The 119,327-nt window shown below is 35.5% G+C and overlaps 7 protein-coding genes, 3 long non-coding RNA genes, 1 other non-coding gene and 2 pseudogenes across 18 annotated transcripts; 10 read left to right on the forward strand and 3 right to left on the reverse strand.

Moving 5' to 3' along the window:
• The first annotated feature begins 2,217 nt into the window (after positions 1–2,217).
• LOC147522966 (Putative membrane lipoprotein) lies at positions 2,218–2,920 on the forward strand. Its single transcript, XM_086596282.1, is given in 2 exon segments — positions 2,218–2,414; positions 2,416–2,920. Coding segments are annotated over 2 exon segments (525 nt in total). The 5' UTR covers positions 2,218–2,252; the 3' UTR covers positions 2,779–2,920.
• A 611-nt stretch (positions 2,921–3,531) lies between these two features.
• LOC147522967 (protein COFACTOR ASSEMBLY OF COMPLEX C SUBUNIT B CCB4, chloroplastic-like) lies at positions 3,532–8,192 on the forward strand. Of its 2 annotated transcripts, none has more exons than XM_086596286.1 (7): positions 3,532–4,026; positions 4,384–4,483; positions 4,575–4,648; positions 5,390–5,574; positions 5,676–5,746; positions 6,773–6,856; positions 7,404–8,192. In XM_086596286.1, exons 1-7 carry the CDS (start codon positions 3,749–3,751, stop codon positions 7,497–7,499), a joined length of 888 nt encoding a protein of 295 aa, XP_086452412.1. In that variant the 5' UTR covers positions 3,532–3,748; the 3' UTR covers positions 7,500–8,192. The 2 variants fall into 2 exon arrangements, with proteins under 2 accessions (XP_086452412.1, XP_086452416.1); XM_086596290.1 differs by having other exon boundaries at positions 3,551–4,026; positions 5,426–5,574.
• A 6,100-nt stretch (positions 8,193–14,292) lies between these two features.
• On the reverse strand, positions 14,293–16,465 carry LOC147522968 (glycosyltransferase family 92 protein RCOM_0530710 pseudogene; annotated as a pseudogene). Its single transcript, XR_015215354.1, has one exon. The product of XR_015215354.1 is annotated as a glycosyltransferase family 92 protein RCOM_0530710 pseudogene (transcript).
• Positions 16,466–30,763: 14,298 nt separating this feature from the next.
• LOC147522969 (tryptophan synthase beta chain 2, chloroplastic-like) lies at positions 30,764–34,474 on the forward strand (annotated as a pseudogene). Its single transcript, XR_015200058.1, has 7 exons — positions 30,764–30,796; positions 30,850–31,185; positions 31,290–31,718; positions 33,010–33,133; positions 33,660–33,754; positions 34,208–34,324; positions 34,410–34,474. The product of XR_015200058.1 is annotated as a tryptophan synthase beta chain 2, chloroplastic-like (transcript).
• Positions 34,475–40,637: 6,163 nt separating this feature from the next.
• Positions 40,638–41,873, reverse strand: LOC147522970 (transcription factor MYB1R1-like). Its single transcript, XM_086596302.1, has 3 exons — positions 41,690–41,873; positions 41,373–41,581; positions 40,638–41,281 (listed from the first exon to the last, which is right to left on the reverse strand). Exons 1-3 carry the CDS (start codon positions 41,856–41,858, stop codon positions 40,889–40,891), a joined length of 771 nt encoding a protein of 256 aa, XP_086452428.1. The 5' UTR covers positions 41,859–41,873; the 3' UTR covers positions 40,638–40,888.
• Positions 41,874–43,113: 1,240 nt separating this feature from the next.
• Positions 43,114–44,448, forward strand: LOC147522971 (glycine cleavage system H protein, mitochondrial-like). The gene has a single exon (XM_086596313.1). It carries the CDS (start codon positions 43,656–43,658, stop codon positions 44,139–44,141), a length of 486 nt encoding a protein of 161 aa, XP_086452439.1. The 5' UTR covers positions 43,114–43,655; the 3' UTR covers positions 44,142–44,448.
• Positions 44,449–48,801: 4,353 nt separating this feature from the next.
• LOC147522972 (uncharacterized) lies at positions 48,802–49,414 on the forward strand. Its single transcript, XR_015195776.1, has 2 exons — positions 48,802–49,231; positions 49,362–49,414. It is a non-coding gene; the product is annotated as an uncharacterized LOC147522972 (long non-coding RNA).
• Positions 49,415–62,637: 13,223 nt separating this feature from the next.
• Positions 62,638–63,674, forward strand: LOC147522973 (uncharacterized). Its single transcript, XR_015195793.1, has 2 exons — positions 62,638–62,845; positions 63,050–63,674. It is a non-coding gene; the product is annotated as an uncharacterized LOC147522973 (long non-coding RNA).
• A 3,301-nt stretch (positions 63,675–66,975) lies between these two features.
• On the forward strand, positions 66,976–69,910 carry LOC147522974 (uncharacterized). 2 transcript variants are annotated; one of them, XM_086561123.1, is made up of 6 exons: positions 66,976–67,132; positions 68,089–68,215; positions 68,312–68,403; positions 68,821–68,907; positions 68,988–69,258; positions 69,683–69,910. In XM_086561123.1, exons 2-5 carry the CDS (start codon positions 68,208–68,210, stop codon positions 69,206–69,208), a joined length of 408 nt encoding a protein of 135 aa, XP_086417249.1. In that variant the 5' UTR covers positions 66,976–67,132; positions 68,089–68,207; the 3' UTR covers positions 69,209–69,258; positions 69,683–69,910. The 2 variants fall into 2 exon arrangements, with proteins under 2 accessions (XP_086417249.1, XP_086417257.1); XM_086561131.1 differs by lacking the exon at positions 68,089–68,215.
• Positions 69,911–76,806: 6,896 nt separating this feature from the next.
• On the forward strand, positions 76,807–81,216 carry LOC147522975 (hexokinase-1-like). Of its 4 annotated transcripts, none has more exons than XM_086596321.1 (4): positions 76,807–77,013; positions 77,115–77,170; positions 78,125–79,465; positions 79,563–81,216. In XM_086596321.1, the coding sequence occupies exons 3-4, from the start codon at positions 79,188–79,190 to the stop codon at positions 81,070–81,072; spliced, it is 1,788 nt and encodes a 595-aa protein (XP_086452447.1). In that variant the 5' UTR covers positions 76,807–77,013; positions 77,115–77,170; positions 78,125–79,187; the 3' UTR covers positions 81,073–81,216. The 4 variants fall into 4 exon arrangements, with proteins under 4 accessions (XP_086452447.1, XP_086452450.1, XP_086452457.1 ...); XM_086596324.1 differs by having other exon boundaries at positions 76,815–77,013; positions 77,093–77,170; XM_086596331.1 differs by having other exon boundaries at positions 76,815–77,013; positions 77,097–77,170.
• Positions 78,254–79,067, forward strand: LOC147522976 (LEAF RUST 10 DISEASE-RESISTANCE LOCUS RECEPTOR-LIKE PROTEIN KINASE-like 2.3). Its single transcript, XM_086569114.1, has 2 exons — positions 78,254–78,871; positions 78,942–79,067. The coding sequence occupies exons 1-2, from the start codon at positions 78,254–78,256 to the stop codon at positions 79,065–79,067; spliced, it is 744 nt and encodes a 247-aa protein (XP_086425240.1).
• Positions 81,217–91,540: 10,324 nt separating the features above from the next.
• Positions 91,541–91,644, reverse strand: LOC147522977 (small nucleolar RNA R71). Its single transcript, XR_015206562.1, has one exon. It is a non-coding gene; the product is annotated as a small nucleolar RNA R71 (small nucleolar RNA).
• A 22,308-nt stretch (positions 91,645–113,952) lies between these two features.
• LOC147522978 (uncharacterized) lies at positions 113,953–116,222 on the forward strand. The gene is made up of 2 exons (XR_015195801.1): positions 113,953–114,151; positions 115,905–116,222. It is a non-coding gene; the product is annotated as an uncharacterized LOC147522978 (long non-coding RNA).
• The last annotated feature ends 3,105 nt before the right edge of the window (positions 116,223–119,327 follow it).

A 119,327-nucleotide genomic window follows, 5' to 3' on the forward strand; every position in this document is an offset into this window, starting at 1 on the left:
CATAGTACGATTTTTGTGGAAATTTGGCCTTATGGACGAGCCGGCACTGCTTGAGAGGGTATTGGGACGGTTACTAAATTTTGTGTTTACGTAGCATTCGGTTTGAAGACAGCTGAAAAGGTCCCAAACCCACCTCTTGGTCAGATCGATCTTCGTTAGCACCAAACCACTAAATACATGTACATGTGCACCCCCAGAACTTTTTCAACTAAGATCCCAGCTGGTTAGTTCTGGGAGTGGGTCTACAGGACGCCATTTTGGTGGTTTAGAGGTTCAGGTTGTCTTGAGGATATGGAGACCAACTTTTTTTCATCATTGGAGCCTGGTGGGCATCTAAATTAAGTAATTAACCAATTTTTGGAGTGGGTGAAGCCCAGAGCCCACTCAATAGGTTTATGAAAGAGGCTCAAGTCGATTATGGCATTATGGCCCAATGTAGCTAGGGGAATAAAGCAACTGTGCACAGGAACAAAAAGAGGGCAGATGATAATGTAATCTTCTGTGGAGACATGTTGGTCGTGCTGTCTATACTCTATTGTGATGTTGGCGTGCTTTTCTGTTCGATGCAGCTGCCTTCACCGTCTTTTCTTTCATTTTGTTTTTTTGCTGAAACGCACTCGTGACCCAGGTAATCCCGAATCCCGATGTCTCACTTATATTACCCAATTAACCTTGGACCTCTTTTGTTTTTATTTGGCAGCAAGCCTGCTCTATGCATACCTTTTTAATTCAGGCCGTCTCTAAATTTTCAATGGCTATGTGCAAACAACAAAATGTGGTCCTCTTTCAGTCTTCCATCAATACAAAATGGATCATCGAAATATTATTTTTTTCGCATTTTTAGCTGCAAAATCATCAATGAAGTTTTCAAAATTAATTTTATCTAAAAATTCATTTTCAATAAATATTAACGCTAGCTCATTTAGTCTTTTTTGTGACATAGTCGATCTAAGATATAATTTCAATCATTTTAATTTTGAAAAACTTATTTCTGCAGAGTAACGGAAACAGTTAACAAAATTTTATAAGCTATGCTTACTTGAAGAAGAATAAAAAGTTAGGTGAATAAGTAATTGAGATTGATCAAAGTGAAAACTAATACAAATCTACAATTATAAAGAAAGAAATTTTGAGAACGAGAGAATACTAGATAATCAAAAGGTAAATAAAGGGTTTTTTTTTTTTTACTCTTTCTTTTGTATTTGAGTAATTGAGGGGCTCAAACAACAATTAGTTAGAGTGATTTTCCAAAAGAAAACGTTATTAATTAGGGAGAGAGATATCTAGTTGTTGAGAAGATCTCCTCATTTATTATATCTCTTATTTATTTTTATTTTACGAAAATAATTAATGAGGAAAGAGAATATGAGAAGATATTTCAGTTGTTTATTGTGAAATTTCCAATTTTTTAGGCTTTTGGTTGGTTTGGGATTTTGATATGCCAAATAGGCATTTTCACCTAAACATATTTTTTGGAGCTTTGTATATTTAGGGCCCTATGCGGTCGCTCACATGGCACCTGCTCAGGGCCGGGGAGTTTCTATATTTCCAGGCTTCCAGCCAAGAAAGGTTGCGCACTCTAACATCCCTAATTCCCTATGATGATGATCACTTTGCTTTATACCAAGTACAAGTATTTTTGCTCAATGTTTTGGTTTTCATAAACAGACATAGCTAATATTTTGGATATGTCAGACTGCTTTATATTTTTGTTAATGTAATTCGCGGATCTGATGATGGATTTTTTTGGACTATGCTCAGTGGAGTGGACAGAATTTGTTGCTCTGTGACCATTATAACAACCGTTTCCTTTCAATTTTTGAATGACTGCCTGATGGAGAAAAACATAATAAAGAAGACACAAGTGCAACGACATCCTGAGGTGTGCATTCTAAACTGCACACACGCGCCTCGCTGCCTGTGTTACATATACCAAGTTTTGAACCACATAAAACTAAGTAAAAGCCAGCAGCAAGAGTGAGATTTTGCACTCTGAATGTCAGTTTGTCTCCTTTGCCAATCCAAATAATGATTTATGATCATGCCACTCCAAAGTTTTGAACTCACCATAGCTCTGGTCGATGAAAGCTGGCGTGTACTAGGTGGGACCAAATCCAGTGATAAGTGATAACAAACAGACAATATCACTTTTGCTAATTAAATAAGATTTTGTGGACTTTCTCACATCCTAGTATCCTACAACTCTATAAATAATCAACAACCACATTAGTGCAACACAACACACCATAGAGATGGCTGAGATGAAGGAGAATCAGAAAGAGGTCGAAACAGCAATGGTAGCATTGGGAGTAGTTCTTCTAATTGCAGGAGTGAAGCATGGATTAACAACTTTGGTAGAACAATGGCGTGCATTAGTGTTCCTATTGCTCAACCTCCTCCTCTTAAGTATCCTCTTTTACATCTATTCGTTTCAACTCCACCAAAGCCAAAACTAGCAACACTAGCACTAACACCGAGAAGAAGGAAAAGGGTAAGAAGAATGTGGAGAGTAAGAGATGTAGCAGCAGTACTTGGCCAGTGCAAGTTGAGGACCTTTTCAAGATTGAAGAAACTGTTCCTATGTTGCCTCACGAGGATGAAAGAAACGACATTGTTGTGGTTGATAGTGATGATATTGATGAGCCTGAAGTGTCTAAGGAAGAACTTAATGCTAGAGTTGAATCTTTTATTATGACGTTTAGACAACAATTAGCATTAGATGCAAAGGAAAGAAGACAGGCTTTCTCATCAGTTGCGTCAAATGGAAGTTCAATGTGAGACAAGCTAGCAAGATTAGGGAGAAACCTTCATGACAAGCTACTGAACTCCTCCCAAATTAGATTACTTTATTTTTTAATTTTTAAATGAAGGTATTCAATATCTTAATGAACCAGTTTCTATGTATGTTTGACTTGATATCTGGTGAGTGGTGACTTTTGTAATTGAGAGTTGAGACAACAGTCCTCTCTTTCTTCTGTTGAACAACTCATCTGGATTGCTCTCAACAGGGGTAGCCTCTGAGAACAGCAGCCTAGTGGTTCTAGTCTTCTAGATTTATGGGGCTTCACCTAAGACTAAAAACATGTAAAATGGGGAAGATCTAGAAACTGCTGCATATCTTGAAAACGCATTCAATTTAAAAATCAATTAATATGTGATTTATGACTGCGTAGTAAATGAGATACTCAGAGAGTCAGAGTTCGAACATGATCTGTTTTTGGCTCACTCAAGTTAAGTTCGTCGAGCTTGAATTATTGAACCCTAGCTCTTCATAGTTAATCCGTGAGCGGAGCGAACATTTTGGGAGAAGAGGGTAAGGTGGCCCAAAATGTTACTTGGTTGGTTTCTGTCTGTCCTCATCTTCTCCTATTCATCCCTCTCCCTCTCAATCTCCGCTCCTCTCTCCCTCTCAATCTCCGCTCCTCTCTCTCCGCTCACGCCCCACTGCTATGCAGTTTACTAGTACAATATTGAGCCTGTACAATTCTAAATTTCATTACCACAAGTCATACAATCCATAGACCATAGACCATAGTCCATAGTCCATAGTCCATACAATGGTAAATTACTTGTTACCTGTTTATCCCAAAAAAACTGGAAACTGGAGTAGTACTCACAGGGCTTGGAGTATGGGCACAGGTCTAAACCAAAAGGTCCAAGAACAACCAAATAGCATAATCAGCCCATTAACAGCACTTTAATATGAGGAGTGAGGAGCAATCAACAATCATATTCTTATCTTATTTTGATGGAAACGTCCCGCCTTCTCCGACCAATTCTCTTATCCTTAAAAAAACGCCACTACTTCCATCCCACTCTCCACACTTCCATTCCACTCTCCATCAAAGCAGATTTCCAGAAGAGTTACAAAGGCCCAAAGCCCAAGAAAGAGTGGATAGCTGACTGGGTTACTAAAAACGATGACACTGTTCGTAGCTTGCCTATATACGTTGGTGGTTTCTCACTTTTAGCTGTTCTTTTTAACCGCACTGTTTCCGGCATTGCCCCTGTCGCTGACGCCAGTAGGTAACTAAATCTTTCATTTCATTGTCTAGATTAGTAATACTGCATTTTATCACATTTGGTAAACCATTTGAAACAATGTCATTGTTGTGCAATAGGAATATGCTAACAATATTGACATTTGATCACATAAGTTGCCCCGTGCTGAGGACTAGCTGACTAGCCATGAGTAAAATGGTCAGGTAGTAATAAGTAGCATAAGCATATACTTGAACAATCAAAGACCATGGGCGATTAGTTATAAAAATGTCAATGTCTCTTGCTTACAAAATCTTATTACTACATTATGGCCACATAATCACATGTTAAACCAGATTTCTCATTTTTGTAACACACTTTGTTTATATCTATGTCTGGCAGTTCTCAGTCCAGAGCAGATTTGTTGACACTTGGACTAGCGGTTACTAATATTCTTACTGGATTAGTGTGGCTTTCTATACGACCAAAATCAATATCTGCGGTGATTATCTGTGCCGGATGTACTGTATCTTTCTTCCAGAATTGAGTTTTATAGATGAGTAGATGACCAATGGTGCTTATAAAATTTTCAGGTGAATCCTCAAGGTGTTGAATGTCGGAGGATAAATTCTGACCTTCCTGAAGTTGTTGTGTCCGAGTTACTTTGGTACGTTATGTATTTTCCATTTGCTATGTTCTGTATTTTTCATTTTATGTTTTTTTGCTCTCGATAAAGTAGGTCAAGTGAACTCAGAATTACACAATGAAAAACTAAAGGGAAAGAATACAGCTAACTAGCCAAGCAAACACAAATGGTTCACAATTTATCACCACAATCAGTTCCATCTAGCGATAAATATTCTACATTAGAAAAAGGGGGGTGACAGAATGAATTAGATGATAACTAATACAACATTTTATGCTATCGTTGTTCTTATTGAGGACTTGGGGTTAGATTATTTCTTAGCCTTTTTTAATCTCTATTTGTGGACTAGTATGTCTTCAACTGTCTAGAAATGATCTACTAACTCACAATATGTAATGTGTGACTATTGTTTATATGCCTCTTTAAGTTTACATCTAGTGCATAAGTCTAGGTTTTGAAAGTTGAATATAAATTGAAGGTCTGCTCTTTTTCATATAATGCAGTGTGGCGAAATCATTAAGCATCCTGAAAGCATATAGGTTTAAGATGGACTAAATTTGATATTGATGAAGTGCTCAGAGAAACTTAAAAAGAAGACATTGTATGCGTGCTAAAATACTATTCACATCCGTCTGGAACTCAACAATATGATTGATATTTCTATTGTATTTCATTGAATGGTACAAACTTTAAGTGATTAAGTAGTTAATCTCTCTGTGTGTTCTAGATGTAATAGTTCCTATATTCTTAAATGATTATCAGGCTCTGGGAATCTCTGTCAGCTGTGACATGCTGCAGGTCGTTAGTAGTGGTTTACCAAAGCAGCTGTATACTTCAAATTGGGATTGCAGCTGAATCTTCTACAGACGTGGATGATGCTATGGTTGTCGATGCCACTACTTTGATGCAAGGATCCCTGTATCAAGGTGTTCTGAAATCTGGAGCACGTAAGTAAATTATGCCTTTTTATCTGTTTACAAGCACTGGCTACTTCTGGCCTCATGAATCACAATGTTGATTCAACGATTTGTCTAGCTATTCTCTGCAGAAAGTTACCTGGCTAACCTTTCACTATATCCTGGAAGATCTCAACTGCCATTTTTACCTGGAAATACACAGGTATCTAGATATTTTCCTCTTGCTCTTTTCATATTAATGGCGGGAAAGCTACAATGGATTCTCTTCATACTTATGCTTCTGTTAACGCACCAAACTAAATAAAGAAAGTGCTACATAAAAGTGATTGGAAATCCAGATATCTTTAACATTCTGCTAATACCTCTCTTGTGGTTTTATGTTTGCATTTGCATCTCAGTTTTCAGAAAATATATACTTCGCTTCGATAGCGTAATTTCCACATTTTTTGGTTATTGTCTGAAACTTCTTAACTTTTGAAGATCAATAATGTTATAAATGACTTAATGATTGTGTAGGGCACATCATTTTATTTAAGTAAAGATTTGACTGTTCTATATTTGAAATCAAAAATAAATTATGAAGACAACAACAGAACCACGTATTTTTACATTTCTCTTGCTACGATGTCATTGTCATCAACATAACACTGCTCAGATCTGCTCTCTCTCCTTACGTATTTACACCAAATTGTGTCCCTTTTTGTTTCCTTGTAGAGCCCTCACTCACATCAGTTGCCCATTTTCCATTTTAAAACCAGATAAGATGAACAAGAAAGGTGTAGTATCTTGGTTTACCGTCTTTTTCTTGTTATTTTTCATGTTTTCAGTTTACAATTCTTTTCACATTTTAGATAAACTTTTAAGATGCTGATAATTGTTAACTAAGTACCTAACCCAATTTCAAGCAGAAATCATTGCTTAGGTTCACTTGCATTCTCCTTGCTTTAGTGTTATAGCAGTGAAATATTGTGTGGACCTCTTACTTTCTTAAGTTTTCTCTAAACTCCTTGTAGCTATTAACATGGTTCATGCATAAGTGCCTTATGCTTCACACTAAGCATTAGCATCTAATCATCTACAGAAACTTCATTGTCTTAAAATAAGAAATAGTCATTGTTGGCAATTCAATCATTATGTCATTCTCTGGTAGACTGGTAGTCTGTTTCTTCTTTCTCTCTTTTTTCCTCGTTTTAGAAAGATACCTGATAAAGTGTTTATGTATACATAGGCAGTCATTTTGCAGCCACTTGGAGATAAAGGGATTGCAGTAATTGGAGGTGATACAGTTAGAGGCTTCACAAGTGCTGATCAGGTGCCTTTGTTTGTTTCCCCAATCTTAATCTTTTCTTGTTTACTTGTGGCATAGAAACTGATAGGTTCTGACCTAGGTTACATTGACACTCCGTGTCGGACACGGATAAGAATTGTCGGACCACGGCAAAATACCAAAATTCGAGATAAATTACATGCAATATGTGTCCGACACGGACACGTGGATACGTATCCGACACAGATTTTTTTCAAAATATGGCGTGTCCATGTAACCTAGGTTCTGACAGATGTGTGCTTTACGTTATATTCATCAGTTTGTGTTAGGAATATTGTCTCATGTGGTTATGCCAAGTGAACTTCTAAACGTTTTCTTCCTGCATTTCATGATAGCATTTTTACTACGGTTCTGCTCTTTGATTTGCTACCACTCGTCTTGTTAAACTAATTACGCCAAGGGCCCTGGCAGCTTCAGTTATCCTGATTAAAAAGGGAGTTATGCTGCATGTGCATTTGATGTACTCACCTATATTGGTGAAAACCATGTCTTCTATTATCTTTTGATACCCCACTTGGGTTTTATGTTACAGGCATGGATCACATTGTTTGCTGATAAATTGGATGCTACATTGTTGAAATTTGAATCTGAGATTAGAGTGGCTGTTCAAGACAAAGTTCAGGCATAATCATCAGAGGGACATCACTGCTTGGCTATTGATAGAGGGTGTAGCCTGGTTATTTATCATGTATGAGGAAGCTTGTAGGTGCAGAATGACTGTGCTTTCTATTCACATTATCAGAATATATCAAGTTGCTTTGACGGTGATCTTGCTGGACACAAGTAAAGGGACAGCTTAGTATTTACATTGTCAGTGTTCCCGGATTTATTTGTTGGAAAGCTCAGAGAATGTAGAAAATGAAGTTTCTCCAATTTGACCTGCTTATTCTTGGATGACTACGCCTTCGGGGGTGGGGAGACCCTTGTATCATACCAATAGTTTATTGGTTGTAGATATGAAATATCTTACCGTAGAAGTACATCAGGGATTGACGGGAGGAAAAGAAAAGCAATTAGAGAAGCGTAATTATTGACGGTTGTCTCATTGGTTATTACTCTGACACTATCTTGTATCCATAATATAGACGTATTCAGCAAATGGACTACCACGGCCAGCTGACCAGCCAAAATTTACTTGGGATCGTTTGTGGGAGGCTCTTAAAATCGTCTGAATGCTTTATGTGATGGTTCTGGTGTGATACATGCGGCGTGACTTTTTTTTTGCCTAACTTAACAATCAATTACCGTGATAGTGGCTCATAGAAATTGGATGATCTGAACTATCCTACAAATAAATGGCTCATAACAATTGTTTTCTTTGTGTCCTGAAGTATCCTACAATAAATTTCAATTCAGAGACTTAATCTTGCAACTTGGTTTTGCTGCAGTTTACAATTGGTATTGGAGAAGAAGGCATGATCATCACAAACTTGTGGATTATTTTCTCTGACGTTCCGATTTCGTTTTTATAATAGGAATATAGAAAGTTTATAATATGGTTTAAACAAAAACCAGGAGAATGTACAATGTGGTATGATAGAGTTTTGAAGTTTCGAACATTATTTCATTTAGCTATTTTACTTTTGTTTTTTCTTTGTCTATACAAATAAGCTATTCAAAAATGTAACTACGTCATTTTCTTCAATCAAATAAAGTTATTCATGTTACCCAACGTCAAAATTACACTCTTTTTTTCTTCGAGTTCTTCATTTTTCTTTCTAGTTTTTTCTTTTAGCCATCTTTTTTCCTAGTTTAATCCTGAGTATAAGCTCTATTTCACCAAAAGTTGTTTCTTCTCCCAAATCACATGTTTCAATCATCAAAGTTGTTAGTTCAAGATTAAGTTCATCATCATCATTCATCAACAATCAATTAATCAATCTACAATCAAGTATGAGGCAACATTCCAAACAAGGTGACATTTTTTTTTTCTTCAGTTCGCACTGTAAATTAGGATTATTTTTTAGTCTTTATAGCATATAGTTATTAGCTTTTAAATAATTTAGCGAAAATCATCCAACATGGTAATAAAATTTCAAGCTTTTTTCATTCACCTATCTCAAAACATTACACCTCAATAAAAGTAATTAAGGCTGGTTTTACCAGGCGAGCGTGAGTGCCTAACACCTTCTCACATCGTACCTTGACTCCCGAACCCAATAATCATCTAATTTTGAGGGCTAGTTCTTCACATAGGTTTTACTCAATTTTTCCTTAATAAAGTTAGTGGCGACTCTAAAATCAATTGCATAGACCGAGATACACATTTTTGTGTGTACATGTATGAAGGGTTAGTTACTGAAAATGAGAATGTAGATGACGATCTCTCAAAGAGTGAATTTGAGTTGTTTGGAGATACTTATATAGGGGCTCCAACACTTGCATTGCCTAATAGCACATCAAAGTATGCAACGCCTTTTGAGAATCAGTAGACCACTGTGAAGCCAAAAAGAAACAAAATGATCCAAGAGCGTTCTTCAGAGAAAATAGAGTCTACACTTACAATGATGAAGAAAGTAAAGTTGTTAATCAAAAACAAAAAGATGAGATATCTTGAGGACTACACAAAAGAGTTTTGGAATAACACATTGGGACTCACTTATGTGTGTTGTGCTTGCGAAAGTTTCTTTTTGTAGCTATGAGAAAGCGCAGATTCATCTTAGGAAATATCATCCTAGGATTGTTAAGAAAATTATGACTAGGAAATAGGATTCATATCTCTACTTTCTTAGGGTTCGATTGTAGCATGTCTAGTAAAATTAGGTGTGTTATGTCTTGAAGCCTGCCGATATTGCATCTTTGTGTGCCTCCTTTTAATGATCCAACTCTTACTATTAGGGAGGCTTGCAAGGTTTATCCATTTGCAATAAAAACCGGTAGTGATCTGCCTTAACCCCATAAACTTTTCAAAAAATAATTTAGTGTTACATTTCTTTCATTTAAGAATTGCTTGAAGCATATGCAGCAGACCCTATCCCTATAGGCACCCTGTCCCTCATGGTTGATGACAAGGTAAGTTTTTCCAACAACTTGCATATTTGAAAGGCACAAAATCACACTTCGGTTGAGGGACAAGATGCCATCCCGCACAGAGTCATGCATAGGTCGACGAGAAGTACGTCAATTTTTCACTTCATAATACAAATTTTCTTCAAAATAATATATAAACACATAATCACTGGTTGAATATCCCTTTTTGATATTAAATCGGCGCTCAGCGTCCTAATGACATTACTCTTGTAGCAACTCCTAGTCATACATCAAGCCACCTCAGTATTCCGGTTTAGTTTTTTCACTTTGTTTACTACTAGATTAAAAAATGGAGAATATTACAATTTTTTTTCACCAAAAAAAGAGTATCACAATTATCAAAACTGAAAGAAAAGGAAAACGAAAACCTACTACATTCATCATTTCATATAGCGCTTGAAAAACTAAGTAGCCTTGTTTGATGAAAAATAAAAATAAAAGAATCATCGTTATTGTGTGTGTATTTTCTTTTCTTGCATGATTGTCAACCAATAAAATTGTGATAAAGGCTAATGCAAATTGCACTGCCCTTTTGCTTTTCTTATATAAATCATCCTCCAATTTGGTAATATTCTTACAACTAATATCAACAAATATATTTCTATCTCATTTTATTTTTGGCAAAAAAAAAAGCAAACCCTCTTGTTTTTCCAATATTTTAGGCCTTAATATGTTAAACAATTGGGAAATTGGAGAAAACTAAAACACATATTGTATGGACATGTTTATCGGGTTGGGTGAGTTATTTTGATTGATTTCCTTTTTCATACAGCATGCAAATGGTTGAGTTGCATCGATAGCAAGTGAAGATTCTAAAACTTGAAATGAGAGAAGATGAAATTTCATAGAAAGACACAACAAAATTGCCAAGACTAACATTTGGAGTTGTTGAGGCCGTGTAGATAGCTAGACATTGTTAATCTTGCAATCAATCTCCATTTGAACAATTGAACATCCCACACTAGATTAATCGATTGTTGATGTGTTGTTAAGGAAGTTAACTTTTAGAATAAAAATTGAGTCATGCACAATACAAGTGAGTTTTAAAAGTTAGCGAAAAAAAAAGTGAGTTTTAAATATAATACAAATTTTTACTTTTTTTTTCCGGTAAATAATGATTTTTTTTCTTTTCAATAAAATAAATAAATTTTTTAAAAGAATTTTCTTAAATCATGCTCCATTTTGTTGAAATTTAAATCATCTATCAAATATTAACAGTAGACTACGAAATATATAGTACAAGTAATTATATTTATCCAAATCACATAGAATCTAATAATATTAATGGTCTAGCTAGATTTCATCTACATGAACATTATATGAATCACAACAAGGACTGTCTAACGGTGTATGCATGATAGGTTTCAGTTGGCCGATCTCTTCAATAAAAGTAAGATCTTACTTCTATTGACCAACTAGTTTTGCAACCCTATCTGTAGCATAGTACAAAATATCAGGATATGGGTATTTATCGATATTCAATTTTGGATATGTATCGTGGATATATTCTCCTCTTTGGGGATATTTGACATTGTTTCACATGCAAATATCGACAAATATCGTAGATATTGTGGATATTTTTTGATATATCATGATACATTATTTATATTTATTTGAAATATAATGGTAAATATTAAATAAAATTGTTATATACATAAAATATCGCCAAATATCTCCAAATATCGCAAAATATCTTCAAATATCACAAATATCGCAAATATCGTTAAAATATCACCGATATTTGCAGTTGTATATATCTCTAAACGTATCGCGATATTTATATATCTTTTTCCGAAATCGGATAGATATCTCAAAATATCGCGATATATCGGGATATTTTGTACTATGATCTGTAGTGTGTCTAACTTTTCAATTAGTTGTTTGAGTGAGAATAATACTCACACGCACAAAGGAGAGAGAAAGAGAAAATAAAGTGAGAAGAGATGGCGTGGATCATTGATCGAGTAGGTTTAGAGTAATAAAATTAAAAAAAATCATTGTTATGTGTGCATGTGTTTTGCCTTCTTGCATGATTGATACATATCAGCCAATAGTCGTGGTATATACTCATGCAAATTACATTGTTTCTCTTTTATGTGTTGTATAAATAATCCTTTAAGTCGTTATTTTCTTACAATTACATCAATGAACAAAATATAAATCACCTTTCATCTCATTTTATTGTGGCAAATTAGAAAAAATAAAAGAAGAAAATTTATGAGGTATTGGAGAGAACTAAAATACATGCTTGATGGACATTTTTATCAGATTTATTCTACGTAGAAAGAATGGGTGAGTTTCACAAAAAATAAAGACATTTTTTATCATACATTTAGAAACAATAAAATTTCATAGAAGGCCGTAACAAGACATGAAGAAGATGGCTGAAATGTTGAGGTTGTTTGTAGACAAAATGTCAGTTGTTTCATCCAGACAAACTTCAAATATTTTCGTTCTTGCTTGATATTTTGGTGCTTTTTTTTAGTAATAGACAAAAGAAGTTTCACACAAAGTATTAATCAAATAGCCATCATCAGCTACGGAATGTTGGACTAATGATTTGGGGCAGTTGAACAAATCAAAATACATATAGGTACAATAAATAAATATATAAAATGCACAGAATTAACATTTTTGAATATTTTTCAATCAAATAGATATAGTTTTTAAATGAAATTGTTAAAAAAAAAAAAGGTGAAAGTTATGAATAGGTAAAATAAAAGTCACATAGTCAAATCATCAATAAACATTAATAATCAGATCGAGGAACATCCGTCGGTATACATGACAGTCTGGGATCGGATCCTATATTTGATCTGTTTCGTTAAAACCAACCACGTCTTTGATTTCTTGATTTTTTGAGTATAACAGTCGGCACACACAACACAGAGACAGAACTAGAGAAGAGAGAAAAGAAAGTGAGAAGAGATGAGTGGGGCAGCAAGTAAAGTAGGTGACTGGGCATTCAAGGCGTTCACTGGCGGACTAGGTGTAGTCACAATATATCTCACCGCTACTTTCTCTGTTAATGTCTACCGTGGCCTCTCTTGGCACAACGCCCAACAGGTACCCAACCACCCCTTTTTATTTATTTCCCGATATTTCGAACCGTAGCTCCAAAATTTAAAATCCCCTTTCATTTTGCATGAACTTTCTGAAACTTCTGCTGCAATATAAGCAAATAAGTAATCCTTATTCAGTTGTTTTCTTCAGTTTGATTTCTATTTTTTTGTTATTAATTGCATTTGCTGCAAAAGTGCAAAGTGATTTACGGCTATCCTTCATGGATGCCACATGATGATTGAGGAGAACCAATTACAATTACTTTGGGCAAAGGCTTTGGCCTTTGGGTAATTCTATGTAGGAATGCAAATTTGTCTGGTAGTACTGAAAAGGTTTACCTCCTCTCCTATCAATCTTTTTAGAAAGTAATCGAGAAGTAGATAGACACGGTGATAAAGATTAAAGATATAAGCTTTGTATTTGAATGCATCCACCCCTTCCCCGAACAGTGGGTTTTTAGTACATGCTTAATGCTACTTTCACTTTGTGCATCTTTGTTTGCTCAGTCTCGTCAACATTGGTGTGCAATGCACTGGTTTTACCGAGCTTTTAAGTTCATTGCTGTGTTTTAAACATGTTTGGTTCTGTTTTTGGAAGGGTGTAGTCCATGTTTTCTATTTCGTTATTGTTAAATATATCTGAGATATTGTTATTTTTTGGTATAGAAGAGAGAGGCTCTGTAGTTTCACTGACCTTAACTAGGAAACTTCTACTCTGGTATATCATTTCCTGGTGACTTGCAGTATAACATCTCCGCTGCATCTTCAAGCTCTGTTATATCATTTTCTGGTGACATGAAGTATATCTCTGCTGCATTAGTTGCGCCAGATTCTGACTTAAGTTTGCAATGTTTTCTTTTTCAGAAACTTGGTGAAGGGGAGTCTCAACATCAAAGTCGATAAGAGGAGTTTCTTCTATGGCATTCCAGTTTTCCGTTGTTTCTTTTTCTTTATTTGTTGGAATGTAACCCTATCTGCTGCATTCTTTTTCAATTTTGATTGATGGGATTGCATTAGGAATTTAGGACATAGATAAATGGCTCCCAACTGGAATATTTGCCTGAAATACTTGTACTATGATTATCTAGCTTCATTGGAAGTTTATTGTATGTGGTTTTGATTACGCTTTCACAGTTAACCACTCATTCAATTTAGTCTTCTATTACTCTCTACTCAATTTGTTGGTTGACCGTGAGTTTCCCGGATGAGCTGACTTATAATCTTGTAAGTAGATGTAATACATATCCATGAACGAGAATCATATCTAAACTTCATGTCCCAAGTTGAGCTGATATGTTTTGAATCTAAGTGTACTGTAACAATGGCATATAATTGGAAGCAAATGTTTAATAGGCATTTCAGCCAAAAATCTGTGGTATCTGCAGTATTACATTTCTTTGCTATGCATCTCTAAATCTAGAAAATCTTCTGGATATCTATGTTGAGCAATTAAAACACAAGAATGGCTGTTTTACAAGCCCTGTATATGGGCAGCTTAGCTTCAGCCCCAAGAATTAGATTAGAGGTACCTCCCAGGGCAGCATCCCAGTGATAGGATCGGCCAAGTTAGAGATAATGAAGTCCCTAAGCCCGGTGTCCCAGACCTCGCAAAACTGGAGGGGCCAGTTGGGAGGCTCAATGGCTTCAGTTCCAAGTCCGGGTGCCCTGTCCTTTGATCCTTCATTCTGGTTCTCTTTCCAGTCAGTAACATAGGTGGCAACCCTTCGAAAAAATTTGGTTCTGAATGATTCCCACACCTGATACTTATAGTGGTTTATAACGATGGTGCTTTGTGGCGAATTAAGGTACCTGTACCCACTCCTCAAGTGGAAGTGGTGAACTACGTTCAGTAGTGTACTGTCGAGAGCATCTAGTCGCACAATAGACTTGTGCCTCTCTGGGCTCTGTAGCCTACAAGTGTACCCTACCATAACTCCCTGTGAAGGAGGTAGGCTTAACCCCGAAGGTCCAAAGCTGTGGCAAACGGTCCGAATCTCCCTATTGTTTTGAAGATGAAAATTTTGCAACCAAGGACCGGAGAGAATGACGACCTGGGTAACCCAAGTTAATTTTCTTCAGGCGATTAGCAGTGGGTAATGGGAAGTAGAAGAATTCATCGACATCCATAAACGCCACCCATTTGCATTCACGTCTTGCCTTCAGTATGCAATGCGAAAACCCTGCTTCTTGGCTTTTGATCCATGGCCATACATGTCTGCTAACATTGAACTTTTCTTGATTGAGCTCTTCAATTACTTTCTCTATGCCATCGTTGCTATTATTATCATAGATGAACCAACGCTCCACGCCAAGCCAGGCATGATATACTATCCATTCACGTAAAGAGGTGGCCTGATTCCACAACATGGTACACGCACAAAGCTCATACTTGTTCTTGGCTTGTTCTTCAGAATGGATTATCTTTGCAACAGAAGGGATTGCAGGATCATACCTAATGGCTTCTCCTCGACCTCTACTTCCAACAACATCCCTGTGACCAGGATGGGAAGCAATACTGATAGAGACTCCAAGTCCATGAGCCATGGTAGGGTATTTTTTAAGGCTAAGAGGCAATGAACACCTAATAATTTCCTGCGCAGCAGTAACAGCATTAGTGTTAAGTGCATATTTTCCACTCTTTTCTGAATCATTCCAATCGAAGTGGCAGCTAAATTGCGCAGGATCAGATACTCGATCTGGCCGTAAATTCAATCCTTTAACAAACACCACTGCTGTCTCCCCATCCAAAGCCGCCGCGTATACCAACATTTCCCATGAGTGAACTGTTTGATTTACCAATACCAAATTATTAACCCCATCCTTTCTTCTTATAACGCGCTTTCTCAGCTGAACCATAGCAGAGTAGTTAGACGGCGGAAGTGGGCAGCGTGCAATTGACTGTAACTCATTGTATTCGTCTACTGATAACACTGGGAGTGCCACTAGTTTCCCACTATCTCCAAACTCAAAAGACGAATTAGTCCATCCTTGGCGATAAATACAATCTAATCCCCCATGAAGATTCAACCAAGATAGCCTACTTCTCTTTGATACAAGCAACAATACATGGTCTGGAAACAGCACCCAATCCTCCACTCTCACTGGACACAACTCTAAACTACTAGCTAACGATACCGATGTCGAGCGAAAGACCCCAAGGACAGACTTAAACAAGAAATCTGATTCAAATGTGAAACCATTGAAAAAGAGAAAGAATAGTAAAAAGAGGAAAAGTATACAACACCTTACAAAATAGTAGTATGAAGAGGTGATGAAGTAGGGTGGTTTGAGGAAACGCTGTTTTCTTTTCCGGCGCTGTTGGTCAGATTGCATTCTGACTGAAAAAGTGTGTACAAGGTCAGATCTAAGATTCCATGCTACTGAGTGTAAGTACACTGTAACTATTAGTGCAGTAAATGCATAGTGAGTAGAAGAGTGTCTTGGAGAAGTGAGTCCAAGGTATTGGTGTTTGTTTATTATTTTATTTTGGTAAAGTTGTTGATTCTTGTCTTGGTCACTTTATCATCTTTTTATTGGTGCGCTGGAATTGTCTCCAACACCTTTGTTGGCTCATCTTTTGTAGTTTTCGCACACCTGGGCGTTAGTTCAAGATTAGTTGTCGACTTAATTATCGACTTTCAAATTTCGGTGTAATAGTGACATGCCAACTATACTAACACTGTGTGTCGCGCTAATTTCTCAGAATTCGACAAATATCGTTATTGTACAGTGAGTTGAGCCGTTGAGGTATAAGGTAATGTATGTTGGATAAGCAAAATTGTACTCACAGTCACATCAGCCTAACGCCCTAACACAACAATGATGCTTTCTGATAAACTTGGGATTCCTGTTTGAGAATGCAGCGTCAAATTTAATTACTAGCTTTCGAACCCGTCCTACGAACGGGTGCCTTTATATTAAATTATTTTAAAAAAATATTAGCAACTATGCATATATGCATAGTTAATTAGCTATCGTATAGTATGAGATATGAAAATTATATTAATCACTCATTCAAATTTCAGACCACTCTCTATAAAAAAGAAAACACCATACCTTAAAAACATATCGACTTCTTTTTTGTTGTTAGGTTTAATAATAGAAGTTTATCAAAATTTTGTGAGAATGCCAAATGTGGCGAAAATAATATTGAAGTTACTTGAAGAAAGCAAAACATTCTCAATCATAATAAAATAATTATGATAAACACTACTTATAATACAAAACTATATTTGTCGAGACATTCCCTACATGTAATACAAACATGTTTTAGGGTTATTAGTTCAATGCATATGCATCAAGTTTGATTTTCCATTAATTATTATTTACGGTTAGTTCAATGTAGTACATTCCATCCAGCTTCCATTTCTCATTAATTATTCTTTGAGGTTAGTTCAATGCAATAATTGCATCAAGTTTCCAATTTTCCGTTAATTATTATTTGAGGTTAGTTCAAATTGAATTGTATCCACTTTATGATTTCCCATTTGTTATTCATTAAGGTTAATTCAATACAATGGTTGCATCCAGTTTTAGATGTTTCGTTAATTAGTCTTTTAGATTAGTTCATTGCATTTGCATCCGTGTTCTAATCTCCTATTAATTACTCTTTTAAGGTTAGTTCATACATCCGCAACCAATTTTAGATTTTACGTTAATTATTTTTCTAGTTAGTTAGATGGTTTACAATTTCTAGTTATTTATACTTTGAGGTCAGGTGTGATACGCTTACATCCGAACTCCGATTTCCACTTAACTATTCTTTAAAGGTTATTTTAATGCATTTGCATCCAATTTACGATTTCTGTTAGTTAATCTCGATTTTTTAGTTTAATCTTGATTTGCATCCAGGTTCGATTTTCAGTTAATTATTATTTGAGGTTAGTTCTGATTCTGCATCCAATTTCCGTTTTATGCTAATTGTTATTTGAGGTTAGTTCAATGTTTTTGCATTAAGTTTTCAATTTTTCATTAATTATTTTTTGAGGTTAGTTCATTTTTTGAGGTTAGTTCAATGCAGCTTACATCAAATTTATAATTTCCCGTTAATTATTCATTTTGGTTAGTTCGGTCAGGTTTCATCCATTTTTCAATGTTTAGTTACTTAGTCTTTGAGATTAGTTCATTGCATTTGCATCCAGTTTTTATTTCCGTTAATAACTCTTTAAGGTTAGTTCAATACATCCATCTAGTTTATGATTATTTATGTTTTGAGTTAGTTATTTTTGCGAATTACATCCGATTTCTGATTTCTGTTAACTATTCTTTGAGGTTATTTCAATGCATTTGTATTTAGTTTATGATTTCCTACAAATTATTCTATGGGGTTAGTTCAATGCATTGTATTTCGGTTTTGATTTTTGTTAATTATTTTTTGAGTTTAATTCAATGCATTTGCATCCGGTTTCTCATTAGCTATTATTTGAGGTTTGTTTGATGTATTTGTATACTATTTCCAATTTCCGTTAAATATTTTTCAAGAATTTGCATCCAATTTCTAATTTTCCGTTAGTTATTCTCGACGTTAGTTTAATGCAATTGCATCCAGGTTTTCGATTTCTAGTTAATTACTTTTTGAGTTTAGTTTATTGCATTTGTATAAAGTTTCCAATTTTCCGTTAATTACTCTTTTGAGCTCGCCATGTATTTGAATTAGGTTTCCGATTTTCTTTTAATTATCCAATGTAGTGTGTAATACCAACTTCTAATGATCCATCCAGAGTGTCATTGCAAACATGACATAAAAAAATTAAATTATGCTTGATTGATTTACTATGTGGGATCATCGAGATTATCCAGTTCGATTTCGGTCAATTATTCTTTTTAAATTATATGCATGACTCACTATGTAGAATCTTCAAAGATTATCTAATGGGTGGGTGTTGTTATATTAATTATTCTCAAAAATATTTGCAAATATACTGAGAACTATTATATATTAATATTATATTGATCACTCATCCAAATTTCTTATAATGTGAAAACCTCACTCTCCATTAAAAAAATCACCTTTGATAAAACCCTTCAATTCAACTTCATTTTGTTGTTTAATAATAGAAGTTTGATTGAAGTTTTGTGAATTGCAATAAAGGCTAAGTTTATATATATTGAAGCTACTTGAATAGCAAGGAGTTCTCAATCATATGGAAAGAGATAAGATAAACACTATTTTAAATGCAAAATTGTACTTATCGAGATATTCCCACAACATATATAACCCAACTATGTTTTGAGGTTAGTTCAATGCATTTTACATCCAGTTTATGATTTTCCGTTATTTATATTTTGAGGCTAGTTCAATGCAATTGCATCCGATTTCCGATTCTCGTTATTTAGTTTTTGAGGTTAGTTCAATATAGCTGCATCCAGTTTCCAATTTCCTGTTAATTATTTATTTGAAGTCGGCCTCAACGCATTTTGCATCCAGTTTCTAGTTTCCCGTTAATTATTATGTGAGATTAGTTTAATGCATTTGCATCCCGTTTCCGATTTCTGATTTCTCGTTTATTATTTGATAAGGTTGCATTTACATCTAGTTTCCGATTTCTGTTAACTATTGTTTGAGATTAGTTCAATGAATTTGCATCAAGTTTTCGATTTTTCGTTAATTATTCTTGAGATTAGTTCAATGTATTTGCATCCAATTTATTTTTTGAGATTAGTTCAGTGCAGTTGCATCCGGTTTCCAATTTCCCGTTAATTATTTTTTAAGATTAGTTCTACGCATTTGCATCATGTTTCTCTACAATTAATTTTTCTTTGAGGTTAGTTCAATGGAGTTGCATCTAATTTCGATTTCCCATTAATTAAATCTTTGAGGGTTAATTCAATGTATTTGCATCTAATTTTCGATTTTCCGACAATTATTTTTTTTTATGTTAGTTTGATGTATTTGCATCCAAGTTTTGATTTTCCGATAATTATTCTTTGAGGTTAGTTTAATGCAGTTGTATCTATATTCCAATTTTCTATTAATTACTTTTTAAAATTAGTTTAATGCTTGTATTTACATCCAGTTTCCGATTTCACGTTAAATATTATTTGAGGTTTAGTTCGTTGCATTTGTATCCAGTTTTCGGTTCCCCATTAATTGTTTTTTGACGTTATTTTCATTTAATATTATATATATTTTAAAATATTTGTCGTTATTGTTTTGCCGTTATTTTTTTTTCATTTTCTATTATATATTTTGTGATGTTATTTTTTGTATAATTTAATTTTCCACATGTAATTTGTTTTGATTTGGTATATAATTTATTTAAATCCAATATCCACTTTAACTTAATCTCGTTATTCACCAATATATAACATTATAGAGTTGAAAAATTATATTATAGTCTTTGAAAAATTATAAATTCATAAATTTAATTGGAATATGTTATAATTATTGTGGCAAGAATTGTTATTTTGGAATCTTTAACTATGAATAAATGTATAATTCCCACGATTGGATGGCGATCAAATCAAAAAGGCTTTTAGGAAAATCGTTTTTGGTAGGAACTATTGTTTTAGCAATTTAGTTGTTTGTCTCAAATAGGTGATTTATAAAAAGGTAATTAATTTCCTATTACTTAATCAAAGCTTTTTAGTGTTCAAATTCTTATATATTTGATCAAATAAAAAAATTGTTAAAAATAGGTGATTTGTATAAACTAATTCCCTATTACAAATCATACAATTTTAGTGTATATGATAAAAAGCATCGACTTATTTAGAATATATCCTTAATAATGGCCTCAAAACATAGTTAAAAACAATTATACAAAAAAATAACATCACAAAAATATATAATAGAAAAAATGAAAAAAAAATAACGACAAAACAATAATGACAAATATTTTTAAAAAAATATATTATACTTAATGAAACTAACGCCAAAAAAATAATTAATAGGGAATGAAAACTAGATGCAAATGCATCGAACTAACCTCAAATAATATTTAACGAGAACAGGGAACGGATGCAAATACAAGTATTAAACTAATCTTAAAAAGTAATTAATCGAAAATTAAAATATAGATGCAACTGCATTAAACTAACCTTAAAGAATAATTAACATAAAATCAAAAATGGATGCAAATACATCAAACTAACATAAAAAATAATTGTAGGAAAAGCCGGAAATTGGATGCAAATGCATTGAGCTAACCCTCAAAAGATTAAATTTAAAGGAAAATCAAAAACCGAATGTAAATCGCATTGGACTAACCTCAAAGAAAAATTAATTATAAATTGGAAACATGATGCAAAATCGTGGAACTAATCTTAAAAAATAATTAACGGAAATCGAAATCGGGGAATCGGATGCAAACTGCGACTTTAACTAATCTCAAAAAAAATAAACTGGATGCAATTGCATTGAACTAACCTCAATAAATAATTAACGGAAAATCGAAACCGGATGCAAATTAATTGAACTAACCTCAAACAATAATTAACGGAAATCGAAAACTAGATGAAAATGCAACTTTATCAAATAATAAACGAGAAATTTGAAACTTGATGCAAATGCATTAAGCTAATCTCATAGAATAATTAACGGAAAATCAGAAATTGGATGCAGATGTATTGAACTTACCTCAAAAGAACAATTAATGAAATTGGAAATTGGATGCAAATATATCGAACTAATGAAAAAAGAATAATTAATGAGAAATCAAGAAAATGGATGCAAAAGCATTGAACTGATCTCAAAAATAAATAACGGAATTGGAAATTGGATGCAACTACATTAAACTAAACCCAAAATATAAATAACAAAAATCAAGAAACTTGATGCAAATGTATTGAATTAACCTCAAAACATAGTTGGGTTATATCGTCAGACAATGGTACCGATAAGTATAGTTTTGCATTTAAAATAGTGTTTATCTTATCTCTTTCCATATGATCGGGAACTCCTTGCTATTTAAAGAAGCTTCAATATATATGAACTCCACCTTATTAGGCAATCTCACAAAACATCAATCAAACTTCTATTATTAAACAACAAAATAAATGAAGTTGAAAGGTTTTATCAAATGTGAGTTCTTTTTTTTAATAGAGAGTAAGATTTTCACGTTATAAGAAATTTGGTTGAAGTGATCAATATAATATTAATATATAATAGTTATGCATATTTGTAAATATTTTTCCAGAATAATTAATATAACAACACCCGTTAAGTAGATAATCTTTGAAGATTCCACATAGTGAGTCATACATAATTTAAAAATAATTAATGGGAAATGGGGAACTAGATAATCTTCGATGATCCCACATAGTAAATCAAGCATAATTTTTTTTTTATGTCATGTTTGCAAAGACACTATAGATGGATCAATAGAAGATTTGCTTGCACACCACATTGGATAATTAAAAAGAAAATCGAACTGGATTCAAATACATAACTGAGCTCAAAGAGTAATTAAGGGAAAATCGAAAACTTTTATGCAAATACAATAAATTAAACTCAAAAAGTAATTAATTAGAAATCTAAAAGTGCAATTGCATTAAACTAACGTCCGATAATAACTAATGAAATTAGAAATTGGATGCAAATCCTTCAAAAAATATTTAACGGAAATCAGAAACGATATACAAATATACCAAGCAAACCTCGGATAATAATTAATAGGAAACCAGAAATTAGATGCAAATGCATTGAACTAAACTTAAAAAAATAATTAACGAGAAAATAAAAAACCTAATACTGGCTAGCGTTAAGCTAACCTAATAGAATAATTGGTGGGAAATCGGGAACTAAATGCAAATGCATTGAAATAATCTCAAAGAATAATTAACGGGAAATCAGAAACCGGATATAATTGCATCGAACTAATCTCAAAGCATAAATAATCGTAGAAACTAAATACTGAAGATATATTGAACTAACCTTAAAGAGTTATTAACTAAAAATGGAAACTGGATCCAAATGCAATGAACTAATCTCAAAGACTAATTGGAAACATTGAAAAATGGATGAAACCATCTTGAACTAACCTAAATGAATAATTAATAGGAAATAATAAATTTGATGTAAGCTGCATTGAACTAACCTCAAAAATAATTAACGGGAAATCGAAACTTGATGCAAAATGCATTGAACTAACCTCAAAAACAATTAATATAAAATCCGAAATGGATGCAACCGCATTGAACTAACCTCAAATAATAATTAACGGAAAACCAAAAACTGGATGCAAGCGTATTAAACTAAAATAAAGAGATTAACTAAGGGGAAATCAGAAATTGGATGCAAATGCATTGAAATAACCCCTCAAAAATAGTTAACTAGAAATCTAAGTTGGGATAACTGCATGCACGACTTAGACTGACCTCAAAGTATAAATGTCAACTTTTTTAGCCTTCTCACATGAGTAATTACGAGTAATTAGGAATCCAAAACAAAAGTGAGTTTATAAAAACAAACTCTTACATGTATGCAAACTGTATAGAAATTGTAAACTATCGAACTAACCTAGAAAAACAATTAACGGGAAATCAGAAACTGGATGCATATGTATTGAACTAACCTCAAAGGGTAATTAATGGGAGATTGGAACCTGGAAGCAAATGCAATGAACTAATCTTAAATACTAATTAATTAAACATAAAAAACTGAATGCAACTATACTGAATTAACCTTAATGAATAACTAACGGGAAATCATAAAGTGGATGCAATTGCACTGAACTAACCTCAAATAATAATTAATGGGAAATCGGAAACTTAATGCAACTTCATTGAACTAACCTCAAAGAATAATTAATGAGAATTTGGCGGATGCAACGTCTACATTAAACTAACCTCAAAGAATAATTAATGGAAAATATAATCAGAAACTATCTTGATGCAAATGCATTGAACTAATAACCCTAAAATATATTTTTATTATATGTAGGGGGAATAAATGTCTCAACAAATATAGTTTCGCATTTTAAGTAATGTTTATCATAATTTTTTTTTTTTTTTTTTTTTGTTTTGTGATTGGTTATGCATTGCTATTCAAGTAGCTTCAATATTATCTTCGCCATATTGGGCATTCTCACAAAACTTTAATCAAACTTCTATTGTTAAACCTAACAATAAATAGAAGTCGATGAGTTTTATCAAGGTTTGATGCTCCATTTTATGAGAGAGTGGTGCAAGAAATTTAAATGGGTAATTAATATAATTTTCATATCTCATAGCTATGCATAATTGCTAATATTTTTTAGAATAATTTAATATAACGGCACCCGTTCATAGGACACGCTCATGTGATAAATCTTTTCAAGTTGGAGTAGTATATTATTTGAGGATATGGAAACAATCAATCTGTTTTAGTGATTTTGTACACATTAGTATAAATAGTTGCGGTGATGATTTACCGCTAAATCACCATAAATCTAATAAAATTATTATACAAGCTAAATTGAGTTTAAGATAATTTCCTTTGAAAATTACGGATTAATATCCTAAACCATTAAAAGTGAAGAGGCCATCTCAATTTGATCTCTTAGTTTCCAAATACTTATGCCCCATAATCACGCTTATTAACGTTTTTGATTTATTTTCAATAAAAATATATTTTGATTCAAAATTTGTGTGAGACATTTTGTAAAAGCCTTTCAGCACACAAAATATTTAATAGATCCCGGGTATGCCCGTGTCCAAAATCTAGTTGTACTCTATTAGCCTACCCTAATATTACATTGAGCATAACTCTGAAGGCATGCATGATCAAGGCCCAAAATATCACTGAGATATCCGAGATATCGCCGATATATCTCATTTTTTGGGTACATCGAGATTGAAATATCTGATGTATTTCAACCGAATATTGAATCTGTTTTTTTATGATATATTTCATAATTTCCGATATAACGATATATATTGACCGGTATATACGATATATTCGATATAAAGTGTTGACTTTGATCGATATTGTTGACTTTGACTGATATAATCGATGATATTTCTGATATAATCGATTGATATTTCCGATATATCGACATACAAAACAAAATTTTGACTAGTCAACAAAAAAATAGATATCTTCGATATTTCCGATATATCCGATATATATCGGTTTTGGGTACATCGAGATATTCACTGAATTCGATATTTTTGGTCCTTGTCCACAATAACGAATGATCTTGTAAAGCTACTATATATTTTTTTTCAATAATTGTACATACAACTACTATACTAGAATGAGCAATGTAGAGAAATGAATACAAATGGCGTGCACAACAAACATATTTTACAAGACAATCCTTCACTTTAGCATGCATAAAGAACTTGATTACAACTATCATAAATTTTTCCTAAAGTTTAAGGATGGAAGAAGCATTTTTGATCATCATCAAAGGATCAAAGGAGCATTCCGTTGAATATCCGAAAATCATTTTGTTCAAGAATTTTACGTGCCATACCGATGTACTAGTGGACTAAGAAGTTGAGAACCATGCCATTTAGTAGTAAACAAACCTGTGGTAGCCAACCTTAATATGAGGATAGGCAAATGTTTGCCATGCTTGTCCTATCTTTTTACCCGATCTCACCGGTTGGCGATTAGAATCCTACTTGCCAAAAAATCGGTGTAAACTAATCAAATGGTTGTGAAATCCCACGCTCCTTGCCAAAATCATCACACATATTTACACATAATCTTGTGATACAAACAAGAGACAAAACCACATCATATTAGAATTTGAAGAGAGAGAGAGAGTTTATCTGGGCTATGCGAGAATGGTATAAAAGTAAACTTTTCGTTAAATTGGTCAAAATTAACATTTTTGCCTAAATGAAGAAATGGTACATTGTAGTGTTGTTTAGAATATTACCCAATTCATTTCAATGCAACCTAGGAAGGCATCTATTGTATTAATTCTTTTTTTGGTAACTTCTATTGTATTAATTCGAAGCGGGGACCATTGCCTATTTTTACTTCCTTGAATGCCAATGCCACTTTGCCTTTATTGCACCCCATGGGTCCTATAAAATCTCTTTCTCGAACTAATTATAGATACATCGCATTGAGTATAACAGATCTACTTGCTTTTACGCCCCGCCCCACAAATCCATCTGAGGTTTCATTTAGTAATCAACCAACCCCAAAGTTTCAAACGTAAAGCAAAGCTGCAGCCGAATATGTTGTTTTATACCGATCTATACTTGTTCAAACTTCAAACAGTTTTATTGATTTGGGTTTCTAACTTCCCTTTGAACCTTCTTGCATTCTCGTCTATATATCCGGATGGGGCGACTTTATGCGGTGTACATAGTATAAAGCACATTTACTTTTATTAGTTCGGCTTTAATGTTTCTACCTTGCATATTCGAGAATAATGCTCCTTTCTTGCATTGAGTTCTCTCCAAAAGTGATTCAATACCTTTTTTGAGTTTTCTTGATCAACCAACCTATCGTAAGCAACATCGAGAATAAGGAATATTTAGAACTTTAATACAAAATTGTGTCATAACTAAAATGTTGTGTCATGGCGTCATCACAGACAATAAATGAGAATACATAAGATTAAATGAGATCAGGCCCATTGGGCTTGAATCTTAAAAGCCCATGGAAATATAAAGCCTTTAATTTCCTTGCTCACTTTCGATTGAGAGAGCAAAAATTCGAGATGTGAAAAAAAAACTGTTCGGGTGTACGGTTGTGACGAATCAAAATATCGATCGTTAAAAATGTGCCTTGCGTTAGGATGTGGAGATGAGGTGTTAAAATTGTTGGAATCATATGGGAGATAGAAGAATGTAAAACCAATGGATCTAAGAGGAGTGTGAGCCATGTACGATGTGTCTTGGATAAAGTTTTTACTGGTCAAGAATGCAAGATTTGCAAAGAGAAAATTGGATGAGTTTGTGTTTCTTGGGAATAAGTTACATGTGTCATATGCTTCAAATTTGAGACCCTTATTGACACAAAGGAGAAATTGGAATGTAGGAGAAGGGAAGTTCTAGCTAGACTAAATAAACCATCACGGGCAGAGATTAATAATAATAAAGGGAGGGTGAAGACCTTTTTAATCACTAGAGTGTCATCCAATCGACGATTATTTTACATCCTCGTCCATGAACAATCCATCAACTTTGTTGGGGAAGCTTCATAAGATCTGAGTAGTGGTTGTCAAGAATCAAAGCATGGAATCAAGAAAGCACGCGTGGACAATAGAAGAAGAATCGATATTTTACCTCTCAAGGAAATTTGACGGTATTGCCTTCTTAATATATTACAATGTTAGTAAATATTTAGTTTTGTGTATTTTGAAATTTATTTGTTAGTTATAGCGAACTCTACAAATGTTAGATACAATGTGGAGCACCTAGTAAACATTTCTGCAACATGGGACATGTTAGCATGTGTGTGTTTGAAAAGAAGTTTGCTGATCATCAAGCTGTAGTGTAAGTACACACATACTACATAAAATTGTCTGTATTTATGGTATACTATTTAAAGTATTTTCCCTAGTAAACATTGTTACAACTTACAGATAATTTTTAAGCCTCGGGCGGAGTGCCTCCTTGAAGCGGAAGGCAAGCCTAGAAGGCATATGGAGACATAAACCTTATTGTACCTAGAAAATTATGCTTGAAACTTAAATCAAGAAGAACATGTCGCATATATAAAATTCGTAATGAAGCGTTAAAGATATTGAGGCTCTAGCTTCATATATGAAAATAGGGGTTGAGTCGTCAATGTTAGATATGTGAGGCCAATTCAAAACCAGGTTAGTTCGGTTTTCATTGTAAGGCTTGAGGCCTAGGCATAAGATGTGTACCTAAATCCTTGCAGAAGGCCACTTAGTCTATAATCTCGAGGAGGCCATCAAGGAGGCATATGACTTAATGTCGTGCTCTATAGTTGCTACTTATATGGAGCTTTTGTATCGGGGATCTTACTTGGCTGCATGACTCATCTGAGGAGAGAATGGTGATCGGTCTTCTAGATTTGTTGAATTTAGCATATTAGGGCTTTGGTGGGTCTTGGCGATCTAGTAGTTTCTTTCTTTGGGTAAACCTAGGCACTACCAAAAGTTGATGCACGGGCTGAAACTTAATTATCGTATTCTTATGAGTCAAGTAGTTGTATGTTTTGGTGCACGAGTTTGATGCACTCTTGTGTGCTTCGAGGCTAATGGTTTCATGGGGATATTAAGTGTTCTTGAGGTGTAGTTTGCACCATTTGTCAACATTTAAACATGCTTTTGGACATCCCAAGATCAATGTGATCTTGATGTGGTTTTGCTTCAAATGGTCTCCCTTCATTTTTTATGTTGGTTCCATATATGAAATTATTCAAACGTCTACTTCTTGGTTCTCAAGTTACATTCCATGGGATCATTGGTTCATCCATCTTTTGCCTCTGTACATTATTTGTGGAGGTCTTGTCTTTATTTTGGACTTCTTTCCCATATTGTTGTTTTGGTGATTATCCCGCATGGGATTAGAATTCATTCGATGCACAAAGGCATCGTCTGATAGAGATATTAATTTTGTATTTCAAAAGTAAACCCTCATATAGTTATATACCATGAAATTCATCCTACTACATTATAACATTGAGAAAGGTCTATAACATAATATCCTTGAATTTAACCAGTTGAGATTGCATCGTGATTTCAAAATTTTACTTTTGTAATACACTAACGAGTGTGTTTGATTTGAGCAAGTGGAAATCTGACTTTCTAAGAAATCTACTAAATGAAGTAGGAGAAATATAAAGGAGAGGGTGGGAAACATGATAGGGAGAGTGTAAAATGTGAGAGGGATATATTACATATATTTCCTGATAAATTGGGGCGAAGGAAGATGACAATACATATGCCAAGTGAATATCACTGCTGTGATCGTCTATCTTGGAATTGTTTTGGCAGTTTATGACTCTATGTTGTTGTATTGATTGCTGATAAATGATAATATTGTCCCTTGCGAAATAACAATGATGCTTAGGATATCAAAAAGCAAAAGCAATATTCACCGGGTTAGGCCTTGTTTATTAGAGTGCTTTAGAACATCTAGTTTCCATTTCACAAAGGTTGCAATTGATAGATTAGAACCGACCTAGAAGCTCTTAAGTAAATGGAAACGGTGCTTTTGTTGAAATTAGGAATTAATGAGCATATCTTGATTTCCATATTGAACAAACTTTTCTCGAAGGGCATTTTCTTCCCTTGCTTGAGTTGAGTGCATTGCTTAGAAATCGCGGACTTGCCAAACGGACACTATTTTTGAAATTCAACGTCAATGAAATTTATTGTGATTAAGGTGGTTAGTATGTTGTGTGTTTACATGTCGCTAAGCATAAGTTTAAATTTTAAGCCTAAATGGTATAAGGATGTTAATTCTAAGCTACTCCTCCCTCGATTTGGTTCCCTAGTTTGAGTTTTCACAAATCGAGGAGGTGGGATACAAGATCTGTTGGTATGATCTTTCCTCTTTAGTGATTCGGGTTGTGCCTCAATCCGTTCGGATGCTATGGTTGTGTTTCACCTTTCATTGATAGGCATATGTTATACTTTGAAGTCTTTGTCGAAGGTGAAAGCCATATGGACGGACTTCTAAGTTGCTTCAAAGTCGTTCTAGTCCGTCCATTGACCTAAAATTAGAAGGTGTTTGGTGTTCCTCAATACATCGGCAACATCTTTGCATATAGTGTTTCTTTTTCGTTAGTTCACTTTTGGGGACTTAACATTGACTTTCTTTGAGGGGAATCTAGAAATTATAGATACTCTGGAAGGACTAACTCTTTTGGAAAGAGAGTTTTTACAAACAAGGGAAAGGCTTCCATAGTAGTCATTAGTATCTTATCCATAGTTGAGTCTTCTTTAGGCAGGTCGCTAATTGCAAAGAGAGAAATAGAGAGGATGCTTAGAAAGTTCTTCTAAAGTTTGGTCATTCGAATTTCACTTGGTGAAGAAGTTGATAAGGTTTGTGTAAGCAAGCAAGGCGAGGACTTCAATATAAGGAAATTTGATGACTTAAAATTAGATTCTCTTGGGAAGGAAGAACATGAATATCTAGTGTCGAGGAAGGATTTGGAGTTAAATAACAAAACAAGGTAGCGAAACGAGCGTAGAATTCTTAGCATTATTTCGCGGATTGTCTGTCTTAGGGGTCATGAGCCTTCTCTGTTACTCCGGTGCCCCATCTATGCGAGAACCCCGATAATCTACTTCTATATAGTGCCTTCGGGCATTACTTAGAACTAATATTATTATCACAATATAGAACTGGACAATCAGTAGAATAAACATCTAAATCATGAATGATAAAGCGTATCCACACCATTTCAAACATTGCATGACCTAACACTACCAAAAAACAAGTTTACCCGACAGGCGACATAAAGAATACCCGGACGGATTCTATCTATAGGAAGTTCCCAACACATTTTGTTCGGGGTATAATCGACCAACTCGTTGGGTAATCTCCCGGGCACTTGACGGTTCTACTAGAGTTGTTAACGATGCATATCTCTTCCCACTACTAAACATTCTTTGTCGCCGCTTATTGAAAAAATCAAAATAAAAAAATTGAGATGTCGCGTTCTCGAAACCTAAAACCAAAGTCAAAACACATCCCCACTCCCCACTCCCCAAAAGCAGACCGTCTCCTTGCCCCCCCAGTCTCTCTCTCTCTAAGATTTCAATGACGAACAACAATCTACCCACGAAGAATCCTCAAGGTTTGTTTTCTTTAATTCTTTTCTCGATCCATCCTTCAATTTCTTTTTATCTAATCGCTTTTTTGTGATTGATCAAGAAAAGCAAAGACTCATAAGTGAACGAGGGTAAACTTTTTTTTTTTTGTTAATGGTGATATGGGTATTGAAATAGTGAAAATGTTAGAGTTGGTATTTAATAAAAAAAGTGATCTTTTTGAAATTTTGTAAAATATCTTTGTAAGATTGACTATGGTGGTAGAGAGTCATTATACTTTGTGGAGAGACCGACCGAAAGCATTATAAGGGACCCAATGGTGAGGGTCCGGATATTTATCTAAAAAAGAGAAGATTTGAACCATCTTTGGAGCTCATAAGATTAACAATGTTGTTGCTCAAGCATTGTTGGCTAAGAGGTTGGGGAAGAAGCGAATCATTGCAGAGACTGGAGCTGGTCAACATGGAGTTGCAAGCTATCTTTTTTGCTAGGTTCGGATTGGAGTGCATTATCTATTTGGGGGCTCGGGGATATGGAGAGGCAATCGCTTAATGTTTTTAGAATGCGACTTCTCAGCACTGAGGTTTGTTGTTATTGCTTTTGATATCTATTGGTGATTATTTGTTTGTGTTGTCAGTTAGTTGTTTTGTTGCCAAATGTGAATATTCTGGATATTTTCATGAGCAGGTTAGAGCATCCATTCGGGAACCACTAATGAAGGATGCAACATCAAAGGCTATAAGGGATTGGGTAACTAATGTAGAGTACTAGAGTCAACTCATTATATTCTGGGGTCAGTTGCAGGTCCACATCCATATCCCATGATGGTGAGAGAGTTCCATGCAGTGATCGACAAAGAAACTAGGAAATAGGCTACTGAGAAATGGGGTGGAAAACCTGGTGTGCTAGTTGCCTGTGTTGGTGGGGGTTCTAATGTTATGGGTCTATTCCATGAGTTTGTTGATGACAGTGATGTGAGGTTGATCAGGGTGGAGGCTGCTGGTCATGGCGTAGATAGTGGTAGGCATGCTCCTAGAATTAGTGATTCACCTTCTGAAGAAACTATGCAGTATTTTAATGTCATGATTTTGGGGCCAACTCAGTCTCCTTATGAAGGTATAACTATTTCGTTGCGTATTCGTTAATTTTTTCTTTGTTTTGTGGTGTAAGCTTAGAACTAGCTTGTTAGTTATTCTAATAAGAAGTAATATTTGGGGTTGGAAAAAAGTAATTGAATTGAAGTATAAATGTATTAGCGCGTCATGGATTATGAATGAATATTCACTTGTACAATAAATGATGAATATTTGGGAAATTACATTGTTATATGAATTGCATTTATGTATGTCAAGTAAGAGGTTCTATGGGTTTGATACTTTATTAATGTTATAATTGATGTAGTGTTATTTTTTCTTGACTTAGTCCAATCATTAGACTTCTTAGATGAAAATAATGTTCGGTAACAGTATGTCTTTTGAGATATTATGATCTGATTTAGATAGAACTGGAATTGTGAGGATAGAGGATGGTCCACTTTATCACCCCTATAGTAATGGTAAGGGGATTTACAGTGTATTAGTTTATACAGGCTATAATATTATGCGCAGATTCTAAATTGCTAACTCTCATTTCTTTATTCCCCATCTGTATGGAGACATCATACATTGTGCAATTTTTTTAAGATGGGGGTTATACCAGGATCCCTGAGTGCATCTTATACAGATTTTCCGTCTGATTATTTGACACTAAAAAGAATTTGACGTCACTCTGACATGCTAACTTTGAACACCCAAAAAAAATTCTAAGGAGGCGTGTGCTAAGATGGATTAGAAGGTGCATATTAACGTGTTGTCTTTTTTTGTGATTTGCATAGTTCTCGGCATACTCATTCACATTTGTGAGTTAATGCACTAGGTCACTAGCTGCTTTAATGTGTTCGTACTGTCAATAGCTAGCCACTTTATGTAGGGTCCCCTCCGATTAAATCGTTGAAGTTTCTTGACTCACATGTGTAAAACTTCCATTGATTGTAGGCTGTGCATGCCTAAGCTATCTAATGTATAGTTATAAAACATTATCTTGAATCCCCGATTGCTTTAGTCGTGATCACATGATAGTTATAGATTATTTGCAAAATCTTAATGTTTAGACTTGAAATATCCACTTAAATTTATTTTTACATGTCGAAGTCCATCTGTGGTCATTGTTAGCCAATATCGTAATTGTTTAGGATTTGACTATGTACTTGGGCATAGTATAATTTTCTATGGGAATGTCTAAGTTACTTCCTTGTAGTATGTATTCATCAATCGGCTTGCATTTCTTGTAGTTTTTTTCGCTTAAAGAACTCTTTTATCTAGCTGATGATTTTTGCACACCCTATAAAATTCCTATATATGAGTTTCAGGTGTCCTTTCAACTCACACCAGAGAGTTCCAAAAATGGAGTGGCACGACGAGACCATTATAGTGAATTGAAACAAGACAAAAGGGGTGTTTATTTGTGATTGGTTTCAAAGGGAAGAATTCAAGGTAATATAGCTTACTAGTTAAAGAATCCTTTGTCTTTTGTGTGGTATAACTCTGATGAATTTATGCATCTTTGAGATTCTTATCATTTTATGACAAGTCTTTATTGCCGTCAAATGTAGTAAGAGTACAAAGCTTTGTAAGCAAATCCCAAGCAAGGTCAGGCACAGACACATACGTTATGTTTCATTCGCTTTGCACTAGTACAAACATATAGTCTGGAAGATTTGGAATGCATACTTTACATATATTATGCGGGAATTTCTCTTAGTACAAGTAGGTCAACCTGCTTCAAACTTTATTTTGTTCCCCGCTTTTTAGGGTTATGTTGGGTACATTGGCTTGTTAGTACACGTTGATGCAAGAGAAATTTTTGGGTAGTCCTAGGTTTGTAGAAGTGGTGCTTTTGTTTCTAAAGTATTTTAAGGCCTTCTAGAATAGCTCGGTAAATTGATCTTTTCACATTTTCAAGTTCTTTCTTAGCTTGATAGATTATTTTTTTGTTGTCGTTTTGTGTGTCTTTGTGTAGAGTATCAATTCGATGAAGGAAGGAAAAGCTAGAAGACCAAAAAAAAAAAACTGCATGCTTTCCAATCTAATGATCATCATTGCTATTTGTGTAAGGTATTATCCAGGTTCTATATCTTTGGAATCATATTTATGCATATCATGCCATCATTAACCTTCATCAAATGTTGCATTTTCTTTGTAAACTTGCTTATATATGTTGAAATTTTAAGTGTTCAATGGTTTCTCTTGAATGTAATAATTTTAGAGTCTGATGATACCCATCATAGTGTCATGTTATTGAATGGTGGTGTTGTTTGAACCTTCTAATGTTTCTCTGCGGTAGGATTCTTTTTTTTGTATATGCGTAAAGCTTTGAAGAGAACAAAGTACTGCTAATTTTTTGTGGTGATGTTTCCTGTCAATGTTTCAGGTGAATGTCAACTTTGGGCAGCAACCTGTTGTTTTTGACATTGAGCTAATTAAGCTCATTGTTATGGTGAGGTTGTCTGTATTGTTCACATTCAACTAAACTAATTTGTCTGACATAATTTATGGGTCTATTGACAGTCATATCTTATGAAAAAGGCACTTAAGGATCATCTATTTGAGGTGATGGTATTAGTAGTTCAAGACCAACTCAACCTGGTACGGGTTATCAAAGATGTTGGCAATGGCGATAACAAGGTATGAAATATATCAGCTTATCTTGTTATGATTTAACTATTTAAGTTACTTTGTGGACTATATTGTTTTGGAATTTAAATTGCAGGTTAACTTATAAGGAGAATAATGGTGATAGACTAAAGTGGTTCATCATCGAATTATAAATCGCTTTTAAATTCTTTAATGGACAAAGTTGCGGTGAAGGTGAAGATTAACTTCAAAAAGTGTCTTTCTCATTTTGAATCGCTAACGAACTTTGAAGATTAATTTCAAAAGTGTCCTTCCAATTCCTTCGTCATTTTTTTCCTCCACCTTACGAGTTGTACAGTTTGTTGATGTTAGTTTTTTAAGTGATAAATTGGTTCATGTAGGATTGTTTTTAAACATTTGAGTTGAACTTGTGGTTGTTGTTTTTAATTTATAATTTCATCGATTCATTTTGTCCTTTTTACTTGTGCTAGATACTAAGTGTAACTCCTTTCTATATTAAAATTTTTGACTGTTGGAAGTTTATTTCCGACGGTCTTGCGACAGGTTTCGTCTGTCGGGTAATGCCTTTGCCGACTGTTATTGTCAGTTGGGTAAAGTCGTTTCTTTTGTAGTGTAAAGAGCGGTATTTAACCTCTATAGTGGAATTGGAGACTAAAGGCTGCTTCTTGGAGCCCCAAGACACAAGGCACTAAAGACACGCAAAACCCTGTTGTTGATTTGCGATTATCAGGTGATCCAGCTGAATAGGCATAACTAAACGGTCGTAAGTGGCTAGAAGGAGAATGAGTGAATATCATATCAGTAAGGGACTGAATTCGGAGCAATCAGTCTAGTAAGCGTTCATATGTTCACTTCCAAGCCGTGGGACTAATAAAAGTTAATGAGGTATCGAACCCAAGTACCCAACATAAACATTATTTGAAGTGTGAACTGAGCAATAATATGCTCCGAGTTTGAAGAGTACAACGAGAACCATCCTTTAGAAAAATGATCATTAATCTCTCTTATATAGGGCCCTACATCTGATTGCATTTTGAGCCAATATATTAATATTCATTGGACTTGCATATTGTACTGGACATGGGATAAAAAAATCAGCACTACTTGAAAGTGTAATATCGTTTTATGCATCCTATGACAGGTATGGTGGAATGGGAGCTGCAGCAGCTGTGTCATGGGATGTATAGGGGAATGCAGTTGGAGCTCTCTATAAAAGGTTTACAACCAGAAACGCAGAGAGAGCGGAGCTCATGGCAGCAGAAGTTGCAGTCAGTTAGCTTGGATGTTGGAAAATGCTTCTTCTTTAATAGTGGGAGATATTCACTTATGGCCTTGGCTAAACCTTCCCCCTCCTTGTCTTTAGCTTGGTGTTAGGAGCACTTAGTTGTATCTATTAGGGAGTCTAGTAGTCCGTTGTCTAATGTGTTTTTCTAGTGGATTTATCGGAGTTTTAATGGGGCGGTCAATGAGCTTGCCAAATGGACCCTTAGGATCAAGCCATGGGTCCTCCGCCAACTTGGATTGCTACATTAAACGTTGTTCCTGTTTCTGTTTTAAGTAATACTAGCTTTTGAACCCGTCCTACAAACGGGTGCCGTTATATTAAATTATTGTAAAAATATTAGCAACTATGCATAGCTATGAGATATGAAAATTATATTAATCAGTCATTCAAATTTCTTGCATCACTCTCTATAAAAAGGAAGCATCAAACCTTGATAAAATTTATCGACTTCTTTTTGTTGTTAGATTTAATAATAGAAGTTTGATTGAAGTTTTGTGAGAATTCTCAATGTGACGAAGATAATATTGAAGCTACTTGAATAACATGACATTCTTAATCATAATAACAAAATTATAATAAACACTACTTAAAATTCAAAACTATATTTGTCGAGACATTTATTCCCCCTACATATAATACAAACATGTTTTAGGGTTATTAGTTCAATGCATTTGCATCAAGTTTATGATTTTCCATTAATTATTCTTTGAGGTTAGTTCAATGTAGTACATTGCATTCAGTTTCCAATTTCTCATTAATTATCCTTTGAGGTTAGTTCAATGCAGTTGCATCAAGTTTTCGATTTCTCGTTAATTATTATTTGAGGTTAGTTCAGTGCAATTGCATCCACTTTATAATTTCCCGTTAGTTATTCATTAAGGTTAATTCAGTACAGTTGCATCCAGTTTTTGATGTTTCGTTAATTAGCCTTTGAGATTAGTTCAATACATTTGCATCAAGGTTCCAATCTCCCGTTAATTACTCTTTGAGGTTAGTTCAATACATCTGCATCCAATTTTTGATTTTCCGTTATTTATATTTTGAGGTTAGTTGAATGCAGTTGTATCCAATTTCCGATTCCCGTTATTTAATTTTTGAGGTTAGTTCAATGCAGTTGCATCCAGCTTCCGATTTCTCGTTAATTATTATTTGTAGTTAGTTCAATATATTTGTATCCAATTTTCAATTTTATGTTAATTGTTCTTTGAGATAAGTTTAATGCATTTGCATCCAGTTTCTGATTTCCGATTAATTATTCTGTGAGATTAGTTTAATGCATTTGCATCCAGTTTCCGATTTCTCGTTTATTATTTGATAAGATTGCATTTGTATTTAGTTCCCAACTTCAAGTTAATTATTGTTTGAGGTTAGTTCAATGAATTTGCATCCAGTTTCCGATTTCCCGTTAATTATTTCTTGAGGTTAGTTCAATGCAATTACACCCGGTTTCTGATTTTCCGTTAACTATTCTTTGAGGTTATTTCAATGCATATTTGCATTTAGTTTCTGATTTTCCACCAATTATTTTATGAAGTTATTTCAATGCAGTTACATTCGGTTTTTGATTTTCTGTTAATTATTTTTTGAGTTTAATTCAATGCATTTGCATCTAGTTTTTGGTTTCCCATTAATTATTATTTGAGGTTTGTTTAATATATTTACATACCGTTTAAGATTTCCCATTAAATATTTTTCAAGGATTTGCATCCAATTTCTAATTTTCTGTTAGTTATTCTCTGACGTTAGTTTAATGCAATTGCATCCAGTTTTCGATTTCTAGTTAATTACTTTTTGAGTTTAGTTTATTGCATTTGTATAAAATTTTCAATTTCCCGTTAATTACTTTTTTAACTTAGTTATGTATTTGAATCTAGTTTTCGATTTCCTTTTAATTATAATACAAACTTCTATTGATCCATCTGTAGTGTCCTTGCAAACATGACATAAAAAATAAATTATGTTTGATTTACTATATTGGATCATCAAAGATTATCCAGTTCTCAATTTCCCGTTAATTATTCTTTAAATTATGCATTACTTACTATGTGAAATCTGCAAAGATTATCTCCGAACGGGTGTTGTTATATTAATTATTCTAAAAATATTTGCAAATATGCAGAACAATTATATATTAATATTATATTGATCACTCATCCAAATTTCTTATAATGTGAAAACCTCACTCTCTATTAAAGAAAAACTCACATTTGATAAAACCTTTCAACTTCATTTGGTTGTTTAATAATAGAACTTTGATTGAAGTTTTGTGAGATTGCAAGGCGAAGTTCGTATATAATGAAGCTACTTGAATAGGACTTACCAATCATACAGAAAGAGATAAGATAAACACAATTTTAAATGCAAAACACAACATATAATCCAACTATGTTTTGAGGTTAGTTCAATGCATTTGCATCCAGTTTCTGATTTTCCGTTATTTATATTTTGAGGTTAGTTCAATGCAGTTGAATCCAATTTTCGATTCCGTTATTTTTTTTAGGTTAGTACGTTCAATGCGGTTGCATCTAGTTTCCGATTTCTCGTTAATTATTATTTGCAGTTAGTTCAATACATTTGCATCCAATTTTCAATTTCATGTTAATTGTTCTTTGAGATAAGTTCAATGCATTTGCATCCGCCGATTTCCGATTAATTATTCTGTGAGATTAGTTTAATACATTTGCATATAATTTCCGATTTCTCGTTTATTATTTGATAAGGTTGCATTTGCATCTAGTTTCCGATTTCCTATTAATTATTGTTTGTGGTTAATTCAATGAATTTGTATCAAGTTTCCAATTTCCCGTTAAGTATTTCTTGAGGTTAGTTCAATGCATTTGCATCCAATTTATTTTTTAAGATTAGTTCAGTGCAATTGCATCCGGTTTGTGATTTTCCGTTAATTATTCTTTAAGGTTTGTTCCACGCATTTGTATCATGTTTCCAATTTATAATTAATTTTTCTTTGAGGTTAGTTCAATGCACAGATCCAGGTTTTCGATTTCGTTAATTTAATCTTTGAGGGTTAGTTCAATGCATTTGCATCCGGTTTTCGATTTTCGACAATTATTTTTTATATTAGTTTGATGTATTTGCTTCCAAGTTTTGATTTCCTGTTAATTATTTTTTGAGGTTAGTTTAATGCAGTTGTATCTATATTCCAATTTTCTATTAATTACTTTTTAAGATTAGTTTAATGCTTGCATTTGCATCAAGTTTCCTATTTCTCGTTAAATATTATCTGAGGTTAGTTCGATGCATTTGCATCCAGTTTTCGGTTCTCCATTTATTGTTCTTTGACGTTAGTTTCATTCAGTATTATATATGTTTTAAAATATTTGTCATTATTGTTTTGCAGTTATTTTTTTTTCATTTTCTATTATATATTTTGTGATGTTATTTTTTGTATAATTTAATTTTTCACATGTAATTTGTTTTGGTTTGGTATATAATTTATTTAAGCCTAACGTTCACTTTAACTGAATCTCGTTATTCAGCCGAATTATCTTTCCAAATGAACTGAAATTTTGGGAAGATAATCATTATAGTGAGTGCTTCATAACCACAACAAATTAGGTTTGAATTCATTTTGTAGGTGAAGTTTTACGTACGTACTTATTTTAAGTTAACTTAAGTAGTTACTTTTTAGAGAATTACTGTCTTTCGATTTGATGTGTCATCTATATAGTGTTGAAAATTTATAAATTTAATTGGAATATGTCATAATTATTGTGATTTTTGGAATCCTTAACTATGAATAAATGTTTAAATTCCATTGTGGATGACACATCAAATCGAAAGGGTTTTAGGAAAATCGTTTTCGGTGAAAACTATTGTTTTTAGCAATTTAGTTTATTGTCTCATTTTTTTTTCGTAATTAGCTATATTGTTTAGGAAAAGTTGGAGACTATGAAACTCTAGATGAGATTATTTTTTCGTAATTAGTTATAGTGTTTAGGAAAAGTTAGAGACTCTCTGAAACTTGAGTTTAGAAAAAATTGGAGTGCCTGCGAGTGTTTCAAAAAATAGATTGGTGAGGGTATAACTATAATATATATATAAGGAATTAGAATATGTCGTAATTATTGTGGCCGTAATTGTGATTTTTTTAATCCTTAACTGAATAAATGTCTAAATCACACAATGGATGACGCAGCAAATGGAAAGGGTTTTAGGAAAATCGTTTTTGGTGGAAATGATTGTTTTTAGCAATTTAATTTTTTGTCTCATATTTTTTTTCGTAATTAGCTATATTGTTTAGGAAAAGTTGGAGATTCTGTGAAACTTTAGATAAGATTGTTTTTTTCGTAATTAGCTATAATGTTTAGAAAAAGTTGAGCGAGTCTATGAAACTCGAGATGGGATTGTTTCCTTATTTATATCATATTTTTTTATATTTAGTAATAGAGTTTAGAAAGAACTGGAGTCTCTATGAGGTATAACTATAATACATATCTAAGGATAAAGATAAATATATGTTTCCTATTTTATCTCCTACTTTTTCTTAATTAGCCATGACCCGTGGACACTCTAAAAACGCTTCCTCAATTGGGGTAGAGCTATAATATATATATAAATATGATGGAGAATTATCGGAAGACAAAAAACAAGTTTTTCTACTATGCAACATATGGATGTGCTTATTTACCATGTAAATTGTTTCTATTTGTCGTTTGAATTTTGAACAACTGGCGGTGATCAAAGACCTAGTAGAGGTTTACCATCAAAATCCTGCTAAAAAGGATGCAAAGTCTTATTTGTAATTCTGAGTTAATGTCACTGTGTAAACTAGCACATTTTCAGGGTATACAGGCACGACCATAAATGAAAATGTCTGTGTACTGGATTGCTCTTTAAACATTAGACATGGGACAGCAGTTGCGCAAATCTGGGTAGCTAGATCACTAACAGACATCTAGAGAAGTTCACTAGTATTTCTGATACACAGTTCATATCAGATGTGGCTGATAATTAAACAACAATCTGATTCTTATTTCATCAAATTTCATAAAATTCATCCATTCCCCTAATCAATAAGTAACTTACGTTTTGGTGATCTACTTGCAACAAAAAGATATTTTCTAAAGCTCAAACGGTACAAGGCCACGTTGTTTTCTCCACCAATATCTCAAAGATAATAATAAACATTGACAGACAATTAGACAAATAGACAAATAGACAAGAAGAATCCCACCACCCACAGAATTCTCTATCCATCTCTAACCCTGTACAATCATTTAATATCTCAATCTAAAAAACCTTAATCCCACCAAACCCTCAGCATAAAAGTAATAGTCCACTCTAATTAATTAAGCAACACTAATCATGTTACCACCACTACAATCAACATTGTTTCCAGTACTTAAACTCAACATAGCTTGAAAAGCTGAATGTCTTGAAGAAGTCTGCTTCTCAAATGAATTAGATAGCTGAAGGGATAAAGCAGATGGATCCATTGTACATTTCTGATTTAAATCAAGATCAACCATTCTTGATGCTTGTGGTGTTGGAATTACTGGGATGGGACGGACTATATTTGCTGGTATGGCAATGAAGTCACTCTGTTCCATCTGATTTTCTGAAAACAATACAGGACTAATTGGCACTGGATTAGTCGACATAGAGAACCCCAGATTGCAGCTCATTTCTTGTGGTGATTGTGGGGTTGGTTCTTGTTGAACGCTTTCTTCGTCAACCATATACTGTAATATAGCAAGAATGAAATGAAATCAATAACAACTACAAAAATGAAGAAACTGAAAAATGTTTTAAGCACTGGTCATGAAAGCTTACGGTATCGGTTGTGATATCGAATAGACTAGATCTTCTTCGTCGTCTATTTTGATTATTCTTGCGAAGAAAATACTTCTGAGCATGACTAGCAACTTGTGTAGGCGTTCTAGTTTTCACGAAGTTCCTAGAAATTCCTCTCCAATCTCCTTTGCCAACCTTTTTCAATCCTAACAAGAACAAACGATGTTCTTCTTCTGTCCATGGAACTCCTATAAACAGAAAGCAATACATAGACATCAGAATCAAATATGTAAAATAAATGTAAAAAGCTGAAGTTTATGTTATTCTATTTCGACTTATAGATCTAATATACACACCTCGTTTGCGCTCGCGATTTCTTATAGAGTTATGGACAACATCATCAGAAGCATAACCAGACGTAAGATCAGGATTAGGTTCTTGAGGTTGTTCATATAGAGATAGATCATTCAAACTAACAGACTTACGTATCGAGCCTTCGGTAACTCTCACACCAAACAGCAGCATGAATCCACCAGAAGCAGTCGCGGGGGGATGACACCATGGCAGCTACCTGACTCTGTGGTACAAGTGGGTGAGTTATGAGTATTGGCTCCAAACTGTGAGAAGTTATTATGAGACATGTTAGAGTTGGATAAAGAGAGGTAGTGAAAGTGAGTGTGATAGAGAAGATAATGATGGTGAGGAATGAGGAATGAGGATATGGAAGGTGGGAAGAAATGTTTTGGAAATTAAGAATGGAGGGTGGTGCCTGGCTCATATAATAGAGGTTCAGGTGTGTTATTTTAAGAAAATAATGGTTAAGGGGCCACTTGTGGTTTAGTCATTGGATAAGAATTAATCATTGACATTTTTATATATAATTTTAAAGGAGAGATAGTTGGATGGATGGAGGTTATTGAACTGAACACTAGAAAAAGTTTTGCATATATAAAGTTATCTTTTTTTTGGTGAATATATATAAAGCTATCTAAATCTAAATTGAGATCCATTATAGCCATGGACCGGTTATCTCACTCTATCAAATTATGTGTATGTGGATTTTATTTGTGAAGCATTATGTCAATAATTACTTGCAGTAATGTACATTACAATTGGTAAATCTGCTTAGGTACTATTCAGTTGAATTTTTTGTTTTGCACTTTGAATCAATTGAATACGGGTTTGTTTAATCAAATTAATTAAATCACATTCATTGAGCCAATCACTGCCCATCCAAAGGGGTCAAAGCTAAAAATAGGAGTACTGTTTAAAATTCATAACCTAATTCGTCGGTTGGTGGGCTAAGAGCATAGCTAGTAATTCGCCGAATTATTCACGAATTATTCGCGAATTATAAGGCGAATAAAATGAATAATTCGCTAATTTTTGAATGATACGGTTTAATTCGAATTGGTTGGGTCGGGCTTATAATTCTTAATTATTCATTTAATTATAAGGTTTGGCGAATAAAATGACATTTGTATTTTTTTTTATGAATAAAATTGTAAAAATAAAAATAAAAACGTTATATACTTTATATATCAAAAATTTTAAATGTAAAATATATAGCCAAATTTTAAAGAAATATATTCAGATATACCCGTTTAAAACAATTATATCATTATTTTTTACCGTTACCGCGTTTTATTGGACCGAATATTTAAAAGTATTATTGTTGAAAATTTCGAATCTTAGGCGAATAATTGACGTATCGAACTTTTGCCGTCCACGAATTTACTAGCTATGGCTAAGAGTGTCATAATCCGGAATGCTCATAGGCAACAACTTACATAACATATATTTGTTTATACATTATTACATTTATTTATCTAATCTTGACAGCGAAATGAGTGGTAGATATGTTCCTTGTTAATACAAAACAATCAAAAAGACGAGGATAACTGTATCAAATAAAAAAGGATGGTGTACGAGTATAATCTCTGTCCATCGTTGGTTTAGCATATTCGCTTTTCAGAAAGATTTGCATAGACGGTGAAAAATATTTCTTTGTCTCCACTTCCTATTAAACTCCAATGGATATGGAGATGTGGGTTCCACTTATTCAATCTTGCCTCATCCTTACATGTGGTTGGCATTTGTGATTTTAGTGTGGTTGGCCAAGTTTTCTATGCATGCATACGGATTTATCCACTGAGGTTTAGGATGAGGTTCTCAGTACTGGGCAGTCATCCAACCATCCATTCGTTATCAACATTTCATAGAAAATATGACGACCCATTACTATCTTTCAATTTTCTATCTGCTTTGAAACCAAGCTAGAAAACACAAACACAAAGAAAAGAAAAAGAAAAAGAAAAAAGTATGGCAATGAGAATGTGGGCTTCTTCAACTGCCAATGCACTTAAAATATCATGTGCTTCCAAGGCACCTTTTGCTCTCCCTAGATGTTTCTCTACAGTTTTGGATGGACTGAAATACGCGCCTTCGCATGAATGGGTGAAGCATGAAGGCTCAGTGGCTACAGTAGGCATTACTGATCATGCTCAAGACCATCTTGGAGAAGTTGTGTTTGTGGAGTTACCAGAACTAGGTGTATCAGTTTCCAAAGGAAGCAGTTTTGGAGCTGTGGAAAGTGTTAAAGCAACTAGTGACATTAACTCTCCTGTATCAGGCGAGGTTGTTGAGGTGAATTCAAAGCTTACTGAATCACCTGGAATTATCAATTCAAGCCCATATGAAGAAGGATGGATGATCAAGGTTAAGCCTAGTACTCCTACAGAATTGGATACCTTAATGGGTTCCAAGGAATATACAAAATTCTGTGAAGAACAAGATGCTTCTCATTAGACTAGAATCTGGTATCTTCCTGGACTAACTGCTTGCGCTCTTCCAAAGTTGACACAAGTTATCCTGTTGGTTAGTGAACTAGGGGCATTTCTCTCTGTTCTAAACTTTTAAATCTACAATTTATGGTGTACTCTTTTCTTTTTGTCTGTCTTGATTGATGAAATACGTACATGCACGATAAACCAATCACTGCCTGTCCATATTGGTCAATGTGAAAAACTCCTAAAAATAGGAGTTATGTTTAAGATTCATAATCAATCATAATTAGTCTGTTGGTGGGCCAACAGAGCATAAACCTTACTGCTCACAGGCAACATGTTACATGTCACATTATTGATTTGTTTATACCTAATTATAATTGTTTAACTGTTGTTGACAGCAAAATGAGTTGTAGATTACTAGATATGTCCATTGTTAAAGCAAAACAGTACTAGAGATAAATTGAAGAAAGAGAGAAGAGAGGTGAAGTAGTGAAATTGTCAAAGAGTAGAGTACTAGCTTAGACTAGAGTCTCTATCCATCGTTGGCTAAGCATATTCTCTTAGTTTCTTTTGGGAAATTTCCTCAGGGAGAAAAAGATTTCTTTGTCTCCACTTCAACTTTTTTTCTATTAAACTCCCGTCGTGGGCTGCGTTTGGGTGGATAAGGAGATGTAGGTTCCACTTATTTAATCTTTGCTTCAGCCTTTTATGTCCGTTGGTTGGCATTTTGTGGGTTAAGTGCTGGTGGATGTCCTTTTCTCACTTTGTTATCTTCATTTTGGGGGTTTTATATGGTCTACTTTACTTTCTCTTCTAAACTTTTCTAATCTACCACTTGGGTTAATTTATGGTGTTTTTTCTTTCTTCTTTGGTTTGTTGTGTTTGTTATTCATGACTATCGATTGAGATCGATAAGTACATTATAAAGCTGGTAACGATCATATCCTGGCTCGGCGATAAATATTATGTGTGAGTTAATTATCACTAATTTTTGTTTTATAGTAACCAATCTAACATGTAGTAGACTATAATCAACATTATTGTGAACATATAATGTCAAAATGATGTATGGATGATTACGGTGACAATGATATGTTTAATTTTATAAACACTAGAATTCAATTACGATCTGCACATAACAATTAACAACTGACACCAGCATGACACCATCAGTGAAAAAATAAAATAAAATAAAAATAGTGCAAGTTGAGAGATCGGATAGAGACCCGTCTACTTAACTAAAATGAAGTAGTTAAGGACAAGAATGAGAAGATCATTTTAGCTAGTCGACTAGTCTTATTCAGATATTTTATTTTTTTATCCAAATCTGTCCAAATAGTAATTATTTTTGGTTTCTTCCGTTTCTTATGATGTATAGGGTGATGATGACATTGCACTAAATATTATCTTTGTTCACCTAATCGTATACATACATGATAAGTTGTTAATGAAATGAAATTGACATTAAAGTCCTAATTAGGGTGTATTTAATTTGTTCATGGAATCTTGATTTTATGCGAAAAATACACAAAGGAAGAATGAAAAATGAAAAATGAGAATAAGATCTAAAATTCTAAAGTGTTTGAAGCAAAATAAAGCTAAGAGCATCTCTAGGTGGTGGTAGCATACTCTTCATATTTGAAGAATGCTACCACAGAAACTGGTCTCAAATTTACCGACCATGAGGTGGTGGCGTAAATTTCGACCATAGAATTTGATTGTAGGGGCCTTTGGTTTTTCGTAGCCAAGATACTAACGGGCGGCGTGTGGTCTAATTCCAAAACAACCCACCTGACATTAAAGCAACCATTCCAAAAGTAACCCATGCGACATTAGAGTGGCGGCGACATGCCACTACATTTGGCGTGGTGCCGGGTCAAAGTCAAAAAAAGTGGGGCGACATTTGCAATGGCGGCGATATTACTAATGTCGCTCCAGATCCCGAGATCCAAATTGCCAAATTTAAGTTCAACAAACGGTGATGCGACCACAAATATACCAACGGAGATGGAATTTAGGCAAATTCCGACGCATTCCTTCAAATTTGAAGGATGCGACCAAATATAAAGCCACCTAGAGATGCTCTAAGGAAATGAACTTTCTTTCAAAAACAGCAAAATTAGTATGAAGAACATCTCTGGTTTTTTCGAAAACAGCCTGAAGAACATCAAGGAAAGTATAAGGAATGTATCAATAATAGAGACATAAGTTCATAACTTTGATGGAACCGAATTAGCAGGTGGCTAGAGAGGAACAAGTAGTTTATGGGGCAGATTTTGGGTTTAATCTCCCTGGTTGATACATCCCGGCATAAAAACCCTCTCATTACGTGCTAACCCGTAAAAACCCCATATTTTTCTAAAATACCCCCACACATAAAATCCTAGATCTCAAATTTATCTTCTCTCTTTCTTCTCGCCGCATCCTCTCTTATGGTAAACCCTAGATATCATGCAAAACCAAATTAACATAGAAAATAAGATGACAAAACAACAAAAAAAATTTCTTTCTCACTTTCTCTCATTCTTTCATTTTTTCAAATACGAAATTCTTTTTTTCTTTCTCTCAATCAATTTCTCTTGAAATTTGTTGTTCTCCAACCAAACAAATTAGATTTGAGAAACAATATCAAGATTTGAAAATTTTGTTTCTTCCACTCAAAACCGGATCTGAGAATTGTCTATTTTTTTTAATTCAAAGATGAAATCTCTTTAAATATTTTGAATATGAAAGTCAAGTTTTTTTCAATTCAAAAATGAAATCTTTTTGGACTGTTGTTCATTTCAAATAATTTTGCATAAGTTATGATCGACCTGTTTTCTCTATGAAAATTTAATTTTTCATAGGTCAAGTTACTGTATAAATTTAAATTTACATATATCAAATTACTATGTAAATATAAGTTTTCATAGCTCCCAGTGACTATGTAAATATAGTTTTACATATATATGACTATGTAAAAATACATTTACATATATTTTGTCAGGTGTCGGAAAATTTTCAATTCCAAAAGTTACAATGTAAATTTAAGTTTTAATAGCTCTAATGACTATATAAATATAGTTTTATAGATATATGACTATGTAAAAATACATTTATATATATTATGTCAGGTGTCGAGAGAAATTTTCAATCCCAAAAGTTACTATATAAATTTAAGTTTTTATCGCTCCAATGACTATGCAAATATAATTTTACATACACACACACACATATATATATGTAAAAATACATTTACATATAGTCGGGAAATTTTCAATCCCAAAAGTCACTATGTAAATTTAAGTTTTTATTGCTCCAATGACTATGTAAAAATACATTTACATATGGTCGGAAAATTTTCAATCCCAAAAGTTACTATGTAAATTTAAGTTTTTATCGCTCCAATGACTATGTAAAAATACATTTACATATGGTCCGAAAATTTTCAATCCCAAAAAGGTAAAAAATAAAATAAAATAAAATGGAAAATAAAAACAGAAAATAATAGGAAGGTTATGTGATATGGGTCGATGGGAGGGAATTTATACTCAACCGAATTAGAACCAAAAGACTGAGCCTCATTTCTAGTTTCTGGTGCTTGTCTTCAAATGGCCCTTAAAATATGTTCAGGCTTGGCTCGTAAGTCACAATGCAATGCAAGCATAAAATGTCCAGCCTCGTTTGGTCTACTACTGTAGAAATATATACTTAAGCTGTGCTCAATCAGACACTCAGACCTTCAGTATCTTCAGGGTCCAGGCTCAAACTCCTTTTTTAATTTAGCTCATGTACAAGCACTAGTGTTCCAAGAAACAAATACACCCTAATTGGTAAAATAAACTTTTATCAAGCATATATTTTATCCTGGCACGTCAAAAAGTTACAGCAGAATCGCGCATTTTTTAGAGTTTAGGTTGAATGAATTGAAGAAATTTGTTTTTTTGGTCAATTTGTGATGGGGTGATAATGATCGTGTCTCCAGTAAAGACCAGACATAGAAAAACAATAACTAAAACTGAGAAGAAAATAGAGAGCTCAATATATCCTGATTAAGATAAGTTAACTGCTTTATCCGGAATTTTTCTGCCACACAGTAATTTATGTCGAACAGATTGAATGTGACCAATAATTAACTATAACTCTATTATTAGTGGACATTACATCCAGATTGCCACCTAAAAAAAATGTGCTGGAAATTGCTCATAAGAAATACTGCCCTGCTGGGGTACTTTTTGGGTAACTTAAGAAATCAGACCTTCGGTTCATAACCTCATATATACCTATTTTTCAATAAAATTTTCATAGTTCATATAAAGATATAACCGTATAAGCGCAAATATTTGTTTTCCCTACTAAAAGTATACGTTTATTTATTTTATTTTTGATAAGTTAAATTTTAGGGTTATATTGACATACCCTCCACCACTAGTTGCAATTAGGATTACTCTCCATAATAATTGAAATTAGGATTTTCCTCCAACTTGACAGTGAATAGGAGTCAACCAATAGTTTCAATCAGTTGACTGGTCAAAGATCATGAATTGTCCTAAATACCCTTTTTCTGTGAAAATTATGAAATTAGCCATTGACACTGTTCAAAGCCCAAATTGAAATTAGACACTGTTCAAAGCCCACAAACTCAACAATATCTTCCAACTGATGATTACAATTGGGATTTGCTTAGCTAATTTAGTAAACTATGAAACCAACACGATTAAAGGAGGTTGGGAATTAGTAAACTATGAAACCAACACGATTAAAGGAGGTTGGGGATGGCGTATGAAGCAAATTTAAATCGACAACTTTAAATAGCTTTTGCTGAGTAAAAGTTTTCTTTAACTTGCAAAGTGAAATAGTTTCTCCAGCATCTTCAGAGTCAACTGGCAAGATATTGAGCTACCAACGTGCAAACAGATTCTAGAATGTTATACTTTTGCATATTTCTGAACTGCGTCGATCTTTGTATATCAGAGAAATGCTGCAACAGCGACGCAACAAATGCTAGATCTCTTTGATATATCAGGGATTATTCACTTTGGTATTGCTGGTAATACTAACAATTCGTTGTCCATTGGCGATGTCACGATCCACAAACAATTTGCTCAGACCGGCATATGGGATTGGCTGGTTCGTTTATCTCAATTCAATCTTTTCTTCTGTCTTTACGTGTGCATTTCTTGTCACCAGCTTATGGAATTTGGTTAGTTATTAAAAACTTTAATCAATTATGATGAATTACTTCAGTTGTATTTGACAGAAACCGAATGGTACCTTGTACGAGAACGATGTTGCTCATTTAGATATTGGTAACTACAATGTGCCAAATGTTGGGGATTACACCAATACCAATCGGTTCCCCCACTACACAGATAACTTGTATGAACACACTTCAACTCCAGATAAATCTCAAATATCACAAACTACCTATACTAACATGCCCAACTCGCTAAACAACTATCAACAACAAATAATAATGTAAAAGCGGAAAAGCAAAACCACAACACAAAGATTTTACCGTGGTTCGCCAATGATGCCTACTTCCACAAAGAGCCCAGGTTCTTAATAAAGTGGGAAGGAAGATTACAATCTCTCCTTACAAATCCTTTCACCTTACTAGATCATTCTTATCTCTTTACGAGGGTTGTATCTCGTAAAAAGGTTCTCTTTGTTTTAGTCCCGGATTCCAATCCTTCCGACTTGTTTGGTTCTTAGTCTTAGATTTTCCAAAACCTTGATTTTGGTTTTATTTCCAAAACCAAATTCAATTCTGCATCAGAAGAAAGGCCCACTAAATTAAACTGGCCTTGGGCCCTATATGTGAGCTGAAGTCGCTAAGACACGGAAATTTTCGAAGCGCTGGTCGCCTCTATGGCTGGTCGCCTCTATTCTATTGGAACTCGAAGCCGAAGAAGTCGCCTCTCTTTAAGCGCCGCATTCCTCGACATTTCCAACGCCCGAATTAGCGTTTCTCTCCCACTCGTTTCTCTCTCCCTCATGTGAGGGATAACTCCAACAATCTCCCCTCCGACGGTGAGGGGGATACCTCCATGCAATTGCCAAATCAGCGAGGAGGAGCAGGTCGCCATTCCCAGAATAAGACAACAAACATCAAACTTACCTTTCGGTAAGACTTTGGTCATCATATCAGGACCCGTTCTTGTCGGTATGGATCTTCTCGATACACAAATGCTTGTCTTCGAAAGTACTTCTCTAATCCAATGATAACGCGACGCGTGTATGTGCTTGGATCTAGAATGAAAACTTCGGATTCTTGCTCAAGTGGATGGCGCCTCGATATCACATAGAACTACAAACCGTTTTACGCTGAAAGCCCTATTTCGGTCGGGAAGAACCTCTTCATCCATAGCAACTCTTTGCAACACTCGATGGCCGCAATATACTTCGGCTTCAGTAGTGGAGAGAGTAAACACACTTTTGCAACTTAGATTGCCAAGAAACCGCTCCCCCGCAAAGTAACGTGATAACCGGAGGTGGACTTCATCGAAGTCAACATCACCGCCATGTCCGGTGATCGGTAGTAAAATTCTTCAAGTAAGGGCTTACTTCCACCAAAGCACAAACATGATTTGGAAGTGCCTTTGAGATATCTCAATATCCACTTAACACCTTCCCAATGCTCTTTACCCGGATTTGATGTAAATCGCTTTACAACCCCAACGGCGAAAAGCAATATCCGTCTAGTACACACCATGGCATACATCAAAGCGCCCATCGCGGATGCATAAGGAATCTTTTCCATCCGACTCTGCTCATGCTCACCCTTAGGACACATCTCTTTGGTCATGCGGAATCGGCCACCAAGCGGACAACCGGATCGGCTTTTGATCCATGTTGAATCTCTTCAACACCTTCTCAATGTAGCTTTCTTGAGAAAGCCACAACTTCCCACTCTTTCTCGTCACGAGTGATCCGTGATCCCAAGTATCCGCTTTGCTTGACCCAAATCCTTCATCTCAAAGGACTTACTCAAGTCTTTCTTGACTTGGATATCTTGTTGATGTTTGGGCCAACTATCAACATATCATCCACATACGGCCATGAAGACAATGAAATCCCTTTATCCGGAAATCTCTCAACAAACACACAATGATTGGAAGCGGACTTCTTGTATCCTTGCCGCCCATAAAGGAATCAAACTTTATGTACCACTTTGTCTCGGTGCTTGTTTCAACCCATACAAGCTCTTTATCGGCCAGATACTAGGTGCTCCTTGCCTTTGACCTCAAACCCTCTCGGGTTGGTCCATGTAGACATCTTCTTCAAGGTCTCCATGAAGAAAAGTCGTCTTAACATCTAGTCTGCTCAACCTCTAGGTTCATGCTTAGCGGTCATACCCAATACCACTTTGGGATAGAAGTCATCTTCACTACGAGAGAGAAAATCTCATCAAAGTCAATTCCTTTTCTTTGGCCGAATCCCTTCACACAAAGGCGAGCTTTATGCCTTGGGTGAGGATTGTTCTCCTCATGCTTGACTTTGTATATCCACTTATTCTTGAGAACTTTTCTCCCCGTGGGTTTCTCAACTAACTTCATAAGTGTGATTCTTATGCAAAGAATCCATCTCGCCATCATGGCCTTCAACCACTTTTCTTTGTCCTGCACTCTTCAAGTGCCTGCCTTGATAGTACATAGGTTCTCCACCATCCGATAGTAGCACGCACGTATGTGGTGGATACTGGTTGAAGCTATTCTCCCTCTGTCGGACCTCCTTGCCCCATCCTGGCGGTGCCTCGGGGAGGTTGCACTTCGCTGCTTTCGGTGGTGGTTCATGCATCTCATCCGCATCTTCTATACCAATAGGTTCTATCCCATCATGAGCAATGGGATTCTCATCATGAAGCTTCAAACTCATGGTTCTCGATTCTCAATGCCTCTCGAGACGTTCCACGCGGGAACTTCCGGTTTCAATCAACAAGATCATTGGTGAAAGCACAGAAGCTTTCACCCCTCCTCAAAGTCCGCTATGGTTTGGTCTTCTAAGAACACAACATCTCGACTTCGGATTACCTTCTTGTTAATCGGATCATAGAGTTTGTAACCAAACTTTTCATCTCCATAACCCGGAAAAATGCACCGCTTGCTTTGTCATCAAGCTTGGATCTCTCATCCTTCGGAATATGCACAAATGCCACGCACCCAAATACCCCTCAGTATCCATAATCAACATCTCCGCCCGACCGTACTCTGCGGATAATCACTATTGAGGTTTTGCTTCTACGACAAAGTTGATCACATGCACGTACCAGACGATTGCTTCTACCCAAGAGCTTCTAGGTAGCTTAGAGTGAGATAGCATGCATCTCATCCTCTCTACAATAGTGCGGTTCATTCTCTCGCTATTCCATTCGTTGGCGGTGTCGGGGGGAGCGACCGCTCATGGCGAATCCCATGACTCGCAATACTCTTCAAATGGCCCAATGTACTCACCCCCATTATCCGAGCGAATACACTTCAACAACTTCCCAGTCTCTCTTTCCACCATCTTTGGAATTTTCAAACACGCCAAGTACTTCATCCTTGGTCTTCGACTATAGGCCCATACCTTTCTTGGCGATCATCAATGAATGTCGAGAAGTCACGAAACTCCCTCGGTGGGACTTCACTCTCATAGGACCACATAAGTCTCGGTGCACTAGCTCAGGGACGGTGTCCTTCTCGCGGAGCGGGAATCTTTGGAAAGACACCCCCGTGTTGCTTTCCTACCAAACAAAGGAGTACATGTATGTAAATGTGTACCTTTAATGTCCGGCATGGCCTTTTGCTTAGCAAGAACTTCCATCCCTTTTATGCCCATGTGACACGCCTCTTTGTGCCACGTTCAGATGAAGCTTCTTCTTACCAAGATTCGCTTCGCTTTTACACAAACTAGCCTCGTGTTTTGTAAAAGAGCAAGTTTTTTTCTTTCCTGGCCGCTACAATGGAACCCTGCCTTTCGGTTTCCATACCCCCGTTACCAAACGAAGTTTACAAAGCCATCGTCATCTAATTTCCCCGAAATTAGGCTTAACCGTATGTCGGGGGACATGTCTTTACATCCTTGAGTGTCAAGGTGTAGCCGACATTGGTTTCTACATGAACATCTCCAATGCCTATAATCTTCCGAGACTCCATCGTTACCCATCCTCACTTCACCATATTCACCCATACCGTAGGTAGTGAAGAATCTCCCCGGCGGTGTGGACGTGATAGGATGCTCCTCAGATCTATCACCCACTCGTATCGACATGAGGTACTAAGACAAAGACACACCACAATCGACACAATTCCCACTAGGGTCGCCGACTAGTGCGGTAGTATCTCTCGCTGTGTTTCCCAGTTCCTCCGCACCATGTCTTCATGTACACGCGGTTATTCTTCTCATCCCTCTTCGATTGTTCTCGCGACTCATATCCGAAGTGGCCTTTTGGGCACAATAGTAACATTGCCTCTCGCCTTAGGAGTTCTAGCTTCACCCCCTAGATTTACTTCATCATCACCTCTAGAACGAGATGGTTTTTCGCTCGACCTCTCCCCGTTTCTCTCGCGGAAAAGGATCTCTCGAATGAGAAGAGGCCGCTTCTTGCACTCCTTCTAGTCTCCTCATTCAACAAAGACGTGGTAGCCATCTCCATGGTAACAATTCCATCCTGGTCGCTCCATGTAGAGAAACCGCTAATGTCTCCCAACTTTCGGGTAGAGAGCCTAATAGAAACAAAGCCTCAACTTCGCCTCCCAAATTGATCTTCATCAAATGCATCCGATTGATGATATTCTCAGACTTCATTAAGATGCTCGGACATCAAGAACCTTCTTGGTACTTCGTGGTTCCGCAAACTTCTTAACGACTAGCACTTTGTTTCCACCGGACTTCCTCTCATAAAGGTCTTCGAAGTTTCTTCCATAGACCGGCGTCAGAAGTCTCTGGGCCACATGGTGAAAGACACCGCCGCCAATCCACCGCCGAATGTATCCAATCGCTTTTCCTGTCAAGCTTTTTCCACTCAAATTTCATCGATTTTACGGTTTTACTCCCTCATTCTCAATGGGAAGTGCCAAGTCCTTTTGCAAGATAGCAAGTCTTCCATCTTGGCTTTCCGGATGGTGTAGTTCTTCCTATTCGGACTCATCATACGAGTGTTCACGGAATGGTCCATCTCTACAAGTTATTTAACCTCAAATCTTTCTCTCAGAATTTCACAAATACCTCTCGACCAAGATTCGGATAACACCCCAGGCTATTCTAACCAAGGCTCCGATACCACTTGTGGGGATTACACCAATACCAATCGGTTCCCCACTACCGAGATAACTTGTATGAACACACTTCAACTCGGATAAATCTCAAATATCACAAACTACCTATACTAACATGCCCAACTCGCTAAACAACTATCAACAACAAATAATAATGTAAAGCTAAAGTAAAAAGCAAACCACAACACAAAGATTTACCGTGGTTCGCCAATGATGCCTACTTCCACAAGAGCCAGTTCTTAATAAAGTGGGAAGGAAGATTACAATCTCTCCTTACAATCGCTCCTTTTACTAGATCACTCTTTATCTCTTTTACAGTGGTTGTATCTCAGTAAAGGTTTCTCTCTTTGTTTTAGTCTGGATTCCAATCCTTCTGACTTGTTTGGTTCTTAGTCTTAGATTTTCCAAAACCTTGATTTTGGTTTTTATCTCCAAAAACCAAATTCACGGGTACTGTAGCAAAGGCCCACGAAATTAAACTGGCTGAAGGGCCGCTTCCATGTGAGTGTGAAGTCGCGCTTAAGACACTGGAAGCCGAGCTGGTCGCCTCTATGGCTGGTCAGCCCTATTCTATGGAACTCGAGCGAAGTCGCGGCCTCTTTAAGCGCGGGCCGACGACATTTTAAATTATTAGCGTTTCTCTCGCGACTCTGTTTTCTTTTCCTCATGTGGAGGATAACTCCAACACCAAACGGACAAGGGATGAATCTGTTGGGCATAATTAGCTAAACAAATCCCAATTGTGATAATTAGTTGGAAGATATTGTTGAGTTTGTGGGCTTTGAACAGTGTCTAATTTCAATTTGGGCTTTGAGTTGTGGGCTTTGAACAGTGTCAATGACTAATTTTGTAATTTCCACAGAAAAAGGGTATTTAGGACAATTCATGATCCTTGACCAGTCAACTGACGGAAACTGTTGGTTGACTCCTATTGACTGTCAAGTTGGGGAGGGGGAATCCTAATTTCAATTATTATGGGGAGGTAATCCTAATTGCAACTAGTGGTGGGGGATATATCAATATAACTCTAAATTTTATTGATGAAGCTCAGGAGGCAATATTACAAATTGGGTGAGAGAGTTGCTTTTGTCATTTCGACTTTCATAAAGCACAAAGAAGATTAGGGAGTAACATACATCTATAGATTTTATGAGTTAGCCCTACAATATATTTCCAAATATTCTTCTGGATATTGCAGATACACTGGATATGAACAAAATCCAAATATATGGTTCATGAATGAAAAAAACTAAAAGGTGCAAGAGAATCGCAAAAGTCACCAATGAGTGATGAGTGATGAGTGCAACCCCTCATTGTTGGGCCGGTGGAGATTATATATTTACTATTTAGCCAATCTGAATTCAAAAAAAAAACAAAGAAAGTAACCCATTGTGTCTACCCCTCTACGTGGCAAACCTATTGGTGGGTCTCCGCCTTTATTTGTTTAATCGATTCGATAGACCCAAGGCCTAAATTTTGGCGGATCAATCTCCAATATAAAAGCCCATTAAAGTCCTAGACACATGGATTGCCACTTATTTATTTTAATATATATATATATATATATATATATATATATATATATATATATGTCTAGATTCATTTTTTAATGGGTTATTTAGGTTTTAGTCCTATTTATTATGGGGTATTTAGGTTTTAGTCTTAAAATTATCGATTATTAAGTTTTAGTTCTATTTCTATCCATTGACCGTGAGTCGTCTCAGTTGATCGTGGTCAAATTATTCGATATTTTTGCAAATGACAGACTGCACTTGAGTGTGCTTGACATGCTGGGACACGTGTTAAAAATCTGAAGCGCACATTGATCCAATGGCCAAAATTAGAGATCCGATTCAGGCCCATTTGGACACTCGCCGATGGTATTGCAATACAAAAGAGTAGAGAAATCCGATTCAGGCACACAATGCTCCTTAGGCAAGGCCACACATGGGTGTTTGTTAACTGACAAACTTCTAGTGGGAAAATATAAGATTTGCCAGTGTTTTCCCACTATAAATTTGCCAGACAAATCTATAGTGGGAAAATTTTAGTTTGCCAGTGTTTGTTTGCAAAAATTTATAGTAGGAAAATATAAGATTTGTCGGGTTTTGCCAGTGTTTGTTTACATGGTTTTTCTCCAGTGGCAAATGATATTTCAATTTTTTGGAGATATTTTTTTTGGTTTTCAAACTCAATGAAGTATAACAAAAAATTAAATTAAATACAATACAACTCAACTTTAATAGTATCTATAGGATGTCTTCTTAAACAACCATCGCAGCATAGCAAAGCGTGACACACCACCACCACTCCACCACACCCACCACACCACCTAATTGCACACACACACTACACACACTACCACACACACCAACCCACTACACGCACACACAAAGACTCAACAAGAACACACAATAAAATATCCAAAAAATAACATCAATGTAACTTAACAATAATATATCGGGTCCACCACTTAACAACAATCCCACAAAACATATAGTTCAAACATAGAAATAAACCAAAAAACAAGGTTGAATCAACGCCCAACCTTTGTTCTAGTGGAATATTACTTAATATTACCCGGCTCTAAGAAGTAACTAGCAATTCCGGGAAGCATTTGTAGCTCGGTTCTTGATCAAATGTGGCCTTAATGGGCGATTCTTCCACAATTCCTCAACTAATGGTGCATATTCACGAGTAGTCTGCTGGGAAAATGGCTTCCAAATTGCCCGATAACATGACTTTGAGAAGCCAATCAGAGAATGATTTCAGCCTTGGGCTAATGGAGTAGATAGTTTTATTGTCTCCTTCACTGGAGCCCCCGTTGTTTACAAGATTTTGCTTTTAGACTCTCATTGTTCCATAACATAAGCAATGCATCAAGAAAATAAACTCTTGCTCAATAATCTCTGCTAGGGAAAATATCTAATTAAAAAATGAAAAAAAAATGATTTGCTAGATATCATGCATATAATGACGTGCTTCACATGATAAGAAGCAAATAAGTTGTCCTTATCGATAACCACAAGCATTAAGCGAAAATATATAACATTTGATGTTTTACGGTCCTTAAAACCATCTTTAGCTATGTAACAAAAACAACAACGGTGTTCTTCTCCAGAATATGGTTAACCCCTAACTCCATTTGTTAAAGTGTTGACTATCCAAGAGGGAAGGGAAGCAGATACAAGTGGATTTGGAGTGACAGTGGTTTATGAAACTAAATCTCGAGTACAAATCATAAGTGAAGCACAACAAATTAGTAAGAAATGGACACCTCAAGTTGAAGGAGAAAGATCTTCAACATTACAAGAGATGCTCAAAACAATTAAAAGCAAACACAAGAAAGATGATTAAGCTGTAGTTACGGACTTATGCCCACACGTCAAGTTTTAATATTCACAGATTAGTATACTTAGAAGAAAAATAATATACCAGAACCAATATTCAAATCTCAAGGCATCAAACCGACCTCTGAAGTCTGAAGAAGGACGAAATCACCTTTGCTAGTTTCTAATTTTTAATGAGAGAACACGAGTCCATATACATCTAATACTCGTCAATCAATCACGTTGTAAAAGACAGTAATCATGATTGAATTTTCTAAAAATACAAGGCAGATAAAATCATCTCGATAACGGTAACGCGTGCCTTATGTAGAAAATTTACCCAAAGCAGAGAGATTTGACAGTAATAGTGAAAAAAAAGATTGAGATAAGAGAGAAGAGAGATAAGAGATGAGAGCGAGAGAGTATACTTGAAAAGAGAGCGAGTTGATGAGAGGCGGCAATGAGAGAGAGAGAAGAGAGATCGAGTGGGAAAGTTGTTTCTATTTTCCTATCATAGTGGAAAAATACCGGGTGACTAATTCAACTTTGGGGGGAGGTGTTTTCTATTTTTCCACTTCTAGTGGGATAATTTGATTTGCCGGCTAATTCCAAATAGTGTTTGCCAGGGCCCTTAAATACACCCAAACAGGAAAGTAAAAGTCTTTCAAGACTTTCACTCCTTAACCAACTCCCACAAAACCAATTAACAGGAAACTCAAATCAATAACTTCGACATTCTCTTCAAAACCAGTTCTTATAACCATACAACAATTCGAAAAGAACCCACCACCTGAATGAAACAAACAATCTGATTTACAACAAATATACACTGGAAATCATTCAAATATATCAATCTTTCAACTAGATATATCCACCCAACAACACCTAAATCCAAATTGAAAAGATCTTAACTTTCCAAAGGTTTTAGTCTGGAAAACATTTGTATGGTGAGTTGTAGCGGTGTCTGGAAAACATTGGACAAAATTTTATGTCTTCTCGAGATGAAGATGAAGGGTGCGCCTCTTTAGTTCAACTATTGGTTCTCTTTTGACCTGGCAAAGGCTGGAAGGCCCATAAGGCGAAGTTAGGCAATTGCCTAAGGCCTCGAGTGAAAAAAGGCCTCAAATTTCCACAAAAATCGCACTATGCAACATAAAATTCCTACTAAATAGCTAATAAATCTTACTAAAAGATTTTTGGATACTACAAAACATAATACATATCCCATACAAGTCTCCTAATAAAAGGTAATAATTCTCCTTCTCTTATGTTAAAAGAATTTCCTAAAAATATCTCAAATTTCAAATGGTTAAATTTTCAATTTTCCATCTCTATACTATATCTCCACAAATGATAAGTCTAACTGGACCTATGAGAAACAAATTAATCAAAATAAGCATAAATTTCAATTCTATTAGGCAAAGAAAACTTGCTATGTAGTGTAGAATTGCAAACAAAAAATGGAGTAACTGACTTAAAATTTGGTTTGGAAAAAGGCCTCGAAGTTCGAAGTTTCGCTTTAAGGCCACAGAAGCTAGGGGCCGCCCCCGCCTGTGGGATTTTCGTGAAATAGAGAATAGTAAGTGGCTATGATTCAGTGGTAGTAGGAGAAGCTAGGCTTATGGTATGGTAGTGTGTGGTTGGTTCACATGGAAGATTCGATGTTCAATTTCATTCACTTTGGAATTTGAGGGAGATATGGATCTGTTTAGTGCAAATTGGAGAGGAAACTAAAGATTTGATCCAAGAGTCTAAGGTGCAACATAGTAGGAATACATGACTTTGAAATGCTCAAGGGTAGTTTGGCCATTTGCAGAAATATCGAAAAATATAAAAAGAGAAAACAATTTGACCACGGTTAACTGAGACGACTCACAGCCAATAGATAGAAGTAGGACTAAAGTCTAATAATCGATAATTTTAGGGGTAAAACCTAAATACCCTATAAAAAATAGGACTAAAGCCTAAATTTCCCTTTCTTAATAAAGATATAAACATTAATTACAAGTCATGTTCAATTACAATTACTTCAACTACAAGAAGTTTCTATTCTACACATAAATACCAATAGTGTGTTTGTTATGATGGAAACACCATGGAAAGAAAAGGAAAATAAGAGTGGTCCACATTTTCCATAGTTTTTAAGGTGTTTGTTTACCCATGAAAAGGAAATGGCCGGGCTTTTTCCATAATGAAACAAAATCATGGAAATGGAAAAAGTTTTATGTCCTTAGTTAACCCCTGAAATTTTTGTAGAAAGGAAATAGATAGTTAGGGACTTACTACTAGCACATCCAACAATACAATTATTCATTTTCATAGCTTTTGCAAACAAACATGATTATTCTTTTCTCTAGTTTTTACTTTTCTTTCTCCAGTTTACCAAACACATACCATTTAAAATCATTTCCTTTCCATTCCATTCCATAGTGGACCGCCAATTTTATTTCTTTTCCTTTCCGTAGTGAGCTAAAATTTAACAAACACACCCCAAATCTACTTTTCACAAAGAACAACGATGTGAGACTTATCATCTAATTTTTGAGCATGTAGACAATAGAAAGGTACAATCACACCATTATCACTGGGGCTGTCGATCAACAGTTTGGGCCAAACCCAAAGCCCGATTAAATCCAACCCGACAAGGAACGACAAAGACTTTGAAAATTCAACTCAATAGCTTAAAGGACTTGTTATAGACTTACTATAGTCCAGCCTAATCCAGCCCAAAATCTAAAGTAGTTTTGTTTGTTTTAAGATGACTACTTATAAGTTTTAGCTAATAGTTCACATAAAAAATTGGTGGAATGGTGGAAATATAATGTCACCACATTGGAGATACGGTTCGAATCTTCATATATTCAATTTCAATATGTCTTTTAAGTGAAAGATAACTGCTTTTTTCCTTACGAAGACCTAGGCTAAGCGCATGTCCTAATAGGACCAACGCTATGCTTGAACCTCATAATTTTAATCCTAATTTGGGTCAAGCCTGGACATAGGCGAGTCATGTTCAAGTCCAGCCCGTTGACAGCCATAATTCTCACTATTATCAACATAACTTTTTTCACTATTTTTCTACATTATTTCATTTTATATTTGGATCATATTTTGTTGAAATAACCATAATATACTTAACAAAAATATTGTTCTTTACATCTATTATAATATACATTGCAAGTTTCCATTAAGGATCAAATGCTTAATGATTGAACTAAATTTACAATGTGCGTTCTCCCTCTCTTTTTTCCACTACTCGATCAATTTTCAAATATAAGAATGCACTTAACTGCATGTACACCTGTATTACCTTAACTACACTTGTGCACGTGCTTTGCACGGGAACATAAATTATTTTTTAATATATGTACATGGTAGGTCTTAATTTGTTTTTTTTATTAAAAAACCAAAATAATAATAAATTTTATAGTGGGGCCACCCAAAAAAGACCAGATTTTAGAATTGATGGACAGCTCCAAAATTTTATAGTGGTAGGCCACGTGTTTTATTTTTTTGTGTTTTTTGTGAGTGAGACTATTTTTTAGAAAAAATAAATAAATAAAAATAAACAATTAAAACGGCTCACGTGACACATGTCAGAAAATGACGAATTGTTAGAACCGTGACAGCTCAAATAGCTAGCTCGTGCCGAGATTAGGTCACCTATCCAACTCTCTAGCCTTTGGCTAGGTGTTAGACTCAAGCTCTTCGACCGATTTCCATCCTAGAATCTTAGTTAAATACAATACAGAGATTTGGGTGTTAATAATACGAGTACTCTAACTACGAAATACTTGTAATTAGGACTGGAAATGGTACGAGATGCGACTCGAATCCAACCATATCCAAATCCATTTTAATAGATATGGTTTATATGTTTGTGACTAGAATCCGACCCGAAAATCCGGATCATTTTAACAAGATTTATATTTTAATGCCTAAAAAATAATTTATATCTTATATTTATATATGAAAATCATTAAAATAGTGTATTTTTTAATGGATATGGATATTCGAAATCCGACCCAAATCTGGATGGATCCAAATATGGTAAAGAGTTTTGAGTGAGAATCCGACCCGAACCCGCTCCATTTCCAGCCCTACTTGTAATAACTATTAGGGAATTGTTATTTTTTGCATTTTTATGCATGAATGATCCAATTCAACAATTGAGGAAAAAGTTTGTAGAAAAAATAAGCCATGTACATATCCAAATTTCCAAACTCAAGTCAACGTACTAATTGGGTTTTTGTTTATTTCTTAGTGTGAAATGAAGTCATGTATGTTGAAGAGATGCCGCAATTAAAATAGCAACTCAAATTATTTTGTTCTAAATGTAATTATCAAATGGACATTTTTGTATTAAATTGTGTATTTTTGTAATTATTTTTTAATATATATAAGGTTTTATATTAGCCAATGATTGGGGATTTGATTTGTTTAGTGTTTGGGGTACACGTGGATATTTTTCCGCTTTTGTTCAATTTTTAGAATTAGATTTATTTCATTGGACTATGGAGTTAATGATGGTTGTTGAGAGAATGAGATTACCAAATTTGAAGTGCTTAATTCAACTAGAGTAAATTAGCGTTTGCCCCCAGTTTTGAAGATTGATTTTGCGATACCCCCCACATAATAATTTAATTCAGATTACCCTCCACATTCTAACTTCCCGTCAGTCAAACAGTTAGTTGGCTTCATTGACCGTGGTCAAGATTTTTGGTGAAAATATTTTTGCCATATTTTCATTTTTCTTTCAAACTACATGATGAAAATGTCTTTGATTAAACTAGATGATATAGATGGGAAAATAAAAGAAAGAGAAAAACCACGTATTCATCCCTTTCTCTCTCATTTTTTTTTTCATCCCTTTCACTCTCTTTTTTTTATTTAATGACCCTTACCTAAATATGACCGTTGATAAAAAAAACTATTATATATTAGATCTGAGATTATGACCATTATAGAGATTCTTTTGTAAGAACACCTTCTACCACCATTACTGGTTCTAGTGAGAGCAAACGACGATGCCACACCACCATTATTGGTTCTAGTGAGAGCAAACGACGACGACGCACCACCATTACTGGTTCTAGTGAGAGCAAACAACGACGACGCCCAAGTACAAATCACAACACTTTTTAGGCAAAATGAAGGTAATATCATGTATCTAAACCATGGTTATGCTTTCAAAATAAGATTTTGTGGTTAGTTTTGAATTAAAATGAAGTCGTCTTCTTCTTCTTTAAGTATGAAGGTTTTGCATTGTTTTTTTTTTTTTTTTTGGGAGGGGGCTTTAATTTAATTATGAAAATTGGGGGTATCACAAGTGGTTATTGACTTTGCATTGTACTGCCCAGGTTGAATGTCAGATGTGTAATCAACTTGGACACTTGGCTATTGAGTGTGAATTTGTGTACTCTCTTTGCAAGCAACCTACTTGTCACGGCATTCGAATGTTGGGCAGCTCACATACAATAGCTAATCCAGAAAGAAAGTATCTAAAGTGTCAATATCAATCATGCCCAAGTTATTTACAGTGGCTAGAAGAAGCTATTTGTGAAAAATTATCTGGTATTGGACCAAGCTCATCTACCATTGCATGTTTTGAATGTGGTAAGACTGGTCATTGGAAGAGAGAATGCCCATGGGTGGACTACAATGCACGACAGAGAATTGTAGAGGAAGGAGGACACTTAAGACAACAAAGAGTGGGTTGAATGCTGGGAAGAAGTATTTGAAGTGTTATGCATGTGGGAGCTTTGAATGGCTTATTGATGCACTGAGAAAGGAAACAAAGACAACTACTTTGGCTGTGGAATCAATTGCTACTTTGAAAATGACATTGTCAGAATTTTCAAAGCTTAATATAAAGTGAATAGTTGTAATGAAATAATTGAATTCATATGTAAGAAATCCATTGCAGTTTTTTGTATTCTGCAGGTTTTGTATCCATTACAGCTATATTTAATGAAAGAAGTTTAGTGAGAATTTCATATAGCCTTTATATACATCACGTTGTCTATGCATATTGCTAAACCTAGACACAGTTGTTGTATTCTGTAAGTTGAGGCCTATGGCTCTTGCCGAAAAAAACAAGAGTTCTGCTAAATATAGCCAATTCATTTTGCTGCACTGATGCATTGATGCACAAATTGTAAAAGTTTGGACATAAAGCAACCAGTTGTGAATCCAAGGTTTAACCTCTAGGGTCGCAATCCAAAAAGGTCTCACTTGTTTTTGCTGAAGGTAGATTGCCTATTCAATCACACATTATGAAATGGTTTAATATAATCTTAAAATAACTCTTCTAACTAAAAATATTACACTCATTTCTCTAAAGCACGGACGCACCTCCTAATAGGAAAAATTTAAAAATAAATCAAAATAATATTAAAAAACTCAATTTTTTCATTTTTTTGTTTTGTTAAGACTTATGACATGTTTTTAAAGTTTGATTAGGAAATATTAAACTTAATTTTGTGGCTATTTATCTTTAATAGTTTTGAATTTATGAATGTTGATACATTTAATTTAGTTTTTAAAATTTAATTTATATAAAATAAAATTATAAATATTAATTAATTTCTGCATCCTTTGCCGCGTCCGCGTCCTACCTTTTTAAGATATAACCGAGTCGCCGCGTTAGTGTCCGAGTCGCCGCGTTAGTGTCCGCGTCTGCGTTAGTGTCCGCGTCCGTGTCCCTGCAACATAGACTCATTCTATGACAATTATGATTTATGAGATTCACATGTCATTCTGTATTTGACCAGATAAAAATAAAAGCCAACAGGATCCTCATCTCCACCGATTTTCGCGTTTAGCAGTGAGTTGCGCTCATTCTCACATGTACATAGTACATTGTTTTTTCAATCATCTACATGGAATTAGTACAGGATCTGAAGTCGTTCCATCAGCTTTGTTGGACTCTAGATGGAAGGAGCGTTCACTGTCATCGTTGGGCATCAGTACTCCCCATTCAAATATACAACTTAGCTTGCCAGGAAGACGAACGAAAGCTGCCGCTAGAAAGGTTGCAGCTTTAAGAGGCTCTAATTTCTTAACCAGATTGATGAAACCATGATCAGTCACCTTTCCTGAACTAGACCTGTCAACTTACTTGGAAAGTTCAGTATATTACTTCCAACGATTGGATAAAAAAAACATGTACCACAAAATTTAACAGAGATTGAAACACAAATGATATATCAAGCGAGGGCCAAAGCAAGTGCGAGGAATCAAAGTTGCAGCCAAAATGGGCACTCAATACAGGATCGACCAACTGTCCATTACAAACAACAAATATCAGCCACCTTTTTTGAACTCCCTGCCAACTTTTATCAGTAAAATAAGGATTTTATATATGTTGAATACAAGAGCACCTTCCATCTAACAAAAAGCTATAAGGATGGTAATGCAAAACAACTGAACCAACAGTCGCTACGCCAAGTTAAAGACCTGTAAACGGTATACACAACATTCTTGCCCTCTGAGAAATTAAGAGAGAATTTCAGTTGAAACCACTTCACATAAATCAGTCATCTACACTAACCAGTGACATATCCTTCCATACACAAAAGCAAAACACATGTCACGTGTTCCCAAAACACAAAAAAAGATGAAAAATATTCAACTGCTCAAGTCATGGTTTACTAACAAACCTACTAAAAAAACGCATGAAGTTACATACTTACATGTTCAAATGGTCCCACCCTCTTCTATTGCTTGTTGGTGGTGGCTTGAAATAAAGTCTTTTTTCTGAACTTCTCTCTGGTTCAATTGCACATTCATGTGTTTGTGTTTCTGGTACTGCAGTATGGGGCACTTCAACTTGAGCTGCAACTGGTGTACTAGGTTGTTTCTTATTCCTTGGCCTCTTCTTATTTGATGCACTAGCTTGAGCTCCTTCATGTGCTTGTGGGGCCTCTGTTGCTGATTGACCTTGTGTTGTTTCGGCATTAAGCTTTGCTTGTTCTGGGCAAGTCCTGATGTTGTGGCTTGAGGAGTGGCATTTGCTACATCTTCTTATTTGCTTGGGTTTTGCTGCTGGTTCAGAATCATTTTGTCCCTCACCTGCTTGTGAAGCATTTTGTCCCGCACCAGCTTGTGAAGCATTATGTCCATCACCTGCTTGTGTTTGTTCATCTGCATTCTTTCTTCTATTTTTCTTTGGCCTTCCTGGTTATCTTTTCAATGATGGTGGGAGAACTTGAGTAATTGGTTTCCCCTAGTCTGTCATTAGGTATAGGAAGAACAACCCTGCTATATGTTTTCACATATGACCTCATTGTTAAGTATTCATTACAATATCTACACATCAAAAATTAAAATATTGATTAATAAGACAATCAAAGACCATATAATAATAAAAATATGTAAGAAGATGCAGGAAAAACTAACCTAGCATAGTTCAACCTCCTCTGTTCAATGATACAAACAGCATGCATACAAGGTATTCCAGTAAGTTGCCACACCTTACACTTACATTCGTGTGCATCTAGGTTCACTAACCATCTGCTTCCATGTGATCTAAGCACAGTAAACATGTGGTATGCAGCAGATATGTAAGTATACTCCTTAATAAAAAAAATTGCACTACTAAAAAAAAGACATATTATGACGCCTGTTTTTTAGCTATCTTGACGGCTTTGTTGAAAACCGTCAAGATAGGTGCCTTGGTGATATTTTTATGACGGCTATTGTAATATTATGTCACGTATATCACAGGCGTCAATAAATTATAAGCATTTTATGACGGTTGTTGCAATATTATATTATGTATGACACAAGTGGAAAGAAAATAGTATGACTTTGTGACGAGTTTTCTAAAATTGTCAAGTTCATAATATAATAAACCGTCAAAAACTTAACAACCAAAAAAAAATCGGTAACTCGTCCAAAAAAAAAAGTGGAGTATCAGTTTGCATATGTTCTAAACCGTCATTTTCTAAACCGTCAAAGGCGTTGGTTTTAAATTTTGGGTCCCTTAAATAATGGTTTGTTCAGAGTCAAGCGTCAAGTAAATCACAAAAACAAAAGAAGTCTACATAAACCTAAACTTTCAACTTAAAACACACTTGTTTTGCGAAAAAATTGAAAGGGATTTGAGGAAGAAGCCCGACCCCTCAAGTCTCCAACCCCCGACTCCACCTCGCAACAACAAAACCACCGGATCGACTTCCCTCCTCTCGCCACTTGATGCCCTAACTAAGCTCTCTCTATATCTAAATGGCGATTGAGAAGAAGGGGATTTTATGCCGGGTTAAAATGGGAAGACACCATTTTGAGAAGAACGACTTGGTTTTTGCATGAAGGGGATTTATAAGCGTAGTAGTGGAAAACAGAAAAGCGAGAGGTAAAGATGCAGGGAATAATCCAAAGCCAAAAAGATCTCGACTTCAACCTAATTGTTGCTTTCTGAATTAGTTGCCCTAAATGCTAAGGTACCCACCGCGAAACCCTAACAAACCCCAACTTCCTTCTTAGTTTTGGTTGGATTATGATTCCCCAATTGAAATCTCACTGTGCTCGGTTGTTATTATTGGATTTTTTTTTATTTCAGTAAATTTCGTTAGTCTTAAATTTTTTACTCTACAAACAATTTGCTACGGCTGAAAGATTGTTTTAGATGATATAAAGAAATTAGAGAAAGTGATGTACTATTTTTATTTTTTTCAAATAATTCTTAATGGCATGCGTTTTAGAGATGAATTTTTTCAGTGCCATTAATGGATATGCAAGGGGCGCATTATCTTTTTGATAAAATGCCAGACATAACTTTTGTTGTTTTGGTGTTAAACTTGTTTGTAAAAATGTAATTTGAAATGAAGATTGATTGGAGTGTTTTAACATCCTAGGGGTAGTCTGCTATTACCCAACTTTGATTCTCATTTGTTTTGTAACCCTTTTGTTGTTAATATTAGGGTTGTCCCAAATGCATATGTGGAATGACCACCCAATATTAGTGAAACAATACATGGAAGGAATATAGGTGAAAGCGATTTTCTTTTATTGTAAATTGTGTGCTTTCAGCTTCCTTGATGTTATGCTTGATGCCTTAGAATTTGATGTTAATAGACCTCCCTCTAATGACTATAGTCTTAGATTAATGATACACGTAGGATCCTGGATCCTATAGCTTATTCAAAAACAAAAGAATTAAGGCTGTCACAACAAAAAGGATAGTTTACACCTGCGACTTCGAAAGTTTTGAGGTGAACCTTGTATCTTTTGGAATTACATTTTTGTTGTGGATATTGTTGCATTGACCACTTACGCTAGAGCTTCACTAGTGGATATGGTTCTTTTATGTTTGCCATTTCATTTCATGAATGGATTACTTGTATGCTTTAACTCTGTAAATTTCTAAAATCGATATTGGATATGCAATACTGTGAAGGTAGTTAGCAGACAAAATTGCGGCTGCTGGATTTTATGTGGTGGTTCCAGACTTCTTTCATGAAGATTCATATAACCCTGAAATAGCCGAGAGGCCTCTAACAGTGTGGATTAGAACTCATGGAACGGTTGATTTCTGACACACAAAATTGCACTTGCATTAGAATCTTTTAGCATTCGTTTATGACATTGCTGTTTTATGAATCCTTGTCTTTGTTCATTAGGGATGAAGGGGATGAAATGGAGAAACCTGTAATTGCAGCTCTAAAGAGTAAGGGAATATCTTCAATCGGGGCTGCAGGCTTCTGTTGGGGTGGTGAGTGATATTTGTGTGTCTTTTGTTTTCAAAGTTAAAAATATCTTTAGTTTTGGCAACTTCCTTTAGGGGTGTCTTGAGTTTATTAAGCCTCTATGTATTAATCTACTTTGGGCCTAGCTAATGGGTGACCTTTCTAACTCATCTCAGCAAAGGTAGTTGTACAACTAGCAAAGTCAGATGATATTAAAGATGCGGTTCTGTGTCATCTCCATTTGTTTAATCACCTAGCTTCGATTTATTTAGTCGGTAGTTGGATCCTAGATCGCCTTAAAATAGGGTAAAGTGTGTCATTTTTATTTTCGGATTATATTATTATGAAGCTTTAGTGTTTCATGGTAAGAGATATATTACAATTCTATTAAGACATAAATCAGGTGAAAGTTGTAGTCTGCCCTTTTTATTTTCTTTTTGCAGATTTGTTCACGAGGGGGATAGACATTCAAGCTATCAATGTCGTTATTAATTTTGATTTCCCTAAGAACTCGGAGACATATCTCCACAGGGTACATTTCTTACTTTAGTGTTCATGGATGATCTTTTATTTTCCCCAATTATTATAACAACTTTGTTCGCATTGTCACGGGTTGGTCGATCAGGAAGGTTTGGACATCTTGGGCTAGCTGTGAATTTGATTACGTACGAGGACCGCTTCAACTTGAATTTATCTTGGTTCCTTGGTCATTACATACCAAACTTCTATGTGGTTGTTTTTTGCCATTTAAATAAAGCAAATTCTTCCACAGATAGACCTAACTATTTACTGCAGGTGAATGATATGGGGGTGCCCTTTGTTCAAGAATAGTGATTGAAAACAATGATCGATCTGGCTGCGTGTGACTAGCAGATTTTAAAGTAAGTTGTTGTTTGACATAGTTTTTATGTTGAAAAATCTTATGCTAGCAGAATTGTCCCTTGCTGCCGATTCCTTATTTTCTGTGGAGTGTGGTTTGTGCTTGTGGTCTGTTTTTTATAGAACTTGCGTTCAAGGGTTTGTCATGCCCTTCTACTAAACTTGAGGTCATTATTGCTCCTGACAATTACATCGTAGTATTGTGAATATTATGCTCTCATGATGCTATGTTATCATAGTGCCTGCAACGATTAGATTTTTGAAACCTCATATGTTTTTCTTGTTTAAATCTTGCAATTCTCATACAAAGCTACCTTAGTAGTTAGTTTGTACTTATCATTAATTGGTTTGTGTTTCATTTTTATATAAGTGGTCGATTAATTTGATTTTCCGTTTACTTACCAAATCTTCTTTATCATTTTGAAGATTATATTATGGGAAGATTACTTTCAAAACGTTCTGAAAGAAATGATTATGGAATGATTATGGGGAGATGGATAACGTTCAGAAAGCTCGCTTCTATTGATTGTTTGAGATGGATCAATTTATCGGTTGATTAGAAATTTTTGTTGGATAGGTTAGATAAATTGAGTTATGACTTATGAGATTGACTTGATTTTGTTGAATCAAGTGTTATTTGTTAATTAATTGTTATTTTTCTTAGTCATCAAATAAATCATGTAATATGAAAAAAGTTCTTTCAAATGATTTATGTTGGTAATAAAGAGTATGATTCAGGTTTACTTAAAATGGAGTTCATGTATGGGTCTACATTTGTTAGTCCGTATGGATTTCTGAGTTATATCGAGATATGCAGGAAAATTTGTGTGACAAAACATTTCACCGGCGGGTGCCCAAAAAAATATTTTTTTAAAAAAAACAAAAGTTTGTGACGGCTTCGAAGGACCTGTCAATTACCTATGAAATCTCTTGACGATTTTAATGTTCATCTCTTGACGCTTTTCGAATTAATAATTGTCGGCTGCAAAGCAAGCGTCATAAACATGTGTTATTTCTTGACGCTTTTCCTAGCAAACTATGACGGTTACGTAAAATATGTCATGTAAATAGCCCGAGTTATGACATTTTGAATTGAATTTATGTCATATAAGTTCAAGTTTTAATGTCAGTTTCTTCAAAACCGTCATCAAAATAATGATAGTTTTTGTTAACTTTTATGACGGGCTCTATAATGACGGCTCTTTCTTTAATGAAAAAAAATGTCATTACGCTTGTTTCATGACGGCTAAAAGCTGTCATTATAAGTCTTTTTTTTAGTAGTGTTGTTTCTCATGTATTGCCTTCACCTTAGGAACAACATTATTAATGTCCATCTCCATTGCCTTGATTCTTCTTTTTCTCATAAGAGTCATCAACATCAAATTCAATTCCCTCAAATCACTGGCTTGTCCCTCAAATCCATTATCTATTGATTAAAACTTTCACTGAAGTTGTTAGTGATATGCTCTGATTTTGTACGAGTCCAAAAATGTGATTTACACCATGTGGTAACATCCCTCTTTTTCAACCAATCGACTGCCTTCTTGTCAACTTTCTCCAAATCATCAAGAAATCTTTTGCAGTCACTAAGCCTAAATGCCCTAGCTACTCCCCAACACAACTCCTCAAATAGTTTACCTCCCTTGTAATCTTTCTTCAAATTTTTGTACATGTGCCTGAAGCAAAATCTATGAGCTGCACGTGGAAAGATAACAGGAAGTACTTCCTTAAGTCCCTTTTGCATATCTGACATGAAGGTAAGATTTTGTTCATGGTTTGACAAGTGTGAGTGCATAGCTTCCAAGAAAGATCCCCATGTAGCCTTATTATCTCCTGTGCATATGAAGACGGGCAGTGGAAATAGCCCATTGTTCCCATCTAAAACTACCATGCTTAGACATACACCACCATATTTGCCTTTTAAAAAACAACCATCAAGACTTATAATTGGTCTGCACCCCTCGACAAATCCTCTAATACTAGCTAAAAATGCAATACACACATGATTAAACTCAAGAGTACCATCTAGAGCAGCTAGCCACAGAACCATAATTTCATTTCAATATTTGGACACACAACTCTGGAGCTTTTGCATAGCTTTCCTCATAATTACCATTTACCAACTCCATTATCTTTTGTCTAGCATGTCAAGCTGTATAATATGAAATCTTAACACCTAATTTGTCCCAGACTTCTTCTTTGATCATGTTAGCTTTAAAAGTCTTGTGATGTCTTCTAACTATATCCTCCATCTTCTCAGCCACCCATACAACATTAGCCAATTTGTTTCCAAACTTACTATTACCCCTACACCTGGTAGTATACCCATCCTTCTTCTTGGATTTGCTAGCCCTTGCATAGAACATCCATGTGCATTCTTCTCCCTTGCAATTAAGTCTCACTCTGTCACCATCATTCTTTTTACCCCTAAACTCAAACCTATTTGCAATGGCATATGTCCTCAAATAAGTCCTACATTTTTGTATAGTAGACCTGATGCAGGACAGTAATATGTTTCTAATTAGGATTGGTTTCTTATTATCTATTAGTTTGTTTTAGAATTAGAATGTATTTAGAATTATTTCCATACTAGAATTAGTAATATACTAGTCTATATAAGAACATCGTAGGATATAAACAGGATTCATTCAATATTATCAATTTATCAAAGTCTTTTACATACCTTCTTACTTTTAATTCGCTTCCGCCTCGTCAATTGGTATCGGAGCCAGGTTCGATGGCCCATCACGATGATGCTGACCCACGTTCCCCGGACGCAAATACGGGAGATTTTGTTACCATGGCAGATGTCAATCGTGCTTTGGAGCAAGCTTTTACGGATTTCCGATAGGAAAATCAACGCTTCATATGAGAGGCAATTTCAGCGGAGTTCTAGAAAGAAAGAGAACGAGGGAAAACTCAGGCTGAAGGCGACAAACAAGTTCGACTTCAAAGCACCACCCATAGTGCATCGGATTCTAACCTTGAACGTCTTTCTCGCAGTACCGATCGATCCACCCACCCACCAACCCACCCATCAACTACAGAACACCCATCCCATCAATTCCCAACCCCAATATACTCCATATCAACTATAGAACCAATTGCATCCCACCTCCAGTCAGCATCACACCCACTACTCCATTAATTTTCAACCCCATATACAACCAACATATCTTCCTCAAAGCTGGCCTCCTCGATTTTCAAAGCAACTCTTAAGGCATCAATTCCACTCTTATCTGGCGAACAACAGTTGGAGAAGATGAAGAATTTCCATCACACCATCGTATCCAACACCAACCTGTGTTTTTGGACTTTCCTAATTGCACTAACTTTACCACCCAATCCCATAACAGTCCATATACCCAACCCCAATTAAATTCCTACCAATTCTTATTCCACCGGTCCGGTCCATCAATTCCCAAATGCCCAACCACCACTTCAAACCACACCCATTAATGGGCTAGCCCAAACTGGTTTTGCACCCTACCCAATTTTTCAGCCCAATCTCTGAGATTATCGCCAACCACATAATGGTATAGACGACGACGACTACGACGATGAAATTGAGGAAATTGTTATCCGACATAATCCTCCAAATTTGCAAAATCAAGATAATTTTCGTCGACAAAGAAATAATTATGGTGGTAACAGACATAATTTTGGTGGAAATAGTAATGAGTATCGCATCAAGGCAGATTTGGCAACTTTTAATGGTCTTTTGCATATTGAGGATTTTATTGACTGGCTTAAATCCGTGGACCGTTTTTTCGATATTATGGAAATTCCTCCAGAGAAGCACGTTAAGATTGTGGCTTTTAATTTTGGTGGTGGCTCTTCTTGGTGGGAGCAGAAACAACAAGAGCGTATTCGTCAAGGTTTGAAACGGATTCGTTCTTGGAAATGTATGAGGCAGATGTTAATGGCGCAATATCTTCCTCCAAATTTTGCTCAACTTCTCTTCACTGCACTCCAAAATTGCAGACAAGATAATCGTACTGTTCAAGAATATATTGATGAATTTTATCGGTTGCTTTCTCATAATGATTTGCAAGAGAATAAGAATTTACAAATTGTTAGATTCATTAATGGTTTATCCTGGAATATTCAGAAAGATCTAGTTTCAGATCAACACTTCACTTTACATGCCGCTATTAATAATGCACTTAAGGTTGAACAATTCATAGAGCGACCTAAACCTTTTAACCGTCCTTCATATAACCAAAGATCCTCACAATTTAAATCCAACCCATCTTATCATAATTCCCCATCTTCTAGTGTTTCACCATCTCCATCTTCAGAAGTCCCTTCTAGCCCATCCACTCCACATGATACCTCTACCCAACCCACCACCTCTCCTTATAAAACACCTCCTTATCATCAACCTCCAAACCGTCCTAATACCCGCTCAACTCGTTTCCCAAATTCCTCCAACACTAACACTCAAAATCCTAAACCTCCATCCACCAATCCATATCTCCGTCCCAAACCTGTTACGTGTTATAAGTGCAGTAAATCTGGTCATTCTTCAGATGAGTGTCGAAAACATAATATTGCTTTTGCAGACGAGGTTCCTAATATGGATGATGGTTTTGAGGCTAATATTCATTGTGATGACGATGAACCGACATATGGTGATGACGATGGTGAACACTTTAATCTTGTGGTTCATAATTTGTTATATACTCCACATGTTTCTATTCCACACCGACATAATTTGTTTAGGACTACTTATACAATTCAAGGCAAATTGTGTTCTCTGATTATTGACAGTGGTAGTAGTGAGAACATTGTGTCAAAGAAAATGGTGGCGAAATTGGAACTTGCTACCCAGCCACATCCCCGCCCTTATGAAGTTGGTTGGATACAAGATGAGTGCAAACAACATGTTAAGGAACAATGCCTTCTCAGTTTTTCTATTGGCAAGTGTAAGGATATTATTCTTTGTGATGTTGTTGATATGAATGCTTGTCACGTTCTTCTTGGGTGCCCTTGGATGTTTGATGTGGATGTTATTCATCGTTGCAAGCTAAATACTTATTCTTTTGTCAAGGCTGGTTTGAAAGTTCAATTGGCTCCTTCCTATGCCAGGCCTAAGTCTTCTCCATCTACTGCTGAGGCTCCTGTTTTATTGGTTTCTACTGATGTTAACTCTGACTTTGAGAAGCCAAATGAGATATTTGCAGTTGTCGTGAAGCCTAGGTGGCGCCTATGTGGAGGTGTAATTTTACACCCCCCATTAGAGATGCCTTTATGAGCCAAAAACAATGACACAATGCAAGAGTGACAATGAGGGTAGTACTTGCTATCAGTGTTCAAAATTTCGAATAGAATGTCGGAATTTTACCGGATATTTCAATTTTAAAAAAAACCGGAAAATACAACATAGGGTCGAAATATTAATCATTTTGAAATCTTGTTGAAATCAAAATTTGACATGGGTCAAATGTCAAAATATTGTCAATTTCAGTTTTTCGATTTGTCGGAATTCCAAAAATTTCGAAATCCCGAATTATGCTTGCTACTGAGATAGTTATCAACTTGTGATATTTGGACGAAATCTTTTATTCCATCTAGCGTGTTTTTTCGATTTTTTTTCGTAGTATGGAATGTTTCATTACATCCCACTACTTTTTTCGATTTATTTATTTATTTATTTATTTATTTTTATTATTTTTTTTTTTTACAGAATGTTCGAAGTGTTTTTTTTTTTATATTTTTTCATTTTTTATATTCAGACGGAATAAAACATTCCGTCTAAATTTTGAAGTCATATTTGCATTGGGCAACTCCTAGTAGCTTCTTACCAAAAAAATAACTATGAGGGGAAATAGTCTCATGTGGCGCCTACGTGGAAGTAACAAGTTGTTGCTTGCATTGGGATGCTCTAATTCACTTTTTGCAAGCTATCCTATTAGAGCATTTCCAATGCAAACCACTTTTTTTCACCTCCACGTAAGACTATTTTCCCTCTTTGCTATCTTTGTGGTTAAAAACAAGAAAATGTTGCCCAATGCAGAGGTGATTTAAAACTTCGGACGAAATGTTTGATTCTGTCTGAATGTAAAAATTGAAAAAACGGTCGGACGAACGGAATGAAACATTCTGTCCGAAAGAAAGAAAAAAAAACCCAAAAATAAGGTCGAAAAAACACACGGGACGGAATGTTTCATTCTGTCCGAAGAAAAGAAAAAAAAAAAACCAATAAAATATAAAAAAAACACACGAGACGGAATAAAAGGTTCCGTCCGAAACTCACAACTCAATGACAATTAATTTCAATAGTAACTGCTACTCTCATTGTGACTTAGTTACAAGTCACCATCATTATCACCCTTGCATTAGGCAAGTGTTTTCTGATCTACAAAGATGAAAACTCTCAATTTCCTCTCCTAGTCACTTGTATTGGGAATGCTATTAATCCGGGAGAAATTAAAGGAGTGACCAATTTTATAATTACAGTGCGCAGACCTGACCTTATTTTATAATTAGGAGTTGAACTTGCACACCTTGAATAATTGAAAACTTGCGCTTAGCGTGCAATGTACGATATCTACTCCGCATAATTTAAAAATTAAGCTTGGTTAAAAGATTGATTTCTTGAAATATTGACTACAGGAAAGGAAATGAAAATTGATGAAGTATAAAAATCTCCAAATTGAACTCTTACAATAGTATAAGCTTCTAACACAGGACCTGGTCCACAGATAGTGGAACAATTTTTTTTTAGGGTAAATTGCATTTTGATAGTGGAACAACTTTTAACTAATGGATCAGGTTCACCGTCTGTTAATTGTTTGTGGGAATCCAATGTAATCTTGTAATTACTAAATTGCCATTAAATTTGCGGTCAATCCCATTTGATTTAGGTGACACATGATTTAATCTTAATTGCCGGCAGATGAGAATGAATACACTTCAACACATAGAACATGAAACTCCAAACTCCACACAAAATTCCGTACAAACTTGTATAGAAGTATAGAACATATGGTTTCAACAATCGAGGACGTGCAAAAACTTCTGTTTGCGACAATATTGGTGTAGTTGGAATGGGAACATTGATTGGTCACAACCCATGCACGTAACCCTAAGCCTCCATACCCCCACAAGTATATATTAGTAAGGATGGAATTCGAACTAATCAAGCTGAATTTCACTATGCTCAAGTTAATACATGAACCAGCCCAAGTCAAGTTTTTAGCGAGCCGAGTCCAAATAGTTCGGTTATTTTACACTAAAGTGATACTATTTTAACTTATCGAACCGAGCTTCATCAAACTCGTTTGTTACACGACCTATAATATAAACTCAAACTTGGCTCGTTTATTAAATGAACAAGCTCGAGCATGCCTGAGCCCTCAGCTCAATAAATTCTACCCTTAAGTATTAGTTTGAGAAAGTATATTTAATTAATATTTAATCATCTGTGTGAATCTGCACTTAGTGGAATTCCAGAAACCTGGAACTGTTATCGCGCATTAAAGAATTTATTCTTTTAAATTTTAATAAACGTAAATGTGAACTGAATTACGAAGTCTTCTTGCATCTGCTTGACTAAAAGGGAAACTGTTTCAGCATTTGCACTTGCCATATTAAAAAAAAAAAAAGAAAAAAGAAAAAGTAGCAGTCCAGTCTCTCACTCAAAAAACTCTGATCGAACTTCAGAGTTCTTCATTTCACCACCGCACCAGACTACAGAGGCTTGGAAGTTATGCTATAAAACGTCCCCTGACAATCTTTACACGGCTTAGTTGGTAAGTATATCCAAGCCTCCACTTGTTACTTCAGCCTATGGTTTTAAAGTTGTACATACACTGATACACCAAGTCGTAGTAAGTGTCTCTTACTTTTACAGGCACAAAGAAATGGAACCAAGATATCTGATGAACTTACAGAGTCGATTAGGTCGAGGTAATGGCATGTTCCTTTGAAAATTTTCAAAAACTCAGTGCAACCTTTTGGTGTTATAATCTAAGGTTAATATCAGGAAAGTCCAGTTTTCCAAGTTAAAGCAAAATCTACTCTGCAAGTCGCAACCTTAAATCTGATCAGATCTACCTATTCTCCTTCAATTCCTTTTGCTAGTTTTGGGGGGGTTTAGTAGGGGTTTTGGTGAGGTTCTCGTTCTAGGAGTAGCTAATTTGTTGCTTTCACAGAGTTTCGTGCTTCGTAGTTTGGAGATCTTTGGGTCTTCTTTTTGGGAGAACCAACAACACACTTGGGTGATCGATGTTGGTGTTGAAGTAACTCCAGTGGGGAATATGAGGGGACCTAGCTCTGTGTTTCTCCTTTGTCTTTTGTTTGTTTTAATGATATTTGCTCCATGTATCTTTCTTGCTTCTTGTTTGATTTGTGAAGTTGCACTCAGATGGTTTATGGAAAACAAAATAAAAAAGAAATCCATTTTTCCATGTGCAACGTAGCGACATACTAGCTATTGAGACTCTTAACTTTTCTTGAGACCCACTCTCCTCCGAGATCTTACTCCCATTTTTCCATGTGCAGCGTAGCGACATACTCGCGCTAAAAATATTTTTCAATTGGCAGAATAATCCAAAGTTGAGAATATCATTATCATTGCGTATATTGGATCTCTAAATTTTGGAACATATTGGACCGATATATTTATAAAATTTATGCTTATGTTTTAATTCATGTAATGAAATTATTTAGAATAAAACAAAATTACCAACGACAGAGTTGTTGTCTTAAAAAAAATCCTTTTGCATGTGAAATTATTCTTTTGTGCGCTAGCTCATTTGTGGGATCTTCGAAATAACATGTGTAGCTCTCTGGTATGCTTAAATGATTAAGTGTTTTCAATACATAAACTGAAAGATTCTATATTTATGTATTCTTTCGCAGACGTGAATCTCTTAATCTCTCTTACTGCCATTATAGTTGGTTTGACTGCCACTTGAAGCTAGAGTATTATATCACTCGGGATTGAAGTCTTGAAGTTTGGACCCAGTGGCGTGAACAGGAGAAAGCCAAATGGAGAACTATTTGACATCAGAAGTAGAACTCAAAGAATACGATGTAGATGAAGTACGAAAAAGGAATGAAAAACTTTATAGAGTAAATAATCTACATTTTGATGGTAAGGACAAGCTTCAAAATAAAATGTTTGAAAGTCTCAAAGTGGTGAAAGTTTTCAAAGGGGCCATTGTTAGCTCAAATGCAATGGAAGTGTCGTTAGAACTTGAAAGAGAGAAAATACGACGATATTCACATAAAGATCTTATGAGGATTACTGAATATTTCACTTGTCAAATAGGTTCTGGCGCTTATGGAGACGTCTTTAAAGGCCAATTACCTAATGGTGAGAAAGTTGCAGTTAAGAAATTAAAAAAAACCGCAGTGGATGTTATGGAATACACATTCATGGCTGAAGTGAGATCAATGAGCAGCACTTCTCATCGAAACCTAGTTAGACTTTATGGATATTGTTTTGAGACGAACATGAAAGCACTTGTCTATGAATACTTGGAGAATGGATCTTTGGATGTTATTTTGTATGAGAACCATCTTAAGTTGCCGTGGCAGAGGTTGTATGATATTGCAACTGAGACAGCAAAAGGGCTTTCTTATTTGCATGAAAGTTGCCACGAGGTAATAGTTCACTATGATGTAAAAGCTAGTAATGTGCTCATTGACTCAAATCTTTCTCCTAAGATTTCAGATTTTGGATTTGCCAAGGTTTCTCAAAGAGATGTTAGTAATATATCTTTGGTTGAATTCAGAGGGACCCGTGAGCTTTGCTGCCCCAGAAATGTGGATGCAAATGCCAATAACTTACAAAAAGTGATGTTTACAGTTTCGCATGATGTTGTTCAAGTTTTGGGGAGGAGGAGAATTTGTGTAGGCGATAATTGGTTTCCAGGACAAGTTTGGGAAAAATTTAAGAATGGACAAGTAAAACTAAATTATGGAGGAATGTGGAATTGAGGACATGGATAGAGAAAATGCAACAACATTGGCAATTGTCGCATTGTGGTGTACTCAGCACAATCCCGGTGACAGACCAACCTTGGGCAAGGTGGTGAAAGTTCTTGAGGGGTACATACAACTTCCACCCCCTCCCGATCCGCTTTATCCATATAGCTTCTCTTTAAACGTAAGCAAATTGGGAGCTAGCTCCACAGCAATTAGTGGACCTCCTCCTTCATCAGTTTCTTCTGATGTCTCTCTCACCCGGAGTGAACGGTAAGAACACTAGCTATGAGATTTTTCTTTCTGAAATTAAATCTTTGATGCCCCCCCCCCCCTTCATTTCCTAATTGACGTTAATTGTGCAATGCAGAACGCAGAGTTCCGCTAACTGGGCTAAAGCTATGGCGATACTGAAAGAATTCGAAGACATGAGTGATACACCACTTGGGAAATTGAAACAAGTTGCTGAAGCCATGACTGTTGAAATGCATGCTGGTTTAGCTTCAGAAGGTGGAAGTACACTTGGGATGCTTATCAGCTCTGTTGATAATCTTCCTACAGGGAATGAGCACGGATTATTCTATGCATTGGACCTTGGTGGAACAAAATTCTGCCTTTCACGTGTACAATTGGGTAGAAAGAAAAGACGTGTTCTTGAGCAAGAATCTACTGAAGTGTCAATACCTCCTCATATGATGGTTGGAACTTCTAAAGGACTATGTGATTTTATTACTGAGGAATTAGCAACCTTTGTTGCTACGGAAGGCGATGGTGATTTTCATATTTCTCCTAGTAGGCAAAGGGAAATGGGGTTTAGTTTCTCATGCCCTATGACACGTACATCTGGGACTCCTATCAAATGCACAAAACACTCGTCATCCATAGATGGTGCGGTTGACCAAGATCTGGTGGCACAATTGACACAATCCATGAAAAGCAAAGGTGTTGATATGCGTGTGGCGGCTGTAGTCAACGACACAATTCGTACTTTGGCTGGTGGCAGATACCTCAATAATGATGTCGTTGCTGCAGTGACCTTAGGTACTGGAACAAATGCGGCATATGTGGAGTGTGCAAATGCGATTTCTAAGTGGCATGGTGTTCTACCTAAATCAGGAGAGATGGTTATTAACATGGAGTGGGGTAACTTCAGATCAGTACATCTTCCTCTGACAGAATATGATCATGCTCTGGATGTGGAGAGTTTAAATGTTGGTGAACAGAGTTTTGGGAAGATTATATCTGGTAAGTACATGGGGGATATTGTGCGCAGGGTATTACTTAAAATGGCTGAAGAAGCTGACTTTTTTGGTGATACCGTTCCCTCAAAGCTTAGAATTCCATTTACATTGAGGACTCATGAAATGTCTGCGATGCATCACGACAATTCTCCTGATCTAAGAGTGGTCGGAAGCATATTGCAAGATATCTTGGGGATATCTAACACATCCTTGACAACTAGAAAAGTAGTTGTTGAGGTCTGTGTCATTGTTGCAGAGCGTGGAGCTCGTCTTTCTGCAGCTGGAATCTTAGGCATCTTGAAAAAAATAGGAAGAGAGACAGTCAAAAAGGGAGTCAAGCAGAAGACAGTGATAGCCATCGATGGTGGAGTATTTAAGCATTACTCAGAACTCACCAAGTGTTTGGAGAACACCCTTAAAGAGTTACTGGGGGAGGAGGTTAAGGACACTGTTGTCATCGAGCATGCTAATGATGTCCCCCGCATTGGGGCCGCTCTTATTGCTGCTTCACATTCCCAGTACAATGACATGAAGTCTGAGACTGGTGTAGTTGTTAGCAACCAGGTATCTTCCAAAAAAGGGAATCCATTTCTGTACATTTCTGTGTGCATTGCCTTGTATTTTTTGTCCAGGAGGTAAATCAATAGTGTTATGCACTTATGCAAGTATCATCTAGTACAGGTTTTGTTGTAGAAATGGAAGATTTATAGGGTGGTAAGGTATATATCGCATTATCAACTTTGCTTACAAAGCACCAAATGGAAGGAATTTTGAAGTGCTAAATCGTTTTTTTTTTTCACTATTAAAAAAGCGCTACTGCTAAACCAATATCGCCTATAAGGACAACTTTTCTAACGGAATTCTGGACTTTGTACACTAGAATACCAGATTATGCAACAATAAAACCGATGCAGACAAGTGGGGACTTCTTTATCTTCAATTCAGGTTCAACTATTCCAGGTCTAAATTCTTTAACCCTATAACGGTATGTAAGTATGAAGTCTATGTTGGAATCTCTAAGTGTATTTCGAAATACTTGTGAGTGTGTGCAAAGTGGAGGAGATGAACCATATGTGTTCTCTCCACTTTAGTGCATAGTAGATAGTCCCACATTGGTTATCCACCACATCGGGTAGGGTTCGGGCTTGGGCTTGGGCTTACTGTTGTGGGTAGTGGTTAGACCAATAGCCTAAACTTGTTTTGCCTTTTTCTTGAGCAACAAGTTTCAGTGTTCTATTAGGAGTTGATCTCTCTTCCTCCTAACCTCTATAAATAGGACTTGTGAGTCCATAGAGATGAGACTTGATCGAACTCAACTCGTGAGAAACGTAAAACTCAAACCGGTCCTTTTCTTCTTTCTTCTTCCCTTCCCGTGAGAGAGAGTTATATTGTTGTTCTAGAGGGTAGTGCGTTTATAGTGCAAAGTCAGTCATTGTTAACCATTGAATCCTCGTGAGGAAGACGCCATCACTTTGTTGCCTTTCGCACCATTGGAAGGGCGAAATCTTTCCTTAAGGACTGACCTAATCAGCGCCTTGGTTATTCCCGCCATCTTTGCCCTTGTTTCTTCATTGCTTCTTGTTTCTTCTGTTTTCTACTTTAGTTCTTTGTGTTCATATTAACTATTTCTAAAGTCTACTCAAGAGTTTAGACCGTAGAGTTTGGAGTAAAAGAAAATTGAAAAGAAGAAAAATGAGTTGATCAGTTCACCATAATCATTTCACGTTGTCTTCAGCTATTATTCCCTCTTCGTCACTTTCATGGTGCTTTGCTCACCATGGTAGCAATAACATATAGAGAATTAACGGTGGCGGCCGGGCACCATTTTTGCTGAAGAAAAAAATACGACCATAAAAGTTTATTTAATGCCTGAAACCTATTTTGAAAGGAATTGTAATATGATTGTAAAATAGTAATGTCTAGAGTTTTATTGTTTTTTGTTTTTCTGCGCTCTCTTTTCGAGATTCTGAACCATTCAACTTATAACTTCTAACACTTAGGGGGTGTTTGTTTTTCCTACTTATAAGTATGTCCTAAAATCTGTTTGTTTTTTACTACTTATAAGTGGTAGGGGTGTTTGTTTTTTCAAGTATTTATAAGTGACGACATTACAATTTTATTCATATTTTAATAACACATGTACTCTATTGTCGAAATTAATGACGATCATATAAAAAATCAATTTAATGGAAGTAGAATAAATTCATATAGACCATGCATTAAACAATCCACAATAGACATATTATTTATTATGATAATCATGAAGTGCTATTGGAAAGACATTAACTTCTTCTCATTGTATAAACTTATTTGCTATTTGGTTAGTTACGTAATTTTATATGCGTTCATGGGTAGTTATGTAATTTTATGTCTAATCCCAACTTATAAGTTGGCGTAAGTAGGATTTTCTCACTTACAACTTTCGGCCCTACTTATAAGTTTTTTTGACCGTTGGCTACTTATAAGTGGGAAAAAATAAATGGGTAAAAACAAGTGGTCCACCACTTACAAGTGCTTATAAGTGGTCTAGCACTAGGGGTGGACAATGGGCCGGGTCGGGCTAGCCCGGCCCTAAACATTTAAAGCATTTCAGTTATTAGGGCTGGGCTAGCCCGGCCCTAAAATCCCTATAGGGCCGGGTCATAAGTCTAAATTTCAAGCCCTGACCCTACCCTAAGCCCTCTTTAACAGTTTAGGGCCGGGCCTATATATTTTCTTCTTTTTACTACATCAGTTTTAAAACTCATTTATATTACAAAAAAATTTCAAAGATTTGCAAACTTAAAGTCCCACCACTTTGAAATTTGAATAACAACCAATCTAGTAATAATTCTTGATAAGTCCAACAATTTAAAATGCATATCCACAATCTAATAAACTGAAGTACATAGAGACTCATATTTATATTTCAAAATTACGGTTAAAATGTACAAGACACATTTTGGAATGAGCTTTCATCGACATAAATACGTTATTTCTTGTACTCAAATCTCACCAAAATTACATTTAACATTAAAGAACACAAAGACAAATAAGAGTATAGAATGAGTTTTACCGACGCCAACCTATTTTTTCATTAGGCTAGTGCCCAGTGCTCATTATTGTTCTTGGCGACTAGGTTAGACAGGAGTTGTGAGAGGTGTATGCGTGAGTTGTGAGATAGAAACAATTAGGTTTACAAGTTTTTATGATATAAGACAAGTTATTAGAAGTACCCATACGGTAAGTGATCGATAAATTACAAAGGACAGTGTTATTTTAATTGAAAATATGTAACAAGGAGTTGGATAGTTTTAGTTATGTATTTTATAGTGAAATTATAACTAGGGCTTGGTTAGGGTCGGGCCTATGTTTCAGAACCTTCGCCCTGACCCTGCCTTAGAAGGCATTAGGGCCGGGTCGGCCCTGCCCTAAACTCTATGAGGGCTTTAGTTGTGAAGGCTTTATAGGGATTAGGGTCGGGTCGGTTAGGGCCGGGTTAGGGTCGTTAGGGCCAAATTCCCACCCCTATCTAACACTTATAAGTAGGAAAAACAAACACCCCCTTAGGCGCATAGTACAAAACATCATGATATGGCAAAATATTGATTCCTGATATATGGATTTATGGATATGTATTGTGGATATATCTCTCTTTGGGGATATTTGACATTGTTTCATATGCAAATATTGTGAATATATCCAAAATATCGATAAATATCATAGATATTGTGAATATTTTTTGATATATAATGATATATAATTTATATTTATTTGAAATATAATGGTAAATATTAAATAAAATTGTACATATACAAAATATCACCAAATATCCACAAATATCACAATATATTCTAAAATGTCGATAATATCATTGAAATATCGCCGATATTTGTAGTTGTAAATAGCTCTAAGCATATCACGATATTTACTAATTCTTTGCTGAAATCTCGATACATATCATAATATTTTGTACTATTTTTCGGCGTAAGTATTTAGGACTTATAAGCCCATAGTACAGAATATCAAGATATGGGTGTTTATCAATACCCAATTTCTTAATATGTATCGTGGATATATCTCTATTTTTGGAGATATTTTACATTGTTTGATATGCAAGTATCGTGGATATATCAAAAATATCAACAAATATCGTAGATATTTCTTGATATATCATTTATATTTATTTGAAATATAATGATAAATATTAAATAAAATTGTTATCTAAACAAAATATCGCCAAATATCTCCAAATATCACAATATATCATAATATATCAAAAACATCATAAATATCGTCAAAATATTATCGATATTTGCAATTGTATATATTTCTAAATTTATTGCGATATTTATATATTTTTTTGCTGAAATTTCAATATTTATCGTGATATATCACGATATTTTTTACTGTGCTCATACTTACTCTACCTTCTAAGCATAAATTTATCTTCAATTGTTTAACATAACACATTTTTAAGGCCGCGTTTGTATGCAATATTAGATTTAATCTGCAAATGGGTGAGCGCTTGAGAACTAAATCTCAATTCTCAAGAGGTGGTAGTTTGAATCCACCATGACCTACTTCAAACTAAAAATCGTAACAAATAACTGCAGCTTGGATGTGGGTTAATAGTGGCAAATAGACGCCATGAACAAATCTTCCAAGATTCGGGCTGGATTTCGTGCCTTGCTTTCAGACCTCGACCCGTTTGTTGAGCTTGTTCAGCCCAGTACCTTGGTTAACTTAATTGGTCGGATGATATTGAGGCCCTAGCTAATTGAAGTTATTGACTTTCACTTGATCGGTATGTGCGGGGTTCATTACTCAAGGTCGTTCATGTATTGATATGAGTCAAATAAAGAGAACCCGGCTCTACAAGATATGAGTCGGACATGTTTTGTTGATGTGGAATATCCATGAAAGCCTCCTTCATGCACGAGAGATGTTGTCGTTTTGGGTATTCAACGTGAGAATGCCCGGATTCACCACCTTCTTGATCGGTTTGGGTGCCAAGAACTATTAATGGTAATGTAAATGGGGTCGATACATCAAAGACAAGAAGCAAAACACAAGGATGGAAGGGCACACTACTACTAGTGGTGCTATTGTAAACATTTCTACCGGTCGACTAGTGGCGCCGCACAAGGAGTTACTACTCGGACATTCAAGTTGAAAATCAAAATCATGTGAGGGAGTTGAACAATCACGCCTGTAACGGTTCAACAACTCAATAGTAATCATAGTATCGCGGGCAACTTCTCCTCCCCGTAGTTAACAATGCTATAGTGGTTATTCGAGGGTGGAGAGCTTGTTATTGATAGTAATGTAAGGCATAATCCAAATGGCTCTGTGGGGAAGCGGGGGTTAGCATGGTACAAAATAGTTCGATTGGTGGTGGTGGTGGAGATATGACTACGCCTACCGTATCGATCAAATGTTAAAGGCAAGGAACGAGGACAAGCCCAACAACCACTTGTTGGAGTAGGAGACTTGGTAGCGAGAGAACATAGTATACATACTTTATTGGATCTACCAATACAAAGACACCAAAGAAAAGAGTTACTCCTCTTAACCGACTCCCCAAATAATAGAGAAATAAACATGTATGAATGGTTAGTTGTTGGAAATGAGGATGTAGATGACGATCTCTCACAGAGTGAATCTGAGTTGTTTGGGGATACGATATAGGCTCCAATATAGGGGCTCCAACGCTTTCTTTTGTAACTATGAGAAAGCAAAAGGATCCAAGACTCATCTTAGGAAAGATCATCCTAAGATTGTAAAGGAAACCATGACTAGGAAGTAGGATTCCTAGCTCTACTTTCTTAGGGTTCCGATTGTAGCATGTCTAGTGATCTCGGGCATGTTAGGCTTATAGTCATGTCTCGATCTTAGGCGTCTTTGTGTGCCTCTTTTTAATGATCTAACTCTTAGGGAGGCTTGTAAGGTTTACCCTTTTGCAATATAAACCGGTGGGGTCCTGCCTTTAACCCCATAACTTTTCAAAAAAAAAAAAGCTCTAAAAGAATTTATGGTTATTAGAAGGACGATCGTGTCAATTTAGAGGCTTTGTACCAAAAAGTCGAAAGCAATTGCAAAATTAAGTAAAAGTGATCGATTTACATCAAGCAAATAAGAATTGGCTAAGGACATTTTACTACTATAAAGAGAATGCTTTGGTGAAGAGTGACCTTTTCTAGTTATACCCTTTATATGGGTTCAATTACTACGATTACGGGTCAAAAGGGTAATATGTAATAACATAGGTGAGGGAGAGGTACAACTGCCAATTTATCTGGTGAAATTCTACTCCCTCGATTGATTACATTGCTTTCAATTTTGCAAGCAAATACGATATTGCCAACGCCAAAATTTGGCCTTTTTGTCTGCCCTATCTAAACCACTAACCGCATTGCTCTCGATTTTACATACAATTGCGAGATTGCCACTAGGCTTTACGTGTACGTGGTTTCTCTCTTTTTGTTCACCTTACAAGAATCATGTGGCGACTGCCACGTGCTAATGTACTAGTCTTATATAGTAGATGAGTTAGGCCTACAATATATTCTCAAAGATTCTTGTAGATATTGGATGGCATAATGATGCAGTGCAGGTTCTTGCAGAGAAGTACCTAGATACACATGGTGGTGTCTTGAAAGTTTGAGAGTGTTGTTAGTGGAGGTGCGAGGGCGCGCGCTCAGTTTTGCCTTCTGATAGGCGCGCACGTGCTCAAGGTTTTTCTGTGAGCTTTTGCGAAGTCAGTCTTTTATTTTGTTTATTTTCTATAGGATTGGTTCAGTGAACTCACTGCTTGCTTTTTTTAGGTTTAGAATGCCTATTTAAAGACTTAGGAGAATTGTGACAAATTCATTCAATGATTTTATTAAATTTATTCCATCGTTTCTTGGTTAAAGAGCGATTATTTGATTGTTCGTGAGCTAACACACTTAGTATTACATTAGTTGGTATCAGATTAAATTACGATCTAGTTATGCATCATCTAGTAGGAAGAGGGCGTGGTAGAGTGATAAGCACCTAAAAGTGTAGTTTAAACCCCTTAATAGTATTCTATTTGTGCCAATTATGTTTATAATAAATAAGATTTAGTAATGTTTACGTGTTTTTGTGTATTTCAGTTTTGAAATTTTTTATGTGCTTAAAGATATCATTTTGCATAGAAAACGAGTCAAGATGATTGTTAGAAGAAGAGTTATGTTTTAAAGCCCAAGAATCAAGAAAAAAAAACATTTTTAAGCCCAGTCAAAACTGGGAAGTCAAACCACATTATTCTTGCTACAAACCAAGTTGAAGGCACTCATCCTCAAGATTCTGTTGAGGTTACTTCTAAAATTTTGGCAGTAACACCTATGATTAATGGAGATGAATGGAGAACTATTGAGAAGAAAAAGAAAACAAGGAAGCACATTCAATGATCTCCTGGTGAAATTGATGATCCCACTCTCGCCATGATGAAGAAAGTTTCCTTTTTAGCCAAGAAAAAAGTTAAGCATCTTGATGGACTTTGGGCCAATTACGTTCAAGATGCTTAACTTTTTTCCTAATAGACTTTTAGACTTAACCTAATGGACTTTGGGCTCACTTTAGAGGTCCAAAGTCTCCCTTTTTGGCCCATGCACGATAATGTAACTCTACTTTCTCTCTATATATAAAGAGTGTGATAAGAGAAATCACACATCCACTTGCTTGATCACCATACAATATCCTAATTAAGCGAGAATTTAGGCCCTCTTTGGATCGATATAGGCATAAATTCACACCTATATGAAATTTATTATCCGCTAGTCACCCCACTGAGCCTTTCATTAGCCTTTCCACAAACCACAAATCTTTTACCCAATGAAACAAAATAAAAAATAAAATCATACTACCTATCTGGATAAGTCTGAGAAATAGGATGAGTGAAAAAAAAAAGAGAAGAGAAAAACTTATGTAAACAAAAATTAGTTAGTTGCTTTGAAAAGAGAAAGAAAAGAAAGTTTTCATCCAAAGAAAATAAAATAAAAATAAAAACTCCAAAAAAAATAGAATAAAAAGAGTCAAAAAGCCAAAATAAAAAGGCTACGGATGGAAACAAAGTGTAGAATAAAAATAAGAATGAGGTTTTCTCTAGTTATATAATATGAAGACCCTATTTTCTCATATTTGTTTTTTTGAATATCCATTTCCTTCATTCTTTAACCAACACCTACGCCCCATATCACCTAATAAATACCTCTAACTCAATTAAGAATATGTTGGTGTGATAGTAAGGAGTAGATGTGTTTGATCGACCTCGATTTCCTTGGATTGTCATTGAGATTGTGAGGAAGCGTGTGCCCACTGCACACTGAAGTTAGCAAACTTGAGTGGAAAAATCAGAGTGTTATGTGTCTTGACACATTCCTTGTGAGAATCTACTTAGGCACGCTACCCAAAAGTTTCAGAAAAATACCTGACACTGCATTTCATAGCATAGTTCATTGTATAGTTATTTATCTTAAGATGATTTGATTATTATGCATGTATTAATTTAGGAGTTAAATTATTGATGATCATTGTTTAAATGCTAGTTAGATGTATAGATATCTGAGATAAATTAGGAGACAATTACTTTTATTTCTTAGTCGTTGTAGTATAAATGAAGTTTGTGAGTACCTTCTCTAGAAAACTCTCACGAGGCTATAACTCGTCCACTAGGGAATTCTTAGTGGTTTAAGACCTTATTGCATATAGTCAATGCAGTTACACTCAACGAAACGAGAGTAGTTAGGAATACATTTTTGGCCAATTATTTTAATTTCATATATTTGCTTGAGGACAAGCAAAATGCTGTTTGTGGGTGGTTTGATAGGAGCCCAAAACTATAGTTTCAACCCCTTAGTAGTATTATATTTAGGCCAATTATGTTTATAATAAATAAGATTTAGTAATGTTTTTGTGTTTTTGTGTATTTCAGGTCTTGGAATCAATTATGTGAAGAAATACGTCACTTTTGCAAGATAAAGGAGTCAATATGCTTGCTAGAGAAATTATATGATTAAAGCCTAAGTTTCAAGGAGAAAAAACATTTTTAAAGCCTAGTCAAAATTCTGAAAAGTCAAAGTCAACAGGGTAGAAAAAGAGCTGAGAAAAGTTAATAGAACTTCCGTAGACTATATCTTTGGACTCGGACCTTGGAATTAGGCCTATTATATGTCAAAACGATCGACTTCGAAAGATATTTCTATTGGTCTAAGCCTTGACCCAATCAGAATAGTAAAAATGGACTAAAAAGGTGTTGCAGTAAATTCCCATAGAGAAACCCTTTTTGGACTTAAGTAATTAGGTTTTGGGCTTGATTTAGTGGCCCAAAACATAGCTCCAAATCCCATGCACGAAATTGTAAACCTAACCATCTCCTATATAAAGAGGGTTAAGGCTAAACAAAACTAGAGTACTCCCCTTTCTTTAGTTTAATATAGTTTAAGTAATTAAGGTTTATAATTGTAGCCTCCATAAAACCTCCATTAAAATACCTTCAAGTTATTATTATTATTCAATTCAATTGCTCTTCTTTACATTATGTCTTCTTTTTATTATTTTAGTTTAATTAATCCAATGGTATTAGGCCAATCTCCCCCATTAGAGGGAGTGATTATGAAGCCTAATGAGGAATATATTGCTTAGTAGAATTATTTAATTGTGTATGTGTTTTAATGAGTTTAGTTTATTGTATGACTTCCAAAATAAACATATAGTAAATTAAACTAGAGATTGTTATAATTAAGTTGAGAGACTTGGTTGTAATAATCCTACATGCTAGTAACAATGACTATAGATATGTAGGTTGTTGCTAGGGATGATAAAGTTTGAGGCTTTAGGTTGGATCATTGCATGAAAACCAAAAGACTATATCTTTTCAATGAATAATTAAGTAACTTGCATGAAACTAATCATTAGGTGGATTTATTACTCATTTATATCTTTTTCTCATCATTAATTTTACTATTTCTTCACATTCAATTTACTGTTTTGGTAGTATAAATTTTACGTTTATCAAATGGTACCGCATTGCCATCTTAGTTGTGTGTAGATTTAAATTTTATTAGCGTTTCCAATTCTACCAATATCCCAATTCACCCACCCACCATTTTTGTTAAACGTGTTTTGCTGTTTTTTTTTTTTTTTTTTTTTTTAAATTTGGATTTTGCTCCCGGAAGTCTTCCGGAAATTTTCAATCCTCAGAACTTCGACTGGCCCACGCCCTATTTACTTTGTTTCGACGGCGCTGCGTTTCTTCTTTCTAGTAACCTAATTTCAAGGTTATTTCTAAATTGCAGGCCCAACCCATTAAGAAATCTGTCGCGAAAGCCCTGTTTCTTAAAAAAAAAAAAAAAAAAAAAGCCAACTATCCTCCCAAGATAGCTCGATTTAAAACAAGGTTAGCCACGTGTCCTATTTTCATTGGAATTTATTGTTTATTAAGTATTCCAAGCATCCATGGGATAAGTAAGTCCATTAAAGGCGTTATTTATAAGTGTAGCAAGGAGGCATTCAGGTTCTCCTTTTTTCACTCCTCGTTTCTTATGTCAAAAGGAGTTTAAATTCTAGTATAATAAGGCTTTTGTTTGACCGTTGTTCATGTTTCTTTCATATTGGACTTAGCCTTACATGAGATTAAGGACTAGTAAAAAAAACCATCTAACGTTATCTATCATAAACGCGTCAACGCACGCCTATCTAGAATATCACACACCACACCAAAGAACAATGGCTAAAGAACCATAGACTCCTCTTTTCGATTTTTACATAGCCCGATCGTCGATGGACCTAAGTCATGCATCATTCTTGTAGACCAATTGGGGATTTTCAAATTCCCCTGAATATATTTAACTTGTTACAGTTTTCCATGGTTTAAACCACGAGAAACCTTATCAACACATGTGTAGGACAGAACAAGTTCTCACTACATTCCATCGTCCTAGCGTAAGTTCGGATCAAGTTAAACTTAGGGTGTTTCCATTCACCCTAGCCGACAAAGGTGGCGTCTTGGTTAACAGCCCAAATACCAAACTTTGTAGACTCATGGGCTAAACTTGTTCAATTGTTCATGGAACAGTTTTACCCACCATTGAAGACAGATGAAATGCTTCAAAAGATTCATTTTTTCCACCAAAACCCTCATGAATTATTTTCAGAGGCCTGGAATCGTTTCACTGATCTTCTCATTGAATGCCCGCATCATAACCTTGCAAAAGACATGCTTGTTCGCACATTTTTCAAGGGCATTTCACATCATCATAAAGAGGTTCTAGATATCATGAATGGGAGTAGTTTTCTTAGTAAAGGAGCCTTGAAGGCTTATAAATTCTTAGAAGATCAATCTAAGAGAAACAACAATTGAGGAGGTAAAAACTCTTCCCACTCCACTCCTTCTTCAACAGTTAAGGCTGCCAGTATGTTTGAGGTTAAACATGATCCCAAGCTTAGAACTCTTATCGATGCCCTCACTAAAAAGGTAGATGCCATCTCTGTTCAACAACAACCCACTTTTGTCATGAATATAAACTCTACTCGTTGTAATGTTTGCTTTAGTCTTGAGCATTCCGATTTCTATTGTCTTCTTGTCTATGAACAACCACCACCACAGCCTTAAAATGTCCGCTTTTAAAACAACCCTAAGACACAATGGAGGTAAAACACTAACTATAATCCACAACAACAAGCTACACCTGCAGTTATTAATTATCAACATGTTAGGCCCACTACAAACTTCCACCAATTTAACCAACATCTAGGACAAGGAAACTTAGGTGACCAGAATAGATGTTTAGTGCCCATGACCCAAAACTATCAACATCCAGACATGAACGCTCAACAAGCTTTAATTCTAGTCAAACCATCTACAGACGAAGTAGTAGTGACCTTGTTGGAAAAACAAAATCAAATTATGCAAAAAACCTCTAACTTGATGAAAGATCAGCATGATCAAAACTCTAACATGCTACAACAAACGATACAAACGATGCAGTCTTTATGCCAAAAAGTTATTGACATGTCCCCTAACCAAAATAATAATCAAACGGTGTTTCCGTGTCAAGCAATGCCTAATCCTACATCAACAAACACCGCAAGTAAACAATATTCAATGTAATGGTAATATAACCCCAAGGGAAATACAGTGATCTACTACTACCCCCGTTCGGGTAGAATAGTTGATAACAAAGTGACTATGCCTGCAGATCGCTCGCAAAAGGAAGCTGAAAATAAAACCATAGCTTAATCTTGTCATAGAAGCGAAGACCCTACAACTGTAGAAGTTCAAGTCCAACCACAACCAAAAGGTACAACCTTACTAAATACCACCATAGAAATTGACGATCACCGTAGAGGTTCCAATATGGAAACCTAGATGGAAAACGACAAAAGATAAATACAAGGTTAATACTACTGTTGACCCTTATGCTAAATATAGAGATAAACCACCATATCCCCAGAGACTAGTTGTGTCTAAAAAGGACGAGAATTTTGATGAGATTAGGGAAGTGTTTAAAATATAACTATAAACCTACCTTTTCTAGATGTTATAAAAAGTCTACTGGACACGCTAAGTTTCTAAAGAGTTGTGCACCAAGAAGAGGAAAACCGACATACCCAACGAAGCCTTCTTAACTAAACAATATCCCTCTTTATCTCAACATAACGGAGTTGTTAAGTACAAGGACCCTGGTCGTCCTACTGTACAATGCACCTTAAGCGATACCTTCATAACAACTGCTCTATTAAACCTGGGGGCGAGTGTTAACTTACTTCTTTTTTATTTATATAAACAACTAGGTCTAACAAAACTTCAACCAACCAAAATGACTTTGCAGCTAGCCGATTATTCTATTAAGTACCTCAAGGGTGTAGTTGAAAACATTCTTGTTAAAGTTCAAGACTTTTACTATCCAGCCGACTTCGTTATTCTCGACACAGAAGTTGCTCATGATTCCATTCCCATCATCTTAAGGCGTCCTTTCTTGGCAACCGCCAATGCCCAAATCAATTATCGGGATGGCTCAATGACTCTTTCTTTTGGAAATCTTTCTGTAGAAGTTAACATGTTTAGACAAAAGCAGGGACAACTAGGTTTGCCTGTAGAAGGAGAAGTGAAGTCTATTGAGAGTTTTGTATTTCACATTAGTGCGGTGACACTTTCATCCCCACACTAGTAGATACCCTTCGCTCTTATGGAAAAAGACAAAGATCACATTTTCGACTCCCTAGACGTAGATGAAATCGATGGAGATTTCCTTTGACTCTTTTGCAACCCTTCTTCGCCACCTAACGAGTCCCCTCCTATTGACATCCATTCATCCCTCGACGCCATAATGGAAGAAGAATTTTTCAACCTCTATCCCACTGATTCTCCTAGCCCACCTATTGAGGAATGTCTTGCATATCTCAAGGCTTCTGATGATCTAGAACTGAGAACACTAGTTGAGCATCATTCACCCACCTCACATCCTCATGTCACTCATTCACCTTCCATCACCAATATTCCACACCTTCCACCTTTTCTAAAGAACATTGAGTTTGTACTTGACCTTCTTGCTTCTCCTGTGCTTCATGATTTTCTAAACCCTTCTGATATGGAAATAATACCCAAAGACAAGCCACCTGACACCTTCATTTTCAGATTTGAGACAGTTCATACCTACACCATGAATAAGTTTTGTGCTAAACCCACATTCTCATTTTTTCCATTCCATCTTTCTAAAACTTATCCATATCCCACGTATTTTCCATAACTATCCATTTTCCCACGATCATTCACTTGGACACCCTTTTGTTTAAAGAAGAAGAAGAAGAAGAAGATGCATTTCGGTTACGTTCTAGGTCTATGGGGCTTAGCTCTCATTCCACTAAGTCGAAGCACAATATCTTGGTGCTTGATTCTATTTGGGGGTGCTTTTCTGTGATAGTTGTTTATGGAAAGACTCCCAACTTTTTAGTTGTTGATATATGGTAGCGACGTATATATATGTATTAGTAAGTCTCGGGAATCTGACTTTAAAAGACCCAAGTTTTTGTAACATACCACCTTTCTGGAGTATAGGCCACAAAAATTTCAAACTTAAAAAGAGTTTTCAAATTTTGTTTAGGGGTGACGTATTTTGGTATTTCATTTCAAATCTTTTTGCCACCTGCTACCATTTTATAATATTTCTGTTACAGGTACTACCAATTTTTACCACATTTCTAAGGTAAATTCTTTCCTTATCTTTTTACACTTTTAGGACAAAGCGTTCGATTGTTTGGGGGTGAGAGAGAAACATTTACAAAAATTAGGCACTTTTAGAATGTAAATTACGTATTTTTTTTTATAAAATGTTAAAAATTATAAAAATTAGTTAGTTACATAATTTAATTGTGCTATTGAATTATTTCATGAACCCCCTTCTCCCAAATTGTTTGGGGGTGGTATATTTAATTTTAGCACATTGTACGTTCACGCATTAAAATTGTATGTATAAATATCGAAATATAGAATCCATAGGCCTTGTTAATTTTATTGGGATTCATAATGTAATTAGGTACCTTAATTTCAGGAAATTCACTATTTCACAAAATTTCAAAAGCTAATCCAATAGGAGCCACGATAGGCATGCTTGATTTGTGAGCGATGATATTATTTTATTCGGGTTAGAGTCCGCTAATGCCTCAAGCGCTATTTATTATTTCATGTTATCCCCATAATGGGAGGAACTCATATAAGAGTTGTGTATGTTTTTATTTATTTATATTAGTATAGATTAACATTCTTTTTCAAGTGCTCCCATTTACAAGCACGTTTCTATGGTACTTTCTATCATTTATTTTCATTCTATACTTTGGGGACAAAGCATGATTCTGTTTGGGGGTGGTATAGAAACATGTTGTAAATGTTTAAGCACATGTTAGGTTGTATATTACATATTATTTGTCTTACAAATTTTAAAAAAAAAATAAAAATATAGTTTATGCAATGCACTTTGAGATAATGGTATTGTTCCCTTCTCCATGATGATATTAGTCTAGAAATCTTACGTAGTACTTGAATTAGGATTTAAATTTTGAAACTTAGATTAATATATAGGTAATAGTCATTCCATCTTTTCATGAACATCTTGTATGAGCATCTATGATTGTACTTGGCAATATTTTTTTGAGACTTAGGTTAGAGTATTTAATACATATCTTGTGAGCATCTAGCCAAAAAAATCCATATGAATTAATATATGAGTGATGACTCAAGGGAGAAGTCAATTCCGAGTAGAGAAATCACACATCCACTTGCTTGATCACTATACAATATCTTAATTAAGCGAGAATTTAGGCCCTTTTTGGATCGATATAGCCAGAAATTCACACCTATATGAAATTCATTATCCGCTTGTCACCCCACTAAGCCTTTCATTAGCCTTTCCACAAACCACAAATCCTTTACCCAATGAAACAAAATTAAAAATAAAATCATCCTACCTATCTGGATAAGTCTGAGAAATAGGATGAGTGAAAAAAAAAAAAAAAAAAAAAAAAATATAAATTAAAACCTATGTAAACAAAAATTAGTTAGTTATTGCTTCAGAAAAGATAAAGAAAAGAAAGTTTTTATCCAAAGAAAAGAAAAGAAAAACTCCAAAACAAATAGAATAAAAGGAGTCAAAAAGCCAAAATAAAAAGGCTAAAGATGAAAACAAAGTGTAGAATCAAAATAAGAATGAGGTTTTCTCTAGTTATATAATATGAAGACCCTATTTTCTCAGATTTGTCTTTTTGAATATCAATTTCCTTCATTCTTTAACCAACACCTATGCCCCATATTACCTAATAAATACCTCTAGCTCAATTAAGAATAGGTTGGTGTGATAGTAAGGAGTAGATGTGTTTGATCGACCTCGGTTTCCTTGGATTGTCATTGAGAATGTGAAGAAAACGTGTGCCCACTACTAATGGAGTTAGCAAACTTGAGTGGAAAAATCAGAGTGTTATGTGTCTTGACACATTCCTTGTGAGAACCTACTTAGGCACGCTACCCAAAAGTTTCAGAAAAATATCTGACACTGCATTTCATAGCATAGTTTATTGCATAATTATTTATCTTAAGATGATTTGATTATTATGCATGTATTAATTTAGGAGTTAAATTATTGATGATCCTTGTTTAAATGCTAGTTAGATGTATAGATATCTGAGATAAATTAGGGGACAATTACTTTTATTTCTTAGTCATTGTAGTATAAATGAAGTTTGTAAGTACCTTCTCTAAAAACTCTCACGAGATAATAACTTCGTCCACTAGGAAATTCTTAGTGGTTTAAGACCTTATTGCATATAGTCAATGCAGCCCACACTCAATGAAACAAGAGTAGTTATGAATACATTTTGGCCACTTATTTTAATTTCACATATTTGCTTGAGGACAAGCAAAATGCTGTTTGTGGGTGGTTTAATAAGAGCCCAAAACTATAGTTTCAACCCCCTTAATAGTATTATATTTAGGCCAATTATGTGTATAATAAATAAGAGTTAGTAATGTTTACGTGTTTTGTATATTTTGGTCTTGAAATCAATTATGTGAAGAAATACGTCACTTTTGTAAGAGAAATGAGTAAAATTGCTTGCTAGATAAATATATGATTAAGCCCAAGTTTCAAAGAGAATAAACTTTTTTAAAGCCTAGTCAGAGCTGAAAAGTCAAAGTTAACACGGGTAGAAAAAAAGAGAGAAAAGTCAATAGAACTTCCATGAGGCAATATCTTTGGATTAGGACCTCTAATTGGGCCTATTATATGTCAAAACGACCAGCTTGAAAGAAGCTTTCTAATGGTCTAAGCCTTGATCTAATCAGAATAGTAAAAGTGGACGAAAAGATTGTTGCAATAAATTCTTATAGAGAAATCCTTTTTAGACTTAAGTAATTAGGTTTTGGGCTTGATTTAGTGGCCCAAAACACAGCTCCAAAGCTCATGTATGAAATTGTAAATCTAACCCTCTCATATATAAAGAGGGTTAAGGCTAAACAAAACTGGGCTACTCCCCTCTTTAGTTTAGTTTAGTTGTAAATTAGGGTTCTCTCTCTCTCCCCTCCTACCTCTTGTCTCTTAGTTTTTCTCTTTAGTAACCCTAGTTTATATTTTATTTAGCCTAACCACCGTTAATTCAATTCAAGTTATTTTTAATAAAGTAGTTCTTTTATTATGTTTTCTTCTTTCTATTACTTATTCCATGATAGTCCCATGATTCACTAAACCTCCATTAGAGGGGTTTGATTGAAGCTTTGATGAAGACTTGATGTGTTAGTATAGAATCATTATTTTTAAGAGTTTCAATTCTAGAGGGTAGTTCATTCACCATGAGAATGAGTTTAAACTTCCCCTCATGTTAATTATTAGTTGGTTAGAGATGCATGCCATGAATAATTAGGGATAAAAAGACCTAATTTTTATATTGAAATTTGTGTGAAAACATAAAGATTAGGGTTGCAATAAAAATCTATACTAGGATGTTAGGGATTAATCAAGGTGGATATCAAATCTTCCTAATTCCTTCTTTATATTCACATCTTAGTATTAAATTGTCATAGTTATTTTAGAATATCTTTAATATTAGTTCTTACCATACTAGTTCTATTAAAATTATTACTCTCATCATATTGTTGAATTGTTTAAAGTAGTGACATTATTACGTTCTAAGCAATTAGGAGTGGAACGAATTCTTACTCAAGTTATTGCATGGTAATCGAGAGTAGAACTTTGATCTAAACATAGAATATCATAATTTACTTCTTCTTAGCATAATTAGTTAGGATAGATAAAAAGAACATGTTAATTTAATATTATCAGAGGGTTAAGGCTAAAACTATTCTCTCCTTCCCCTCCTTAGTTGATAATTAGTTTAGTGTAGTTGTAGTTTAGTTTAAGGTTAGAATTAGGTTAGCATTGTAGCCTCCATTAAAACCTTTAATAAAAAGCTTTAGTTATTCATTTCAATTCTTGTCTCTACTTCTTTCTTTTATTGTTTTACTATAATGATTCTGATGACACAAGGCTAAACCTCCATTAGAGGGGATTTATGAATTCATGTGAGGATCATTAGTTATTAGTTGTTATTATTTTTGTATTAGAGTTTCAAGTCCTTTGTTGTGAGTTTATAGAGATAGAACTCATAACAAAGGGCTAATCTCTCTTACTAGTCAAGCAATGACTATAGAGATGTAGGTTGTTTGCTAAGGATCAAGAAAGGTAATTCAATAACTAACTAATAGTCAATCGAATTGCATGGTGGATTAAGTATTCTCTAATTATCTTTCTCACCTTTAAATCTACTATTTTTCAATCTTATATTTACTGTTTTCATATTATAAATTGCTCTCATTAGTTAATTGTTAGTTAGTCTAAATAACGTTACAAGTAATGCATTACAAACAAGAGTGGAGAACACAATTACTCCTCTTTATCACATGATATTTGAGAGTATTATTATAGATTGATTAGAATAATTTTAGCATGTTAGAACTACTGTTTTTACATTATCAAAACCTTCTTGTCAAATGGTGCCGCTTGCCATCTTGCTTTGTTACGTATTGCGTCTTTAGATTAGCAAAATTGTTTTCGCTATTCACAAACACAAACATTGAAAACATTGTGCGCAATTTCTTCGAATTTTTTTGCTATTGTTTGAGAGCATACGAGTTCCCTCCCGTGACCTAACCCTAAAATTTTCAACCCTAGTTATTTACTTTTGCGCGCACGCGCCTCATATTTGACCTATTTTGAAGCGCGCCCCGCGCTCCTTTAAATTTACGGGAAAAAAAATTAAAAAAAATAAATAAATAAGGTACCCAATCGTGCCCCGCGCCCAATATAGCCTATTTCTAAAGGCACAAGACGCGTGTGAAGGTTAAATCTGATAAATCAAATTTTTAACATTATTTGCTTTATTATCTCAAGAGTATAATACAGTACTCGTATGCTAAAAATTACAAAATTTTAAAAAAATTATTTTTCTTCATTCTAAATGGTGTCTAGCAAACTGAAAGAATTTGGGGTTCTCTAATTAAGGAACGTGCACATATGGACAACCTCTCTCAAATTCCTAAGTGACTTGGCTGTTGGTTTGATAAAAAATACAAAAAAAAATTAATTAATCTTAATTAAATTAGTAAGCCCACCCACTACCAAAACCCGTTTCACAAGCCTAACATCCATGCCCAACACGAAGCCCATAATAAAAAGCCTTTTCCTAATTCTTAAAACTTTAAAAACTAATAAGGTTAATCTTTTTACAGGACTTCACAATCCACATCATGTACCAAGACCAGTACTCGTATAATTGTTCAAGTAACATAGACGTGATTCAAGGCTGTTGAAGGCGATATTTATACTCGTAGCAAGGACGCTCTAGGTAGCACCTCTTTACATCCTCGAATCTACTGTAAGATGATTCTATTTCTAGTAATAATCAAGCTATTTTTTCATGCTCATAAGGAATTGCGTATTAGACTTAAAACTTGCATGAGATTAAGATCTGGTACGCATAAACCTGCCATATTAGTTTATCATAGATGCAGAAATAATCTCCTATCTAGAAATTCACCAATTACCACACACACACACCACCTACATCCATCAATACTACATTTGTAGCAATTGGTGAAGAAATAGCAGAGAGACCCCTCTCTGATTCTATAAGGCTTTAAACGGTGGACCTGAGTCCTGCATAATTCTTGCAGATACTACGGGAGATTTTAGAATCCCCCCCCCCCAATATATTTAATCTGCTACCTGTTTTCTATGGGTTAGACCATGAGAAGCCTTATCAACATTTACGTAGGATACAACAAGTTCTTACTACATTTCATCATCCTAACGTAAAACCTGAACAAATAAAGCTCAGGGTGTTTCCTTTCACCCTAGCCGACAAAAGCGCAGGCTTAACAAAAGACAAAACTAAACTCTATCGACACATGGGAAAAACTAGTTGAATTATTTATGGAACAATTCTACCCACCACAGAAGACTGGTGAGATGCTGTAAAATATTCACTTCTTTCACCAAAAGCCTCAAGAATCTTTTTCTGAGGCTTGGAATCGTTTCACTGATATTCTAGTAGAATGTCCCCTTCATAATCTTGGTAAAGACACACTAGTTCATGCCTTCTTCAAAGGCCTATCCCAACACCATAAGGAGACTTTAGACATCATGAATGGAGGTAATTTCTTAAGTAAACGAGCCACAGATGCATATAACTTCTTAGATATTCAATCCAAGAAAAGTAACAACTGGGGAGGTAATGATTACTCCCGCTCCATCCTTTCTACTTCTATAGCTAAAGGTGACCCGGTTTGTTTGAGGTTAAACAAGATCCTAAACTTAGAACTTTACTTGAATCCCTCACTCGTAAAGAAGGTAGATGCCCTCTCGTACATAAACAAGAAAGCGAAACCACTCCAATCATGAATATAAACTCTCCCGTTGTAATTTATGTTTAAGTTTTAAACATTCGACTTCTATTGTCCTTTTGTCTATGAACAACCACCACCACAGCCCAGACAATGTCTGCACTTTTAATAACAATCTTAATACATAATGGAGGCAAAACACTGATTATAATCCACAACAACAAGCTACACCTCCAGGTTTTAATAATCAAAATGTTAGGCCCACTACAAACTTCTACTAATTTAACCAACATCTAGGACAAGGACAATTAGGTGACCAGAATAGAAGTTTCGTGCCCATGATCTAGAACTATCAACATTCAGACATTAATGCTCAACAAGCCTTAGTTCCAGTCACTCCTCCTATGACCACTCCACTTGTGAAACCATTTACAGAGGACGTAGTAGTGACCTTGTTGGAAAAACAAAATCAAATTATGCAACAAAACTCTAACTTAATGAAAGATCAGCATGATCAAAATACTAACATGCTACAACAAACGATGCAAATGATGCAGTCTTTGTGCCAAATGGTTATTGACATGTCTCCTAACTAAAATAATAACCAACAAGGCTTGTTTTCAGTTCAAGTTGTGCCTAATCATAAGTCAAGAAACACTACCTTCAAAGTAAACAGTATTCAATGTAATGATAATATAAACTAAGGGGACCTACAAGCAGTCACTACCCTTCGTTCGGGTAAAGTAGTTGATAACCAAGTGACTATGCCTAAAGATCACCCACAAACTAAGAATGAAACCATACCAAATACTATCATAGAAACTGAAGACCTTACAACTATAGAAGTACTAGTTAAACCACAACCAAAATGGAAAACCTTACAAGACCCCATAATAGAAATTGATGATCCTACACATGTAGAGGTTCTAATATGAAAACCTAGTGGAAAGCGACAAAAGATAAAGACAAGGCTAATAATATTGTTGACCCTTATGCTAAGTATAGAAAAACTACCCGTTTCCTCAGAGACTAGTTGTGTCTAAAAAGGACGAGAATTTTGATAAGATTAGGGAAGTATTTAAAAATCTGACTGTAAACCTACCTTTTCTAGATATGATGCTATAAAAAGTCTACATAGACACGCTAAGTTTCTAAAAGAGTTGTGCACTACGTAGTGGAAAACCAACATACCCCATGAAAACTTTTTAACTAAACAATATCCCTCTTTATCTGAACATAACGGAATTGTTAAGTATAAGGACCCTGGTTGTCCAACTATACAATGCACCTTAGGCGATAATTTCATAACAACTGCACTATTAGACCTAGAGACGAGTGCTAACTTACTCCCTTTTTATTTATATAAACAATTAGGTCTCCATCAACTTAAACCAGCCAAAATGACTTTGCAGTTAGCCAATCGTTTTATTAAGTATCCCGAAGGCGTAGTTGAAAATATTCTAGTTAAAGTTCAGGATTTTTACTACCTGGTTGATTTCGTTATTCTTGACACCGAAGTTGCTCATGATTCTATTCCCATCATCTTAGGGCGTCCTTTCTTGGTAACCGCCAATGCCTAAATAAATTGTCGGGATGGATTAATGACTCTTTCTTTTGGAAATCTGTCCGTGGAGGTTAACATGTTTAGTTAAGCAGGGACAACTAGGTTTGCCTATAGAAAGAGAAGTGAAATCCATTGAGAGTTTTGTATATCACATTAGTGCTTCCGACACTTTCTCACCTATTAAGGAATGTCTTGCATATCTCAAGGCCTCTGATGATATAAAACTAAGAATACTAGCTCAGAACTATTCACCTTCCATCACCAATGTTCCCCGCTCTTCACATTTTCAAAGGAACCTTCAGTTTACACTAAACCTTCTTGTTTCTCCTGTGCTTCATGACGTTCTAAAACCATCTGGTGAAGAAGTAATACCAAAGGACAAGCCACCTGACACTTTCTCATTTTTTTCCATCCCTTCCTTCTAATACTTCTCCATATTCTATGTACTTTCAACAACCATTCTTTTTCTCACGATCATTTACTTAGAGACCCTTTCGTTGGAGGAAAAAGAAGAAACTGCATGCTCGATTAGGTTCTAGATCCATTAGATCTCGCTCTCATTCTGCCACGCCACGTCGTAGAAAATCTTGGTGCATGATTCTGTTTGGGGGTGCATTCCGTGTTAATTATTTATGGAAAGATTCACACTATTATTTAGGTTGTTGATATGGTAAAAACTGCATGTTAATACATATATTTTAGATAAAGTCTCGAAAGTATCGACTATAAAAGACTCATTGTATTTTCTGGTGTACTCCATTTCATTTCATATTTTATGGGAATGCACCTTTCATGTAACTCACGCATTCATCTCTTGCACTTTTTCTCATTGTTTGAGTAGTGTTTCTATATGGAGTGAGTTTCATTTTATTTTGTCGTAATTTTGTTTTTTAAAAATAAAACCTATAAAAATAAAAATAAAATAAAATAATACATATATATTATTAAGTCCAAAGAATCTGACGTTAAAAAACCCAAGTTTTTGTACAATACCACCTTAATGGAGTATAGACTGCAAAAAATTTTAAACTTAAAAAGAGTTTTCAAATTTTGTTTGGGGATGGCGTATTTTGGTCTTTTATTTCAAAACTTTTTGTCACCCTTTTTCCTATCATGTTTACTCCATTAGAGTCTAGGTTAGTTAGTTATGTAATTTAATTATGTTATTGAATTATTTCATGACACCCCCCCCCCCCTCTCTCTCAAATTGTTTAGGGGTGATATATTTAATTTTAACACATTGTACGTTCACGTATTAAAATTGCATCTATAAATATCGAAATATTGATGCATAATGTAATTAGGTACCTTAATTTAATGAAATTTCACTATTTTTGCTGAATTTCATAAGCTAATCCTATATATAGGATCCACGATATGCGCATGGTTGAATTATGAACGTATATTATTATTTTATTTATGTTAGAGTTCGCTTATGTCCCAAGCGCTATTTTAAGGAACTCATATAGGAGTTGCGTATGTTTTTATTTCGTTATATTAGTATAGATTAACCTTTTTTTTTTTCAGGTGCTCCCATTTATAAGCATGTTTCTATAGTACTCTCTATCTTTTATTTTCATTTCATACTTTGGGGACAAAGCATAATTCTATTTGGAGGTGGTATAGAAACACGTTGTAAATGTTTAAGCACATATTATGTTGTATATTACGTATTAATTATCGTATAAAAAGTAGAAAAATCATAAAAATAGTTTATACTATGCACTTAGTGATAATTGTATTGTTCCCTTCTCCATGATGATATTAGTCTAAAAATCTCACGTAGTACTTGAATTAAATTTTTGAAACTTAGATTAATATATAGATAATAGTCATTGCATCTTTTCATGAACATCTTGCATGAGCATCTTTGATTTTACTTGACAGTATTTTTCTAAGACCTAGGTTAGAGTACTTAATACATATCATGTAAGCATCTAGCCTAAAAGCCTCATAAGAGTGAAATATCTGAGTGATGACACAAGGGAGAAGTAAAATCCAAATAGAGAAATCACACATCCACTTGCTTGATCACCATATCATATCCTAAGCGAGAATTTAAGCCCTCTTTGGATCGATATAGCTAGAAATTCTGACCTAAGTATATTTTCCGCTAGTCGCCCCACTGAGCCTTTTCATTAGCCTTTTTCACAACCATAAATCATTTACCCATCTTTAAAACCAATAAAAATAAAAATAAGTCTACCCATCTTGAATGAGTCTGAGAAATAGGATGAGTGAAGAAAAGAGAAGAGAAAAACCTGTATAAATAAAAATTAGTTAGTTGCTTCAAAAGGAAAAGAAACAGAAAAAGAAAAGAAAAATATATGAGTTCCAAATGAAAAGAAAAATCAAGTTAGAGCAAAGTAAGAACAAGGTTTTCTCTAGTACATATTTTGAAGACCCTATTATCTCAGACTTGTTTATTTGAATATTCATTTCGTTTCTTCTTAAACCATCACCTCATCCCCGTATCACCTAATAAAGACTTCTAGCTCAATTATGATTAATTTGGTGTGATAGTAAGTAGTAGATGTGTTTGAACGACCTCGACTTCTTAGAGTGTCATTGAGATTGTGAGGAAACATGTGCTCACTATACACTGGAGTTAGCAAACTTGAGTGGAAAAATCAATGTTATGTGTCTTGACACATTCCTTGTGAGAACCTACTTAAGGCACGCTACCCAAAAGTTTCAGAAACAGACATGCCATTGCATTTCATAGCATAGTTCATCGTATAGTTGTTTATCTTAAGATGATTTGATTATTATGCATGTATTAATTTCGGAGTTAGATTGATGATCCTTGTTTAACTGCTAGTGAGATGTATAGATTCTGAGATAAAATTAGGGGACATTACTTTTATTATTTAGTCGTTGTAGTATAAATGAAGTTTGTGAGTATCTTCTCTGGAAAACTCTCATGAGGCTATGACTCGTCCACTAGGGAATTCCTAGTGGTTTAACACCTTATTGCATATGGTTAATGCAATCACATTCTGCGAAACGAAATTAGTTAGGACCATATTTTTGGCCACTTATCTGTTTTTATTTCTCATCTTTGCTTGAGGACAAGAAAAATGTTGTTTGGGGGTGGTGTGATTAAGCACTCAAAAGTATAGTTTAAACCCCTTAATAGTATTTTATTTAGGCTAATTATGTTTATAATAAATAAGAGTTAGTAATGTTTACGTGTTTTTTTTGTGTATTTCAAGTGTTGAAGCTGTTTATGTGTTTAAAGATGTCATTTTGCATGGAAAACGAGTCAAGATGATTGCTAGAAAAGTTCTATGTTTAAAGCCCAAGAATCAAGAAGAAAAAGATTTTTCAAGCTTTCACCAAAGATGGGAAGTCAAAATCAATTTGGGTAGAAAAAGAACATAAAAGTCAGCAGAATTTCAAATAGGTATATCTTTGAACTCGGGCCTTGGAATTGGGCCTACTTTATGGCAAAATGACCGGCTCCAAATAAGCTTTCCAATGGACCCGGTTTTTCCCCAATTAGAGCTGCAAAAGTGGACGAAAATGGTACTAAACTAATTTCCAATAGAATTGGCCCTTTTAGACTTAACCTAATAGACTTTGGGCCTCTTGTCTCCCTTTTTGGCCTATGCACGAAAATGTAACCCTAACCCTCTTCTATATAAAGAGGGTTAAGGCTAAACTTATTCTCTCCTTCTCCTCAATTAATAATTAGTTTAGTGTAGTTGTAGTTTAGTTTAGGGTTAGAATTAGGTTAACATTGTAGCCTCCATTAAAACCTTCAATAAAAAGTTTTAGTTCTTCAATTCAATTCTTGTCTCTACTTTATTATGTCTTTCTTTTATTGCTTTAGTATAATGATTCCCATGACACAAGACTAAACCTCCATTAGAGGGGATTTATGAAGCCATGTGAGGATGATTAGTTATTAGTTGTTATTGTTTTTGCATTAGAGTTTAAATTCTTTTGTTGTAAGTTTGTAGAGATATAACTCATAACAAAGGGCTAGAGATTAGAAACCTTATCGAAGATATTTGTGGGGGTGCTAATCTCTCTTACTAGTCAAGCAATGACTATAGAGATATAGGTTGTTTGTTAGGAATCAAGAAAGGCAATTCGATAACTAACTAATAGTTAATCGAATTGCATGGTGGATTAAGTCTTCTCCAATTATCTTTCTCACCTTTAAATCTACTGTTTTTCAATATTATATTTACTGTTTTTATATTATAAATTGCTCTTTCATTAGTTAATAGTTAGTTAGTCTAAACAAGGCGCAACCACTCATCAATTTTTAAGCTAGGTACCATCTCTGCTCTTAAACTTCTTAGCCCCATCAGAAGAAAGATATGGAATTCTGCCGCTACTCACCTCATGTCTCAGATATGGAAGACGAGAAATTGAATATACTTTGAGGACAAGAGATGGAATAGTGCATTCATAAAAAAGGAAGTGATTAGAGGAAGTAAAGACTCGGGTAAAGTAGCCACAGGGTACATGTACAACATTGTTAATGACCTGGCTATCTTACACTCTCTCAACTTAAAGGGAAGAGCCAGACCAAACCATATTCAGGAAGTCATGTGGTTTCCACTGGAGCTGGGAATAGTTAAAGCTAATACCGATGGCTCCTCCATTGGTAATCTAGGGATCGGTGGTGCTGGCATCATCTTCAGGGACCACTTGAACCAAGTTATGGGAGTTATAGCCCATGGGTTTGGGATCACCACAAATTTTGTTGCAGAATGCTCTGCCATTGTAATAGCAGCGGAATCAGCAGTATCAAAGGGATGGTTACACCTATGGATCGAAAGCGACTCAATAGCTGCTGTCATGGCTCTTAGTAGGGACAATTCTCCTTGGATACTCAAAGCAAGATGGCTTAGAGCAATCCGAAATCTTCTTTTTTGGAGATTGTCCCACACAAACTGAGAAGCCAATTTTGGTGCGGACTTAGCAGCAAAGAAGGGAGCAACTATGAACCAAGGAGAGAGGTTATGGAGTTATGCTAGACCAAGCTATATCACAAGATTAGAAACTCCGAAAATGCCTTACTTCCGTTTTAACTAAACTTAGTTTTTCTCAAGTTGTAAGCTCTCCTCTTGCGAGGTAACATTCTTTATTATTTTAAAACAATATCCCTACTTGTGTGCAAAAAAAAAGATAGTTAGTCTAAATACGTTACAAGTATGTACAAGCAAGAGTGGAGAACACGATTACTCCTCTTTATCACATGATATTTGAGAGTATTATTATAGATTGATTAGAATGATTTTAGCATGTTAGAACTACTATTTTTACATTATCAAAACCTTCTTGTCATAGAGCTTAGAGAGAAGCTACTCTGGACGATGTGTATGCTCGTGATCGAATGGCTGAACTTTCAAGGCAGGTAGTAGTGCTAACCCGCCAGGTTGAGGCCCTTAATCGGCAACCCAACCAACCACAAGACTGTGAACCATAGCTAGTGGAGGACGATCAGGAGGTAGAGGCTGATAACCCCTTTGCTGATTTGGAAAATATTGACAACTTCCAGTGCGTTCCGTTTCACTAAGACAACATACGTTGGGAATCAGGCTTGAAAATTGATTTGCCCGAGTTTCATGGTAACTTGCAACCGGATGAATTGATTGATTGGCTTGGTACTATGGAGGAAGTTATGGAGTTCAAAAAAGTGCTCGACAACAAACAAGTGGCGCTTGTGGCAACCTATTTTCGTGGTCGAGCTATGGCTTGGTGGCAACAGTTGAAGGCAACTCGTGCATGAAGAGGTAAATTTAAGATTGCTGTTTGGGAGAAACTTAAGAAACATCTCTGTGATGCATTTTTACCTTTTAATTATACTCATGCATTGTATTAATGACTTCAGAATTTGCGCCAAGGTGCTAAGTCTGTCGATGACTATACTAAAGAGTTTTACCAGTTATTGGCTCGTGTAGAACTCACTGAATCTGATGATCAATTAGTGGCATTATACATTGGGGGATTTCGTTCTGATCTACATGATGCCTTAAATCTGTTTGATGTTTTTTTTGTGTCTGAGGCTCATCAAAGGGCATTAATTCTGGAGAAGCAGTTGAACCGACGGGGTGGTGGTCCTCCTACCCGTACCCCAAATGCTCCTCTCCCTAGGCGTGCCGGATACTGTGGCTCGTGGTCCTAATTCAGTTAAGTGTTTTAGATGTGGGGAGATCGGTCATTATACTAATCGATGCTCTAAACTGCCTGCTCCTAGGAAGATTTTATTTGCTAAGAATGAGGATGTTGATGCGGATTCTATTGGCGGTATCCTAGGCATGCCCCTTTTTGATGACGACTCTAAGGATGTGCCTGAAGAGCTCATACAGGGTGACAGAGGTGAACTTCTTGTTGTTCGCAGGTTGTGTTTGGCTCCTAAGGAGACTAATGGTGATGGTTGGCTCCGTAACTTTATTTTTCAGTCGACATGTACTATATAGGGTAAGGTTTGTAAACTTGTTATCGACTCTCTAGGAGTTGTGAGAATGCCATTTCTTTGGAGGCAATTAAAAGCTTGGTTTACCGACCGAGAAACACCCAACCCCCTTATTCCTTGTCTTGGCTTAAAAAGGAAATGAGATTACCGTCTCTTATTTGCTTGGTTGATTTCTCCATTGGGTCTAAGTATACTGAGATAAGGTATGGTGTGACGTCGTTACTATGGATGTTTGTCATTTATTATTGGGTCGGCCTTGTCAATTTGATCGTAGGGTATCCCATGATGGTTGTATAACACATATAGTTTCTTGTTGAGTGATGTTAAAATCAGGTTAGTGCCAAGTAGAAAATCGGTCCCAATTACTCCTCCAGCACCGAAGCCTTATTGCTTGGCCATGCATAGTTTTGAGGATGAATTGCTCACTGTGGATCAGGTGTTTATTTTAATGTGTGAACCGAACTCATTACCATCTCCAGTCCCTGAGTGTCCGGGGTTTATTTCAGGAACTTTCTGATCTGTTTCGGTGAAGTTGCCCTCTTGGCTTGCCCCATGCGGGACATCCAACATCAGATTAATTTAGTGCCTAGTTTTAAAATCCCTAACCGCCCACATTATCGTATGAGTCCCAAAGAGCATGCTGAGTTACAATGATAGGTTACAGATTTGATTGACAAAGGGATTTATTCGCGGAAAGCTTAAGCCCGCGGTGTAGTGCCGGCTTTGTTAGTGCCCAAGAAGGATGGTTCTCTAGATGTGTGTGGACAACGGGGCTATTAATAATATTACTACAAAGTATCGGTTTCCGATCCCGCGGCTCGGCGACCTTCTTGACCCGGTTACGAGTCTTCGCGGTGTTTACAAAGCTTGACTTGAAGTCGGGCTATTATCGATCTGGATTCGTATTGGGGATGAGTGGAAAATGGCTTTTAAAACAAAAAGAAGGCGGCCTTTATGAGTGGTCTGGTTATGCCTTTTCGCCTTTCTAATGCTCCTATCACTTTTATCCGAGTCATGAACCAAGTCTTGAAGCTGTTCTTGGGAAAGTGTGTGGTTGTTTATTTTGACGACATTTTAATCTACAGCAAGGACACTCAATCTCATCTCCAGGACCTTCATCAAGTGTTGACAGTGTTACGTCAGGCCCAATTTTATGTTGCGGTCTCTAAGTGTGTCTTATGTACTGATTCTGTTTTATTTCTGGATTATGTGGTGTCAAGCAAGGGTATTTCGATGGATAGTTCTAAGGTTGAGGCTGTCCGTGCTTGGCCTAGTCCAGCAACTCTGACAGAGGCACATAGTTTCCATGGGTTTGCTTCCTTTTATCCTCATTTTGTTCCTCATTTTAGTACTATTTCAACACCTATAACTGACTATTTGCGAGGTGGCAAGTTCCTCTGGTCTCTGGCCACCGAGGAAAGTTTTTAGATTCTCAAGACACTATTAATTTTGGCTCCTATCCTTAAGTTGTCTGATTTTTCTTCTCCTTTTGAGGTTTCTATTGATGCCTCTAAAATCGACATTGGTGTTGTTCTCAGCCAGGGGAGTCATCCTATCGTTTATTTCAGCGAGAAATTGACCGAGGCGAAGCAGAATTATAGTGCCTATGACCTGGAGTTCTATGTTGTTATTCAGACTCTTAAGCATTGGCGTCACTATCTGATCCATGCTGAATTCAATCTTTATTCTGATCATGAAGCGCTCAAGCATATTGGCAATCAGGATAATGTCAGTGCCCGGCAACTGCGTTGGTCCAGTTATTTATAGGACTTCACTATTGTTCTCCGACACAAGTATGGTGTCCAGAACCGTGTGGCTGATGCTCTTAGTCGTCGTTCCTATTTATTGGTTTCCATGCTTTCTACCATTCTGGGTTTTGATTCTTTCCCTGAGTTATACCCATCTGACCCGTACTTTGCAACTGTTTTATCTTCTCTTCAGGAGGGATAGTTATCTGAGTTCTCTTTATAGGACAATTTTCTGTTTAAAGGTCGGCGCCTTTGTGTTCCTAATTGTAGTCTACGGCTTCGTCTCCTCACCGAGTTACATAACGAGGGACATTTTGGTCGTGACAAGACTCTCTCACTCTTATCATCTTCTTATTTTTGGCCTGGTTTAAGCAGGGAGGTCCAGAAATTTGTTGCTCGTTGCCAGGTTTCTAAAGGCCACGCTACTAATGCAAGGTTGTTTATGCCTTTGCCTGTACCGGATCAACCATGGTGTTCCATTAGTATGGATTTTGTCCTTGGATTACCCCATACCCAATGAGGTTTTGATTCAATCTTTTTGGTGGTGGATCGGTTCTCCAAAATGGCTCATTTTATCGCATACAAGAAAACGATAGATGCTGTCAATGTTGTCCAATTATTTTTTTGTGATATTTATTGTTTGCATGGTCTGCCAAACTCCATTGTTTCAGATTTTGACACTCGTTTTCCTAGTCATTTTTGGCGTTATTTTTGGAAGCTCTTACATACTGATTTGGAGTTTAGTAATGCCTACCATCCTCAGACAGATGGACATACTGAGGTTGTTAATAGGTCCTTGGGTAATCTTTTGCGTAGTTTGGTGGGTTCTAAAGTGAAATAGTGGGATTCTCACCTTTCTCAGGCATAATTTGTTTTTAATCGTTAGGTTGGTTAATCGCAGTTTGGATTACAGTCCTTTCCACATTCTATATGGCTTTAATCCAAGAGTCGTTGCTGACCTTGCTCCTATACCTGGTTTACAACCTGTTCACGTCGCTGCGTCCAACATGGTTCAACAGCTCCAGGATGTTCATGCTGCTGCTCGGAAAAATCTGTTAGAGTCTAATGCCAAGTATAAAGCCACTGCTGACAAACATTGTCTTCATGTTGAGTTTGAGGTTGGTGACTTTGTTTGGGCAGTGCTCACTAAGGATCATTTTTCTGTTGGTGACTACAATAAGCTGAAACATCGCAAGATTGGTCCTCTTGAAATGGTTGAGAAGATAAACTCCAATGCCTAGTCATATCCAAACTTCGGATGTTTTCAATGTCAAACATCTCATACCATTCTGTGGTGATTCATCAGACGATGAGGATGGCTTTAATTCGAGGACGAATTCCTTTCATCCAGGGGGGAATGATGCAGTACAGGTTCTTGCAGAGAAGTACATAAATGCACATGGTGGTGTCTTGAAAGTCTGAGAGTGTTGTTAGTGGAGGTGCGAGGGCATATTTTTTCGATTTTGCCTTCCGACAAAGTAACGCATTGCACGCCAAGGCTTTTCGTGGGCTTTTCTTGAAGTCGAGTCTTTTATTTCATTTATTTTCTATAGGATTGGTTCGGTGAACTCACCGCTTGTTTGTTTTACGTTTAGAATGCCTATTTAAAGGCTTAGGAGAATTGTGACAGATTCATTTAGTGATTTTATTTGTTAAATTTATTCAATCGTTTCTTGGTTAAAGAGCGATTATTTGATTTTTCGTGAGCTAACGCACTTAGTATTACATTACATATGATGAATACTTCTTATTTTTGCTTAGGCGTATAGTGAAACTCATCGATGGACTTAAGTGGATTTTTTTTACAAATTCAAGGTTTCCTTAGGCTAAGTCCAATGGCCCTGTATCCTCACAAAAGTAGAGTGGGAAGTGGAGGTTTTTATTCCTCATCTGGATAATACTCTCTATATAGAGAGAGTGTTTTTTAGGAATGCGAAGTGCGTTTTACGCGAGATGAAATGGAGTCAAATTGTAAAAACACAAATGGCGCCATTTAAAGTGGAGTAGAATGAGTTTTCTTATTATTTTATTTCGCACGGGTCGAAGTGGTGTCAGAAGAAATTAGATGTTCTCAAACTACGCCAGCTGAAGTGGCGTAATATGATCCGAACCATTAGACACTAAAATTTATTCCCCATCCTCAAAATATTGTTTTTTAGAGGAATGCAGATAGAGAATGGTTGCACAATTGGACTCAGCCTTAGTGCTAAAAAATAGTTTAAGAGTCAAAGTGAAAAAATGAAACAAATTCAGTTGTCATTTTTGCAATTAGGCCTTTTAGTAATTCTCTCATGAAATAATTGGTAGTTGGATGTGAACATAAAATTAAAGAATATGATAATAACAAAACAAGTCCGAGTCTTGCACGGATGCACACTAATACTTCTACGTATTCTAATTCCCTTTTCTACGTGAACGGAACCCTGAACAAGCTGACTTTTGATTATGACTTCTGAGTCAATACTTATGGATATTTTGCTACTCCACACTAAGAACCGATCCAGACCAAACCGATAAAAAATGGTTTGGGTTTTGATAAGTTTGTTTGTTCGCCAACAACCCGAAACCAAACCGAACTGATAAGATATTGGTTTGGTTTCGAGTTTGTCTTCTACTGAACTGATATGAATCCGAACCAATAAAATGACATTTTAATAATATTTATGATTAATTTTGTATATGTGTATCAATTGTGTGGCTATTGAAAAGTTACATATCTGATATGGGTTATTGATATTAACTAACGTCTACGTGTCGGTATTGAGTCAAGTTAAGAACTGTTATGAGTTTCTGCTTTGGTTCCTTTCCTCTTTAAGTCTTTATGAATATCCACCATCTAACTTATTTGTTTTTTGTTTATTTTTAATTTCTTTAAATCATGGATTGGGTTCTTTAATGTGAATCACGGATATTTAGAGGTCTCTTTTGATCTTAACACTCTAGGCTTGGGTTCTCTTTTGTTGTGATCATGTTGATTCATTACCTAGTTTAGTGTGCTTCTATTGCAGCCTTGCATACTTACCTTCCATATGGAGACAATGGGTTTCCGCGCTATTATAGGTACTCTTCTTTAAGCTTGGATGTTGTATTTTTCTCTATTGCACAACTTTCTACTTTATATAGTCCTATCCCATATTGATCTATGATTTCTATTTGTAACGACAACTACTCTCTTACAAGCCTGTATAACCTAATATTTCATTTTTTTTATGTACCTTTATTAAAGATAAGGTTAGTGGTTTCACATGGGTTTTATCTAAAGTAAGAGTCAATGATCATATGATTGGGAAAATATGGGTCGGGACGAGTGCTAGTGTGCCACGATGACAGCCGTGAGTTGGATTAGGCAATAAATAAAATAAAATCAAGTTCTTCATTAATTGGGAAAACCCTTCGTGCTCAAACCTTTCGGTCCTTGGTCTTGCGCATTAAGACCTTCGACATAGTTAGGATCCAATCCTACAGTGTATAAATCGAGGGTCACACTAACCCTTTTGGTCTTCCCCTCCAAGTTACAAAAACTTACAACAGTTCTCAACAAAAAAAAGCTTATGACAACGGTGGATTTAGTTCTCAGCCAGGTACTCATTAATTTCCAGTTTCTCATTTTTAATTTTCAGTTTCCTATTTCCAACTTCATATTGTTTCTTTCTTCGTTCTCATTTTTCTCTCATCAATTTTGCGTTCTTCAAGTTTTTCAAATAGAAAGTTAAAGTTTTGTAATTCCCATTGGTCATGTAAAAAGTTTTGGCCAAGCAACTACATATATATTACACGTATTTAGTAATTGCCACTCAGTTATCGAATTCTGAAAAGTTAGGTTTGTTTAGCTTATTTTTTATTTTCACCATGTTTTTTGGACTTTTTTTGTTAAGATTAATTTAGTAACTGATGATCTTAAGAATTCTGAGTGGGAGTTTTCATTTTTCAATGTTTTATTATTTTACTTTTTTTTTCCCTTGGAATTGATTGGGTCTTCTATTATTTTTACTTAATTTCTAAGAGGGCTTTGCAAGTTTCTTCTTCTAACTGGCAAATATTAGGTTAAATTTTTATTAAAATCAAGTAACTTCAACATTCGTAGAGTATCGGTAGTAACCTGGTGGGTCCTTATTTGCTAATTTGTTTGTTGATGGTGTGTTTCATTCACGTGTTCAACTACAGTTGTTGTGCTTCATGTGTTTTGTTCCTTATTGGGTGGAGGAAACTTTTGATGAGCGAGCCTCTGTGGTAATATAATATATCTCTTCAATCAAATGAAATAGAAATTTTTGTTGACCAGATTTTTGTGTTTCGATTTTGGTATTCAATCAGAATTAAAACTTTGTGCGAAGGTGTGTGTGCTTAGCTAATTTTCGGGTAAACTTTGTGCGAGGGTGTGTCGCTTTCACTCTTGAACTTCATCTTCTCGCATGAATTTGATATTTTTTGAATTAATTTGGTCTATTGGGATGGCTCGAATCTGCTTCTGACTGCGTTCATCTCTTCATTCAAATGAAATAGAAATTTCTGTTGACCAGATTTTCGTGTTTCAATTTTAGTATTCAATCATAATTTAACCTATCTGCAAGGGTGTGTGTGCTAAGCCGTAGGTCTCCTCAAAACAGCTAACAAATAACAAACAATAATCTTAAGCTACTGACTTTGTTAATGCCCAAAAAGTGAGGGGAAACAAAGGTTTAGCTTCTGTATGGGGATAATCATTTTCGGCTATTACACCATGAAAAAAACCAACTACAGCAGTACAACCTATTTTGTTTGGACAAGTTTAGCAGTTTTCCATTTCCATTTTTATTAATTTTTTTGGATCCAATAGAATAATATATTACATTTTGTCTTAGTGATTCTCATTATCCGTTCCCCCTCTTATTGTACTCCTTTTACTATCTACCTAATTTTATTATATGGAGTATACTAATGTTTGGGTTAGCAGTTAGCCTGTAACTTTCTTTTATCTAATGCACTTTTGCACTTTGAGCGGAGGAACATTTCTTAATTTGAGACCTCAAGGGTTGTATTGCAAAAGCAATTCCTTGGGTAGGGTTTGTCTCACTGAAATTGTGAGTTTTATATCCAAACAATTTTTTTCTTTCACTTTATCAATTTGCCTTTATGTAGTACTCTTTTTTATTAGATCCCTATATTTTCATCCTATGGAGTGTGTTAATGTTTATCGTTGATCAAATTTGTATGAGGAAACGCTAGCTGAGATTGAATACACAAGCTAACTGAAACTAAATGGAATAAGGCATTCAAGCATTTCATGTATGCTTTTACTGATTTATATTATAATAATATATCAACTTATATCCGATTCGATGTGTCTTACAATAGGAGCACAAAGAAAGGAGCTGCATGAGCAATTTTGTTGAAGGCTGGGGCAGTGTTATTGATATAGAAAGTTCGGTGCATCATCAGCTAATAGTGTTCCAGTGTGGACCCTAACTGTGGTAATCAAGCATACGGTTAAATTCTCATGTGTAAGAAAAATTGCCTGCGAGCAAAGTTGCAGTGTCTTCTTGAACTTGCTAAATTCTCATGTACATGTTTCGTTCTTCACTTCTCAGAATGTCTTCGAGAATGCGTGCAACCTTTTAGACCCTCAACAATTGTAATTCTATCGACATTCTTATAAAGCACCTGCTTTGACCATGCTTGAGGCGCCTTTTTTGGTTAATTCCGTATACACCAACATCCTTCTTACTAATTGGTTTCGAGCAGAAATTTTTGTTCGGTTACAAAATCTGGCTCACACAAACCATTTTGTTAGTTGCGTGGACAATGTGCAGACGCACCTTCAACAAAATGCTGGTGTCTTTATACTATTTATCAAGTTTTCAGTATGCACCTTCAACACAATTTTGGTGGCTTTAAACTATTTTGCATGTTTTCAGTACCTACTCTATTTCTGCACGTTCTTCTCTCACTGATGAACACCCGATAACACAAGACTATTTATTAAATAATTAAAACCTTTCGCTCAGCTGCGCTTATAACAGAATGCACACGCATTTGTTCCTCTGTTCATATTTGTTTGTTTTTTATTTGCAACGTCGACTTCCCATGTTACAGACACCCAAAAGAATTGTTAATTAGCTTGGCATATTTACCCAGTTTAGTTTTACAGGCTGATCAAAATATATGTTTAGAGTTGGAGAAACACTTTGTTTAAGATAGTGTACTGAAAACCTAAGGCGCCCAATCTCTTTTAAAATCTTACAGAGGCAATATATCATGTTCCGACTGTTGCGGGTTCCTATATTAAAACACATATCTTCAGTTCTTAACGCTTGCCCCCAAACACTTCGTCTCCCCTCCCACTCCAAAATTTTGTTCCTTTCCTCTTCCTCTAATCAAAGTTTTTTAGCAACTCCTACTTGAGTTTTAAATAGCTTTCCACCCATGACTTCCCACTATGTATCGTTACTGAAAGGTCTCCTCACCTACTATAAATACATTGGCGAAATGAGTTCATTACCAGCAAGTTGTTCATAATTCTGTCATCTCATCCATGAGGTTCGTTTTTTCCCCCCACCCGTTTGCCTAATTGAGCAAACCTTATTTTGATATAACGATTTTGTTTATTTGAATGTCCAGATCCTCTAAGCACGAAGTTCCTACAAGTTACCCCGTTAGTTTACTTCCTCATTTCCTAATTACAATTTCATATTGTACTACACACTTAACAATTTCATTCAATTATGCTTTATTCTAATTACATCTTCTTCTTTGACACAATTCATCACAGCCAATGGAAAAGGGCAGCACAATTGCAATTTCTTTCAAACACTTGCTAAATGACGTAACCCATCAGATAGGATTATCACTACCTATCTATGATGCAGTCTTCAAGTTCGGCTGTTACGAATCTTGGGTCGATATACAAACCCTTACATTCATCACTTCTAAGAAGAGATGTTTCGGAGATCCATCTATCAACCAAAATGGTTCTGATGAGGTTGTTGCCCAGAGAGCGATCAAATAACTTCGTTCTATTAACCATTTTGATCTTATTGACTTCAACTCACAGGAACTACGCCAAATGCGACTTCAAAATCAACAGCTCTAAGCCGAGACTCAACAACTCCAGAACCAGAACACTATCCTCCTTCAACAAATTGCAACTCTGCAAACACAACATGTCATTCCTAATGTTATTGTCATTAGTGATGATGAGGAGAGTATTGCTGACGACTCTGACTACATACCATCGTCGATGGACATAGGGGAATAAAGCGACCCTTGAAAAAAAAGAGGATATTAATTCCTTCCTGCCTATCAGTTATTTAGTTTCCCTTTGCTTCCTGGATTGCACAACTACCTTTGCAACTTGCTTTATCTTAACAGGCTTTGTTGATGTTTAATACATTATGGAGTGTCGTTTATATATGCCATGTTTGAACGAACCTCTGTCTATCTCATTCAGCTTTTTCCTCTGTCTATCTTATCAGTGTTGTTTGGCTTTTTTTTTTTTTTTTTTTTCTGTTTCCCTTTTTTTTCCGGTCAATATCAATGTTGTTTGCTTAACACATTCACTTCTTCCAGCAACCAATATATATCTTATACTCAGTAAATTACTGCTACCTACTTCTATTAAACGACTGTGTCTACTTAAGGGAAAATTGACTAAGTCTTTTACCAATACCGAGCCATAAGTCAGGTATACAACTAACCATTTCAGTCACAATCTAGCCAATCCTTTATTATTTTGTTGTCTTTGAGCTCATTAGTCCAACAAGAATAGAGAATGGTATTTTCATTCAGTGGTGATTGTGGTAGCGCATTTATTGAGCTCTTAAACCAATAATCTAAGAAATACGTTATCGCCTAAAAAAACCAAAATTATCGCCACTCTCCAATTGCTCTTGAGAGGCCGCACTGTGTGGCACTTGAGATTGGATTCGTTGCCAGATTAATAATGTTCTTAAAAAATCGTTTACAGCCCAACTTAAACACATAAGTCAATGCTTACAGGATCCGCCCAAAAATGAATGCATCATTCCAAGCAGACCCATGAAAATAAGGTTCCCCAACCAACTCTTTTTTTACAACACATACTAGCATGCACAAACAATCTTTGTTAGGTGCCTCAAAGAAGACCTCGGTTGCTTCCTGTCCCACGCATAACGATTACGCGTCTCTATTAACCAACATTATACGAGCACTGCTAGGCAGACCTTGTTTTTTTACCACCTATTTGCGACACACTGTTTGTTAAACGTTAGTTTGCATTGATACACACGGGTACATGTGTCGAGACAAATCAATGATTATCATTAGTAGGTCGGTTTGGTTGATTAAATTGGTTGTTCTCGGAATCATTACTCACATTATATTCAGTTACATTGCTTTTCAAGCAAATTCATTCTACTTTGTACATGATCTATTATACATAGTATGAAAACTACCACAATTATTACATTAAAAACATTTTTCATTTTTCTTCTTTTGACTCACTTAATCCTATATGTATATGTAACTCCCATACTCATCAATTCTCCACCCTTTTACATTTACTACATTACTTCCTTCCCCTATAAAAAATTACCCTCAATTCTCTTTCAAGCGATAAAACTTGGTATCTATTTCTCATTACCTCGCCATAGAAGCAAGCCTTCTCTTACCAACACCCAGTCCACAGGTACGGTTCCCAATTGCTCTTCTTTTTTGTTCATCTAATTTGTACATTGTCATCTATTTATGTGCTTAATGTTTTGTGACTCTCATATATCTTTTGCAACAAATGTCTTACTTATC

This window comes from Coptis chinensis, chromosome 1 (assembly GCF_015680905.1).
Source record: "Coptis chinensis isolate HL-2020 chromosome 1, ASM1568090v1, whole genome shotgun sequence".
NCBI lineage: Eukaryota > Viridiplantae > Streptophyta > Magnoliopsida > Ranunculales > Ranunculaceae > Coptis > Coptis chinensis.

Coding starts and splice junctions, on each gene's coding strand:
- LOC147522967 (XM_086596286.1), top strand. CDS start 3,749: ATGGAAACGTCCCGCCTTCTCCGACCAATTCTCTTATCCTTAAAAAAA. Junction 4,027..4,383: donor CCTGTCGCTGACGCCAGTAG/GTAACTAAATCT, acceptor TATGTCTGGCAG/TTCTCAGTCCAGAGCAGATT. Junction 4,649..5,389: donor GTTGTGTCCGAGTTACTTTG/GTACGTTATGTA, acceptor AATGATTATCAG/GCTCTGGGAATCTCTGTCAG.
- LOC147522970 (XM_086596302.1), bottom strand. CDS start 41,858: ATGCTGCTGTTTGGTGTGAGAGTTACCGAAGGCTCGATACGTAAGTCT. Junction 41,582..41,689: donor AAATCGCGAGCGCAAACGAG/GTGTGTATATTA, acceptor TTCTGTTTATAG/GAGTTCCATGGACAGAAGAA. Junction 41,282..41,372: donor TCGATATCACAACCGATACC/GTAAGCTTTCAT, acceptor GCTATATTACAG/TATATGGTTGACGAAGAAAG.
- LOC147522971 (XM_086596313.1), top strand. CDS start 43,656: ATGGCAATGAGAATGTGGGCTTCTTCAACTGCCAATGCACTTAAAATA.
- LOC147522974 (XM_086561123.1), top strand. Junction 68,404..68,820: donor TGCAGGCTTCTGTTGGGGTG/GTGAGTGATATT, acceptor TTCTTTTTGCAG/ATTTGTTCACGAGGGGGATA. Junction 68,908..68,987: donor CTCGGAGACATATCTCCACA/GGGTACATTTCT, acceptor TCGCATTGTCAC/GGGTTGGTCGATCAGGAAGG.
- LOC147522976 (XM_086569114.1), top strand. CDS start 78,254: ATGGAGAACTATTTGACATCAGAAGTAGAACTCAAAGAATACGATGTA. Junction 78,872..78,941: donor TGCATGAAAGTTGCCACGAG/GTAATAGTTCAC, acceptor CTAAGATTTCAG/ATTTTGGATTTGCCAAGGTT.
- LOC147522975 (XM_086596321.1), top strand. CDS start 79,188: ATGGAGGAATGTGGAATTGAGGACATGGATAGAGAAAATGCAACAACA. Junction 79,466..79,562: donor TCTCTCACCCGGAGTGAACG/GTAAGAACACTA, acceptor TGTGCAATGCAG/AACGCAGAGTTCCGCTAACT.